Source organism: Rattus norvegicus, chromosome 14 (assembly GCF_036323735.1).
Source record: "Rattus norvegicus strain BN/NHsdMcwi chromosome 14, GRCr8, whole genome shotgun sequence".
Taxonomy (NCBI): domain Eukaryota; kingdom Metazoa; phylum Chordata; class Mammalia; order Rodentia; family Muridae; genus Rattus; species Rattus norvegicus.
In genome coordinates this window covers 81,166,219-81,305,816 of record NC_086032.1, presented here as the reverse complement: position 1 = coordinate 81,305,816, position 139,598 = coordinate 81,166,219, and the positions used below count along the sequence as shown (strand labels likewise).

Here is a 139,598-nt window from a genome sequence, read left to right as displayed (position 1 = left end):
ACACATTCACCATACATAAAAATAAGGCAAGAAAAACTATTTATCATGAGAAAATAAATTCTTAACAGAGAAAACAAATACAAATGCACAGCAACTCATGCCTTCCAGGCAGCCAGGCAGAGCCAAGTATTTCTCAGAGTAACCACCAGGGGGCAGTTAACTCATGGCAGAGAAGTCTTTCAAAGGTTCAGTTAAACAAGCTTCCAAATCAAACTCGTCCTCCACTTGGCAGTCCACATGTCTGACTTTGGTGGGTGTGCCAGCATATACATCCTGGAAAATAGAGGTAGTCACACCTGCATCAGTCCATCGCACAAGCTTCACCTTAGTTATTACTCTGAGCACGAAGACATTTCTTTAGTGTATATACATATTCATTTCTGACTTGTCACAACCACATGGTATACTATGAAAAGGATCAATAAACCTGAGTACAACTGGAGTGACACAGATGGGAGCCAGAATAAGGCAATGCATCTTTGTTCATGGCCATGACCAAATATGGCAAAAGAATAGCTTATAACTGCTTGTGTTTGAAGTCTTTTATGTTTTGCCACTTCAGAATCTAGGTATTATATATATACAAATATACAATATTGGCCTATATACAATAGTGCAAGGTCTTATTCACAGATATAAGGGCATCTTTTTAGGTAAACTGTATAAATGTGAACAGATTTGAACAAATGTACGACGTCATTAACTACTAAACCAATGAGAAAGATTATACTGGGAAATGAGGGAAGCCCTTATGTAGTCCTAGCAACCTAGCAGGCCTGGATTTTGCCACACACACCATGCTGGCCTGGAAGTTAGAGATGCTGGCTTGGAACTTAAAAGATCAGCACACCTCTGCTTTGAATGCCTTCAATTCATTCGCACACTGGTATTAAAATACTCTACCACCCCCAGTCATAACTCAAATGACTTAAAACACCCAAGCTGAGAGACAGACTAAAAGTACTTACAAAGTTATCCTGTGAACTTGTCTGGGACTCAGAGCTGCTTTCTGTGAATTCTGTCTCCATTTCCCCAAGATCTACAGGTTGTCTAAGAAATAAAATAAGCTTATCAGTCACCTGTTACAATCAGAAAGGTTGTTTGCTAAAGCCAAACACCACCCACAACAGTGTTGTTTCCCATGGAACATTTCACATTTGCCAAATTTCATTCCTGACCAATCAACCCAACACAGAAAGCTGGCAGCAACTCCCAGGTGAAAGGTCACCCAGCTTGGAGGACTAGTCTGAGAATCTATGCTGTTATTCACATATATCCATAAATATCCTTTTCCCGATTCTCCTTTCTTTCTTTTCTTTCTTTCCTTCTCTTTTCTTCCTTTCATGTAAAGTGGTGTTTTGCTACATGTCTGTGAGAAAATGACAGACCCTCCAGAACTGGAGTTAGACAGGTATGAGTTGCCATGTGGGGAATTGGAAGAGCAGTCAGTGCTCTTTAACCACTGAGCCATCTCTCCAGCTCCCTTTTTTGTTTATCTATCTATACACTCTGGCTGTCCTAATTCCTGGCCCTGTAAACATTCTTGAAAAGTAGTAGCAAGAGAGGAATGGTAGGGTGTCAATACCTTTTAAGTCAGAACTTCAAGGTGTGCCTGTGATACAGAGTTAAGACCCTGATCAAAACACCAAAAAGATACAGCTAGGGATGTGGCTTGGTCTGAACAGTGTTTGCCTAGCATGAATCAATTGGGGTCTATGAGCCCTGAAGAAATGGCTTAGTGTCTAAGAGCACTAACTGCTCTTTCAAAAGTTCTGAGTTCAAGTTCCAAAAACTGAATGGTGGCTTATAGCCACCTATAATGAGATCCAATGCCTTCTGTTTTGCAGGCATAGATGCAAAGCACCCATACGTAAAAAATGTATAAACCAGACTAAAAAGAGGACAGGAGATAGTGGTGCAACCTTTAATCCCAGTATTCAGGAGTGCAGGAGGAACTCTACATTCAAGGCCTACCTGGTCTACACTTCTAGGTCCAGGATGTCAGGACTACAGAGAAACCCTAGGTCCAAAATCTAAACCAAAAAAAAAAAAAAAAAAAAAAAACCCACTCAAATAGAACTGGGGATATTGCTCAGTGGAAAATAGGCAGAAGCTTCTAATTTTGGAATCCCAGAATGCATGTCAAAGAAAGCTCCCAAGGCTACCTGGCCCAAAGTAACAAACACAGTGAACACAAGAACCTACCTCAGACAGGTATAAAGAACTGACACCCAAGGTTTTCCTCTGAAATGTACACACAGCCGAGTGTCCTAGACTGAGCTGTTTTCTAACTCTCAAATTCCTTCCTAGCATCCACAACTGTGCAATAATAAATCAAGCCTGAAGGCTAGTGTCTGTTCTCAACAGTGTCCAGGGAATCTGTCACTGTGACAGGAGATAAAGAAAGAAACAAAGACATACATTTCTTGCAAATCACACCCTTCTTCAGCAGGAGGATCCCAAAAATGCAAAGCCACCTTCCAGAGTTTGATCTGCTGGTCCCATGACCGCCGGCTATACTTCTTAAATTTGTTGGGGGTCCTGGGATGGATTCCAGGCTGTCGCAGGTGTCTGCAGGACATAAGATTACCTTAGCACACTTTGAGGTCAACATTTAACAAATAACTTATATTCTCTTTTCTTTTTATTTATTTTTAGCTTTTCATAGTCAGGGTCTCCATATGTAAGCTCAGCACTTGCTATGTGGATCAGGCTGGTCTCAAATTCAGAGATCCTCCCATGTCTGCCTCTTGATTGCCCAGATTAAAAGCATGCACTACCACACCTAGTAATGACTGAGAGTCCATAAGGCGAACAAAGAAATCCACTAAAAGTAGTATCTCAACCAGGCACAAACCTATACTCTCAGCACTTGGGAGGCTGGGGCAGAATGGTAAATAAAAGACACCCAGCAAGACCCTTTCTTAAAATCTTACTATTCCTTTAAAACCCATATTCTAGGGGTTGGGGATTTAGCTCAGATGTAGAGCGATTGCCTAGCAAGCGCAAGGCCCTGGGTTTGGTCCCCAGCTCCGAAAAAAAGAAAAAAACAAAACAAAACAAAAAATACCCCATATTCTAGAAAATGTTTTAATCCCAATTCTGCTTAAAAGACACATATACACAGCCATATTATATGTCTGTTCAAGAGAACAATAAAGCTGACACATGCCTTTAACCCAGCACTCTGGAGGCAGTTAGGTGGATCTCTTAAGTTTGAGGGCAGCCTGGTCTACAAAGTGAGTTTTAAGACAGCCAAGGCTGCACAAAGAAATCCTGCCTTGGAAAAGAGAGAAAAAGGGGAGACAGGGTAATGATTTTTTTTTTTCACTTAAGGACTCTCAGAATCCAGAGTGGCTCAAAACCATCTGTAATTATAGTTCCAGGGGCTCCGACACCCTCGTCTGGCCTCCAGAGGTACTCGGCATGCACATGGCATACTGTACATGCATGCAGAGGGGAAAAACCCTCATATATAATCTCTCCTTCTCTCTGGTTTTTCTAGACAGGGTTTCTCTGTGAAGCCTTAGCTGTCTTGACACTGTAGACGAGGCTGTCCTTGAACTGAGAGCTCTGCCTGTCTCTGCCTCCTGAGTGCTGGGATTAAAGGTATGTCCACCATGACCAGGCTTCATACACACAATCATTAAAATACCACCATGCCCAGCTCTCCAATTAGATAATTGTTTACTTTCCTATTGTGTATTTTAATAACTACATACTCTATAAAATGACACACTTTCTAAGTCCTGAGGATGTCAAAACATCCACAGCCTTTCTTTTTTTTTTTTTTTGGTTCTTTTTTTCGGAGCTGGGGACCGAACCCAGGGCCTTGTGCTTCCTAGGTAAGCGCTCTACCACTGAGCTAAATCCCCAGCCCCCCATCCACAGCCTTTCTGATGCCAATCTATTCTTGGTTTGAACGTAAATTCTTTTTTTTTTTTTTCCAGAGCTGGGGACCAAACCCAGGGCCTTGCGCTTGCCTAGCAAGCGCTCTACCACTGAGCTAAATCCCCAACCCCTGCATGTAAATTCTTATGAGTTAGTAATAAACACTTCCTAGCGTATGTGTCTAATATAAGCAGCTCCTTAACAGGCACAATGTTGTGGAACAGGGTTAGAACAGGCCTGTGTGACACTACCTGGGCACCTCTTTAATGTATCGATCATAGGCCATAGTGTTCTTCCCATAGTTGATCTGCTTCTGCCTTCTCATCAAGACACTTTCATCTGTCTCCACGTCAGCAGGCACTGAAGACACAGACTCCTTTGAATCAGAACTGAAAAGAATAAAGATTAAATGAGCTTTGAATTTAAGATCATTAGGTGCCAAGAAAAGAAAAAAAAACTAACACAAACAGTCCCCCTCTCCATTTGAAATAGGAATCCTACCAAGATCCAGAACCTGGGCCAGGAGGTGGTGGCACACCTAATCATAACACCAAGGATGCAGAGGCAGGTAGATCTAAGTTCAAGGACAGCCAAGGCTACACAGAAATCACCTTAAACAAGAACAACAAACCCCAGATTCCGTACTATGGAAATTTCCAGCACACAATAATGAAGAACAAACTACCAATAAGTGCTGGGGCGATAGTCCCCCCCCCCAAAATGTCATTACCAAATTAGAAATGTTTCAGCATGTACCTTCCTGATGACGATTTTCTCTCTCTTCCAAAGTCATTTATGAGTAGCTTTCTTTTGTACCTGAGAATAGAATAAAATACTGCTTTTTAAAAAGTATGCAACACATGAAACAAACAGAACAGTGTTTCTACAACAAAAAGGAAGCTTTTTCTCTGAATAGGCATGATTTGGTGATGGGAGAATGCACTAAAACTCTAGAGATTTGGGTTGGAACAGGAAATGCACTACTTTTTTCTTTAAAAACATTTTTGGGCTGGAGACAATGTATGTATGGATCAGCACTTAAGATCACTTGGCATTTCTCCCAGAGGACCCAGGTTCTATTCCCAGCACCCACATGGTGGTTAACTCCAGCAAAAGAAGAGATCCAATGCCCTCCTCTGGCTTCTATGGACACAGGCATACGTAGGGCACAAAAAGAAATCCACACACACAGGCAAAACATTCATATACAAGAGGTCTGAGTTACCAACAGCTGTGAGCCACCATGCGGGTACTACAGAGTATACATCAATGCCACGTATGTGTCGGTCTGAGGACAAATGTTAAGAGCCAGCTCGCCCCTTTCATCTGAGTTCTGGAGGGGTGGAGGGTGGGGGTCGGTCAAACTTAGGTCTTAGAAGCAAATTTCACCCATTGAACCATCTCACTGGGCCAGCATTATTTCTTTAAGTCTATTTGATTGCAATTTATGTCCCAGATAAGTTTTAATCCTGACCTTAAAAAAAAAAAAAAAAAAAAAAAACCCAAATATCTATCTTTCCTTCCGTTCCCTAGCTAGAGATATAGCTTAGTTGAAGAATGCTTGCTTAGCATGTAAAAAGCCTTGAATGTGATCCCCTAGCTCCACAAACAGGGCACGGTGACATGACTCGAAACCCATCACTCAGGAGGTGGATGCAGAAAGATCAGGAATTCAAGGTTAAACCTTGTCCCTTGTCCGGAAAAACCACCCACCCCACAATAAACTAAGATTAAGGCTTATGTGCTACAGCCTTCGGCATGTTCTTCCTCTTTCAGGTTCTCCTGAGATCTTTTTTCTTTTTTGGGACAGAACTAGGTATAGCCCTGGAACTTTCTATGTAGACCAAGCTGGCCTTTGAATTCAGGATATACCTGCTTTCCCAATGAGAGGATTAAAGGTATGTGTAACCACATCCAGCTATTTTCTGGAATCTTATAAGCAAGAGTAAGCCAGAGAGTCTATCAGTGTCTTTCAAAGGCACTTTCTATTTTATGGAGGCAAGATCTCTGTATGAACCCAGAGATTTTTATTGTGTTCGTGTGGACTATGTGTGCTCTCACAAGGACAACTTGTAGGAGCTGGTTCCCAGGCCCTGAACTCAGGCCATCAGGCAGCAAGTGTCTTTCCCTACAGAGGATACTGCGGGTCTTGGTTTGGTTAGTCTAGCGAGCTTGCCACTGGGCATTCCATTTCTGCTTCCCATGTGCTCTGGTATTAAAGGCAAACCACATGTCCACCCAGCTAGAGATCCCAACTCCAAGCATCATTCTTGTGGAGCAAGTGCTCCATCCACTGAAACTTCCCCTGCATCCCAACTGTTTTACACTATTATTTGAAATTGTCGGGCATACCTCAAGAACTATCCTATGATCTTTTCAATCCTTTGAAAATCATTCTAGGTCGCCCAAAATACTGTACTTGACTACCATAAAGACAACAGATGGGGCTGGAAAGATGGCTCAGTAATTAAGAGCACCAACTACTCTTCCAGAGGTCCGAGTTCAATTCCCAGCCACCACATGGTGGCTCACAACCATCTGTATGGGATCCAATGCCCTCTTCTGGTGTGTCTGAAGACAGCTACAGTGTACTCATATACATAAAATAAATAAAAAAGAGTTGGATCAATAAACTTGGGGATTCATCATGCTAGGCAAACTCATTACCAATGAATGAGCAAGAATACCAAACAGATTTTTTGAGAACCATTATTTTAAGATGTCCTATGAATATAGTTAGTAACTGAAAAAACATATTATGAAGTTTATTAAGAATTCTAGAATTTGGGGCTGGGGATTTAGCTCAGTGGTAGAGCGCTTACCTAGGAAGCACAAGGCCCTGGGTTCGGTCCCCAGCTCCAAAAAAAAGAACCAAAAAAAAAAAAAAAAAAAAAAAAAAAAAAAAAGAATTCTAGAATTTTGGTTTCTTTGAAAAACACAGAAATAGGCCGAAGCCGGGAAGTGGTGACCCACACCTTTAACTCCAGCACTTGGGAGGCAGAGGAAGGTGGCTGAGCTGAGGCCAGCCTGGTCTACAGAGTGACTTTCAGAACAGTCAGGACCACAGAGAAACCCTGTCTGGAAAATACAAAAACAAAACAAACAAAAAAAGCACAAAAATAATAGATTCATCTTAATACCAGGTGTGGAGGTATGGGGCTGCTTGGCAACGACTATGATTTGCCTTGTGCTCTACCAGAAGCACGGTTTTGACAGCTGCAGATAGTTTCTGCAGTTGTGTGCGGTTTGGAACTCTGGGAATCTTTCAGAGGGTATGAATGCTAGTGCCAATGGCAGGGAGAGTGCTTGGTGGTTGGTCAGCAGGTTAGTTGAGGTTGTTAGTCGCCACATAAAGAGAAAGACATTAGATTCAAAAAAGAACCTCCCAGGGTTGGGGATTTAGCTCAGTGGTAGAGCGCTTGCTTACCAAGCACAAGGCCCTGGGTTCGGTCCCTAGCTCCAAAAAAAAAGAAAAAGAAGAAAAAAAAAAAAAAAAAAAGAACCTCCCCCCACTCTCTTATCCTTCTTCCCTAGCTAGTAAGGGGGTGAAACGGGGGGGAGGGAGATAAAGGGAGGGAGAACCTACAAAGTAGCCAAGTCCAGCCACAACAAAGTGTGTACCTTGCAATCTCTTTGTTAACTCTGGTCCTCATTTCATCTTCTTCAACTGCGCTTGCCCAGTCAGAACATCTAGAACGGGGCTTATGGCCTTCAGGCGTTGTAAAGCTACAATAAAATAAAAAAATGCATTTAAACTGCAAGTACTTTGTCTCAGGTTTTTGAGGAAAGAATATGACACGGCTTTGGCAGCGTCTAGATGATCTCTCAAAGCCTATCTGGACTCCACTAGACAAGTCTACCTGCCTACTATGAAACTAGGCTTTGTTTCCAGATGACTCTCACCACAGTCTTGAAAAACTCTCACGCTTCAGCTACCTCCTCCTAAGTGCTGAGAATACAGGTGATAGCCACTATGTCTGGCTTCAGTGCACTCATTTAGCTGCAAACAAATTATGGGATCTTAAAGACTCCAGATAACAAAAATACATAGTGCTACAAACTGTGACCAACCCACAGTGAGAATCCAAAACAGATGAGGCTTATCTTTTAGATGCACAAGACTCACTACATAAGAGGCACCTCCATCAGTGTGAAATGGGTGAGAATATGAGTGTTGTGGATTTAAAGTTCTTACTTTTGTTTTTAAGACAAAAATCTTACTATGTAGACCAGACTGGCCTTAAACTCAGAGATCCTTTTGCCTCACCCTCCCGAGTGCTGGAATTAAAGACTCCCCAACAAGCCTGACAGTTCTAACTTTGGTTGCACTAAGAATAATTAGTCTATCTTTAAAAATTTACCCCCAATACTTGAGTTAAAGATAATTTGCTGAGTAATAACCCACATTCCTGTAATCCTAGCACTTGAGACAAAAGCAGGAAGATCTCAGTGAGTTCAAGGCCAGCCTGGTCTACCTAGTGAGTTCCAGGACTGCCAAGGTCACACAAGAGAAACCCTGTCTTAAAACACACACACACACACACACACACACACACACACACACACACACACACACACACACTTTCAGATAACTGAGACCATGGCAGGGTTCAAAGCTTCAGCTCTTATTTCTGAGATCACCTTCCTCTTCATCCATTACTACATAAAGGTCCCTAAAGAAAGCACTTCTCTGAGGAGTCCAGATCACTAGCTTACTCTTAAAAACACTCTTGGTCTCTCAGAATTACTATTTCACTTGCTGGTCCACCTCCATCAGGCTACCAAAGAGACCTCACTGACTTCAGCACAATGCTTCATAAGAAAAAGAGAAAAATCTAAACACCGTGGCAAAGTCTTATCAGAAGGAAAGGCCCCAAGAACAACTAGAAGTATGAGTAACTTAGGAATTCAATTTTGGTTTGAATCTTGCTTTCACTCAGGCAATAAAACCTAATTTCACAGACGGACGGACAGACGGTCTCTGTGTCTCTGACAGACTCTGACTCTGTCTGTCTGTCTGTCTGTCTCTCTCTCTCTGGGGCAGCGGGGAAGAACTGGGAAGTCGAAACATTTTAACAAGATGTTAAAAGTAGCAGTCTTGTGACATTACTGACACTATTCGTGATAAATATAAAGGCTGACCCACTCCGGATAAAACCAGTTTTGCTGCTACCTTCCAGTCGCTGGTAAGAAGCTTCTAATACTGAGCAAAACTGAATAGAATCTCCAGAGTAACCTAATCTCTTCCAGCAGCTTCAAAAAACCGAGTGCCATAAGATGAGGGTCCCCCTTGGCTCGCCTCCAGACCCGAGTGACCCACCCGTTCCCACCGAGTCGGGGCCCACCTTTCAGGTCGATGGTCTGCAGTCTGGAGCTCGCCTTCCTCGGAGTCCTCAGGCTTCCGGTCTCTTCCGTCCGCTCTGCGCTTCCGTCCGAGACTCCATCGCGCAGGAGACCGCGGGCTGAGGACACAGACTGCGGTCAGTGGGCGGGGCCCCCAAAGCACCGATGGTTCAAGGAACCCTACCTCACAGAGAGACTAGAAACCGAAGACTTGAAAACCGCATGACCGCTTACCTCGCACCGCCGTCGCGGCGACTCCCGTAACGGGGTGGGCTTCTAGGTCTGCAGGCCATGGCGGCGGTGGTTTGAAGGAGAGCTCACCAGCAGGAACCTCACCCAGCGACAGCACAGAAGAGGTCTGAGCCTGCCTAGCCCAACCGCCCTTAAGTGCGCAGGGCCCCGCCCCTCAATAACTCCCGCGCGCGCGCGGGGCCGGACGAAACCACCGGACCTGCACCTGTGGGGGAGCCCTTCTCGGCTCTGCGCGCCCGGCTGACGGACCCGGTTCCGACCTAAGCCTCAGAACTGCAGGCAGTCGCTAAACCCCAACGCCTTACGCAGCCGTCCAGAAGGGCGGGAAAAATGGGATACCCCGACTAGGTGAAAAGGAACCGGAGACCTTCCCCGACCCCTATGGCCTTCCAGGAGGCTGGCGCTGAAGCTGCTGGGCCTCTGATTGGCCGCCCCTTCGCGGGCCCAAGGGGTATTGGCGGGAGATTGGGCAGTGCGCGCCACTGCCACTCAAAGGAGGCGCGGCCACGGCGAGGGTGGAACACCCAGATACTGTCCGGGATCCCGACTGGCCCCTCCTACCCACCGCCACTGTCCTCCGGGTGCGCCCGCCTCTAGTTTAAACCCACAATTTTAAAACCGTACAAGCTATCCCTTAGTAGCCAACAAACTTAGTTGCCTTTTTTTCCCCTGCAAGGCCGTCTCTGGTGCTTGAGTCACCAGCACGAAGGCCGGGCCCCTGCAAATCCCACCTGTCCTAGTTGTAAGATGGTCTAACCCAGAGCAGCGAGAGGACAGAGGGTGGGTTGGAGGTGGTAACTACGTGGCACCATCAAAGGGTTTGTCCTTCTAAACGCACTAAGCACTAGTTTCTAAAACTGTTTTCTGATCTGTGACCATACTCATCAGACTTTTCCAACATCCTGCAGCCATTGTATTGTAAACGTTTGGTTTTACTCACAGGTTAAACAAAATGAAGTACATCACTTGAAAAGGAACACTTTATTAAATACGGTGTCATTTAGCTACATTTACATTTATCTGTATAAAATTAACTCTTCTGTGGTTAAAAAAATAACTTCAAACCACTTGGCCTCTGCTGGGCAGACAGCCCTTGAAACTGGCTGACTCTGAGTCATACTTGGGGACTGGCAGAACTGAGCTTGCAAATCCCTGGGGTTAGGTGCAGTGTTGGCTGGATAAGGGGCTAGCTTGGTCTGTCACTGCTGCTTTCAACAACTCAGTGTAGGTGCTTCAGGACTACAAGTTGAAGGAGAGGTCTTCCCCTCTAGCAGCTATACTTGTGTCAGAGATGGAGGGTAAAGGGCAGCCTTTTCCCCACCCATCTGTTCCATAGATATGTGAGTAGTAGTCCATCAGAACCCTAACCACTGAGGTATCCTCTCCTGAGCCAAGCTCCCCACAGGGCCTTGGCTCACCCTGTACTGCATTCCTGGTGGGTTTCTTTCTGGGTAGTACTGTGGCTCTCTTCTCCTTGGCTTCCCTAAAATCCTTCCCAGGACTGGAGAAGCAAGACCCCAAAAGTATTGTGGATCCTCTAAAACATATGCAAGCCTCATGAGTAACTTGGGAGGGTACTCTGTACTGGATGGACTAGGTTGCTGCCCTTGCCTTCCTACCAAGAAGTGGTCCCTTGGCTGGCTACAGTCACCAAGACACCCTAGAAAAGGCCTTCACACTAGAGTGGCACCCCGGTGACCCGCTCTTAATGGTCAGCGTCTACCCACCACCACAGGGCCTGGGACAGACGCAGGTCTGGTTGGTAACTGAGGTACAGGTATGCTCTGTAATAGAAAGTAAGGCAAACAGGCCAAATGAAGGCTCTTGGGCCAAACTCCAATGTCCTGGGGCTTTGGAGCATCCTATGTGGCATATCAGCCCCACCTGGAGGTAAACAGGAAGAGGGGATCCCGCTGAAGGTCAGGGATAGAGCATTTCCATGAGAATTTCTTCTAAAACTCTTCAACTGACCATAGACTCAAGGTAGAGAGTGGCTGTAGATTAAGTGTGTGCTTTAACTAGGACATCTTGCCGAAGTCAAGGAGCTGTAGCCACTCCCTAAGTGGCTAGTGGAGACACAGAATATACTGTGATGCTCAGCGTACACAACACACATCCAGGATGCAGAAGCGGGCACGGCAGGTGGGGCAGGGCACACGGCTTGCTAGCCAAGTGTCAGGGCGCTGGGGATCCTGGCGGCTGGCAAACCACTTGCCCATGCAAGTGAGACACCACATGGGTCGGCAGTAGCACTGCTGGCACTCGCCCACCGCTGGCTCCTGGCAGGTCTTCACCAGCTTCACGCTGGCCCGTGTTTGCATGCAGCCTATACAAGCCTCGAGCTCCTACAGAGAGGTAGTTGAAACAAAAGGGGTTACAGAAAGGCAGACAAGAAGGTCCTGGGAGGAGGACCACCCACTCCCACTTGGGCCAGCCCTCACCTGGTTGCTGGGTGCTGAATAGGCTGGGTTGACCTCCACAAGAGAAGCAAATGTTTCTAGGAAGAGGTCGCCTAGACTCTGGCGGATGACCACATTGGCTGCACTTCGGATTGGGGCACGGAGCTTCTCACACAGTTCGCCATATTCTGAGGAGTTCAGCCTGCAAGAGGCATGCTTAATGAGCTGAGACAATCTGCCCTTGGGTCCACAACCTAAAGCTATTCAAAACCAAAAGCAGCCAGTGCTAGGGAAAACAAGCCACCTCCGTGAAGTAGCCACTAAAGATGGCCAGCAAGGCAAAGTCCACAGACTCCCTCATCCCCAGCACAGAGGATAGGAAGCATCTGGAGCTAAAGTGCCACCAAACTACACTTCTAGGCCATCCCAAGAAGGTATAGGGACAGCTCAACGACAGAGCAGAAGGAGCAACAAAAAGAAAGCAGAAGGCAAGAAGAGGTAGACACGGATGGGTTCAACTGACCAATGTCATATAAACCCCAGGAGTGCCTCCATCCTCCTCCACCCTTAACACCTCCTAAGAGATGCATGAGTCATAGCCACCATGTACTCACCTAATATCAAAGGGCTGTGCACCAGGGCTGGTGCTTGCCACATGTATGGTAAGAAGCTGCACAGGTAGGTTTGAGTCTGGCGAGAGATCGTGCTGCCGAGACTCTGTCACAGTCAAATGAACATCCTGTTGCTGGGCCACATGCACACGGTATGTGGTCACCTTCATTACCCATGTGTCTGTCACAATCACTCTGGCACCAGGTGCCCCGGTAGCAAACTTGTCAATCCGTCGGAACTCTGTGTTGATGGAAGAGGCAACCGCCTGCCAACCAGACTGTGGAAGGGCATAGAGGGCCAGGGTTTGGGCCAGTGGGTGCCGGGCCCACCTATCCCAGGACCAATAGTAGATCAGGGTACAGGAGACAAGGGGAAGGGTCACAGCCAGGAGAAGGAAGAGCTGCCAGGCTTCTGGGGCCTGACCGGGGGAGTAGAGCTGCTTTTCTGAGGCTGCAAAGCACATGCCCATGTAGTAGCCTGCAGAAGAAAAGACATCTCAGGGGACGACCTGAAGACCACAAATGCTACCCCTGTGCTTCGGGAAGGGAAGAGCTATTTCCTTTTCATTGCCAACCCTGAGCCTTGTCTTAGTCACCTAGTCCCAGGACATGTTGCTTTTACGTCTGCACCTCCACAGCAGGCCTGCCTCAGCCCTTAGCCAGAGCAATGGCACCACATATTAGAGGAAAATGTTTTCAATTTACTACTATAACTTCCCAAAAATTGCCAAGTAGAAAAAAATAAAAATAAAAATTGCTGGTTGGAGGTGACTCAAACTTTTTTTTTTCTTTTTTTCGGAGCTGGGGACTGAACCCAGGGCCTTGCGGTTGCTAGGCAAGCGCTCTACCACTGAGCTAAATCCCCAACCCCGGTGACTCAAACTTTTAATACCAGCACTCGGAGGCAGATGGATCCAAGGCCAGCCTCATCTACTGAGCTAATTCTGGGACAGCCATGGCTACACACACACACACACACACACACACACATACACACACGCCAAACAAACAAAAAAAAGTCCTAGAAAAATAAAAGGAAATGATGACTTTGCATAAACTGACCACTGGCCTACTTGAGACAGTTCTTTGGGCTATATCTTGGTATCTCAATTTTGCTTCCTCTGAGGAGGCAGATCCAACATAGCCCATCTCAGAGCTGGGGCACTGTCCAAGAACGTAAGCAAGTACCCAATGATAGGGCATGTTTCAAGAACAAAAAAAAAACAGTTTTAGGGCCCTGTTGAGCCAACAGGGAACAACTTGAACATCAAAATGATCTGTAGGTACTGTTTGAGCAGGCTCCATTCTGCAAAAAACAATAGTAAGGGTTGGGGATTTAGCTCAGTGGTAGAGCGCTTGCCTAGCAAGCGCAAGGCCCTGGGTTCGGTCCCCAGCTCCGAAAAAAAAAAAAGAAAAGGAAAAAAAAAAAAACAAAAAAACAATAGTAAATGTCTACTTTTAGCCAATTCACTACATGTTAAAATAACTTGTTATGAGGGGTTGGGGATTTAGCTCAGTGGTAGAGCGCCTGCCTAGCAAGCGCAAGGCCCTGGGTTCGGTCCTCAGCTCCGGAATGAATGAATGAATGAATGAATGAATGAATGAATGAATGAATGAATGAATAAATAAATAAATAACTTGTTATGGTTACGTAGCAACAGCGCCACCGTCTGTCTGCTCTCGATATGACCTCCCTGAGTGACTTGTGCTTATTAACTTTGGTTCCTTGTTCAGGCATGGGAGTGCCCACTGGACAGCCCTTGGTCAGGAGTCCTGCCTCAGAGCCTCACTTCATCTGCCTTGCAGAGTACTAGGTTCCCAAACCAAACCATGCCAGCTCCATCTCCAGTTCTCCAATGGAGTCTCCTCCACCCTCCTCAAAACAGACCTGAGTGTTTCTATTTACCACACCTGCCTCCATCTCCCTGGAGCCGAGGCTGCTGCATCCTCACACCAATCATTCATTCCTGTGCTCAAAGCTGCAAGTATGACAGGCCATCACACATTTATCCTCCCAGACCTATCTTTCCCTGTCCCTGTATCCTCCTCCAAAGGTCTCCTTCATCTGGATCCCAGACTTCAATCAGTGCTATATCACAGCTGTTCCCCCAGCTTTCCCTCCAAACAGCCGACAGATGAGCCTCTCAGAGGTCTCGCTTACACTTGGGGCACCACATACCATTGCCTTGGAAAGGGCCATAGACCTAGCCCGGCAAAAAAGACTCTGCATTAACATACCCAACCTTGAACGTCTTCATCTCTGCCTGCACTCCTTACACCCACCTTCCCCGGGAGCCCTCCAGCCCGTGTTGGAATGAATCAACGGGAGCCCTTTCCTAGAAATCGCCCAACATGGCAAACAAGCTGTACGATTCTGCACTCCAGCCTCAGTGATGTCAAAGACTGGAGCTTAGCCCCATCCGAGTGACTAGTGGTGACTAGTAGGCCAGCGCCTGGGCCGCCGCCTCCCAACTGGGAAGAGCACAGAGTGCCCTAGAGCGCCCAGCTCACAGCCAGGGCTGCAGAGATCCCGCTCGCTTGCACCAGGTCTTGACCGACTTCTGCTCCGGTTCTGGCGGGGAGCCTCCTCACCCTTGGAGTCTCCAAGCGCCCAGTTAAGCGCCAACCACCGACCCGCAAACAGGAGGCTCACCCAACGGCAGCAGTGAGTGGCACAGTAGTGTGGCGGAAGTACGACGAAGGTGGTAAGGCACGAAGGCGGCGTCCTCGCTGCCCAGCCAGCCCGACAACAGATTCTGCACTGTGAGCCCGGCCGAGTAGAACTCGTTGGGCGTGAACACGAAGCACACTGCGAAGACCAGGTAGGCCAACGTGAAGGTCACCTCAGGGCTGTCCATCCCGCCGCCGCTCACCGGGCCAGGCAGGGGTAGCAGCTTCTACTTCTGGACAGTTGGTAGGTTGCCGCAGCCACCGCCAGACCGGCCCAAAGGCACTCTGGGAAACAGAGTCCTAGTCAGGCTAGCCGTGAGGCATTCTGGGAGACTGAGAGACTCCTGTCAAGACACCCGCAAAGCATTCTAGGAAATGGAGTCCCTTCGCAGGCTACCCGCGGGGCCCTGTGGGAGACTATTTTCCTATCAGGTAACCCGAAGGGCATCCTGGGAGACAGAGTCTCGTGAGGCCGCACCCGGCGTTCTGAATGGGTAATTCTCGGAATCCTGTGCGGATCCACAAGTTGTGAGCCACCCAGACACCCTGGTATGGGTTTAGCTTCTTCCTTACAAACAGTTCGGAGGAGACACTGCAGCTGGTTCCATTTAACAGCTGAGAAAAGCCAAGCCAGGGCGAACTGCTCTCTAACCGCATTCGCGGCCGACTCTGAGATTGTCTGTCCCGTGGTGGATCTCACAGTCACTAGCTACCAACAAGCCCACTGGGCCCGAGATGCTAGACGACAATTCCCATATGCCCCCACGCTCCCACTGTGCCCTCAATCCCGGAAGCGGAACTGCCTGCGCATGAAGGGCGGGACTGGTATGGCCTGCTATTGGCTGCCGCCAGCTATACAGAGGCCTCTTCTGCAGCGCGCTGATTGGCTGCAGAACGTCAACTCTCGGTATTTGAATCTGGGGCGGGCGTAGCGGACGACGTTCACGGACCGAGAGAGCAGAGCTTGTTCGGATTCCTTTGGCTCGGTTTCTCTAGCTCGTTTTTCTGTTGCGGAGCAAATACGGCTCTCCTCCCTTGCGGTTGGCGTCCGCGCGGGCCCAGGGCTCCGCAGCCGTAGGCAGGAAAGGTAAACGGCGCTTTCTTACTTCCCTTGGGCGCGGGGTGGGGATCAGCCCCTCGGAACTGGATTCTTCAAGCTGAGTTGCTGTTCTTTTGTTCCGCAGCTTCGCTCCTTTGTTAAGCAACCACCCCTCATCCCTCTTTTCTGAGCTAAGGGATGGGCCTAGCCTCCTAGACAGGACTGGAACCGGCGTACTGGGCATTGCAGGCCGGCCTGCCCGTGGTCTCGGTCTGACCTAGTTGATGTCGGTCCTCCAAAGAGGCCGCGCCAGGTTCCTGTTTAGTCGAGGGTCTCCTGTATGAAACTCTCGTCCCAGAGCCAGGACATCTTTCGCCCCAAGTCTCTTTCTCCACCTTTTCTGCGAAACTGTGCTATCTGTCTACTGTCTTCCTGAACCAACTCTCACAGGGGATATTTCTTGTTCCTGGGTCTGTGCCTCTAAGTCCTGCTTCTTTTTTTTTTTTTAAAGATTTATTTATTACTTTATGTATATGAGTACACTGTAGCTATCTTCAGACACAACAGAAGAGGGCATCAAATCCCATTACAGATGGTTGTGAGCCACCATGTGGTTGCTGGGAATTGAACTCAGGACCTCTGGAAGAGCAGTCAGTGCTCTTATCCGCTGAGCCATCTCTCCAGCCCTAAGTCCTGCTTCTGTACGGCCTGGCCACAACCTCAGAATAAATGGCTTCTCTTGGAAACGCTTTCTTCCAGATGGTCGTGATAAGTTTCTCTTCTCTATGGCATCCTTCTCTGAACAGAGTCCTTTAAGGCTAAGGCCTTTTTCCACAACTCTAGCTACCAGGATGACCTCATGCCTATACCTATACAATTTATTCAGAAATGCATGTTTCCAGGCATTGATTGTACACACCTGCCAACTCATTGTTCCAGGTGGGATGTGTTTCATCTTCCTCCTTCAACCCCCAAACTCCACCTGGGAGACCATTAGTCAACTTCAGTTTTATCATCTCCCGTAGGTGCCTTGACCCCATATTTGATCTCAGAACGACAGGTGCAGCAGCAGCAACAAAACTTCATATGCTCCCTGTCCCACCCCATAGTCACTCCTGCACCAAGAAGACATCAGAACCCAAACCTAGCTTGTCAAGTTTCGTCCCCAGGAACTCCCTCCAGGAGCTGGGGACATGGCTTAGACAGTAACGTGCTTGCCAAACAAGCCTGAGGACTTGACTTTGGATCCTCATTACCCACCTAGAAATTGGGTGGTATAGCCTCACCTGTCTGCAATCCCAGCACTGGGCAGGCCGACTGGAGGATCCCTGGAGCCCACTGGCCACAGAGTCTTGCTGATTTAGTAAGCTCCAGGTTCAGTTAGTCTAACAAGGTGGAGGACAACTGAAGAGAACACCTCATGCCAACCTTTGACCTCCCCTTTACAAGCGCCAACACTCCCCACCCCACCCCCCAAAATCCAATCCCAAACAAAGGCCGAGCCAACTGTTCTTCTGCCTTCTTGCCTGAAAGACTTCATCTAATGCCGTACAGCCCAGAGGCCGATGCTTGCAAATCCCACAGCCATTGCAGTGCCCTTTCCCCAAGCTTTCTGGCCAAAAAGCCTAAAACTTGCTCTTGATTTGTTTCCCCTTTATCTCATGACCTGTGCACCTTGCTGAGCAACTTAGTCTAATTCTCTTTTTGCTAAGGGAACCTCTGGTTCTTTCCCTCTCCCATTTTTCCTCAAGGGCTCCTAAAGGAAAGTCAGCAATAGCTTCTCTTTTGATGCCCTCCCTCCCCAGTGCCTCTCCTTACTCCTCAACCTGAGCTCCCAAGGTTTTGCCCCCAAGAATCCATGGTTCTCTGCCTCTGCTTCCCAAGTGCCGAGATGAAAGGTGCTCTCCTCTACCACCCTGCTTCTGTAGTCGTCTTCAAACCAAAATTGTGTTCCTCTGTTCTTGCCTTAAGTGTAATACATTAATGGGAGTCATTCTGAACTCCTGGTTCTCTTTCCTTCCCTGCCTGAACCCTTTTAGCAATTTAGCACAAGGGAGCAGTGTCTCCAATGCAGTACAAGGGACTCAGGCCTCCTCTGGAAGATGGCACCGACTTGAAGTATTACCTATCCCTGTAAAAAGTACTAGTTCTGGGGCTGGAGAGATGGCTCAGTGGTTAAGAGCACTGACTGCTCTTCCAGAGGTCCTGAGTTCAATTCCCAGCAACCACATGGTGGCTCACAACCATCTGTAATGGGGTAGAGTACCCTCTTCTGGTGTGTCTGAAGGGATCAACAGTGTACTCACATACATTAAATAAATAAATCTTTAAAAAAAAAAAAAAGTACTAGTTCTACCTGTCCGGAAGTAGGATACCTCCCTGCCATACCTGTGGGGGATTCCTGTACATACACTGCAGCATCATTGACCTCCCAGTGACTACAACATACTGTTTTCCCAGGATGAATCTGCATATCTTAACTGACGAAAATGTCCCCAACGAGAAGAGTTCAGAAAGCCGTGACTTCCTGTTTTCAGCACCAGAACTTACCGGAAGATCCTCTGTTCTTCGCCTGTCACAGAAAGAAAATGTACCTCCCAAGAACCAGGCTAAAGCCGCAAAGGTAAGTGTGGGCTGTAATGCATGTCCTCAGCGGGTACCTGGGATTGACTCTCTGAGGACCCTCACGGCAGCACTCGGGCTCACTTGTGAGGGCTTGTGTCACAGCATGTGCACTTTCCACCGTTCACTAGGTGACTTTTCAGACACCTCTTCGGGATCCACAGACACACAGGATCTTAAGTCCTAATATGACCAGCAAACTTGAGGCTCCTTTTGCTCTGGATGACAGTGTTGGATTACAAAATGACCACTGTGTCTTCTTACAGAAAGAGAAGTAAGTGTTGATGCCTTTTAACTCTTCTGCAGTTCTGTCCTCTCTGAGGGTTGTTGCCAAAGCTTTCGGTCCTGTCCTATCTAGACGTCTTCTTCTCTTGAGCACTGCCCTTAAATGGAGTATCTGGCACAGTTGTTAGTTGAGAGTTAGTCATCAGATAATTGGACTGTTTTAACTCCATCCCTCACTCTTGCTGGGTCCCTAACCAGCCCCAGTGAGCCCATATAAAAAACACACAATCCAGTTATAAGCTAAGAGCCTAGATTGTGCAGATCTGTCACTGTACAAACTTGTTCCCAGCTATGAGACTCTTGCTACTTGCCGTTGGTTCTGCTTCACTGTAGCTTCCACCTCCTCTCCTTCCCCCCTCGTCCTCTTCTCCCCTCTCTCTATCTGTCCCCACTCTGAAACCTCCAGTCCTATCTTTCCCCTCCACTGCCCGATCAAGGCTCTAGTCTTTATTGACCAGTTAAAATGGGGAGAAGATTCACATGAGATCACCAGAGTACATGATAGGTTGCTTGTCGGGGACAGCCCCTCTTGAGGAAGCAGATTTGACATCAGAATATAAACAGCATCAGGACAACCCACAAAACCTACCACCCATTCTTTATTTCTATAACTTGATGGAATAATTAGATCTTATTTCCAAAAAAGATTATTTGTAGTTTCCTTCCTAGTGAGTTCTGTTCATCTCTCCCTGCTGCTTAAAATTATCATTTGGCTTCCCGTGCTCAAAACTTGGAAAGGGCAGATAGACTGATAAACAGAGAAATTACCATAGGATTGATTAATTGGGGCCTCAGAGTGGCACCCTTGGTATTGTTGGCTATACAAACATGAGGACTTGAGTTTAATCCTCACTATCTAGATCAAAAAAGCTAGCAGGGTGCACATCTAATTCCAGCCCTAGTTAGGTGGAGATAGAATCTGTCAAGCTTTCTAGCCAACTCTGTGCTCCAAGATACAAAGTAAAGAATGGTTGAGCAAGATATCAAGTGTTGACTTCCGGCTTCTTATACATTTACATGCGCACATACACAGTGGTCATACACCATGCATGTACTGTGTGCATGTGTACCCACACATCTGCATGCAAATATACACAAAGGAGGAACTATTAAGAATGGTGTAGCTAAAAGGACAGGGGAAAGCTTCATCCATAGGTACATTAGACATTTCCTTGGTGGAAGTCAGACAAGCAGATGCTGACCTTTTACCTAGAGAGGAGGGCCTTGGAGTTAGAACTTCACCAATCTGGCACCAAGAGCACATCTTTAGGGCTGGAAATTCTTTCCAGAGGACTTGAGTTCAATTCCCAGCTCCCACATGGCAGCTCACAACTGATCTCCAATTCCGGTTCCTGGGGATCTAACACCCTCACACAGACATGAATACAGGAAGGACACCAATGAATGTTAAGCAGAAAATTATTAAAAACACATCCAGAGCAGGAAGGGACTTTGGTATGGGTTTGTTCCAGTTTTACTAATTCAGCTGTTGAAGCTTTTTTCTAATTTACAAGAGAGGTGGGGTGGGGGGAGGCATGAGAAATAAAGCATCACTCCTATGCTCTTTAATGTTACAACTCTCTGGGCTCTGTGCTATCTCTGTCCTATCAAAACACCCCCAAGTCTGTTTCTTTTTTAGGGTGTCCTTGTTACTTTACAACTTCATTTTGGTTTTGTTTTTTTTTGGGGGGGGGGTTCTTTTGTTTTTTTTTTACTGAAATTCAGTCCAGTGAGATTGAGTGAGATTGGTGTCAAACACTGTTGGTCTATAACAACCTCAGAAACACAGAGCCAGCAGTTGGCGCTTGGCTGCTGTAAATCCAGCCTACTTTGAGACCAAGAAGTTGTCTCTTCCTGTGCTGCTGGAAGGGCAGCTCTGAGTGGTAGCAGTTATGTCACTTGTAAGCTTATCCTTGGGGCCTAGGCATGCATGGACCATATTGCCATTCACCAACTTAAAACACTCTGCCGATCCTGTGTCCAAAGAAGCAGGCTGCCCCGGTGGTAGCTCTTCGAGTGAGTTTGGTAGAGGGTGGGGGGATGACCAGAGCGATTGGATAGGTATTTGATTCTTCAGGGCTTATTTCTAGTATATCTGAGGTCCTAGCCTAGGAGGTGGTATAGCAATCTTGCAGTTCTTATCTTATGAAAGAATGGATTCTATCGAGAGAGAAGAGACATGGGCAGTTTAAATAGTTTACAAAAGCAGTTTAGTAGTAAAGTGGAACACTGGAGACCTGACTGATAAGGCCTCCGCCTATCCCAAGATTGTAGGCACCCGAGCCAGCAGCAGGCACTGACACCCCTTCTAGTTTGTGTTCATCTAGTCCTAAGAACTCAATCCCAACTGGCCCTCTTGAGACAGATGGGGCCACAGACCCGAGTACTCAGGAAGCCGCCACTAGCCAAATGGTCATCCATTCAAGTCATGATTCTATGAGTCTAGAATTTGACTTCTCTGATGGTACAACCAGCACAAAGGTATCTTCACCAAGGAGACTGGCAGAGAGACCTGGCCTCCAGCCTCTCCTGAAGAAATCAGAGACCAGCCAGGAGCAGTGCCCCAAAGAAACAGAAGAAAGAGATGGGACCAGAGAGAGAAATGAATGTCCCCAGCCTACACCCTGGGGCTCTTATCACCTTAACTGGGAGAAGTTGGATGACCCAAACTTCAACCCATTTGGAAGTGACTCCAAGTATAATGGCCAAAAGGCTAAGCTCCCTGAAAGTCCCAAGAACAGGTTGTCCTTGCCTGTGGCTGAGCAGCTGAGTGCTGGGCCTACAGACGTGGAGTCTTCTCCAAGCCAGTAAGTAGGAAAGGGGAACGTTGTCATCTCAGGGCAGCTTATTTAATGTGTGTGTGATCTGGGGCCTAAATGCCACCTCTTTATGTAGCCAACATACTACTATCCTTTTTAGTTCAAGACAAACAGGTCTTGGGTTAGTCCAAAAGAGGCACAGCTCCAGAGTCCCTATCCCCAGACGCTGGGAGAGGCGCTCCAGAGTTCTTACAGCGTACGTGCAGCATCACTAGCAAATCAGTGCGGGTAGCTCCCAGAAATCCCAGCACCCTGGCTGAGAAGTCAGATCAAGAGTTCTCTATGGGGTTGGGGTTTTAGCTCAGTGGTAGAGCGCTTGCCTAGCAAGCGCAAGGCCCTGGGTTCAGTCCCCAGCTCCGGAAAAAAGAAAAAAAAAAAAAAAAGAGGTTCTCTATGTGGTAAGAACATCTCTTTTATAAGAAAGCATAGGCTACCAATCAGGTGAAAACTGGTTGGTACCACAAGCCACTGTCCTTGGGTACTCCAGAGGCAGCTGTGACCTGAAACTAGCTTTCCAGCAGCCAGATAAACTGTTACCTCCAGAGAAACCTCCTCATAATTTTCATGTACTTTTTAGCATGAGCAGTTTTCACGTGATCAGCGTAGGAGGGAGGTAAATAATAGTTCAGTGCAGGATCAGGAACATGGGGAAGGCCCAGCTCTGATGACCCTGTCTCTCCAGCCAGCTGCCGGTAGCCCCAGTGGACGATGTACCTGTGGTTCAGATGGCAGCCGAGATCCTGAAAGCAGAGGACGAGTTACAGGTATGTGTGCTGTCAACACTATTATACACTGCATAGCAGAGGAACAGCATTGAGGTACAGTGGTGCATACTTTTAATCCCAGCACATGGAGCCCAGAGGCAGGCAGATTCTGAGTTCTAGGCCAGCCCAGTCAACATAGTGAGTTCCAGGACAAGCAGGGCTTCAGAGTGAGACCTTGTCTCAGAAAAATAACATAGTAGAAGAGGCTACCAGCTCTCTTCTATGAACAGGGTGGGATACAACACTATCTCCCATCCCCTAAAGCTGCCTCCCTGTCTGGGTTTACTTTAAGGAAAGAGTGAGCGGGGCTCTCCCTCACCCAGAACCTCACTACAAGGTGATGCTGACTTTCTCTCCAGGAGGGAATTTTGAATTCCTTGAGCCCTTCAGCTTTCACAAGTTTTCCAGACGGTGAGCTGGTAACCCCTCCAATCGAGCCGATGCCGGAGCCTTCCCCTCAGGGGCCAGAGCCTCTCTTGGACAGCGAGCCAGTGACCCCTCCAGTCAAGCCAGTGCTGGAACCTACTCCTCAGGGGCCAGAGCCTCTCTTGGACAGTGAGCCGGTGACCCCTCCAGTCAAGCCAGTACTGGAACCTACCCCTCAGGGATCAGAGCCTCTCTTGGACAGTGAGCCAGTGACCCTTCCTGTTGAACCAGTGCCAGAGTCTTCCCATCAGGGACCAGAACCTCTCTTGGACAGTGAGCCAGTGACCCTTCCTGTTGAACCAGTGCCAGAGTCTTCCCATCAGGGACCAGAACCTCTCTTGGACCCAAAGGAAGAGAGCTTTAGAGACCCAGCAGAAGGTATGTGGCATAAATGCATTTTTAAAAGTGATAATCTTTTCTCTGTACTGGCTAGCTCTCAAATAAATGAAACAGACTATAAGATTTATAAGCTTTATAGTACAGTAGCTGAGCAGTTATTAATCTGTTTTATTACTCTAAACTAATCTGGCTACTTCCCAGCCAAAACACTTGCATTTTAGTATCAGTCTGGCCCCTTGGTGTCTCTTTTTCGCCTGTGGAATCTAGTCCCTCTTTCACTCCCTCCCCCAATCCTCGGTCTTGGAAGTTCAACCCTATTAGCCGATCAGCTTTTATTGACAAGTCTGAGAGTAAGTGGGGAGCAATATTTACACAAAATTCAGGCAGGAGATACTTAAAATGATCATTACAGTGTCTTGTCCAGATTGCAGCCAAATATGGGGGGGGGAGAGGGAGGTTCGTCAGCACTTGAATAAAGGATCAAGGATAATCTTTACAGATTACAATAGCATTATGCCTACACTGTGGCCCCAAGGTGTCACCATAGGTTTCTCTGAAAGTCCCTGTGGACACTTACGTACCTGCAGGTTCCAGGCAGTTATTCCACAGGCTTTTCCCTGACAAACTTTTGCTCCCAGCCAAGCATGGTGACACCTTTAATCCCAGCATTGGGTAGGCAGATGCAGAAGGATCTCTTGAGTTTGGGGCCAGCCTGGTCTACAAAGCCAATTCCAAGCCCCGGCTGTCACACAGAGAAACCCTGTCTCTAGAAGGGGAAGGTGGGAGAATCAGCTTTTGGTCCTTAAAAGATGGGGCAGTGTCTTAGGGTTGCTATTGCTGTGATGAAACACTATGGCCAGCCTGCTAGTGGTGACACAGGCTTTAATTCCAGCACAGGTAGGCAGATCTCTGTGAGTTCAAGGCCAGTCTGGTCTACACAGTGAGTTCCAGACAGCCAGGGTTTCACAAAGAAATTCTGTCTCAAAAAAACACAAAAAGAAATTCAGGGTCCTCTTGAGAGTTCAAGGCCAGCCAGACTAGAGAGCCAGTCAGTCCCCAGAATGAAAAAGTCGGGTCTTTATCCATGGATTTCACATCTTCTCATTCAGTCAACGTTGGGTAGAATTTTTAAGTGTCTTTATTGAATACGAAAAGGGAAAGAAAGTACTTTTTCTTCCTGTATAAAATTGGGGGCTCCTTTTGAGGTCTATCCCGATGGGGCTTCTCTGGTAGCCACACATCGTTGGAAACGCCTCGTATAGTAACTTGTGGTTTTACTTGACTCATGACTATTCGTTAGGTCTGTGGGAAGGAACTACAAGACAGCAAACAAAAAAACAATTGGGGGCTCACCTAGGGCTTTCTTCATAGAAGCAGAGAAGCTGCTAGTTTGGGTGCTGGAACCAATCTCGGAATTTATTTCAAAGAACAGTGATCCCACTCTGTTGAATACTTTGGGCATGTGGCCCTCAGAACCTGCGGTACTTGGGGGAATGGCTAATACCACTCATTGTTTCAGTTCTAGGTGCTGGTGCTGAAGTGGATTATCTGGAGCAATTTGGAACTTCCTCGGTAGGTACTTGCCCGTTATGACAGCCTCGACTGCAATGTGTAAATCAGTCAGCCTAGGCCACTTATCCTTGGCTCCTGGAGCATCCTTTAGTTCCTGTACTGTGTCTGGTCAAGGCTGCATGTAAGAGCCCTTGCCTTACAACAGTGTCCTGACCCAGGTGTCCCCTCACTCCCAGATAATCCTGGACCTATCGGGGTGTGTTGTGGTCTCCCCAGCCCACTTTGCTCAACAAGGTCATCCTGGCTTCTGGTATCTGTTAAATCAATGATGAATCCTGTTACTTTTCCTTGTCCCATCTCCAACTCTCAGTTCAAGGAGTCAGCCTGGAGGAAGCAGTCTTTGTACTTGAAATTTGACCCCCTTCTGAAAGAGAGCCCTTTGCGGTCAATGCCAGTGCCAGTGGCCCCAGTGACAAATAGGTATGTTCCTCCTTTGAAGCTGTTAGCATGAGCCAAGGAATCTAGTGGCTGTTACTAAATGTACTGATTGAAAACTTGTGGGAAAAGGCTAATCTCAGCTAAAATGAGTGATGGTAATAGACAAACAGGACTCTGAGCCTAGAGCCAGCCTCATCGATCAGGTAGTCCGTGTTTTAGTAAGGTACTCTGCCATGCTCTTCACACAGCCACACAAGCAATGATTGCACAGGAGGGCACGAGCCTGGGCCAGGCCAGACAGTCTGTTTGTATGAGTGGACTTCAAAGGCCTGTTCCTTCATGCATCGTCTATGACGACTTGTATTATAAAGGCAGATCCGGGGGTTGGGGATTTAGCTCAGTGGTAGAGCAGGTCCTGGGTTGGGTCCTCAGCTCTGGGGGGGGAAAAAAAAGGTAGATCCGAATTGTTGTGACAGAAACCATAGGGCCTTCAAATCTGACATCTGTGGAAAACCCAGGCTGATAACTAGTACTTTAGAAGAAAATATAATCAAATATTACTGAGAATTATGTGCTAAATCTAACACAAGACCCTTGAGCCCAGGGAAGGAAAGATTTGTCCCCTCTAACTAGGTATTAACCCTGTACATTCTGAGGACTCCGCAGTAGGGCATCTGCACTGTCTGCACAGCTTGCTATGAGCCAGGGAAGCACGGCATTGCCTCACAGGGACAGTGAGGGGCAGGTGGCAGAGGGGGCTGGAGGCAGCAACTGCCAGGCCTAGTTCTCCAGTCCCAACTCCTAGTCTCTGTCTTGTTTGTATTTGTTTTTAGACCAAGACCCAAACACAAAGCTTGTTAAGACAACACTACTGACTTTTATGCCCTATTGAGTACTCAGCACGAGGTGATCTTGCTGCCTGTTTGGTTTCAGTACACAGGATACAGAGGAGTCTGGCTCCGGAAATCCAACAGAAGCCAAGCTCGTCGACTTAGATTTCTTGGGAGGTCTGGATGTTCCTGTAAGCACTTTGGTATCTTTGGTGCGATTTTTGTGATCCAAAGAGAGGAGATCTTGAGAACCTATGTTTTATCCACACAGGTGTCGGCCCCACCCCTGTGTGTCCTTGAGCCTCGAGGTCTCCTTCCTGCCGAGCCTATTGTGGACGTGCTGAAATACAGTCAGAAAGACCTGGATGCAGTGGTGAGACCAGGCAGCTGCTTTGTAACACTGCCTACCGGAATTGCCTGCATCCTTTTCTCTATCTCAGACAGTCCGAGGGCCCTCACCTGGGCCTGTGGTACTTGCTTTTATACAGACAACTGAATGGGTTTGGGGAGCCCCCTTGTGGGTAATGTAAGTTAATACATTAAGAGATAGTCCTCGAGTGCCTGCTGGGTTCCCCTCAGGAGCATGGCCAGCATCCCCACGTGACTTCATACGGCAGTATGTTAGCATAGCTCAGGAACATATCTCAGAGACTGAGGAAACCGTCCCTGTGGGAAGATTCCCCACAGCCCTGTGACTGGTCCATCTCTGACCCAGGCGTGTGGCTTTTGTAGGTGAACGTGATGCAGCAGGAGAACTTGGAGCTGAGAAACAAATATGAGGACCTCAACACGAAGTATCTGGAGATGGGGTAAGAGTACAGACACCAGTGCTGACCAGGTCTGCTCATATCACGAGCCACAGATGCTCATCCTCTCTCCTCCTATAGGAAGATCGTTGATGGATTTGAGAAGATCGTGTATAAATCAATGGGTGAGTGCCAGCTGCGTCTCCCCTTGTGTTGGAGGTAACATATTGTTTATTTCTTCTCCTAACCCATGCTCTGTGCAGCTGTCACACTGTACCCTGTCCTGCCTTCCCCTCCCCAGAGATAATTAATTGCAGGCATCAGAGCAGAAACACAGGTGTCCCTGAGGAACCTCTAGCCAGCAGTGGCTCCGATAGGTCTCCCTGCTCTCCTTTCCCCAAGACCCATAAACCACGTATGATGGTGTTAATCTAAGCCTCTCACTGCTGGGTCATGAGGCAAGCTCCTTAGAGGCTGACATGGAAAACCAGCTGCGTTCTGGGCCTGGGCTACATCCCAGAGAGTCTTGTTATGGGACACTCAGTAGTGTCCATACCTGCTGTTCCTGGATGCCTGTCTCTTTCCTGCTGCTCTGCCTCAGCCCTTGTGTCACTGCTGTTTCTGGCATCCAGTGGGGTGGTTACTTCTAATCCCAGGTGCTTTTTTTTTTTTTTTTTTTTAAGAGGAGGCTGAGAAACAGAAGGAACTAGCTGAAGACAAAATTCAAAAGATTTTAAGAGAGAGAGACCAACTTACTGCGGATCTGAACTCTATGGAGAAGTCCTTCTCTGACCTCTTCAAGCGGTTTGAGAAGCAGAAGGAAGTGATTGAAGGCTACCAGAAGGTGCGTTGTATCCCCTTTCGGTCCTTGCTATGTTAATCCCTTTCTGGCTGAGCTGTGTTCCGTACATCTGGGTTCTTAACTGTGCTGTTCCTTGGCACCAGGGACGTGATAGCCTATCTATCAGCAGGACAAGCTGCACCACGAGACTCTGGTAGGAGAGCACGGCCGATCTGTGAGATGTGGTTTTAGAGGCTTTAGGAGCCTCAGCAGAAGAGACTGAGGGTTTCCCTGCTTAGTGCTACTATGTCTGGCATGCACAAGGCCCTTAGCTCACTCTCCATTAACTTTTCAACCCTCCTGTCCTCCCAAAAGAAAAAAAGAGGGGAAAAAAAAACTTTGCAGTTATAGAGTTCTGTGAACAGACACCATGACCAAGGCAACTCTTACAAAGGAAAACATTTAATTGAGGCTGGGTTATAGGTTCAGAGGTTCAGTCCAGGATCAAGGCAGTGTCTAGGCAGTCATGCTTCTGGAGGAGACAAGAGTTCTACATCTTGATTGGAAGGAAGCCAGGAGAAGACTATCTTCTACATGGCTAGGAAGAGGGTCTCTAAGCCCACCCCCACAGTGACACACTTGCTCCAACTAGGTCACACCTAATAGTGCTATTCCCTGAACCAAGCATATTCAAGTCACCACACAGAGATTGGTATTTTTGGGCAATGGAGTTTGGGGAACAGCTAACAGTGGGCTCAGGAATATCTTGCAAGAAAGGGGAAACTAGACTTCCCCATGGGGTCAAGTGGAAAAAACAAGTCATGTCAGAAACCAGCTGCGGAGCTCTCGTATCTCCTGCTACATGGCCCTCAGTAGTGGTTATGAGAGGCCCAGAGTGTGCTGAGAGGAGCAAGGCTGCATATATTATATTCCTCAGGACTGTGCTACCCCCAGTCACAATCTGTAGGAATCCTAGTCATGGTTTGCACTCGAGTAAGAACTGATGCCTGGTACTAAGGTCTGGGGGTTAGGCTCAGTTCCCAGAGGTGACAGTCCAGAAGCTCTCTTTACCTTGAAGGTGGGATAGACTGTTTTGGTTTTTCAAGACCGGGTTTTTTTTGTGTAAGAGCCCTGGCTGTTGTAGAGCTCACTTCATAGACCAGACTGGCCTCAAACTCATAGGTCTGCCTGCCTCTGCATCTCAAGTACTAGGATCAAAGGTATGTACAGCCACACCCAGCTCAAGGGGTGCTTTTTTAAAATTTACATTCCAAATGTTGCCTCCCTTCCCAGTCTCCCCTCCCCTAGCTCTTCACACACACCCTTTGTTTCTGAGAGGGTGATCAGCCACCCACTCACCCCCACCAGCATCTCTCTTCCCTGGGGCATCTTCTCCCATTGAGACCAGACAAGGCTTTTTCTAAAGAGAAAATGTCAAGTTGTGTATCACTAATGTCCCCCAAAACCTTAAATGTCTACAGTCTGCACTTGACCCTGGGAGTCCCATATGCCAAGCCTGGACATAACCCCAGCCTTGGTGGAACAATGTACTTTTAAGGTTTCCTATTTGTTCACTCTCTAGAATGAAGATTCACTGAAGAAGTGTGTTGAGGATTACATAGTGAAGATTGGAAAAGAAGGCCAGAGGTACCAGGCGCTGAAGGCCCACGCAGAAGAAAAACTCAAGATGTGAGTATCAGATCCCATCCTGGGACGGAGGGCTGGCTAGCTTGTGACTGGGCCAGGCCTAGCCTGTGTCTCTACCTCAAGGGCAAATGAAGAGATCGCCCAAGTGCGAAGCAAGGCCCAAGCAGAGGCACTGGCTCTCCAGGCAAGCCTGAGGAAGGCACAGTTGCAGATCCAGTCACTGGAGAAGACTGTGGAGCAGAAGGTAGGACACAGAGACCCCAAGGCCTGCTCAGGAGCTGGCTTTGATTCAGGGGTTCCTGGACATTATCTTTCAGGAAGTCCAGGGCCAGCCTTTTCCTTTCTAGTCTCCTTTTCTGCTTGAGACGGGTGGGATCTTTCTAGTCAGTAGCCACTCCCTCTGAAGCCAGCCTCGCCTGTTCTCCTTCAGACTAAAGAGAACGATGAACTGAACAGGATCTGCGATGAACTCATTGCTAAGATGGAGAAGAAGATCTGACCACAGCTGACTGTCGCCAGCCCTCTTCTGTCTGTCTGTCTGTCTGCCCATTTCCTTGTCTGTCTGACTTCTGTGTGGTTTATTTAAACCTCTATTCATTTCTAAGTTACATTACTTTGAAAAGAGTAAAGTTTAATTTCAAACTCAAAGTCAAGCCAGGTCCTGTTGTTTCTAACAAGCTCACGTGCCTTCTCCAGGTAGTTGAGCTTGTTTGAAAGTGTCTCTGCAATCCTTATAACAGTGGTTCTCAGCCTTCCTCATGGCCCTCTAATACAGTTCCTCATGCTGTATTGACCCTCAGCCACAAAGTTTGCATTGCTATTTTATAACTATAATTTTGCTATTATGAATCATAGCGTAAATATTTATGTTTTCTGATAGTATTAGGGGACCCCAGTGAAAGAGTCATTCAACACCAAAAAGGGTTTGAGAACTGCTATTATATAAACTTGGGGGGCTGGGGATTTAGCTCAGTGGTAGAGCGCTTACCTAGGAAGCACAAGGCCCTGGGTTCGATCCCCAGCTCCGGAAAAAAGAACCAAAAAAAAAAAAAAAAAAAAAACTTGGGAAGGGAGAAAGGGTCCAGAAAATGTGGTTGGTTTCAGAGACTTCCTGAAGCTATTGAGTTGTTTACGTACTGAGCTTAAGGAGGTTCCCTGTAGAATGGGATGTTTTACTCCCTTTAGAACATCCTGTATCTTAAGGAGCTTCACTCCAAGATGGAAAGTTAGCTCCTAGAAGAACTGGCTGTACAAAGCCCAGCACGCCTGAGGCTAAAGAAAGCAATTAACGGGCTGGAGAGATGGCTCAGCAGTTAAGAGCACAGACTTCCAGAGGTCCTGAAAACCATCTGTGATATGATCTTGGCACCCTCTTCTGGTGTACAGGCATATATGCAGACAGAACACTATACATAAGGAAGCAAGCAAGAAAGCCATTACCACTAGACCTTTCAGCCATCTTGGCTCCTTGGCTGTGGGAGCCTTTTATGAGCCTGATCTCTACCCACCAGGGAATGAAAAAATAGGAGATGGTGTGCTCAACTATCCAGTTTTCAGGCATCTAGTCAGCCACATAGCTTGGGAGAGAGGTACCCAATCCCTGATACCTTCCAACTGTATACATCAAAAGTCAGACTCAAGTTTTCACTTAAAACCAAAAGCTAAGTAGCCAGAGCTTGATGAGTTTGGTGCTGACCTGGCAGCCTGTATCCTGGGTACTGGGTACCACAAGGATGTAGAGGTGGCTACATCTGTGGCTGCTAAGGCACACGGTTTAGAGTGGAGACTCCACGAAGCAAGGAGCTACATGAAAAGAAAGTGCTGTCTCAGGATGGCAGCAACAGGTCCCACTAGTTTCCAGCTTTCTACCACCCTGCAGATACTGAAGGGCAGCTGTGGACATGCCCACAGCAGGACACACACTTAATAAAAGCTCAGTGTATAAAACTGAGCTGAGTAGACCTCTCAAGTCAAACTACAATCAGAACTAGTGCCTCAGAAGAAAGACCCCATTGTATGCTACCCTGCATGTATTCTGTAGTACAAGAGTGGGGCTGGGGACACAGTCTGTGGTGAGGATCCTGGACAGGCCCAGAAGCCCCATAGATCCATAGAGCTTGTCCAAAATTCAGCTGTGACCTAGTCAGCCCTGCCAAAACAGCAAGAAGGCTGAGGAGATCTGCATGTCTGGACGGACTCAAGCACAGCATACAGGCCTACAGCTAAACCTGAGGCAGTGTTTCAATAGGGAATGGATGGGTCTCAACCAGAGAGAGGCCCAGTGGATCTACCACTCCAGAAGTAACCACCCCTTAACCAGGCCCGTGGTCACAGGACCTGCTGTGGAGACAACCTGGTCTGCAGCTGGAGGTCCTTAGGTAGTAACCACCAGGAGTTAAAGCCAATCATGAGCCACAAGACATGAAGGATGATACTGTGCAGAGTAGGATTGAGGCCAAGAATCTGGGTTAGCTGTTATGGAGGTGAATGGGAGCCTTTGGAGAACAGACTCAAGACCAGTAGCCTGGGCTTCCAGGAGGCCCCTGTTAAACCTGTTTGGAGGAACAGTGTCTTCCTAAAGCAGAACTAGACCAGGCTTTACTGAGATAAGTTGATCAGCCTTTTGGGGGCAGATATCCCAGAGCCTTTCACCTCTCTGCTCAGCCAAAGTCTCCCACTACCCTGCGCTTACAGATCCATGGGACCTCCTGACCTTTGTCTTAACAGGACCATGCCACAACTCCCCTACACAGAGATGGGGCAGGCACACTTCCACCCAGGGGTTAACTGCTGAGCATGGCAGTGTTAGCCAGGCTCACAAGGGAGCTGAGGCCCAGAGATACAACCCTCACTGGATGGAAAAGTCACCAGATGAGGCCATGGCCGCACTTGGGTTTAAGGGTCCAGCAGGAGCTGGCCAGCTACACACAAGCAAGGCAGCAGTATGGTTGCAGGAGTTTCCTGTTACTTGACCCCATTATGGGGTATCACTAATGTCCCCAAAAGCCTTAAGTGTCTACAGAGGTAGAGGCCTCCTCACTGGCTCTGCCTGGCTTCTCCAGTCCCTCCCAGAACTGCCCTATCCCCTGGTGGGGCCTCTTCCAGCCAAGGCAGAGTCTGTCCAGAGAAAGTCCTGTAAGGCAGCTGGATGCATTAGGGTAGCCAGTCTGGCCTAGGGCCATGCTGAGGACACCGGCCGCCCAGCAGCAGCCTGGGCCGAGCCACTCCAGGACAAAGGAGCCTTGTATGGCTGAATGGGCATTTATCCTGGGGGCTGAAGGGGGCCCTGGCACTGGTCCTCCAAGAGTAAACATGACCCTAGCTGGGCACATAGCAGCAGGGCCAGACTTCCGTAGCCCTGTGTCCCTTGATATTGGACAGTGGGTGCTTATGGGCCTCCTGCCAAGGCAGAACAGGGAATGCCCTGAGGCAACTGGAAGGAGAGGGGTTATCAAGGTACACAGTACCACAGCATTAAACTTCACTGTTGAACATTAAGTGAAGATTAAAAATTTATACACTGAAGCCCAAGTCCCCAACAGGTTGGTCTGAAGAGGTAAGACCCTAGAAATTAGTGTCTGTAAGGTCATGAGAATAAAAACATGATACAAAGAGAGTTAGCCTGGGGTTGGGGATTTAGCTCAGTGGTAGAGCGCTTGCCTAGCAAGTGCAAGGCCCTGGGTTCGGTCCCCAGCTCCGAAAAAAAGAAAAGAAAAAAAAAACTTAAAAAAAAAAAAAGAGAGAGTTAGCCTGGCATGGTGGTGCACACCTTTAATCTCAGTACTTGGGAGGCAGAGGCAGGTGGATCTCTTGAGTTTGAGGCCAGCCTGGTCTACAGAGTGAGTTACAGAGCAGTCGGGGCTACAAAATGAGAACTTGGCTCAAACCACTGTGCCCTATGCCCCAAAAAGGAGAGTTGAGCTCTCCTTTTGACCTACATGACCATGGGCAGTACATGTCATGGAAACTGCTTTCCCAGACACTGGATGAGCTGTACCTAGCCTCCAGTCTCAGGGATTGCTATTCTGTTTAAGTCCCCTCCCCAGCCCATGATGACTTTATTTTCACAGGCCTAGTAAAATAAACTCACCAGTGGTCACTGGCCAGACTAGTAGTTCCTGGGATCTTGAGCCGGACCAAAGGAAGCCCACTCACTTCTGAGGTTCCAAGGCCACATAAGAAGGAGTAGAGCCCAAGCTGCCTCCCTGGGCCAGACAAGACCCTTTAGAGTAGGCTAAGTGGACCCTCAAGTGGATCTCCAAGCCAACCATCATCACTCAGGAGGTACATCTACAGCCCCTGGCTCACTCCAGAAATGCCTCCTCCTGGACCAGGTGTTGCACTTAGTCCAAGATGAACCCCAAACACTCCTGACACCTCAGAATTCTGACCAGTGAAGCTCCAGCCTCTGGAAGGCTTTCAGTGGTGTTTGAACTAGTAGAACCTTAACATCGAAACCTGAACCCCAAACTCCCTCTTCTGAATCCTTCTCTGGCTGAGATAGGCTGAATCTTGTCCCTTGTCTTTCCGGAGAAGGCCTCAGAGAGGCAGGGCATATAAGATGGTCACCCAGGAAAGAGGAACACACTGGGAATGCAGACCCACCTCTTCATCTGAGATGGATTCTGCCTTTCTGGGTCTGCTCAAAGATAGATCACAGCCTTAAGCTATGTCCAAGGAGTACAGGGAATCCCCATGATGGCCCTATGTGTGTAGAGACAGGGATATCTGTACTGATACTAGTCCAAAAGCCTCTGTTCCCTAACACTAGGAATTGATTCCAAGCACGGCCTTCATCTGCCATCAGGTCAGGCAGCCTGTAGGGGGCACCAATGGACAGGCCTGACCCCTCATGTAGGCCATGGGATCTGTCTTCACCAAGCCAGCCCTAGACTCTCAAGCTACACCTAGTCTCAGATATAACTCGGGACACTGAGGACCCTCCAGGCCCTCCCATCAGACCTGGACCAGCTAACTAGTTCTGACCAAGAATACCCTCGCCAACTCATACCTCCCGTCAGGAGGAACCACATGCCAGGCCACAGCAAAGAGGTGCCAGGCCCTCAAGGGGAGAAACTAGTCAGCTAAAGCAGGCACATGCCGTAGGACAGGAGTCCATAGCAAAAAAAAAAAAAAAAAAAAAAAAAAAAAAAACTTTGCCCAGAGCTAAGTGGTAAGCAGATGTGCACACTGTACCCCAATACCCTGAATCACCAGGCTCCCCCAAACTCACCCGCTCACTGTTACCTATGCAGGTTTGCTATCCTGTGCCCCTTCACACATGAAGGAGCGGGCCAGAACTCCCAGAACACCCAGTTCCAGACTGAAAACACACGTGGATGTGGATGAATGAATTATACCTAAGACACACACACACGTTTGTCTCTTCCACTCAGGCCAGCAAGGGAGAGGTGAGAACATGTCCCAGGAGGGCCAGACTCCGAAAAATGGCTGCCTAGAGGAAGCTAACATCTCTGTTTCCTATGTATCCTCTGTGTGAAGAGCATGAAGGTCCTTAAAAGTAACTTTTTTCCCCCCACGGAGCTGGGGACCGAACCCAGGGCCTTGGGCTTGCTAGGCAAGCGCTCTACCTCTGAGCTAAATCCCCAACCGTGAAGGTCCTTATACACACAGATATCCAGGGGAACCAAAAATGCTAATCACACAGGGGTATCATCTTACTGGGGAAAATAAAATAAAACACCTGTATTCCATCCAGAAAGCTGAGTGGATTTTGTCAATGACCTGGTGACCTTTTTGCTATCTGTGGAGGCAGACCTTACCCACCTTTTGCTATAGACACAGACACCATCCAAATCCCCCAGAATGTTTATCCAGACTCTCCCTCCCTAGCTCCCAGGTAACAGAGTCCACCCTAGAGGACATGGCACATGGACTGCTGCTGGGTAGAGACTGGTCTAGGCCTTTAGCTATAGAACCCACTCTCATGGTCACTTGTACTTTATAAAGGGTTTCTAAACAGTCACCCCTTAAGCTTTACTGTGCACCTAACTGGGAATGATCATTGCTTGGAAACTTTTTCCTGAATTATATACAGTGTTTTAAATAAACTTGTAACTATAATTGTTTTCAAAGTCTACTTTTAATGATGGCTTTTAAATGCTTTAACCTCCCTTTTAGCCCACCACCCAACAGAGGTAGTGGGAAAGAAAGGATAAGGGGCAAGTGGACCTGTTTAGAGTTTTTTTGTTTGTTTGTTTGTTTTTTGGAACAACTCCTGTTTGCGTTGTCAGGAAATCAACAGTTCAGTTCACAGGAGTCAGCAGCGGCACCTCAATAGAGTCAGGACAGCAAACACAAATCAGCAGCAGTGGCACTACCACAGCCGGGCCTCAGCCTCAGCCTCAGCCTCAGTCAGGAGTAGGGACCAGCAGGAATGCCAGAAGTTGTGGCTATGCCTCTCTCAGCAAAGCGAAGATCAGTGAAGATGAGAGACCCATAAGGGTTGCACAGCTAGCTCTATAAGCAAGCCAAGCTCAGCCTCTGTCACTGTCCATCGAGTCCTTTTTATACTCTCTCCAAACATTAAGTGTCCTCCACGTGTCTTGCCTCAGCACGTGCGTCTGTCTCAGCTGGCATCACTGCCAATCAGCCAGAGTCCTCAGAAATGGCGAGAAACTGCAGCACACCACCAGAAGTTTTTTAGTGCATTTCTCTCTACGGAGTCTCAACAAATGGAGCTCAACTACACAATGTAAGGTGGACCGGTACATGCGTGTCATTAGCAAAGAATCCTTCATCACCTGTCCTTTCACGTGCTTGCTTTAGTGGAACATCCTTTCTCCTGCATCTGCTTCAGCCAAACATTCCTTCACAAGTCTGCCTTAGCCTTTCACCTGTGACCGCTTCAGGAAAACACTCCTTCACATGTTTGCCCCAGCAAAACACCATCCAACAGAAACTTTCCAAAGAACCCTTAAGTTTCCACTTCATATGCTGATAATGAACTACCTGGCATAGACTCCTCAAAGCCCGGTCTGGGTTGACTAAGTCAATCTGAACCAAGTTTTCATCTCTTCGCAGGTCACTTCTTTGCTGTGACCACCTCCAAGGTCCCCCACACCTCTGTAGCCCTCCCCTTCTGCCCACTCTTCAAACTCTCCTGCTGCCAGTAGCCCCCCTAGGCTGGGCTCAGGGACTAAGGAGCTGCCTACCTTCATGAAAAGAGGGGGCAGGGGGTAGCTAGAGCCCCGAGAGGAAGGATAAATCCACAGGAGAGTGAGTCCACAGCAAGCAAACAAGAGCAAGAAGAGCTGTTAGCTAAGAGTGACATTCACCAGGGCCTTCGAAAGAAGAGTGTCGCCCTCTCCCAGTGTAGTAACAAGCCACCTGAGGGTGTCCTGTGCACACTACTGGTGGTAGGGAAGACAGCTCTGTCAGCTGGCCTCTAGGTCTCCAAGGTATATCAGTCCTGGAGGACCAGGGGTTTTGTGGGGAGTCATGGGGCTATGCCTGAAGTTTTTTTGTTTTTGTTGTTGTTGTTGTTTTTGTTTTTTGTTTTTTGTTTTCTGGCAAGAACTGCAGTGTGGGCAGAGAACCCCAGGCCCTCTCTCCAGTGTTTACTAAGGCACAGAGATTGACAGTATCCCGGGATCCTCTGAGTTGAGTGGGATGAAATGGGGCAGAGCAGAGTTACGGATAATCTCTGGGAACCCCCTAGAGAAAACCCTCTGAGCCTAACTGTGGTACACCATACACCACCTGACAGGGTAATTCCAGAGCTGACCCCATGAGGCCAGCACTGCATATGTGGACTCAGGTGTGGACTCAGGGCCCTGCCAAGAAAGTCTAAAGCCTAATAGCCCTTCTGCCTGGGTTATCTGTCCCAGCCTTGGGGCTGTTCTTCCACAGTGTCAGCAGCGTCTCCCACCCAACCTTTAACAATTTACCCACAGTCACATAAAGGGGGCGTGGGGGGACCAATGACAGGGACTGTTGGGACGTCCAGCCTTCCAGCTCCTGTCCACCAGGGCCACGCCAGCTCATTTGCCATTGAGTTAGTCTTACTGGCTACCCTGGCCCAGAGGACCTAGACCTAGAGTCTTCAGGAAGTCTCCACTCTCCTCAAGCTCCAGGGTGAATGTCCAGACAGCAAGGCTGGCTAGAGATCAGAAAACATCACTTTTTGTCCAGGGATGGGCTCAGCTAGGGCCAGGCATAGACCCCCACCAGAAATCCAGAGTTCTCATCATGAGGGCTGAACCCCAAGACCCTAAAAGTTTTGACCTATCTGACCTTTTGTTCCCATGTCACGTGTGAGCACCTCCTCTCTCCAGGCCAAGAAAGTGTGAATAGGGCAGCAGAGAAAAACAGACACATTTGGGGAATGTTAACAGGACATGTTGCAAGAACCAGGGTAGAAAGAAAAGGATGAGTCTAGGTCTCCATCTGTGGCTACTAATGCCCCCCAGTGCTCTCATTGTGTCCTCTGACCCCACCCAACACCGCATCACCAAACAGACCCATAACTTTTGCATTCTTGGGCTACATAGATAGCTCCCCACCTGTGCCAGAAAACACAGGCTCTCAGTCCCCGGGCATTCAAGACCAGAACAAGCGAAGCATAGGAGAGACCTTTTCCCCAATCAGGAAGAGGCTGGCTGGGGAACCTGGTAAGACCCAGCTTCTCACAGTGTGCAGGCAGACAACAGCCCCAACTAGCCAGGGTCCAACCAGTAAACGTGTAGGGAGAGTAGCTACTGTCCATCCAGAAGGTCAGCCCACATCACACTGGATAGGGTCCTCTTACTTCATACTCTGCAGGATACCTGTGGCAGTTAGGTTCCTCTGGATCAGAGTCCACCACTACTCCCCACCCTAGACATACAGAGGTCACTAACTGGCTGATCCTGTACCAGGCCAGGCAGCCAAAGCAACCTGGCACTGGGTAGGGCCAAGTCAGAGTGCCTCCTTGCACTTAGTCTTTGCTCGAAGGCTCTAGAAATCATAAACATATGGCCAGCAGTGTCTCCCACCCAGCCCTTGAGCAACGTACCCACAGTCACAGAAGGGTGGGACCCATGTGAAATTAACTGTTGTGTCTTCCAGTGTCCATCCGTCAGGGCAACATCAGCCCATCTACCATTGAACTAGTCCTACTAGCTGCCCTGGCCTAGATGACCTACCTGGGCCTGGAATCTTCAGAAGCCTTCCCATCCTGTGCATTTTGTTAAGGGACCTTCCCTCTCTATGCTAGAGATGAAATTCCAATGGTGGAAACCAGGCCTATTTCTTACCCATCCTGTAGAAGGGACACTTTGAGCCAATCTAGTATGTGTAGGGCTTGTGTAGGGCGGGGGGCAGTGCCCTTTTATCACATAGGGGGCTTCCTACATGGCCTGCAGAGTTAGGGCCTTTCTTCTACACAAGGCTTCAAAATGTTGGCTAAGGCCTCATTTGTCCAACCTCTGGAGTCTCCAAGGGATCCACTGTGTCTCTGGGAGGCCCTGCCTGGCCCCAGGACTGCCCAAGGCAGGAGGGCTGGGCCAGATCTGTGCTGCCCCAACGTGCCTGCTTGCTCCCTCAGGAGGCCTGATGTGCCAGGTGCTGCTCCATTGCCAGGAACATGAGCTCACCTCGACCCTGGGGCAGGATGGGAGAGGCTTCCCCACCCCACGGGCAACGTGACTTGCCTGAGGTCACAAAGCCATCTCTCTGGCTCCCCACCCTGCCCTAGTTGCCCACCCCCACCACTTCCTGGAACACTCCAGGGGGTCTGAACCTGTTAGTTTCTCACAGAAGTCGGGGCCTCACATGTGTGTGGTTGATACCACCAGTCAGCTCTGACAGGGAGCCAGGGATGTCGGGAGGGTCCTGTAGTCTAACTAGATAGGTTCAGTAAACTGAACCCTAGCAACGGGCTCTAGATACCAAAAGATGTGAGGCAGAATGTCCTATCCAAGGCATGGGATGCCCCAAACCCCTTGGATCAGGCATCATAAGAAGGGGAGCCTAGGTCCCAGCAAAACCACTCCAGGCCAAAGGCAGAGGGGGCTCTGTACAAGCACAAGCCAGCAGTTGTGGCTGTTGTTGACATGTTTTGCCTCTGCTCCCGCTAGCCAAGCAGGAAGTGCCAGGGGCTCTCCCTGCAGGCCGACAGCCAGGCCTCCTTGGTGTTTCTGGGAACCCCCCTCCCCACACGCCCAGAAAACAGGAATGTAACCTTGCCCTGAGTCTAGGCTTGTCTGCCTCCAGGTGTCCCACCAGCCCCACTGTGATGTCCCCTCCTTCAAGCTGGGGGACAACTGGGTGAGGCCACAGCAACCCGCAGAAAAGGCTTCCTATAGTAGGAAGCATCAGGCCAAGGGGAGATGTGGGCTGGGCTGATAAAGGTCATCGCTAGAGAGTGGAGGGGTTCATCTCAAGGAAAGTGAGGAAGGAAGCGGAAGAAACAGGCCAGGCCAGATGGTGACAGGACTGCAGCCTAGACTAGGGCACTACCTATTTTTCCTAGCAGTTCCTTCTGTATAGCCATGTTCTATACCTCTTTAAGAGGGCACACAGGGCCACTCATCCCCAGTACCAAACAGTCCAGGTCTCAGAGACCACTGAGGAAATACACAGCCTCTTTTTTTTTTTTTTTTGTTCATTTTTTCGGAGCTGGGGACCGAACCCAGGGCCTTGCGCTTCCTAGGTAAGCGCTCTACCACTGAGCTAAATCCCCAGCCCCACCCCCCCTTTTTTTTTTAAAGATTTCTTTATTTTATTTATAAGTACCCTGTAGCTATCTTCAGACGCACCAGAAGAGGGCATCAGATCCCATTACAGATGGTTGTGAGCCACCATGTGGTTGCTGGGAATTGAACTCAGGACCTCTGGAAGAGCAGTCAGTGCTCTTAACCTCTGAGCTACCTCTCCAGCCCCAGCCTCTTTAGATCAACAGCAGTACATGAGCAATAAGCCAGCATAAGAACAATCCCTGTGAGACTGGGCCCACTTCTGGTCACCAGCATCCATGGTGACAAGGAAGGAGCCTCCTGCCCTTACATACCTTCAGGGCACAGTGAGAGGTCTCAAGACCCTTGTCACCCAGCCATGTAATCACCTAGAGAATAGTAGCCCTTGGAGCCTGAGTCCAGAAATTTCTCTCTAGCAAAGTTCACGGCTTTAAGTCCGGCACTCTAAGACCACTTCCTATTCACAAACCTGAAGTGGAAACTTCTAGTTCTTTGGAAATCAGTTATGTCAAATGATAGTTCGCCCAGGCACACAGGTGAAAGGATATCTTGGTAAAGCAAACAAGTGAAAGAATGTTTCCCTGAAGCAGACACAGGTGAAAGGACCCTTGATGAAGGAAGATAAACTATGACCCCACACACAGTGGGGGAGGAGCACTGAGCCTTGGTTTGGTTTGCTCCACCACTGGCCATGTTGTAGTGAGCCAGGGGGTTGGAGTCCTTGATGAAGACGCCATCACGCTATAGTTTCTGATTCCCTGCAGTCATCCCCATGGCTTCATGAATCTTCACTCTGAAGACACAGACCTGGTCTGTGAGCGGGAGAGTGAAGACCAGCCCCTGCCCATTAGGCTTCCACTCCGTCTTATCCTGCATGTTGGGTAACTGCACCTCGATGGATACTGGACCCATTGCTCCTGCGCAGAACTATTCGCTAAAGACACCCATGTATCGGTTCGCCGTTGAGGTCAAGTTGTGATGATGCCACCATTGAGAGAAACTCACCCAAGAACTGCTTGTGAGGTTCCTGTGGCAGCTTGCCGCTTCTGCGGCCCCACCTCAGCCAGTTGGCGAGTTGGCAAGCCTGGCAGTTTCTTCAGGATTGAACTACAGCTGTCTGGTGTCTGCTTGCTGAAAGGACTGGACTGGAGCTGCCGGTTCGTGCCCAGGGTCTGCCTGCCTAGAGGACTGGTCTGCAGCCGCTGAGTCCTGTTTGTTTGTTGTTTGCTACAGGACTGAACTGCTGACCCCCAAAGAACTATTGCTGAATGGGTCCACATCCCCCTTATCCTACTAACGTTTCTCTTCCACCACCTCTGCTGGGTGGTGGGCTAGAGGAGAGGTTGAACCCTTATTAAAAGTAGGTTGCAAAAAATGTATGCCTGCAGGACCCATGACTCCTCCTAGCCATGGACAGGCACTTTCCCACAGGGGGCAAGAATCAGACAGGCTCTGGAACAGTCCATAGCTGGAACTTGAACTTGAGGGCAGAAGCAGGTGGTAAACTTCCTGGCACCAGGTCACAGACACTGGGGCTATGGGGTTGTTCAAACAGGGAAACTTAAGTCCAAAGAAGTAGCAGGCCTCAGGGAGCGCCAAGGAGGGGGTAAGGATGTTCTGGGAGCCCTCTGGGGTGGTCACAGTGGTCTCTGAGATCTGGACTGTTTAGTACTGGGGATGAGTGGCCCTGTGTGGCCTCTTAAAGGAGTTGTGAGTCTGAGAGCAGCAGCTGCCAAGACCTAGGGGTGTAATTACCAAACTCTGAGTCTCGAACACTAGGTGGAGCCCCTCTCATGGCCACACAAAGCAGGCACTCCAACCCTGTGGGTAGGTGGGTGTCCCCATTACAGTTATTACTGAGAGGACTGCCCAGTAACTCTACCACTCAAGGACTTCCTCCCGTGCGGGAAAGCCAGGCCCAGAAGCCCTTGTGTTACTGAGAGTTTAGGGAAGGGGACATGGCACTGAGGGGTTTGTCACGATTTCTCTAGTTTGAAAGACAAGTAGGAGGGGTTGGGGATTTAGCTCAGTGGTAGAGCACTTGCCTAGCAAGCGCAAGGCCCTGGGTTCGGTCCCCAGCTCCGAAAAAAAGAAAAGAAGAAGAAAAAAAGAAAGACAGTAGGAAAATGATAGTCACACTGGGGGCTTGCTTCTAAGCCAGGTGACTTAGGAGGATGGTTGGTGAGGGGGCTTCAGCTGGACACACAGTAGGCACTTAGCAGGGCACACACAGTAGATGCCTGGATATACAACATGGTACACAGTAGGTGCCTAAGAACGAAGTAGGAAGTTAATCCATACAACAGGTGCCTGAGCACACAGTGGGTACTCAGCCTCTTTGGAGCTCTGGAATTGAGTAATGCAGTGTAGGAAGCCACTGCCACTGTCTGAGGACACAGGACCAAGGGGGACAAAGCTGTGGAGACAGTAATCTTGACAGAGACTACACTAGCAAGCCACCTTCAGCAAGAATGGAAATATCCTCCTGGTTACCCCTTCATAGCCCTGAGGTGAGGGCTGGGGAGGCACTTACTGCTTGAGGTTATAAGGGACCAGGGGACATTGAAACCTGAGCTGGGGGTGGAGAAGAGATGCTGTAGGCTTGGGGAATGGGAAGAGCCTCCAGGACAGATCTGTAACTCCAAGCAGTGACAGGCCAAGAGTCCTACCAAGTTCCCCTTCCTGCTTCACTGGAAGCAGGTGCTTCCAGTGGTTAAAAACATACCTAGGAAAAGAGCTAGAAGAGGCTGTAGGCAGGGTAAACATCCCTCCTGATGCTCAGAACACAGGCTTCCCACGGGGAACATGGTGGCTGCTTCTGTGGACATGCCAGGGATAAATCCTTGCCCTTGTCCCTGCCCATGAACACGTTTGCCAGGCCAGGCCCTATTCTTCCAGGGCTACCACAGTAGAAGAAAGCCATGAAACCAGCTGATCCAGGAAAGCTCTCCGTGTCCGTGTGTCCCCTATGCTTGATGTCCACATGATCTGATTTCATAACTGGCCTGGATTCTGCCCCAGTAGAGAATGAAGCGCACCACTCAATATATTTTAATTATATCTTTGAACACCACCAGTGCAATTGTTTCCAGATGGGGACCCTGAATGGGCATTCTTCCCAGCAAACTAGGGTAGAGGAGGGTACATACACCACAGATCCACCCCACACTGACCATAGCCCCTGGCACCAGGCTTGCAACAGTGTTTGCCAAGAAGTTGATGGCAGCTAGGAGTGGCTGTGACTCTCGGTCATAGTTTCCATTTGACAGATGGGGAAACTGAGGCTTAGGGCATCAAGTTTGGAGGAGCTGACCTGTCCGAGTTACACAATAAGATCTGGCAGTTGACGCCTTGACCTCAGGCTGGGAGATTGCTGGGGTGAACTAAACCAGATCCCAGGAGAGTGATGGGGAGAGCCCAAGATGGCCTCTGATAGGACCTGCTGAGAAGGACTGACCCAAGGGTTCCATACATAGGGTGGATGGCTCCAGTTCTTGGCTGGACAGCAAAGGAGGAAGATCACTAGGAAGTGGAGACCTCAGGACTCTGCCTGCTAATATGACTTTTTTTAAAAATATGGAACGCTTCATGAATTTGTGTGTCATCCTCGCACAGGGGCCATGCTAATCCCTGTATCGTCCCAATTTTAGTATAAGTGCTGCCGAAGCGAGCGCCCGTTAATGAGACTTGTCCATGCTCTTCCTGTCATTTTCCATGGAGGGGCTGCCTAGACTTTATCCTGCCTGTCTGCACCCACTCCAGCCTGACAGGTCTGAGGCAAAGCATGGACCAAGTTCTGTATACAGGGGATACAGAACCAGAAGGGACCAGAAGGGCTTCCAGAAGATCCCATCCCAGTTCTATTCTCACACTGTCCGGCAGAGGCTGGCCAGCTTGACTACGGAGGACAGGACAGCTTTGAAAAGTAGAGGGGAATCTAAGCTGTAAGGCCTTGGGGGTGAGGCCACTGTGGCCCTATGAAATAAGCACCTAGAAGAGAAGGTGCTGGTCACCCAGTGGTATCCTTAGGTGGCAGACGCATGGGTCATCTCGCTCATGGGGCAAGCTCCGCTGTTTGGCTAAAGCTAGCAACCTAGAAGTAACCCCACCCCTGGTCTGGCTCCTTACAAGCCTCTACCAGGAGACCAGAGGAGAAAGAACCATTTGGCCATGGTAGGCAGGAGAGCCAAGTGCTGAATGTGAGGAGCTTGGACGAGCCTATAGGTGCCCACAGGGATGTTCCAGCCTGAAGGGCACTGGTTGGCTTGTTTGGTGGGTAGGTAGACACTATTCTATCTCCTTCACTTCTCTCTGACCCTCAGATGACCTGAGCGAATATAGACTGGCAGGGTCAAGGCACAGGCACACCGTGCCCTGGGCTCCAGGCCAGTTCATTCTTACCGCCGGGCCTGGGGCACCCACAACAGACATGACTTCATTCTCCTTCAGCCTCGTGCCTGCTGGGTCCAGAAGAAGCGGGGGAACCCACCAGGTCCACCAAGGCAAGCGTGGGTACTTGTTCACATGGGCTTTCCAAGGCAATGACTCACCAGCTCCACCCACTGAAGGCCCCCAGCCGTCTGTTCTAAGCAGTGGAGGCAGAGGCAATCCTGTCCAGGGGAGGTATGCCCAGGCCAGACCCTCACTGTCTCTAAGTGAGACTTCTGCTCTTTGTAGCTTCCCTGGAGGCCTCTCTTCTAATGCCAACAGCCCAAGGAGATGGGTTACACTTCCGTCAGTCCTGAGAAATGCATTACCTCCCATGGCAAGCAGCTCAGAAACTACCCCACCTATAGCTGCCAGGGTCCCTGGAAGTACTAACTCCCTGTACGCTCTCCATCCCCACCCCCTCACCCCTGCCACACGTTCAGGTGCCAGCTCCCAGGATCCCATTTCTACTCTGTCTTTCACATCTCCATTACTCTGTATCCTGTGACTCCCCCTCTCTCCATTCCTAACAGGTGCTCGCCACGCCCACTCTCCCTCCTCAATCTTCCCCCTCCCACATATTTGACCTTCCGTGAGTTCACCCCACCACCTCATTCCCATCACCCTAGAGCCCAAACTTAAGGACAATGAAGCCATCTGCAGACTCTGGCTCTACCAGATTTCTGGCCACCACACCTGTACCCCCTCCCAGCCCACTCTGGAGCCTATCCACCATATCCCCCCATCCCCACTCTTAGCCAGCCCTGTGCATGTCCATGCTGCTCACCCCACCCCCAGATCACTCTGTCCATCTATCTGCTGGCAAACATTTACCAACTGTGTACATTGTCCCTGTGTGGTTGGGGACAAGCCAAGTTCTCATGGAGCCTGCCCCCTGCCTGGGTGATGTTGTCAATAAATAAGCCAAATGGAGCGGCCACCAGCTGGCAGTGATGGGTGCCCTGGTGATCGTTGTGGGTGGGTACAGTGGGAGAATTAGAGAGGACAGCAGGTGTTGGGGTAGGGTCAGCCCCAGGGCAAAATTCCTGAGTGTCCACTATATATCTAAAGTCAGGGCTGCCACGAAGGGAGCTGAGGACCATTTGAAAGTTTTTGGGTTTGTAGGAGAACACTGAACAGAACTCGGATACATTGCACCCTGTTGGGTCCATCTGGGAGGCTTCACTGAAGTAAAGGGACACAGGACTATGTAGGTGGGGTCGCAGGTCACACCACACCCTACCACCTCCACTTGCCTTGGTCTTCAAGGGCCAGTGACAGCATGGACATCTTCACTGTAGCCCAACTCCTGCTGCTGGCCTCTAGCGTGACACTTTTCCTTGGCAGGGAACTTCAGGGTCCTCACCACCCCAAATAGTTCATGACACTTAGAGCCTGCTACTGGTAGAGTGGCTGTGGAGAACAATATTGCAGTAATTTAGAAAGTCCTCACCCCACCCCCTAGCAGGGCATGGGTACCTTTAGTGGCTGGGTCCTCCCAGGGTATCAGCATCAGGTAAGTCTCTCTTCCATAGGCTAGCCCTATGTCCTCTACTCTGGGTCTGACACAGGAGAGTATGAGTTTAGTTCTGCACAGTCAAGTCCAGTGTTTCTCTCCCATCCGTGTTGGCAAGTAGGGTCCAGCCTAACCCAGTGCTCTGTTCCCTCAGAGAGCCTGGGGTGGGGCAAGCAGACCCTCCGTCATCTCTCCTTCCCTGAACATCTTGGCCATGCTCGCCTACCTCCCAGGACCTGGGTATAAGACACTGAGGATAAGGCCAAGCTAAGCTGTGACCCTGGGGGCTCTCCCACTGGACGCCAAGGGCTCGTTAAGAAGCTGCTGGGCTTTGGCCCGGGTTTCACAACAGGGGAGGAAGAAAGGCTGGCTCAGTCCCACAGAGAGGCTGGAGGCCCTGGACACCCATCCACACCCCTGCCCACCCTACTCCCTTCCTCAGCTCCCAAGACTCTTGCCAGAAGACAGGCTCAGAGATAAGGTCCGAGGGAGAAAAAAAGCAAAACATAAACTGGTGACCCGCCCCGGGCCTGATTAGTTGCAAATCCCAGGAAGTTTCCACCCCATCCTGAAACCCCATCTCTTCAGCTCACTGCCGTAATTCCACAGTCAGGGGTACTATCACCACCCCTCAGCCTCTGGGGTCCACCTCCTCTCCAAAGGCTCACAGCCTTACTTTGGAGGTGAACCAAATGAAGCAAAAGCTGACCTGTCCCATATTTGCTTTAAAATACATGAGATATACCCTGCATCTCGACTCTGGCCAGCCCTCCACGGTTGCTGCCCAGTGGGCCAGGGAGATGTCCCTGACAGCTTATTTCCTACCACTCCAGACTCCTCTAGTGAGGGAGGGCTTGCTAGGAAGAATCTGCTTGACTGGATTGGGGAAACTGGAGATCCCCCAGATCCCAGAGGAGGACAGGTAGGGCTGCAGAAAGACAGATGGGGCCAGATACCTGAACAAAGTGGCCGTGTGCCCACCAGCTGCCCTGTTCAGCCTTCCAGCTTTGGGGCTGATGGCTGTTGAGAGCCCGCAGGGCTGCAGAGCACAGCCGGAAGAGCTGCGGACACCTAACTAAGCCTTGGGGGACAGCCAGCTACTCTCCCAGCTCAACGTGCATAATGGGCCCTGAGAACATGGGTGCAGTCACCCACAGATCAGCAAAAGTGCTGAAGAGCAGGTGAATAGCAGGCTTTAACAGGACACCATGAGCACTGGAGCAAAGACACTACACGGGGAAGCAGATACCCTTGATAAGGGGACAGAGCTAAGGACCCAGCCCAAGGAAGGAGGCTACACTGGCCACGGTGTAGGCAGGCCCAGTCCTTACTTGGCTGCACGGTGTGCGTGGTGCCGTCCGGCAGATGACTTAATCACAGGCGGGCTTTGTCCCTGGGCACCAGCCCCCCTGCCCGGATCCTCCGCCTGGACTGGCGGCAGGCTGCACGCCCCCCCACCCCCCACCCGGCTCCTAGCAACCTGCAGCCAAGCATGGGCAAATTCAGAAGGGCTGGGGGCTCTCATCAGGCCTGGGAACGATGCGGGGGTGGCCATGGGGTGCGGCCAGGGCGGATCCATCCAGGGCTGGACTCAAGGGACTCCCTCCCAGGCTGGCCCGTGCCAGCCCCTGAGGAGGGCATCCTGGGAGTGGCTATAGCTGGCATTTTGGCAAACAAGGCGCCAGGGCCAGGGGCGGGGGGCTTTGTATAGTGCGGCCCCTTCTCTTCCTGGGGCCCCCACCCGCCTGATCCTGTCAGAGCCTTAGAAAGAGAGACAAAGGCCCTGGGAGGCCCTGGGAGGGCTGGGACAGAGGCAGGAGATGGAGTTTTAATGACCATGCTATAATGGTGGGAGCAGAGGCAGCTCGTTAACCCTGTCGGGCCCTCATACCGGGCCCACCTGATGCTGGCCAGGCCTCCACCCAGCCTTCCTACGGTACCCATCTCTGACCGAATGAGACTCAGGAAATAAGGTGCAAATTCACCTCCAGGGACAGGGCCAAGGTCCCACTCTCTGTTATGCACTCACTACCCACTGCAGAGCAGGCTGTGAAGTGGGTGGGTCATGGCTGGACCCAGGCCCAGAACACCGCACGCCCATCCGCCATCGCTTCCTTCTATACTTGTGACTTTCCCATTTCCTGACCTTGGAACTCAAGTCCAGCCTGGGTGTCTCCTGTATGTGGGAATCTGCCCTCCTCCAGACTGAGAGCCCTGGCAGAGCCTGCCTGGGTGGGACTGCAAATGCTGTCCCCCATCCCCCACCCCTGGAAGACCAGTGCCAGCCACTAGCTTATGCCCATAGGAGGAGTCTAGGCCCTACCTCACTTCCCCCACTTCTAGTAGGGTCATGTGGCCAGGGAACGGGCAGTTGTCTTAAAGAATGAATGAGAATCGTCCACCTCAAGTACAGGTCTGGTGACACAGGAGACGGGATGAGGGCAAGAAGCACTGGTGACACCAACATCCCTGCCTGAGGAAGGAAGGAGCAGCCAGAGGGCTGCATCAGGGACACAAGGTAGCATATGAACAGTACTTGGGAATAGCCCTTCCCCACGCACAGTGGTAGGATGGCAAGGTTTATGGGGAGCCTCATGGGGAAGGGGGTACAAACTGTTCAGTGGGTAAAAGCCCTCAGGGGGGCTGGTCTGCCCATTCCCAGGATGGCACCCTAGCAGCCTTGAAATCTGTACCAGACAAGATCAAAGCTCAGACAGGGAGTATGTCCCTAGGTCTTCTGTATTTTTAAAAGATTTGTTTATCATATACGAGTACACTGTAGCTGTCTTTAGACACCAGAAGAGGGCATCGGATCCCATTACAGATGGTTGTGAGCCACCATGTGGTTGCTGGGATTTGAACTCAAGACCCCTGGAAGAGCAGTCGGTGCTCCTAACCGCTGAGCCATCTCTCTAGGTCCGGTCTCCCATATTTGCTCCAGGCACAGGTCCCTGTTAGCGAGGGATGCTAACTTTGCCTGCCCCCTCTAGACTCAGAAGAGGGAGAGCTTTGATTCCTAGTCCTTCCAGTCCTTCTGGTCAACAGCCTCTCCAAAGTGGCCTGTAGCAAAGAGGCCAGAGCAGAAAGCAGAAGTCACTTCTGCCCTCAGGACCCCAACCAGTAAGTTTGGAGAGCACTGAGTATGGGAGGGTGAGCCCAGATCAAGGACAGACAGTTGACAAGGTAAGTAGAGGCCACCTATGATGGCCCAACAGGGTGGAAGAAGCCAGCCAGAGGAGAGAAGCCTGGAATTTGGGTGGGCAAGATTAGAAGACTCCTTAAGGTTGGACTTAAACAGTTGGGAACACAGATCCAGCAATGGCTGAGTCTGGGCTGGACGGTGGATGATCTTGTGGCCTGTACAGTTTCAGAAGCATAGGCAAAATGCCCGTTAGGGGTTAGAGATGGCTCAGCAGTTAAGAGCACTTGCTGCAGGCTTGGCGACAGCCTTTCACCCCAGCACATGGGAGGCAGAGACAGGCGGATCTCTGAGGTGGAGGCCAGCCTGGTTTACAGAGTGAGTGATAGTACAGCCAAGTCTACAAAGAGAAACTTTATCTCAAATAAATAAATAAATAAATAAATAAACAAACAAACAAACAAACAAGTAAGGCAAGCACTTGTTGCTCTTGGAGAGGATCCCGGTTCAGTTCCCAGCAGCCATAGAGGGGCTCACAACTGCCTGTAATTCCAATCCCAGAGTTCCAATGCCTTCTCCATGGGTACTAGGCACACACTTGGTGCACAGCATACACGTAGGCAAGATGCAGATGCTTTAAGATTTATTTACTTTATTTATAGTGGTTGCCAGGAATTGAACTCAGGACCTCTGGAAGAGCAGTCAGTTCTCTTAACCACTGAGCCATCTCTCTAGGCCCCAAGACTAGTTTTCTTAAAAACTCATGTCTGTTAGTTGAGTCCAAGTGCAGAGGCTTCACCGACATGCCGTTGTGTGCCCAGTGACATGACTCTGGGGCTCTGGGTGCTATGTTACCAGGGTAGGACAGGTCTTGGAGACAGGTAACAATATCCAGCCATGCCTTTGGTGGAGTTTAGCAACTGCCACCAGCCATGCCTTTTGTGTACTTGGGAGGTTAGCGACTGCCGACTGCCGCCAAAGGGTCACAGTGCTGGTTTTCCCCGGAGCGTCCCCAAGTTCTGGATACCACTGCACCCCAAATCCAGGTTTCTCCCTCTGAAAGGAGGCCTGGCACCTCACTCCTTCCTCTTTGGGGTGGGAGGTCTTGAAATAGGATGTGTCCCTCAGGGGAACCCAGCCTGCATTAGCCACTCCAACAGCTTAATTCAGGATATCCTACTGTCGGATACTTCAAGCTCCTACTTCAAAGCTTGGTCTTCTCACCCGTGCGTGGAACAGGCCAGGAGCATCCGTGTCAGGGGCAGAGGGGCAGCAGCGGGCCTGTAGGTTCAGGGGCGTGGCTGGCCGCTGCCAAGGCACAGTCAGGTTTGTTCTCACCCGTGGGGTTCCGAGGGGTTTCCAAAAGCCCGAATAAGGAACGTGGCCCGGGAGGGAGCGTGCTGCTGTGAATGGAGCCTGTGAGCCATCCTGGGGCTGGCTGGGGGGCCAGGATAAAGGGCCCCAGTCATGCTGCCGGGCTGGCCCAGCGCGAGTGTGCTAAGTTGAAGCTATAAATTACCCACGGCCTCAGCCAGCGCCACCGCAGGGCGGGCGGGGCAGCCAGGAGGGGGCTCAGGCTCTGTAAATCGGCCCTTTCACCGCTGGAGGCCTCGCACGAAAGAAAAACTTTGTTTTATTAAAGCAACATCAGGGTTGTGGCCGCCAGGCTGAGAGGCGCCGACAGTAAGACTGGGCACCAGGCAGGCGGGGGCTCCTGCCCCACCGGGGCCTCACAGAAAGGCCCCTTCAGGAGTGGTAGGCTTCGAAAGAGGGCCAATGGGGGGTTCCCTGTTGCACCACAAGCCCATGGCCTCACCCTTGCCCTGACAGGGGAGACCTTTGAGTCGTTGAGTATTTCAAGTCAACCTATGTTTGGCCTGGACCTTGGGGCCCAGAGATGGGGTCTCAGGACACTCACATCACCCTTAGGAGCTGCTGTGTCTCATTTCTGTCTGCAATGACTGCTAGAAAGAATGAAGACAGTCATGAGGGTAGGGAAACCCAGAGCTCAGCCTGGTGGGTTCAGGCCCTGCGGGCAAGCATTTGCCTGTCACAGTGTCTGGAGGGGCTGTGGGGACCCCAGGAGGGAAATCGAGGTTGGGCGTTTAGAAGATTTTTTTTTTGTTGTTGTTGTTGTTCTTTTTTTCGGAGCTGGGGACCGAACCCAGGGCCTTGCGCTTCCTAGGTAAGCGCTCTACCACTGAGCTAAATCCCCAGCCCCCGTTTAGAAGATTTAGGCAGTTGAAGTGGGAATGAGTGACAGCTATGAGAGCCTCCTCAGTCCTGTGTGCTCTAGGGTCATATAGACCCGATGAGCAAGTGAGTGGAGACCAGGTCAGAGAATGGGCTAGGCCCATGACAGGATGCTCCACCACGAGTCAACCCTACATTTTTCTCCCAGCAGCTTCCTCAGAGTAAAGCCAGCCTTCTGCCCACCACCCCCTGTCCTCAGCCTCCCTATCCTACAGGCTGCAGCAGGGCCTGTCTGGAGGTGCTATTCATTTGTACCTACCCCATCTTTCCTGCACGGCAGGAGCAGAAGCCTAAGCCTATCTTCCTAAAGCGGCAGTTGACACAAGCTTGGCACAAACAGGGTACCAGGGCCTCTCTGTTAAAGATGCCACTGTGTGTGTGTGTGTGTGTGTGTGTGTGTGTGTGTGTGTGTGTGTGTGTGTACTTTAAGCGTAACCTTCTGCTTTCTCTTTCATAGCTCATAGTTCATAACTCACCTCTCCAGAGGCCCTGATGACTGTATCCCCTTCCAGGCTGAAAAGTGTCTTGGAAAAATATGGTCCCTGGGTTTGGGCCATTCTCCTAAGGAGCACAGGTTATAGCGGAAGCTGCCACTTGGTAAAAAGAGTATGGAGCCAGGAGAGGGTAGGAAATGTCCAGGAGGGTGGCTCTTAGGTACACAGCACTGAGGTATTCTAGCCCTGGGGAGGACAGGTAAAGAGTGGCATAGGGATGGAGAAGTGGGCACATTTGCCACTAAGGACCTCTTTAGCACAGGTCAGGGTACCAGCCAGAGAGGAACAAGTTCTTATGCAGAGCTAGTCTAGGGTCTCACACTAAGAGGTGAGGAATCTCAGGTCTTAGCAGGCTAGTCCTGGACTCCAGTACTGCCCTGTCTTAAGGCCCCTTCCTAATGTGGTAGGCAGAACCCAGGTGGGCTGCAGAGGTGGGGGCAGGTTACTAGAGGGCAGGGCCTCGGAGGTGGCTGTGCCCACGGGGCTCTTCCAGCCCCAGCTGCCACCCAGGAGATGAAAGTCTCTGCCCCACAGTGCCCTTTGAAGGCTGTGGGAATGCCCACAGGGCAGACTGTGCTGGGCACAGGGAGGGGAGCTACTGGGGCTGTGACCCATCTGAGATGCCAGAAGGCAGGGGAGGGCAGAAAGACCATCCTTCTTGACTCAGCTACAAAGGCAAACCCCATAACCCAGCCTTCCGTCTCCAAGTCTCATAGGTTGGTAGAGACCTTAGGAATGTGGCAATAGTTGGTCCCCTCCAGTTGTTGTCCTGAATGACATGGACTTAAAGCTCAGCCAAAACCACAGGCCCAGAAGGCCCTAGAAGTCTCACCCTATTTACAGATCCACGGTGAGCCCCGTACGTATACACTGGACAGTACAGAAACCTGTCCCAGGCCAGGCTGTGCATATGGGGATGCTCTGGCCTGGGAACCACCACCCTGCCTCCCGCTTTGCCTTGGCTTTGGGCCCATTGAGGGCTTGAACCCTGGCTGCCTCTAGGGATGGGGTGGGCTCGGTTCCCGAAGACCTGAGGACAGGGGCGGGGCCTGTCGTTCCTGGGGTGGGGCTGGTATTGGAATGTTTGCGCTCAATGTTTGTCCTGCAGGGGAGGTGTGAGCGCAGGGACGGAGGGGGGGGGTGCGGGGGTGTTCGGGGCACCGAGGCCCAGCTGGGTCTACAGCTCGGTCAGCCAATGTTAGACAGAGGGACCCTCGGTCGGGATGGGGGAATTCCAGGGCCTGAGACCTGGACACAAAAGGGTTCTTCCTGCCTTCACCCGACCATTTGTGGGCCCTGGCTGGGAGGCCTGCACACAGCCCACACGGACGTGCCCAGCCCGCTCCGCTCCTGTTAGTCGCCCCCTCCCGGGGCTTCCCAGCCCGGCCCGGAGATTATGCAAATCCCCGGCGGCTCCTTAATTAAATCCCTAACGAGGCGCTGGGGCCGGGCCAGGGGCGGCGCTGAAAGCTGGGGTCACGCTCCGGAGGGGCCGCCGTCTGTGCCGCGAGGGGCCAGCGCCGGGCCAGGCCTGAGCGCAGCGCGCGGAGGGATGGCCCAGTCCCAGTCCCAAGGCCTCGTGTGCGCACCGCTTCTCGCCGAGTCCCCGCGCATTGTGCGGGGGCCGGTACCCGGCAGGGAGGCCGTGGGCGGAGCGGCCGTCGGGGCCGGGGCCCCCCGCGCCCTGCACTACCCTTTCAGCCGCCTGTTGTTGGGCCAACAGCTCGGGCCGCGGCCGCCTGAAAGGCCGGGATTAGCGAACATTAGCGGCCTTTGAGCGGCGCCCGGGGCGCCCCTTCCCGGCCACGCCCCACACGGCCTAGCCCTGGCCCCCTGGGACTCTTTGCGCTCCCGGTCGCTGGGGCGTGGCAGGCCTGGAGCTGCAGCCAACTCCACGACCCGGCCGCCCACCCGGCGGAGCAACTCTTAGGGGTACGCTGTACATTGATCATCCATGGCTGCTAGGGGAAGGTCGCAGCCCCTTGGCCTCCAGGTTGAGGGAGATGTGCTGCCCACCCGGCCTCTGGCTTCCGATCTTCCTCATCCTCTTTGAATCCAGGCAGCTAGATTTTTCCCAAGCTCGGCTCCAGGCACCGTTCTTTGCCCTTCTTTTCCTCCTGAACAGCCTGGACTCAGGGATATACGGACATGTTTTCCAACTTGTTCTGTGTCATTCTGGTCCGGAGCTTTTGTCTGGGGCTCTGAGTCAGTGGCTCCTTTCTAATAGGACACTTCCCAGAGATAGAATGCAGGGGTAATTTCCCTTTTCTGAGTGGTGTCTGTTTCCTGGACACAGAAAGTAGGGAAAAGAGGCGTTCTCATGATCGTTATCACTGACTTTTTACAAATAAGAGAGTACCCGGCATCACTGCCCAGCACAACTGGAGCAGGAGTCACCAGGGGAGACTCTGTCGCTATCCTCACCTGTCCCACCTGTCTTTTGAGGAGTTGGGGCCTGGGTCACCCTTACAGTGGTCCTGCAGCTCCCTCCTCAGGCTCCACCAGGGTTGGACCTCCTCTCCTAAATCCCGTTCTTGCTCAGTGCTGGGAATGGGGGCAGCCTGAAAGCCCACCTGCCTTTTGGGACCTGTCGAACCACCCAGACTTAGACATGGGCACACATGCCCCCACACGCACCCCACACACACCTGCAGCTCCAAGTGCCCCCGCCCCAGGAGAGTAAACATCTTCACCGGAGGAAGCAGTAGGCTCTGAGAGAAAAAATGTGGCCAAACCTGACCCAGGCAGGTCTATAGAGAGCTGGCAGCCCCCACTTTTGTACCAACACAGAGTTATGTTGGCCTCTCAAATTTGGTGGTAAGACACTGACAGCCCCTCCACCTTCCAGCCATGGCCTGGCCCTTTGGCACTAGGACTGGGTACATGGGCCCCCTGTTCAGGGTAGGGCTTGGTGTTAGTGTGTGCACACAAAGGTGGATTGATCCGGGTCCTGGAGAGGTTCTCTTGGACCATGTTAGATCCCAAGGCCACCTCCTCATTTGCCCTGGAGATTTGTCAAGAGAAGCCGGGCTCAGTCTACCAGTTTATTCAATGAAAATGTTGCCACCTGTGTTGCTTTGTCTCTTCAGAGGGTTAGGACCACATGAGCACTGGTACAGGGCTTAGAAAAGCCTGCCTGTTGTACCCCTCACAGGGCCTACTGATGCCTAAGGCAGAAACTTACTGGTACTTTTTGTCCTGGGCCCCACCAGGGGAACCCAGGAAGCCTGCCTTTGCCAAAAGACAAGAATCTGTGACTAACTCTGACCCCTTCAACTTCTGGAATGGCAGAGTGAGGAAGGCTAGGTCCCCACAGGCCCTCACTAACTTTAGCTATGACAAGAACAGGCCTGGCCAGATCCTATGGCTCTGGGGAAACCACAGGAGCCTGGGGTTTCTTCTGGAAACCCGATCGGGTAATGATAGGGTTGGTGTGGGGCAGCAGAGGGGAGCCATCCACCAACAGTGGGCTGATCAGCAGCTGAGGACCCTCATGTCGCTGCCCTTCTAGGCTCCCCGCCTGGACCCCCTTCATCCCCCAAATTATCTTCAATCTGACGGACTGGCCTCCCTGGTGACTAGTCCCGCTTGTTTTCCAAATAGAACTTTCTGAAGCTCCTGGTTCAGCCAAGACTGCTCATGTGAGTCTTCTGAGGAAGGATGTCTGGCCAAAGAGACCATAGCACAGGCATGGTTAATCTGTAGGCCCTGACCTAGACCCCTCTACCTGGTCTAGGTAAGGATCAGGAATAACAGCAGATCAGATAAGGGGGACAGAAAGGGTTGGTCATTCCTCTTAGACCTCCAGGGTCTTCAGTTGGGCCCCTTTGGGCCTGCTATCTAACTTCTACTCAGTCAGTTCAGCAGTCCCAGAAGACCCAGGACAGAGGTCTTAGGGCCTCCGAAGTGGCTGCCCATACCCTTCACCCACTATGAACCAAGATCTGTTTCTGTATGTTGTTAGCTCACCATTCCCAAGCACCCTAAGACAGGTCCCTGTGAAGCCAGCTTTCAAAAAGGATTATTGAGAAAGGCACCTCAATGCACAGATCTGCCTATCTGTCATCTTGGCATGGAGGACGATGAAGTGTAGGGAGATGTGACCACACAGGACTCCTAGGCACCAGGGCACACACCATGCAAGGAGAGGCCAGCAACAGAGCCCCCCTTCAACTGCTTCAGCCCAGGCGGGCAGTTTTAATTACCCTCCTCGCTGGGCCCATTGAGCTCTTGCTAATCTGGGGCCTCCTCTGTGGGCAGCTCAGGCAGGCGCCCCTCCCCCTGCGGGCTGGGCACAGGGTCCCCGGGTTCTCACGTCCAGCCAGCCCCAATTAAAGCGAGCTCGGCAGGGCTGCTGCTGTGCTAATGAGCTCCGTGGGCTGCTGGGCTCAGCGCCAGGGGGCGCAGGGCGGGGGTGGGGTGGGGGTTGGAGCTGGCCCTGGAAGGGTGGCTTGGGTCCATTCCCAGGGAGAAGCTCAAAAGACACCCCCCCTTAGCCCACCTGGCAGGATGGGCAGGCAAGATGAGCATTTTGCCCCTCCCCAAGAGAAAGGCCTGTCTGGGTGAGGCCTTGAGAACTGCACTTGGGAGTCAGGGTGCACCCAAGGCGAGATTGGGGCGGAGCTTCCTGAAGGCCACGTGGCCAGCTAGGGGAAGTAGAACACTGTGAAAGTTTGGACTCTGGGGTCCAGGGCACTGGCTCTGAGTCCCTTTAATAGTTGTAAAGAGAGGGACAAGACCAGGGATTTGCCAAAGGCTTTTAGGCCCACCTGGCATGCCCATCTGAGACTGGAGGCTCCTGAGAGCTTTGATGGGTTTCTGGAACTTCCTTCTAGTCCAACATCTTCTGACTTCTTGGGGGCTGTGGTCTGGGCAAGGGACCAACCTGGAGTTGAGCTCCCATGGTAAGGCCTAGCATTATTGTTCATACAAGGAAAAGGACATTGCAGGGTCCCTGGCTACACTGGGTGCCAGCAGACTAGGACAGATAGCTAATGGTTGCTAGCCAAAGGGTTATATGTACATGGATAGGGACTGCCACTGCTACCACTGCTAGGAACATTACCCCTGCCCCCACCCCTTCAAGCTTTCCCAGCCTGCTGTCCTGTTCTGTGTTGTCCTGTATGGTCATCCTGGGCTGAATTCTAGAGGTTGAGCCCTGAGAAACCAGCCCTGTGGCCAGGGACTTTTGTCTTCCTTACCCTGTCCAAGGTTGGAGCCTCATGGTTTTTCTGGGACCTCCAAGTCTAAACTGTGACACACCCTAGTAGCCCCCTCCACTTATACACTGCCATTTTGGGTCTGTAGACTTTGAAAAAGAGTAAACCGGAGCCTCGGTAAGCAGATGAACACCAGGTAGGCTTTGTTTGGGCAGGCTTAGTTATGGCTGAAAACACAGACCTCCTCTTTTAGGTGCCAGCAACACGTATCAGAGTCCTGCCCCTGCTAGTGTTGAAGACTGTGGACATGGAGGCACGCATGACCACAAAGCCCCTGAGAAAGCACAGGCCTCATGCCGGGGGGGAGGGTTGGGGGAGGGGTAGTGGTGTCTTAGCCCAGCTCTGGCTGCTTTGGGGCTCAGTAAATATCTGTGGTGTGTGGTAGTGGAGACCAAATTTGTGCACTGGGATTCGGAGGCCACAGGATGACCCAGTTTACTGGGAGAGTCTGAGCTGCACAGGCAAAGGCATGGGAGGGGGTGCGGGGGGGGGGGTTGACAGAAGCCAGCATCAGGCCTCATAGAGTTGTAAGGGCTCTCACACATGCCCAAAGACCCAGAGGTGATAGGGACGCACGGAACCTGAGAGCCAAGGAACATCCCCAGGCTGGTCTCTGGCCAGTGCATTTCCCTCCTTCTTGCCCCATCTCAAAGATAGTGAGGGTCAAGGCCATGAGAATGTGTGTCAGCACAAGATGCTCACGGCCACCTTCTCTTGGGCACAAACCAACGGCTGGGAGCTGTGAAAGTGCAGAGTTGGCATAGGTGTCTAGAGATGAAAAACCAGTGGGTAGAAGGGCATTTTGTGTTTTAGAGTGTACTCAGTGCCTTTACCCTTAAGTCAGCCCTTACCCCTAACCCCCCCTCAGGTCTCCTGGGGCCACCAGGCTCTGTTGAGCTAGGTGCCTGGTACCTGCTTGACACAGGATCAGTCTGAGTCCCGGAGAAAAGCTGTTGAGACACAGGAAGAGCAATAAAGCTGCTGGCTTCCAGCCGTCCTTCCCTTGGGCCTTGGCCCTTGATTCCTCTGCTCTGCCTCACTAAAGCCTGGTGCCAGCCCTTGTTCCCTGGACAGCCGGTGAGCGCTAGAGGTGTTATCTGTGGCAGCAACAGAATGGACACGTCGCACCCAAAGGAGGTGTCGGCGCCTGGGAAGAGGCCAACTAGAAACCCAACCTCACTGGCTGCAAAACTGGAGGCCTGCCCCTGGAGACACAGAGATAAACATGACCCTTGCCTCTTGCCCCTCCCCAAACTGATCACTCCCAGATAGTGACAGGGACCCAGAGGAGCACTTTACAGAACAAGCAAGCCCCAGAGAGGAAGGCTCTGGGTTAGGGGGGCCCAGGGATTGATCTCACTGTGGCCCACACCCCCAGAACCCACGGGGAGGGGCAAGCTTCCTGATCAGATGGCAGCCGATCTGGGACAGGGCTGGTGTGGAGCGGGAAGGACTGAGCCGGCTCCGGTGTTGACTTACCTGGCTGTTCTCACACTGCCTCTCTTTGGGCATTCTAAACCCAGGCTGTCCCCAGGGGTTAGCCACAGTAGGTTGCTTACAGATGGACTGTATGGTGTCTACTCATCAGTACCCTCCATCTGCGCCCTGCACCCCCTTTACCAACCATGTGGCTCTCATCACTAGACCCTGACTCAGATGTGGACCGCTTGGGAAGATCCCACCGCTGGCTGACCTTAGGTCCTCATCTTGCAAGAGTAGTCCTGCTGGCCCAGCCTGGGCTTCCAGGGAAGGCATCTATCTCAGCCTTGGTTTTATGTGGCAGAGTATAGGCCGCTGTCTAGGTACCAGAATGTTTGCTCCCCTCCCTATAGCAGAGCTGGCCCCGGGGACAGTGGGTGTGGGAGGTGGCACGGGGACCTGGTAGGTAGCATGGAGACCTCATTTTATTGGAAGCACAAAACCCAGTTGACTCTCGCTTGAGGGCCTTGGGAGTGGTGTTGGGTGCCAGAGACTGCAGAACTCTTCTTCACCCCAGCCCCTCCACACGTGCTTCTGGAATGCCCCTCAGCTCACCTCTGTGTCCACACCTCTGCACATGGCTATTAGGTAACACCGGACTGACTCCCATACTACAGCTGATCCTGCCTCCCTCTTCCTCCTCCTTGTTTTCTTAGAGGACATCTCTTGAGGTATCTCTCTGAGGTATCATGATGTTGTCCAGGGTGGTCTTGAAGCTTCAGACTCAAATCACCCTCTGGCCTGGCCTTCATGACCATCACTGCTAAACTGTGTTCTCTATGCTGACTGGCTCCCCATGAGTCCCCAACCGTCCGTGATGGGGCTGTTCCTCTAGCAGTGGTGTCCTAACCACCTCAGCAGGAGTGTGTACTCTTACCCACACAGTTCTCACTCCCGTTTCAACCTGAGCTGATACTTGAAGGAGCCCAAAGCTATGGGTACAATGAGAACTGGTCAGATGCTCACGGGAGTCACCTGACACTGGCCCTCTGCAGTGTCTGCAGCAAGGGGGGTGATCCCCAGAATGAGTCCAGAGGAGGGTCAGCATCTCTGAAGAGACCCTATCCTACCTGTGCCTTCTCAAACACCAGCCGGAAGGTATCCTAGGCCCATGGCTTTTCTTTTGGGTTTGCGAAAGAGCCTCCTGGGCTGAGTCTGCTGCTACGGGCTGTGGGAACTGTGGTCTGGATGCTGGATCTGACCTGGGAACTCTTCGGTAGTGCTGGAGTGAGCAGCTGAGTACAGCTTGAAGCAGAAGTCATGCCTACAAATACGCCAGCTAAGCAGATCTGCGGGCAGCAGGATACAACAGTCTGGCCCGGACACTGGGATTGCATTCCTCTGAGTAGCCTCTCACATCTGGGCTCGCTCTCCTAAGGTTCATCTGGGCTTACTCTCCTAAGGTTCGAGAAGGCATCAAGGGTAGTGTCACGCCCAGAGGAAGTTCCCTTTTGGGATTACTTTGGGAGTTTCTGGGCACAGGCAGGCCAGTTTTAAGGGCTTCCTAGCTTTCCTGGCCCAACTGTAGAGACCTTAGCCTTAGGGGCTGGGGACCCTAGAGTCCCACCTCGAAGTGGTAGTTTTGGCTCATCAGATGTAGACACACAGACATTGGACAGACAGCTCAAGCCTGTATCCACCTAGCCAAGGAGTCTGGGTCTTTGCTCCTGATACCTGTGAAACAGCCTTGTTTTGTGTGTGAGAGCTGGCAGTAATGGGAGCAGAGCTGGAGTAACGTGGCCAGTACTGGGTCAGCATTGCCTGGCCTGAGAGAGACAGGAAGCTTCCCTTACTCCTCCCAAGTCCCCTAGGCCTCGGGGCACAGGACATAACACTGGCCTTCCCATGCCAGGGAGAGAGACAACCGTTCAACCTGGATGGTCAGCTGTGCTCTGCATCTATTCACAGTTACCTCCACCAGAAAGTTCTCTACGACCAGAACTACCTGGGCATCCCATTGCCAAGCCCGCAGCTGACAGACTCTGAGGCCCAAGAGAGACTATGTTCCGAATCTGTCTGGGGAGGCAGTGAAGGGGGGAGGGGAGAGAGCCTGCTGGACTATAGCCAGATCCTTTTCCTGAATTACCCCCGCTGGCCTAATACCAGCTCATCTATCAGCAATTGCACCCACTCTACCTTCAAGAATCCAGCTTGGGTTTGGAGCAGCACCAAAATCAGGGGTTTAAATAACTGATATTGGAAGACCTGGTCTTCCCTGGCTTCCCTGGTCCCTGTCCTTGTGGGACCTCTCCTGGGTCCCTCTCCTGCACTTACCATTCAGCTTATAGGAAGGACTTCTGCATCCCTCAAAATAGTATTTAAAGAACCTAGTTAGGGGGTCTAGGGATGGAGCTCAGCTATTAGAGTGCTTACCTAGCATGTAGGAAGCCCTGGGTTCCATCCCCAGGTAACACAGCACCTGTAACTCTAGTACTCAGGAGACAGAGGCAGGAAGAGCAGAAGTTCAAGGCTCTCCTCAGCTACACAGCAAACTGGAGAATAGCCTGGGCTACAGGAGATCCTGTCCCTCCTCTCCTCAAACAATCAAAAACAAAAATTGTTAGGTCATGTCTTCCTTTCACACACCCCCGCGCGCGCGCGCGCGCGCGCGTGTGTGTGTGTGTGTGTGTGTGTGTGTGTGTGTGTGTTTGAGACAGAGTTTCATGCAGTTTAGGTGGTGAGGCTGGGCTTGAACTCCTGATCTTCTACTTCACAAATGCTGAGATTTCAGGTTTATGCCACTATGTCAGCATGTTTTCCTTTATTTCCTTTATTTATCTTATTTTATAAGTGTAAGTGTGCTTGAGTATGTATGTATGTATGTATGTATGTATGTATGTATGTATGTACGTATAGCACATGTGTGCAAGAGGAGAGTGAGGAGGTCAGAAGAGGGACTGGATCCTCTGAAACTGGAATTATGAAGGTCGAGTGAGCCACTATGTGGGTGTTGGGTACCAAACCTTGGTCCTCTGCAAGAGCTAGCAAGTGCTTTTAACTGTTGAGCTCTCTCTAGTCCACCGGCAAGTCTTAATTGCAACTTCATGAGGTGGCATGTGCAGGGGGCGAGTTGGGGACTGGGGACGGCTTTTCTCTTTCTCCTTGCTATTCCTCGCACTTGCCAAGGTCTCTGGGCCCTGATGAGAGCTATTCTAGAATGGTCAGGCAACTGGCTACAGGATCATTTCCTGGGTCTCTTCTTTACTCACCATGGCTCTGCCACTGTGAGGATGGAGCCTCAAGCATATCCAGTCTGTGTGAGTGTAGCTGCCACATCCTCTGGGACTTTCTTTCTTCCCCTCACAGGACTAACTGGAGCAGGAGCAGGGCTCATGAGTATGGGTCATTTCTTAAAGGCTCACAGTTTGGCATGGTCCAGGCGTATGTTCTGGAGGACCCCCTTGGCAGACCGCTCACTGGCTGTGCGCCCCACCTCCGGCCTGGACCACTCCCCCAGCCCCACAAACACACACCAGACTTTGCTCAAACACAGCTCCATTTCTGTTTGTGCTGATGATTGTCTGCTTGGACAAAGGCCCCTTTCAGGGGCGTCAGAGGTTCAGCAAATAAATAAATGAATAAAGTCCAAGGGAGGAAGAGGGGACTGAGGTGGTGGGCAAGGCAGGGGGCAGGCAGCCCCAGGCTCCCATCAACTGGCCCAGCTTTCAGAGGTCCCCAGAGATGAAGGGATGTGTTCACTGGCTGGGGGCTCAAGCTGCTTTTGTGAGGGTTTGGAATATGAGGCTTTAGCCACAGAGGGATGGCTTCTGATGGGGGCCTGAGTTTGTGTGGCCAGTGTCATCCCGGGTGGTGTGTACAGTAGAGACAATGGTCCCACGGCTGGCAGGTCTGCATATGATTCTTGGTGTGCCCTTCAAAGTCAAGTGTCTACCATGCACTGGAAAGGGGTGTGTGTGTGTGTGTGTGTGTGTGTGTGTGTGTGTGTGTGTGTGTGTGTGTGACAGAGAGAGAGAGAGAGAGAGAGAGAGGGAGAGAAAGAGAGAGAGAGAGAGAGAGAGAGAGAGAGAGAGAGGAGAGAGACTCTGTTGTTGGAAGTGAGGTCTGTGATGAATCAGTAGGACTTGGAGGATTCAATGAGATGCCTTTCAGAATTAGAGGCCAACATGTTTCCTCTCTTCTTAGACTCCCCACTTTGAGCTCAGATCAGGAGGCCATTCTCTTGGAACCTGGGTTTACTTCAGCTCAGCTTGGATCAGGTCCCTGTTAAGGCCTAAAACGCCCCATCTGTATGTGAAGACATCTCACAGTGGTCATGCCCCAGCCTTCTGCCAAGCAGGTTCTCAGGTCTCCAATGCTCTCCCCAGCCCTTCTGCCCACTCACCCTTGTCTCCCACGTTCCTGAAGCGCCATAGTGGGGCATGGGAAAGCAGACCCCGCGGGTAGAGCCTCCCTAGCTCATCGTCCCAAACCTGTCAAAACTGGAAAACCTTGAACGAGGGTAGGAGTTGTCCTGGGAGGCTGCCTGGAGGAGTAGGGTGGGGATCAGCCTGCAGGGGTGACTGGCTGGGTCTGGTAGGAGCTGGCTGGCTGGCTGGCTAGCCCCTTCAGTCCAGGCCTGGCCAAGCCCCTAGGGCAGAGCTGACTCCTGGCCATTCCCGGGACAACAATGGCCAGCATTTAAATTCCAATTGAGTCGGCCAGAGTGGCCCCAGGCGTGAGAACAGGAGCCCCCACACCCAGCTCCGGCCCCGCCTGCCGCATTCCTGCCTCCCCGGAGATGGCGGTGGCCAGGCTGTCTCCAGGGGGCCGGGAATGCGGCACTCAATGGAAGGGGGACAAGGGCCCATTGAGCAGTGACGGGCAGGATTGAGCTGTCAGCCCCCCAACTCAGGACCCCTCCTCTGCCCCCACCCTCTCTCCCTGGTGTTACTGATGACGGCTGCTCTTGGGGACCCCACTCGTACCTCCTGTGGCTGTCCCTGAGCAAGCATGGGCCCCGTCCATCTGGCTGACTGCAGGTTCTGCCCTCTTGGCCCCTTTCCACCCAGCAGCCAGGGAGCTCTCGAAGCCTTAATCATATCATGTCATGCCCCTGCGTAAAGCCTGTTATTGAAGGCGGGCTAGCTGACCCTGCTTTCCTTTGCTCTGCATGTTCTCCCCCCTCAGCCCCACCAAAACCAGGGGCCCTTTCTCGGGTCTGTATAGTAACTGTTCCTGCCTAGCACTAGAGACATCCACACATATCTGAGTATTCAAGGTTTGAATGCCAACCCCGTTGCTCATAATTTCCCAGGACCTCCAGGTCCCTGGGACCCCAGACAAGGCTTGGTGTCTTCAAGGCACCCATGCAGGGCGGAGCAGGGTGGCAGTCCCTACATCAGCCCCACTAAGTCCATGTGGCTTGAGGTCAGGGCTGTAAGGCTGGCTGGAGCCTTGAGAAGTCTGAAGTTTGCTGGGATTTGCCCTCTGTATTTTGCCCTGTGATCCCAACACTGACCAGGCACTAAACTGAGCCTGTGCTGGCCCTGGCTTTGTCTGCAATGCTGGTCATGCGTACCTATGTGCAGCCTTTCTTCCTCTGCCAGCCAGGGCCAAAGCACCAGAGGATATCACAGAACTGGGACTGGCAGTTACCAGGAAGTACAGAGGCGCTGCAGGGTTGCAGGAAGTCCTGGTTCTGATAATAGGCTGAGGAATGTCTGAAAGCAGGCAGGCATGCACCCATCCTACATGGACATGGCAGGCACCCCTGTGTCGATGTGTGCATCAGTGAGTGGCAATAAGGTATAGAAGGTTGAAATGGCAAGCTAGGTGGAGCTCCTAGCAAGCTCTGGGCAGCACCCGTTCTACCGCCACCCCTGACTCTGGCATCACCTGCAGGACTCTGCAGAACCTACCTGCTGGTCCTCGTAACTCTCAGAGTGGCACAACAGAAAAAAGGGTGGGGACATCGCTGGGGATCACCGAACCAGACTCCCTGTACACGGTGTCTGGTACCGAGCTTCAGGTTAACCATGGCTGTTAGGCTATAAGCCTTAGCCAGTATGGCTTAGATGAATCCTGGGGCCATGGCAGGTATAGGGTGGTTGTGGAGTCCACAAGCAAGTAAATGAATAACTTCTGTATATATAGACAGAGCTGAAGTGAGATGTGAGGAGAGCTAGTGATCGGGTGCCCAAGAGGCCTGCAACAAACACAGGCCAATGAAGTTCCAGGTCTGGAGCACTGTTGCTCTGGTTTGTCAGAAGCCCAAGACCCAAACCCAGCCATCTCTGTCTCTCTGTCTCTGTGTCTCTCCGTCTGTCTCTGTCTCTCCGTCTGCCTCTCTTTCTCTGTCTCTCTCTGTTTCTCTCTGTGTGTCTCTCTGTCTCTCTCTCCTCTTTCTCTCTCCTTTCCCTCCCTCCCCCCTCCTCTCTCTTCTCTCTCTCTCTCTCTCTCTCTCTCTCTCTCTCTCTCTCTCTCTCGGCAGTAAGGGTCATCTCCTAGGCTATAGGCCAGGCATAAGTCTGAGCACTGTTGGGAAGCCCTGGCCAGGTCTATCCACAGGCCTGTGTGTGTGGGTGGCCACATATGGTCTACTTCAAAGGACACTTCATCAGACATGTCTTTTGGAAAAGAAAAAAAAGCCCTTGGTCAGCTGGACCAGCAGAGTGGAATGTGATGTCCTCTGGTAGACTGGGTCCAAGAGCCACCTTCTAGGCCATCATTCTTCACAGTTTGGCTGGGCTGGGCTGCGGGTAGGAGCCAAACAGCAGCCGGGCTTCCTGGGAAGTGAAGTTATGGGAGAGCCTGCTAGGCACTTCCAGTCTGAAGGTGCTAGCTTCATCTAGGTGTTCATGCACCAGGTCGAGGCGCCCATCACACCTGGGGGCTCAGCCATTCACTCACTGGGTCACTTTATGAGTCTGGGTCCAAGTACAGGCTCTGCCCCAAATCAGGGGGTCAAGCCCAGGGCAGATCCACCCCCAGGGACCTCTGCCCTCCAGCTGAGAGCCAGGCAGGAATGATCCTGTAAGGAATGAGAGAGGAGCCAGGCGAGTGGGGACAGCTCCAGGGAGAGGAGCAGACCAGCCTTGAGGTGGTCTGAGGAGCTGTGGTGGGAGAATAGGGCAGAACTCCAATGTGTCTGTGTGAGGAACCCAAGAGCCACAGATCTGTCAGAGGAGCCGAGTCCACTCACGCTTGTATAGGTTCCTGGATGGCCTGGAAGTGGAGCTGAAGGGTGTCCAGGAGAAGATCGGGTGGTCGGTGCAGATGTGGTAGCTAACCACTGAGAGCCACATTCCCTCAGTCACGGGTATCCCTCCCTCCCCAGTACCCCTCAGCTGGCCTCTGCATGACCTGTCTTGCCAACTCAGTGCCAGAATACGATTACACTGTGGGGTTGGCCTCTGTGTTGCTGGGTCCCAGAGGGTGGCTCCTCGCTGGTCTCTATGCATGGCTCAGGACAGGAGACTCATGCTTGGGAGAGGAACAGAACATAGACTACTAAGGTGGAGATGGGGGTCTCCATTTCATCTACTGAATTTGGCTGCACTGTTTTGCTTTGTTTGTTTGTTTGAAACAGGGTCTCATTGTATAGTCCTAGCTGCCTAGGAACTTGCTCTGTAGCCCAGGCTAGATTTGAACTCACAGAGATACATCTGCCTCTGCTCAGGGCTAAGCTTAAAGTCGTATGCCACCATATCCTGCTGGTTGTTTTTAAGATAACCCCTATTATGGAGTGCAGGCTGACCTTGAATTTGAGATTCTGGGTGCTAGTATTTTAAGTGTTTGCTACCATGCACGGCCTCCTCCTCCTCCTCCTCCTCCTCCTCCTCCTCCTCCTCCTCCTCCTCCTCCTCCTCTTCTTCTTTTTGTTTGTTTCTTTTCTGAGATGAAGGTTTCTTTGTGCAGCCCTGGATGTCCCTGGAACTTGATCTGTAGACCAGGTTGGCCCTACACTCAAAGAGATCTGCCTGCCTCTGCTTCCCGAGCACTGGGATTAAAGACATGCACCACACTACTGTCCAGCTTATTTTGGTTTCTAAAGACAAAGTCTGGCTACATAGCCATGGCTGGACCGGAATATACTGTATAGCCCAGGCTAGCCTGGAAACTTTTCTGGATCCTCCTGCCTCAGTCTTCTAAATGTTAGGATTACAGGCACACAACACCATGCCTGGTTGAATGCAGTGCTGGGAATCAAAGCCAGAACTTACATTCCAGGCAGACGCTCTTCTATTGGAGCTCTACCCCAGCCCCTGCCCTGTTCTTCTGGCCTTGTTTTGGCTGCCGTGGGGCTCAAAAGTAGTTAAAGAACTGGGTGGAGGGGCTGGGGATTTAGCTCAGTGGTAGAGCGCTTACCTAGGAAGCACAAGGCCCTGGGTTCGGTCCCCAGCTCCGAAAAAAAGAATCAAAAAAAAAAAAAAAAAAAAAAAGAACTGGGTGGTGAGGCGCACCTTTAATCTCGATACTCAGGACGCAAAGGCAGGTAGATCTTTGAGTTTGAGGCCAGCCTGGTCTACAGAGTGATTTCCAGGACAGGCAGAGCTACACAGAAAGACCCTGCATCAATAACAATCCCCCCCCCCAAAAAAAAGAATCCAAACAAACAAAAAACCTAGGCCTAACAGCAATAATTCTCTCTCTCTCTTTGGAGTTCTGGAATGCTTTTGTTTTCTTGACCTAAATAAATATGATGTGTAAAAGCTGTATTTTCTAGGAAGTATGAGGCTCGCTCACCCTGCACAGCAGCTGTGTCTGATCTGGCAACAGGCTCTTTCCTCTCTGGCAGCCGAATGCTTCAACAGGCTCAGCCTCCCCTGTGAAGCTCCAGCAAAGCCACCTCCTACAAGTAAGTGCACATCAACTGGCTCTGGATGAAGAAAGGGTCAGTGAGTCAAAAGTGTCCAATTGTCTTCTAGTGGGCTTCAGGCACTAGTGCACACACTAGTGCACACACCACCACCACCACCACTACCACCACCACCACCACCACCCAACTTTCCTCATCACTGAGCAGAGGACTTAAATGAATGAACTGCTTCCTAGCATGAAGTATCATCCACTAGTGTCTAAGCTGTTGGCATAGCTTCTCTGGCAGGTTTTAGTATGGTAAAGATAGTACACCCAAGAACATGTGGTAAGACTAGCTGAGGTCTCAACACCAAAGCTTCTAGGAGTCTCCCAGAGATCCAAATATGGTGGGCTTGGATTTTGGGTGAGTTGGTAGGTGTTAGGCATCCTGAACAAGGAGGGTCCATGAGGCTACCATAAAGCTCTTATACTCCTTGAGGACCACAAATCCCTGCCCACTGGACAAGAAACGTCCATCCAAGCAGGCTGGTCCCAGGTCCTTTTTTTTTTTTTCGGAGCTGGGGACCGAACCCAGGGCCTTGCGCTTGCTAGGCAAGCGCTCTACCACTGAACTAAATCCCCAACCCCCCAGGTCCTCTTGATAGCAACTGGTAGTCACACACAGCCCTGTTGTGGGCACCTGGATGTTGTTGCAACAGTTTCCTCTGAGGTGGAAACATTATCTCCTGTTGGGAAGTTCCTTAAGCAGGAAGGTAAACAACTTCAAATAGCTTCAGGAAGTCCCTGAAACCGATCAGATTCACTAAGCCTCTCCCTGCCAGAGTAAGCAATGAAAGAGGAGAATTTTCCCCTCAGATAAGGTAAGCTGCAAAGACAACTCTGAGCTCAGACAGCTGCTTGGAAAAGCACAAACCAGTGGAGCTGCCCTGTGCTGGGATGGGTTTGTAGTGATGCACCTGTCTTTAAATCATTTCTGCTCCTATAAGTAACCCCTCACCTATTCTTCTGTATGTAACCCCAATAAAACTCACATTTCAGCAGTTGGACTTTGGTGATATCCATGTTTTAGTCTGTTGTGGGTTCCACATCTGGGCTGAGTAAACATGTATACTGTGTCTCCCCAGTAAACGTTTTGCCAAGTAACACTAGGTCAGTATCTGGTGCTCTTCCTAGAAACTTCTGTGCCCTGCTAATCCTTGTATCTGGCCAACTGTCCTTGGGGCCACATTTGCTTCTGGAGGGTCTTCAGGTAAGGCACTGGTCAAGGCCTTAACCCAGGTGTTCCCTAATAAACTGATGAGCAGCTGGTCTTGAGTTTTAGGATCCCCAAGTCATTCCACTTCAAGTTGAAGCCCCATCTACAGACCTCAGAGTACTTCTGGAAATGCCGATAGATGATGGCTGGGTTCAGCTTGTCTCTGTTAGCTCCTCCCCCTTAGTTAAGGAACCCAGTGGTCTGTAACTGAGGACAGAGCTCCTGAGACCTAGCATTTGAGACCTAGGGTGGCCTGGGAACTGAGCTAAGACTTGGTGACTTGATGCCACAGACCCAGATTGCTGTCATTTTCTAGACAAGGTTTCTTTGTGTAGCCCCGATTGTCCTGGAACTAGGTCTGTAAACCAGGCTGGTCTCTAACTCACAGAGCTCCTCCTGCCTCTGCCTCCTGAGTGCTGGGAGTTGTGTGCCACTATCGCCAGGCTGTAAGCCCAGATTTTGGCCGCAGGGTTCTATCTATAGACGAAGAAGGGCAGAATTCTAAGGCCAGGAGAGCAGCTTCTACATGATACAGTGCTGTAGTTAACTAGTAATGTCTGCCGTGGATGGGGACTGGTGTATGGCAGCGTACATGCAATAGAGATATCACCCCAGAGTCGATTCTAATATCCCAACTCGGTCTAGAAGCACAAGGCACACACTCCTGAGAACTCGCCTACAGTTTTCTCATCGTCTCTTAAGTAAGTCGTTGGCAGGGCCTCTTACCCCAGTCCACCTGGCCGGTCTGGGAGATGCCATGGGCTGAGGGGTGTCAGGCCCCTTCCCTGTGACCTGGGTGGACTCTGGCAGAGGATAGGGCAGGGCTGAGTTCCTTGTGAGATAGAGTGAGGTTGCAGACTGAATTTGTCTTGGGTAGGATCTGGGCCACCATGGCCTGGTTACAGGCACTAACGTGGCCTCCTTTATGTGTTTGTGCTCTGCTGCTGGACCATTGCTGTTGCTAGGCCACAAGCATCCTGTTTGTCTCTGACCCGGGACCTATTCCAGGTCTATCTGCTCACCACTTGTCTATTTCCATCCACCTCTTGCTTTCACTCCTTCCACCTTGGGATGCTCTTTGTCACATCCAGTAAGTTCTCTCTCTGTTCCTGGCCAGCAGTTCCAGGACTGAGGGTGGCCTGCAGACAGAGAGTCGTGATTACAATGTACCCAGGATCCATCCTGTGACCTCCAGAAGTCTTCGGTTTCTAAGCCTTTTCATCATCCTGAGTTAGACATAAACCTGCCCAAGACTTCTCATGAGCTGGGGCCCCAGGCCCAACATTGTTTAATAAGGGGAAGGGTAGTCGGGTGGTTGTCTGCTGGAGGCCAAGGCTGGAAGCTAGTAGGGACCCTGTCAGAGCTGGTGTTGCTAGGCTTGTCATCCTGCACATTAGAGATGTTTAGGAGCCTCCAAGGAGGAGCTGGGGGTGCGTGACATTTGGAGATCCAGAGTAGAGGCCTGACCGGGAGGGGCCCTGTTGGCAGGGCAGGTGGTCTAATGTTACTTCAACATTGAGCACAGCTGAGGCAGGTGGGGTTGTCTTCACCCTCCCTGTCAGAACAGGAGGTTCAGGCCAAGCCTGGAGAAGCTGAATAGGGAGGCCTTGGGGAGTGGCACCCATCGAGTCTCCACCTGCCCAACCTGCTGGTTTCTGGCACTACCAGTTATGTGAGCCCGACAGTAGCATGCAGTAGAATCCTTTAAGCCCTTTACAAGGAGAACATGGAGTGTGTGTGTGTGTGTGTGTGTGTGTGTGTGTGTGTGTGTGTGTGTGTAGGGAGGTTGCTACTCTGGGATCCCTGAGTCTGTGGTGCAAGGTAAGGCAGGGACATGTCCTTGAGAGCAGAAGTGGGGGCCCAGAGTGACAGGGAGCCTCATCCCCTCCCTGGGCAGGTACAGCCCATGTGTGAATGTAGCAATGGTCCTGGGCAGAGTTTACCTGTCTTAGGAGCTAGGGGAGGGTCTTCTAACTCTGATAGGTGGGTGGATGGGTGATCATGGTTTGAGGACTCAACCCCTCTAATGAACTCAGCAAGGGGGACTGGGCCCAACCTCATCTGGTGGGGTGTGAAGACAGCAGACAAGCCTGGAAAAGCCAGGGTGGTATCCCCGGGAAGGAGTAGGTAATGGGAAAGGGTATTTGTTAGGGGTAGTTGCAGCCCTGTTCTGCTGTGTCCCACCATCTGTGAACCAAGCCAAGTTGTCCCTTGTACAACCAGAATGAACACTGGGCAAAGAGGGACCCCCTCTCCCCCGTGTGAGGCTGGCCCTGTAGCCATGGGATAGCCCTTACTGATCCTGGCATCTTCTCTGGGGTTGCCATGGGTGAAATGGGCTGACCTGAAATCCTTGGGTGGGAAGATATGCTGGGGTAGTTCTTGACTTGCTATGTGCCTTGGGGTAGGAGGCTGGCTGCCCGTTCAAAGACTTAGATTCTGCACCAACTACTTATCTTCATCTGAAAGGGCTCCAGGGGTGCTGAGTCTCAGCAGGGAGCTCTTTCCCAAGGCCAGTGATCACTTAGGCTGCCTATTCTATTCAGGTCCCCCAGCTTTGGTGGGCTAGGCTGGGAAGTGGACTATCCTGGGCTTGGAACAGGCTGCAGCTATTCCGAGCTAGTGTGTAGGCACATGTGAGGCTGGAGGAAGCCTAGAGTTCCAGCCGAGGCTCTTGTGGCTTCCAGAGGATCGCACATGATTGCGCACACGACAGGGCCAGGTGTGCTCAGATGGGGACGGGTCCCAGGTTGCTGAGTGAGAGCTCCTGTCCTGCTGTAGGCATGTGTTCTGCTGGGTGAGATGAGGCAGTGCTGGCACAGGGGCCTGCCCAGCCTTGCTCTGACCCAGTTTTCTAGGCCCAACCCAGTTCTCTGCACCCAGGCAGGCAAGGGGCAGTGGGAGCTCACAGAACTTTTTTTCAGGAATACCAATGCCCTGGCTCATAGCAGTCTTCCTGTCCAGGGTATTTGACTGGATGCCTGTCACTACAGTTAGTCCCCTGAGGACACAGGCGTCCCTAGGACTTGAGTTGCCAGTGATCCCACAGGATCCTACTTTGGTGTCATCTGTTCTGTGCCTCTGCCTCCAGATGAACGGATGCATTGCCCAGAGATAGACCATGTATCCCTCTAACCAAAGATCTGGTAGTATTTCCTTTCCTGCTCTCCTAGAAGCCAGTTATGGCCTTCCTAAAGATGGGGACCCTTAGGTGACAGGAAGGTATGGGACAGGCCTCAGGGTCACAAGAGTAGGTATAAAGGCTCAGGAAAACATTCCAGGGAAAGAGAGGGTGGGAGGGCCTTTGTGGACAAGGAGGCTGGGGCAGCAAAGCCTGCATGAAGCCTGCTGGGAAGTGGGGAGGGGTAAAAGGGGGGATGGTGACTGTGGGAATCCTGCTCTGGTAGCAGCTGGGTAAGCCGCTTTGATTCACATTGAGGCAACACAGACCCCAGTTCTAAGATAACTTGGGCTTGGGAACCTGGGCTCTGGCCCCAGCTGCCCTTCTGGGTTTCATCCCTGCTCTGCACCAGAGAGACACTAGTCCGGGTGGTGGCTGGCTCTCTGGGGTGGCTCTCCCGGATGCTGGGGCGTTGTTATTGTTTGGTGGTGTTTTGTTTTGTTTTCCCAAGACAGGGTTTCACTGTGTGGACCTGGCTATCCTGGAACTCACTCTGTAGAGCAGGCTGGCCTCCAACTCACAGAGATCCACTTACCTCTGCCCTCTGAGTGCTGGGACTAAAGGTATGTGCCACCATGGTGGAACTGGGGCATGGTTCTTAAGTGGCCTGGCAGGACAACCTTAGGCCCATCAGTTTCCAAGGAGACGAGAATGGAGTGCCCACCTGAGCCTTGACCCTGCTCCTCTGAATTAAACTCTCTGTACCCTTTTCCCGGCTAGTTGTTAGCATCTTTGACTTGGGTCTGAGAGGCCATGGGACCCCCTACTCTGTAGCTGGGGCCAGAAGGACAGCCTGGTTTGAGCCAAGGTCAGCATGGACATACATGTGACCTCTTGGGGGGTATGCACACTGCCTGGGAACCCCATATCAGACTCCTAACCTTTGCCTCAGCCATGGTCAGTACCTTCCCACCCCAGAGGGCTGACTCAACACACCCTCAGTCCCTATCCAGCCCAGGCTGGTGGACAATAAAACTGTCAGCAGCCAGGGGGAGGGGCAGGCAATGGGCGTGGCTAGGAGGAGGGGGCCTCCAGAAGCACAGACATCTCTATTAGGGGCTGTAGACCCTGCCTATCCACCCTACCCAGTGCGGGGACATTGGAGGCTGGGAGCAAGTGGTGACTCAGAGACAAGGATGACCAGAATAGTTAGTAAGGTCAATAAGGACCCAGGAGCCAAGTGGAGACAGGCAACTGCCTGACCACCCCTCAGGCCTCTTAATGTACCTGGACTCTACCTGTGACCTCTGGGTAGAAACATCCCAGGTGAACATTCTGTTCAGCCCATAAGAAGGCCCCAAGGAAAGGGGGTTCACAGAGAAAAGAGATGGTCACAGAACGTGTCTCAGCTTTCCTGCCTGGGATGGGATATAGGGCTTCGACAGACACCACCGTGTACCTAAGCTGCATTACAGAATGGCATCAGTCGGCCTCCAATTGAGTCCAGCAGACAGTAAAAGCACTTTCAGATGCAGACTGAAGAGACTGGAGAGGGAAGTGGCCTCTACATCTGTCTCCCCTGCCTTCAACTCTTGGGTCCAGTATGCCTACTCTGTGAATTAGGGCAGAGACCCAGGTGATCGCGTGGCTGCATCCTCTTACTGGATTCTGCTGGAGACTTGGAAGCTGAAATTTAGGCCTATGGCCCTTGGGTCTTAGCTCCTGAAGTGGTTACGGGTCTTGAGTTCTCTGCAAATGGCTCCCTCTTCCAATTAGTTGTAGGCAGCCTATGTGCCAGCATTTCCTTCATCCCCCAGGACCCCCAGCTCCCTCGGTGTCCTCAGAGACTGACCAGGCTTTGTGGGTGGGCTGGTCCTTTTCCTCAGGCTGATGGGGCACCTAGCCCAGGGCTTGTGAGGCCCTGACTGCTCTGGGGGCTCCCTAAACATTCCACTGTTCCCAAGCTCGGCTGAAACATCCCTGGGAGCAATGTGGTCACCTCTGGTGACGGAGTAACCGGGACAGTGCCTCCTTATTTCCCATCTGTCAAATGGGACTTCTGTGAGGATTCTGTCAGGAACAACCAAGACTACCAAGTTCACATTCTCCTGACCACACAAGGACCTGGATTGCGTGCGGGTGTTCACGCACACGCACGCACGCACGCACTACCCCAGCACGCTGCTCTAAACTTAGAGAACGGAGCTGAATGCTTGGCTGAAGGTCACACAGAGATGATGGGTGAGAGGGCCAACCAGTAGAGGGGGACAGAGCAAGACGGCCATAGGTATACCAGGAGGGGCCAGTGCCGGAGAAGGGCACAGTGTAATAGAGACCCACTGGGGTGGAGGAGGAGGGTGTGGCAAGGGCTGCTGGGCCCTGGGGCCTAGATTCCTAGTTCTGCTGGAGCCTGCAGAGTTAGGACTTGTTTATTCTTGGCAGGAAGGTTAGTCCTGGGGGGTGGGAGGGGGGGCAAGGCCTTTTGAAAAAAAAATAATAAAACACTCATTTAGAAGGCTCCCAAGGCGTGCTGAACTGCAAAAGGGTCCTGGAAAAAATGCTGAGAGGGTTCAAGTGTAAATGGACCCAAAACACCATAATTAAATTTCCCTTAGATTTACCAGAGTTTGGGGTCAAAGAAAAAAATAAAACTTAGGGAAAATACACTTGAGGTTTCAGGCCAAGAGCTTAGGAAAATAGATTTCTGAACGGCTCAGCAGCTACCGGCCTGGCCCTGCCAGTCCCTTGGGTTGTCGAGGCCTCACCGCCTCTCTGCTAGGCACTGCCCTGTGCACACACGCTGCTCCTAGGGGCTTTCAAGGCACCCTGGTCGCCCCTTGTCAACTCTCGCTGCTTTCTGAAGCTGTGTAGCTCATCTTTGTCCGGTACCTGTACCCGTGCCCGTGCCCTGCATCTCTCCACAGCCCTGGTCCCCATTCTTTACTGGTCCGGGCACATTTTCCAGACCATAAAAAGTTAGGACTTGAGGTCTAGTGGTCTGAGTGAACCAAGGGGGAAAAAGGTCAGAAAGCTTGATATCACAGCATACCCAGGCTCCCAACAGTGCATGATTCATCTTATTGCCCTTTTTGCTTAACCTGCCAGGAAGCTCACAGCTAAAATTGAGAGTCTTACATAGTAGCTAGTATTAGCTGGCAGCTCTTGGAATACTTTAATTCCTACTTCATGTGATTTTAAAATTCCATTTCTGTTATAACGCGCAAATCAAATGTACCTTTATTTTAATCCTCAAATTATGAGACTAAATTTGAAAGGCAGAAGTTACCTATAAATTTTCACATTGCCGGGGTTGGGGATTTAGCTCAGTGGTAGAGCGCTTGCCTAGCAAGCGCAAGGCCCTGGGTTCGATCCTCCACTCTGGGAAAAAAAAAATTCACATTGCCATTCAAACCTGCACCCATTTCTTCTTTGGGGGAACCGGGTCAGGCCAGTCCTCTAAGACAGAGTTCTGAGCCCCTTCCCCATGGTGCTGTACTGGCTTGTGGGCCTATGGGCACACAGGAATGGTGTTTTCCAGTAGCTGGAGGAATGGGGACTCCTAGGAGGAGATGGAGCAGCTCTGGGGCTCTGAAAGCCTTCAGTCCTTCCAGCCAGGCTGTGGAGTCCAGTGGGGCTCAGTTTCCCTTATCCCTTCACTTGGCCTCATGGCAGCTGCCCCTGCCCCTGCTGGAACAGGCACCCTCCCTGAGTGCAACCTCAGCAGGGTCCCAGGGCTCCCCCTGCCTGGGTTCCAGGCCCACTGTGGCCTATTGCAGCTGCCACCTGCCAGGAACCCTGTGGGTAAGAGGTGAGTTCTGATTTCAGGTCTGTCCAGAAGAGCCACCCCTCCACTCCTCCTGGCTGATAGTACCTCACAGCCATTTCCCCATCCTCGGCCCTGGTCTGGCAGGGCAGGTCAGGGAAGGGCAAATATCAGGCTGCCTACTGACAGCCTGTAGGGATTCCATTCCTGAGCACATGCAGCTGGTGCCCCACCACAGACTCTTTCCCTGTTACCGAGCAGCACAGACCCCAGAAAGCTGAGGCTACCCATCTCTGAGTCCTGAGCTATCCTGACTTGGCCTCTGCCCTTGACTCATTATGACTGAGGAAGACTCCATCTATGCGAGCCTTAGAAAGCTGATGGGTCTCCCAGAAGTGGGTCAGGAGGTGTAGGCACGAAAGGGGACTTTATCATTAGGAGACCCCCATGTCATCAGCACTGGCTGTTGGAAGGCTCCAACCTTTGTCCCCTGGGACTCTGCCATGGTCCAAAGAGAACCATCTCCTCAGAGCCTGGTTGCAGTAACAGCCTGGAGTTCAACTGAGGGGCTTGGGATGAAATAGAGGCTAAGTTAGAGGCAGCATCATCCTGCACTGGTGACAGAATGGTGGGCTCAGCCTCATCTTGTGTAGCTCTGCTTCCGAGAAGCAGGTGGACTCCTGCTGAACCCACTGACTTGGGAAGAATCACTTTGTATAAGAAAATCACAATGAAAACGGACCAACCTTCCAGGAATGACATCCTGGTGTCAGGAGCAAGGCAATTGAGCTGCTGCTACTTGGGGCTGGCACACAGGGACCACATGGACATCGACTCCTACAGAATCGCGGGGTCTTAAAAATGCTGTGCCCCTTTGATGTAAGTGCCACCAGACAGTGGCAGCCATGTTGGAGAGTCTGTAACACTTAGGCCACGTTAGGATGTTCATGATGTCAAGGGACCAGGAACTGCCAGGTGAGTAGTGGGCAGAAGGTAGCTCCCCCAAAGGCAGGTCTGTGTGCTATCTCCTGGGATCCGAGAGTGTGACCTTATTTGGAAAAAGAGTCTTGCAAGTATAGCGGCGGGAAGAAGCTTGAGGTGAGGTCATCCTGCACTTTGCGAACGGCTCTAAATCCAACACAAGTGTCCTGTGAAGGTAGAGTCAGAGTCTAGAGTGAGTAGTCAAAGATGCCTGGAAGCCCCAGAGCTGTATCAGGCAGGAAGAAGCCTCCTCAGGGCCGGCAGCCAGTCCAACTTGACCTCAGACTTCTGTTGTCCTGAATTGGGAAGGTAAATTTAAGACCACCAGATTTTAATTTTAATCTGAGGAGGCTCAAGACCAGAATGCATTTTGTGAGCCCCACACAGCTAGTTTTTGACCAAGGAGGCTAATTCCCCACACTGCTGCAGTTCAGCAGGGGTCTGCAAGAGCTGGCCGACGGCAGGCCAGAGGCTTGGGGGAGGATCAGAGGAGCAGAAGTACCCTGTCTGGAGTCCTCTTTTCTGCATGTGTCGCCCATTGGAAAACAAGGTCTGTGGGGCCGTGGGGTTCAGAGAACAGCCAGCACTGGTCTGAGATTCCTGACTGGGTATTTCTAACAAGGAGGTCATCTCAGAAATAAAAGAAGTGTTGCCGTTTGGAGGGATGCTCAGCTCCCGGTTGCTGCAGGGTGTGGAGGGTTCTGGTAAATCCTCCAGACGAAGGGGGTGGACACAGGGGTCAGAGCTCACATTCTGGTTCATTTACTGATAACTAATCTGCCAATAGATTAGGGGAGAATGTCTGCTATGACCCCCTGGGGTGGCATCCTGGGAGAGGGACTGTGGGCAGCTGCCTGGGGGTGTCATGGGAACCCAGGACTGGATTCTAGCCAGTCTGCAGGGAGGGGTGCTTGGCTAGAGCAGGAGTAACAGTCGGTAGAGCTGCCCAGCTCTTGAGTGGACACGGGATTGCATGAGGGCTCTGGGGGCAGGGCCCTGCTCAGCTCTCTGGGAAAGATAAGAGCGATCAGTGAGCCAGTGAAGTGTTTGCATGGCCCACTTGCCTTTTTTTTTTTTTTTTTTTTTTTTTTTTTTTTTTTTTTTGACAGTGTAAAGTCCCTCGAGTCACACACAGCCAGACTGGGCAGAAGCACTGAGCCAAGACCTCAGGTATCTGGCTCCCATAGGCCTCATCAGACCTTGTGGAGTTTGAAAATGAGACAAGGCTCCCTGCTTTGGGAGGGTAGATACAGAGGCCATCAGTCACAGGGTGGTGTTGGTTGCTGTCACAGAAGTTCTGCCAGGCAGGACCTATAGCTCGCCAGCACGATAGGGTGACCAGGCTGATCCTCCAGGGACCAGCTGTCAGTGTGACACTCTCCAGATGGAATGTGTCCCCAAGATGGGTGTGCTGTGCTAGGGCATCTTTAGGCTAGAGTTCAGGCAGCCCTGGGGCAGGGCAGGCTCCCCTACTTTGTATCCTCAGCTCTTCTTGTTATTCTGAGGCTGGGTAAGTTTCTTCCAAACCTATGTGTTCTTGGGGGAAGCGTGGCTATCATTCCTGAGAAGGATGCGGGCCACTGGTTGGTTTGATAAATACAGCAGCATGTCCTCCTTTTCTAGGGTGCAATCCCTGTGTCTTCCATCACATAAACTCTGCCCCATCCTTCACTGAAAGGTCTCTTCACACGTATTTGTCTTCCCAGAATACTGTCGGGGCTCTGCATCTAAGCATTTAGCGTTCTTTGCCCAGGGTTCAGCTCAGGTGCCGGTTCACTGTGAAGATGCCCTAACACCTGGACCCCCACCGAGGTCAACCCTCTGAGCCCCTGAGCACAGCATTATTGGAGAAGCGTGCTGGTAGACAGTCCTGAGCTCCGCATTGCTTCGAGGGGTCGAGTGTGCGACCCTGGCCTCGCCCGCTCCGCCCCAGCTGGGCTCCCACGCCCTCCGGGACCGCCCGGCGCCCCCGCCTGACCACGCCTCTTCGGATCCCCCGCCCCTTGGCCGCCGGGGAAGGGGAGTGTTCGGGGCGTGGCGGGAGCAGCCCCCCCCCCCCCGCTGCTGCGCGCCGGGCAGCCCCAGTTCAGTGAGCTGTGGCAGCGGGGGTGGCGGGAGCAGCTGGCGCCGTGCGGTCCGCTCCGGCGAGGGGACTCACCGGTGGGGTGGGCGGCCGGCCACTGGGACAGAGGAGAGCCTGGAAGAGCCGGCCGAGAGCCGAAGCCGGAGCCGCGAGTGGTGAGCTGGGCTCTAGCGGCGGCCGCCAGGTTGGTGTGAAGGACTCCGCTGGCGCTCGGAGGGGCCGGGCGGGCTCAGAAGCAGTCAGGGGGTGCGATGGGGTGGAAGTGGAGCAGTCTGTAAGTGCGGGGAGGCCAGGCAAGGCTCGGGCTTCCCGCTCTGGAAAGTTTGCGGCTACTGCGGCCGTCCTGGGAGGGCTCTGCGGCAACCAGGGAGGGAAGGAGGAGGGAGGAACCGCGGCTGGGAGGAGGCGGCCGGCGCCAGGCAGCCCGGGAGAGCTAGGAGTCGGCGGGCGGGCGGGCCGGGCTGCCGGGGTCCCGGCTCAGGAGCGAGGCCGCGCTTCCCCGCTGCCCTCCGGAGTAACTCAGTGTTCTTCTCCTGTAGTCTCCGCAGCGGCGCCGGAGCCGGGTGTGGGGGGTTGCAGCATGCCCGCGCGCATCGCTTGAGGACGCCACGGCCCCAGCTCCGGAGCCATGGTAGTCCCGGCCTGCGTGCTAGTGTTCTGCGTGGCGGTCGTGGCTGGAGTTACTTCCGAGCCTCCCGGTCCAGAGCAGCGAGTTGGTCGGAGAGCGGCAGGTAAGGACGGACCCAAGCTGTTTTTCCGGTAACCGGCCCTGGACTCTAGGGGTTTTGGCATCAGCGAACAGCCCTTGGGTGAGGAAGGGGCATTGGGTTGAGTAGCACCACAGGGGCCAGTGCGCCTGGGTTTTGTTCCCCGGCCTGCAGATAGCTGTCAGCTCGGACGCGGCAGTTTATGGGGGTGTCTGTAGGCTGAGAGCCACCACCCAAGTGCGAGGCGTCACGGGGAGCGGTGCGCCGTGGCGGTGGTCCCAGGCCGAGGTGCGTCGGGAAGGCGCGCAAGCTGACTTCCCACGATGCCTATTGTTGCTTCTCGGATTTGAGAGGACGAAAAGTGCCTGGTTATTGGTTCCGCCATCCTCCCGGAATAGTTCTTGCTCTGCTTCTGCTAAAGGAAGGCTCGACATTGCGGAGTGGATAGTAGTATCTCAGCCAAAGCTCAGCTCTCAGTGTCTCGCATGACAAGGTGACAGCTTCAGAGCCGCCGCTCCCCTCTTATCCCGTACGCTGCCTGAGGGGTCGGTTCCCAGGGGCGCGCACGGACCGCCCTGCAGGCCGCACGCTGGGAGATGAGGGGCGGTTGTCCCAAGATCTTGGCACCGCCTAGATAGTCCTCTGGCCGCCAAAGTCCGATGGGACACTGAGTGCCCTCAAACGGGGCTGGAGGCCAAGGATACGAAAAGGAGCCACGGTCCGCTCTGCGTCCCGCGGCTGCCCGGAGGTGCGACGCGCGCGGCCCCCGGCTGTGCCCGGTGGCAGCGTGGCAAAGCAGAGCAGCGGTCTGGCGGGAGGCCGCGCGAAGGGAGGCTTTCGCTCGGTAAGCTGTTGCCCCACCCGAGCTGAGGCCCGAACAGCCGCTCCTTTGTACCTCGGCGGCCACAGACCGCGCATTGATGGCGGCGTTGCCTCTCGGGGAGGTGCGAGTGCGGCGGGCGCAGCGGGAGGAGGCAGATGGCGGTGTGCCCCTCCCGCGCCCCCGCGCCCCTCTCTCCAGCGGCTGGAGCCTCCTGGAACAATGTCATTTTTTTTCCTTTCTTTCTTTCTTTCTTTCTTTCTTTCTTTCTTTCTTTCTTTCTTTCTTTCTTTCTTTCTTTCTTTCTTTCTTTCTTTCTTTCTTTTTTTTTTTTTTATGAATGAAAGTGGGCCGGGAGTTTGAATGTGCGTGTCTTTCAGCGGCGTGACAGAGGCGGTCGGGAGGTCAGCGCGCGCTTTTAGCGCCTGCTACGATTGCCTAGCTTCCCGGGCGCCCAATGGCCGGCTGAGGGACCACATTAGCATGTGCATTCAGATGAAGATATTACTCTTTGCGTCGGGTGTCAGTGAGCTCGGGTAGGGGCGGCGGGGCGGAGCGCACATCCTCTCTGTGCTCCAGGCAGTGACTGTGGCCTCCTGGCACGACCCTGCTGCGGGAACCGAAGCTGAGCTAGGCCTCCAGGGATCGGTGGGATGTGCGCCTGCCCTTCACTTCTGAGTTTGAGCTGGTGAGACAGGTAGGGAATTGATAGGCCAATAAACTTAATCCGGTTCCTTAACGAGATGGGCCGGGCTGTAAAAATACAAAGACTGGTGAAGTTTACAGAGGTCCGGGCTGGCGCTTTCCCTACGAACATAAATTACCAAGCTGGAGCTGGCTGGGGTCAAGGGCTGTGGGGCGGGGCTAGGTGCCAGTCTAACTTGGCCACCCTTGGTGAGGGAAGCCCTGCTGGTGTGCTTAGTTTGGAGAGAGTAACATAGGGGGTCCAGAGGTTGACCCCCAGGCCGGCTTGCAGAAGCAGGGCCTTTCTCCTCCCTTGTACCCCACCTTCCCCCGCGCTCGGAAGGCTGAACTTTGAGCCCTGCTGGCCCTCCCGGTGGTTCATTAACCTGGGCTGATCTTAGACCCTGAAGCTTTAGATCTTATATCGAGCCTAGAATCACCTTGTCCCCCCCAGGTCCCAGGTTCCACTTGGGATCTGGAAACCCCCCGCCCCCCCCCCGCTTTTTTTTTCAGTAGCACCTAAAAGGAAAACGAGTTACCCGGGTTAGGGGGTAGATGATGTCTTGGGGAGAGGTGACCTGCCAGGTTGAAAATTTGCTGAGTTGTGAACAAAGCCACTTGGGTTTGGGGCCTGCCTTGGCTTGGGTACTCCCCTACAACGTAAGTTTCCTCACCTGTCCTGCTAGAGAGGACTGGTAATGGCAGGGTTGTTTTGGGGATTAAACCAGATAATCCCCGGTAAGCCCTCATTAGCCCGCCCAGCCTCTGGATTTTTCTTTCTTTCTGTTTTTTTTTTTTTTTCTATTTTTCTTTCTTGACTTTTATAACGAAGTGTGGAGATTGGAATGTCTTAAGGTGGAATGGTGGGGGGAGGGGAGGAGGAAGACGGGAGACCCTTGGCTTCAGGGCCCTTGGGGCACCCCTCCTTTCGCTTGGGTTATTTTCCTCATACACCTGGCCATACCTCCCACACCAGCTGTGTTCACTATCAAAGCAGGTGTCGCTCCGATCCGTGTCCTGGGTTTGCTCCAAAGTCCAAGTCCCTGGAGTTATGTAGGGTGACCAACCTCAGACTGGGTCTGGATTTGATGCTGGTTTTGTAGTGTGCTCTTAGTCTCAACAGCAGTGACCAGAGCTCTTGGGTCCTCCAGGCAGGGGGTACATCCCTGCTGGTCAGTTATGTTCTCTCTGCATTGTTTGAGTCAGGAGCTTTAACGTAGGTGCGTCTCACCACCACACTCCTCTCTACAGGCTTCAGACACTTAGCTAGGTCTTTCTGGACCTTAGGTCTGCAAGGCACGCCATAGTGGAGGAAACTGAGGCAATCTAGGAGACCCTTGGCCCAGCACAACTTGACTGGGACATGGTGAGCCTATGGTACCCAGGTCCATGTTTGTACCATGTAGCAATGAGGATAGGGGCTATGGAATCCGTGTGGTAGGGACATTGCCCCCTTAAAGGACACAGCAGAAGTACCCGTGCTTGTGGGCTGCATTTGGCTCCTTTATTGATGGGGCCTAGGGAGTTAACTCGTGTGTTCCTGGAGGCTGATGCCTGGCCAGTGCTGTGCTTCCACTGCCTCAGAATAGGGTCTACGGTATCTTATTCTGCAGTCGTCCCAAGCACTGTCCTTCCTTTGTCCATACCTGACTCAGGCCATAAATTCCTCTCAACTCTGTGGTGGTTGTTGGTGGATATGTTGTTGCCCAAGCACCCCCGCCCCCCCATGTCTGGTTTCACATAGCTCTTAGTGGACAAGATGGATGGATGGACAGATCAAAGGTCAGCTCTTTGAGCTGACTGAACCATTCTCCCTCGCCACCCTATACCTCCAGCCATCTCCAAGGTCTGGATCGGGAGCTGCCATGTTCTCTCCCATCTTTGGATAAGGTTAAAGCAAATACTTGTGTGAATAGCTTGACCAGTTGTCTTGCCCAGACCAAACTGGAACCAACTGGCTGTTGCCCTTGGGCCAAGGCCTGGCCTGAGGCTATTGACCAGCCTGTTCTTGCTCTTCTGTGGCCAGAGAACTCCAGCAGCTTCCAGTACTGGGTGGTCCCCACAGGGCATGGCAGCAGGATTGGAGAACTGGAGTCAGGATAGTAGGCCCCTGGCTCTGGAACCTACCTAGGACACCATAAAGCTGCAGGGTTCTGAAAGACGTGAGTTGCATGGATATTTGGGGGATATATGGTTCCCTCTGTCTGTCATAGAATCCTGGTGGACTTTGAGCATGTGGGCTGTCTCTGGGATGGACAGAATTGGGCCTAAGGACTGGTGTGGCCAGAGTGGACAGCTGGGCCTCGAATCTAGGCCATGCGTCGGCGGAATGACAAGTGACATTATAGCCAGTCCAGCTGGATCTGAGGAAGGAGGTCTGCTTAGCAGGACCACCCACTCCTATCCTGGGCCCCGAGCCCAGCTGCCCCGTGATGGGCATTGTCAGGTTCTGGCAGGGGAGCCTGGGGGAGATAGCCCAGCTGGTGGTGTGTCCCTGAGGGCCCCCTATGAGCTGGGCAGCACCTGGGCAGGGGGCAGGTGTATTACCTGTGTCTGCCTAATGGAGGAGCTATGCTACTCCAGTTTCTTAGCCCTCAGGGTGGGTGCCTGGCTTCACTTGGCTCATATGACCATTCTAACAGCCCCCCCACCCCCAAACCTGGTCCTCATTTGTGAAGCGGGGGTCCCATGTCTTCAGCCACCCTATGAGCTCATATGGGTCTCTCTAGTCCACTGACTAGAGAGAGACCTAAGAGATCAGAATGGTATCCTTTTTAAAAAAAGATTATGTATATGTATATGTATATGTATATACTGTAACTGTCTTCAGACACACCAGAAGAGGGCATTGGATTCTATTGTGAGTGGTTGCTGGGAATTGAACTCAGGGCCTTTGGAAGAGCAGTCAGTGCTCTTAACCCCAGAGCCACCTCTCCAGCTGGAGAGTAGTGTCCTTAATGTCTGTCGTATTTTCCTAGCTGGCTGCTAAGTGAGATGGGCATGTAAGTTGCAAGGCATGGACTGTCCAAGGATCCCCCACCTGGTATACTTCCACCCCTGGTTAGACATGCACAGCTCCCACGAACAGCAGCCCTATGGTGTATGCAAGCAAGAGCTGCCCACCCATGTTCTTGCATGATCTTGTGTTGTTTGCTCTCTTTTATTTTGATTTTATTTTTGGAACCATCTCAGACTGGTCTTGAGCTTGTGGCAATCCTCCTGCCTCAGCCTTCTGAGTGTGCGAGCCACCATACCTAGCTTTCTCTTTCCTGTTGTTAAAGTATGTTCTGTTCCCTGGCTGTCCATCCAAACTGGTTTAGAAGCCAAGATGAGGGTTGGGTGCAAAGAGGGCTCTGAAAGGGCTCCCTATTCTTTCTCTGAGCTTTGAGCCAAAGGCCAGGGAAGGACAGCCTGTCTCCAACCTGCTTTTGTGTTGCCTTCCTTTGAGCTAAGGACTGACTTTACATTTCCAAATGGTGGAAGGATCAGAGGAAGAAGAACGGTGACTTTTTCGTGGTACTGGGGATGAGCTCGGGGCTTCAGGCATTTTGGGCAGGTGTTACACCCCAGAGCTGTCCGAAACCCTCCTTGGCACCTTAAGGTGACTTAGGTATTAGGATGGCTGTGCCTCTTCCACCTCGTCTTTGGGACACAGCTTCCTCCTACAGGGCAGAGCCAGCAGCCTTAGCACAGACCATTGACAGACCGGATGCCCCCAGGCTCTTACTGAAACAGTTTTCCACCCCTGATTTGAACACTGTCTGGCAGGATCCCAGCTCCAGGAGCCCATCCCTCACTTGCTTACTACAGCCTTTGCTAGTGTGTTTGCCAAGTAACGTGTTGGGCCCCCTGCATGCTGCTTTGGAGACCCTGTGTCATAGTTTACCGTTTCCTCCACAGAGGTTCCAGGGCCTGAACCTAGCCAGCAGGAGCAGGTGGCCTTCGGCAGTGGGGACACTGTGGAGCTGAGCTGCCATCCGCCTGGAGGTGCCCCCACAGGCCCCACTCTCTGGGCTAAGGACGGTGTGGGGCTGGTGGCCTCCCACCGTATCCTGGTGGGGCCTCAGAGGCTTCAAGTGCTAAACGCCACCCATGAGGATGCTGGGGTCTACAGCTGCCAGCAGCGGCTAACCCGGCGTGTGCTGTGCCACTTTAGTGTGCGTGTGACAGGTAAGTGCTTGGTGGGTGGGGCTGCAAGGTGTGTTGAACAGCTGTACAGCCGGGGACATCGGGACACTCCTGGGCAGGGTAGCTGCATCATCCTTGGGCTAAGAGTGCCCCTGGCTGTTGACAGAAAGGAGGGGGTACCCCTAAGTAGGTGCCTTCTGAAAAAATGGCCTTGTGAAGACAGGACCCCAAGGGGAGGGAGGGGCAGTGGGCCCTGAAGGTGGAGAGCAGTGGAGCTCAGGAATGGGAAGCAGCAGGTCTTTGGATATAGGGGTGTCACAGAACCCCCCACTTGTAACTTGCAGATGCTCCGTCCTCAGGAGATGACGAAGATGGGGAGGACGTGGCTGAAGACACAGGTGAGTGTAGAGCCTAGGCACACACCGAGCTGCTGGGGCCGGGATGCCTCTCTGGTGGTTTGTTTGATGGGAACACCGCCATAGGTGGGTAGACCAGGAAACTGTGCCCAGGAGCAGGAGCTCAGATTGTTGCTGGGGACAAGTAGATCCAGGGATTGAGGGCACTAGTGGTTGTTGGTTCAGGGTTGCAGGAGGGGACAGTGGCTGTGCCATGCTGAGGTACACATCGTAAAGAGGGCATCGCAGAGGGAGTGTGTGTGTGTGTGTGTGTGTGTGTGTGTGTGTGTGTGTGTGTGTGTCTACAACTTGGAGACTAGGTTATTTGGACTGAGTACTTGAACCACTTGGAGACGTCTGGGGAAGAGTGGACAAGGTGTTGAGAGCAATCAAACAGAATTTATGGGAAAATAGGGATGAGTCTGTGGGGGGGCAAGGAGAGTGGGTATAGGGACGTGTATGAGATTTTAGAGTGGAATCTATGTAGGAATCTAGCACTGACACCAACTGAGGCTACTGTCCTGAGGAGTTGTTTGGCTTCTCTTTTCCCTTTTCCCTTTGGCTACCAGGTGGCTCAGAGCAAGATTTCTAACCCAGTGGCCCCCTGCCCCCGGCTCCTGCCCCAGCCACATTATGTGGCCTTGCTCTTGGTTTGTGTGTGCTCTGCCTTCCTGGCTTATCTAGGCTGTATTTGGTGCTTACACCCGACATGGGCTTGGGCTGAGGTGACTAAAGGATCACCTTCTGGACCTTGCTGGTGGTGGGCATCATGAGGTCACTGCTGGCCACCCTGGGAGCCTGGGAGGGCAGCTCAGCCTGGAAGGGCCCCTCGGCCGCATAGGCAGACTGTTCTCTCTTCCCCTGCACAGTGGCTTCTCCACCCACAGATGCACATGGTCCTCTGAAGAGTATAGTGAGGTCACTGCAGAAGGGCCCTGCCTTCCTTTCTGTCCTGGATCCCTGCTCTGTCCCTCAGCTGCCTCAGGAGTCCCAGCAGGGTGGCTTTCTCCACCCAGCCCAGAGGAATCAGCGCTCAGTGTGGGGAAGCACAGCCTGGGCACTGCAGAGGCTAGCTCGCTCGGTTTTGAGGACTGGTGGGATGACCTGGCCTAGCTGCCTCTCAGGATCTGCATCCTACTGGGGTCCACCTTCTGGGGACCTCCACCTGTGAGCCTGCACCAAAGGGCAAAGATAAATTCAAATCTGAGAGTAGGGCAAGTTTAAGTGCAGTGTCGAGGCTCAGGGAGAGCCCGTTCAGGGAAAGCAGAGGACTCCTAATACCTAAGGGGAAACAGGATAGAGGGTGAACAGGCAGGGAAAGTTCTGGAAGGCACTGATTACAGCTGTTACGGGCACTTCTGCCGTCAGGGGCTCCTTACTGGACTCGACCGGAGCGTATGGATAAGAAACTGCTGGCTGTGCCAGCTGCAAACACTGTACGCTTCCGCTGCCCAGCTGCTGGCAACCCCACCCCCTCCATCTCCTGGCTGAAGAACGGCAAAGAATTCCGAGGGGAGCACCGCATTGGGGGCATTAAGGTAGGTCTGGGAAAGGGGCGGCCTGGATGAGGGGCCTGGAGACAAGGTATAGCCTGCGTGTACTCACGAACTAACTACCCACAGCTCCGGCACCAGCAGTGGAGCTTGGTCATGGAAAGTGTGGTGCCCTCTGACCGCGGCAATTACACCTGCGTGGTTGAGAACAAGTTTGGCAGCATCCGGCAGACGTACACCCTGGATGTGCTGGGTGAGAGCCAGGCCGGGTGGCTAAGGCAGGGAATCCCTGGGCCCCTTAGCCCGCCGCCCCCTGACCTGACTGCCTCTTGCAGAGCGCTCCCCACACCGGCCCATCCTGCAGGCTGGGCTGCCAGCCAACCAGACAGCCGTTCTGGGCAGTGACGTGGAGTTCCACTGCAAGGTGTACAGCGACGCACAGCCACACATCCAGTGGCTGAAGCACGTGGAGGTGAATGGGAGCAAGGTGGGCCCTGACGGCACGCCCTACGTCACTGTACTCAAGGTAGGTGCTAATGCCAGCTGGTGGCTGGGTGGCTGGGTGGCTTGGTGGGTGATTCAGCTGGGGCTGCCCTGGCCTTGGTTCATACGCGTCCAAGGGATATGTTGGGATTTACCTAGGTGTTGGAGCTTCTGTGAGAAGGGGCAGTTTCGTCCCAGTGCATGTCACCTGCTCTGAGCTCTAGGCAGGCTCTGTGTTACTTGTACCATGGGACTTGGCTCCAAGGGCTGAGCCTGCAGAAGTCTTCTCTTGGGTGACAGTTATGGTAGCCCAGGACAGGAGGATGGTTGCTGAATTAGAACCCTCTGGACCCCAGGGGACTGGCTAGACACTCTCCAGCTGGCCTGGGTTGGCTGGTGTCATCTGCTTGCATATAGTACTGGCCCTGTCCTGCCCTCCCTCTGACTGTACCCGAGTCAGGACTTTGCCACATTGGAAGCCCAAAGAAAACAGTTGTTGAGAGACAAGGAGGTCTGGTTGGGGAGGGGAACAGGCACACAGTTGGAACAGGAATCCCGGCTGCTGAGAAAGAGGCCACTGGGGTGCCTCTCACCATGGGTGTGGATGTTCATGAAAATAAGCTGGTGGCCCTAAAATGACCCGTGGGGTGGGGGGGGGTTAGAGGCTGTGGGTTACAGGTTTTCTTTCTTCCCCCTACCTCTCTCCTCCTCTACTCTCTGTATCTGTGTGTGTGTGTAAGCATGTCTGTATACCTGTGGTGGCAGACATGGAGGGAAGGCCTCTTTCTGAAGCCATGCCTTATACTGTCATGATGTGCCTCCTCCCCAGGCAGCTTTCCGGGTGCTGCCCAGCCCCCAGCCCGTCTTTGGGGTCCCTTGCCCTGCCTCATCCTCACGTCCTTCTGGAGCTGGCTCGGGGTGTGCCTGAGCCCAGTCTCTTGTCCCCGCAGTCCTGGATCAGTGAGAATGTGGAGGCAGACGCACGCCTCCGCCTGGCCAATGTGTCGGAGCGGGACGGGGGCGAGTACCTCTGTCGAGCCACCAATTTCATAGGCGTGGCCGAGAAGGCCTTTTGGCTTCGTGTTCACGGGCCCCAAGCAGGTAACGACTCTGTCCCATGCCTGCCTGGCACGCTGAGCTCCAGCTCCAATGCCCCAGCCATGCACCTGCCTGCATGCCCTGCACGACCCGTCCTGCTTGATCTGCCTTTGGCTCCAACTCTACTTGTGATGCCTCAACAATACTGGTTGCCCCCAGTCACTGCTGACTGACCTGACCGTCTGCTTCAAAGCCCCCTCCCCCAAGGCCTGTGCTGTCCTCTTGCGTCCCTCACTTGCAAGCTTAGAAGATCTTTAGAGCTTGTTAGGGGCCATGTCCTGCGTGCGCTGTGTGAGAGCATCGACCTTGCACCCATCCCTGGCTGGCTGATGCCTTGTGGCTTCCCATCCAGTCCATCTGTCTGCCCGTCCTTTTGTCTGCATCTCTCTTATTTCTGCACTAACTCTGCATGCTGCCTTTGTGTGGCACTGTGCTGCCCACCTGCCTGTTGCTCACCTTGGGACAGAGGACTCACCACTGGTGGAGGGACTGGCTTCAGGCTCAGTGCCTCGGTGCAGGAGGCAGAGGGCCCTGGGCCTCCGTGGCTGTGGCAGGGCCATGGTGGTGGCCAAGGTTGTGGTGGTGGCGGCGGCGTTGGCGTTTTCCTTGCAGCCTGGCTAGATCATCTCCATGTGGACTGCTGTGGTACCCAAAGGGAGGTGTTGGCACTCGTCTGTCGCGCTCTGTTCTTTCTTTGTAGACTGCAGGAGCTAACACCACCGACAGGGAGCTAGAGGTTCTGTCCTTGCACAATGTCACCTTTGAGGATGCGGGGGAGTACACCTGCCTGGCGGGCAATTCTATCGGGTTTTCCCATCACTCTGCGTGGCTGGTGGTGCTGCCAGGTACTGGCTTCTGCTGCTGCTCACGCTGCACCTGTCTTCTTGGGGTGCTGTCTCAGGACATGCCAAAGCTGCCAGGGACTGTGGGGGGGGGGCCCTTACGGCTTATGGCTGCCCATCCTGTGAAACTCACCCAGGCCTTGTGCTTGGTATGGGAACATGAACCTGCCCCATCTTGGTCCTGCAAGGGCCTCTTCGTTCTCTAGCAGGGCTTCCCCTACAGTCCTGATCTGAGCTCTGGCATTTCCTGGGTGCCTGGGTAGCGGTGTGGGTGCTCCTGGCTCTGCTGGGCTTCTCTCCTGGGTGTGGTCCCTGCTGACTCTCCTCAGATGACTTTCGACTACACTACAAGGTAGTGTAGTCAGCCCCTCCTCTCTGAGTATCCCAGGTCCCTTCCCTCCCCCACTGGGACCTGTGGTTCTGGCCAGAGGGGAAAGTTTGAAAAGGCTGGATGAGGCCCCAAAGTGTTTATCTTTGCAGCCGAGGAGGAGCTGATGGAAGTTGACGAGGCTGGCAGCGTGTACGCGGGTGTCCTCAGCTACGGGGTGGGCTTCTTCCTCTTCATCCTGGTGGTGGCGGCAGTGACGCTCTGCCGTCTGCGCAGTCCCCCAAAGAAGGGCCTGGGCTCGCCCACCGTGCACAAGGTCTCTCGCTTCCCGCTTAAGCGACAGGTAACAGAAAGTAGATACCAGGTTTTGAGCTCCCTGTCCTGCCTTGAGTCTCCTAGAGTCCCAGCAGGGCCTGGGGCCTGCCTGAGACAGACCTCTCTGTGGTTGGGTGGGCTCGTACCTCCTTATCTCTGATCTCCATAGGGGGTTCAAGTTACTCTGGGGGCAGCCTGTTTTTAGTTGCCTTCAGTTACCACTGTGTAGAAGTCAGAGCAGCCAGCCCCTTTCTTGGCCCCATACCTTCCCTCATAGACTTGACCTTGCTATCCCGTAGGCTCTAGCACCCCACCCCTTTTCCAATGCCCAGCCCACGTTGTGTGGTACCAACCTGTCCTGATGACCCAAGCAGGTGTCCTTGGAGTCTAATTCCTCTATGAACTCCAACACACCTCTCGTCCGGATTGCCCGGCTGTCCTCAGGAGAAGGTCCTGTCCTGGCCAATGTTTCTGAACTTGAGCTGCCTGCTGACCCCAAGTGGGAGCTATCCAGGACCCGGTCAGTGGTGGTGAGGGACAATGTGTACTTGGTCAGGGTTCTGGGGATGGGGGCTAGGTGGCTACTGGGCAGGGAGGTATTCCTAAGGTACTCCAGGGTGAGGTTTGAGAAGGGGTCATTCTTAGTTTCTATGAGAAAATGCCCCTAGGGCTTCTGAGATAATGAGGGTTGGGTACACACTCACTGCCTGTTTCTGTGGCCAGGCTGACACTCGGTAAGCCTCTTGGAGAAGGCTGCTTTGGACAGGTTGTCATGGCAGAAGCTATTGGCATCGACAAGGACCGCACTGCCAAGCCTGTCACCGTGGCCGTGAAGATGCTGAAAGGTGAGGAGGGTGGGCGGGGGAGTAAAGAGGGGCACTTGAGGGCTATGGGGCCATCCGATGACACCCCCATTCCCGGCACAGATGATGCCACTGACAAGGACCTGTCGGACCTGGTGTCTGAGATGGAGATGATGAAAATGATTGGCAAGCACAAGAACATCATTAACCTGTTGGGGGCCTGCACCCAGGGTGGTAGGTCAGGGGTAGGTGGGCATGCTGCTGGGGCTCCAGGGTCTCACGGCATCTCTAAGGTGCCTGTGCTCCCAGGGCCCCTGTATGTGCTGGTGGAGTATGCAGCCAAGGGCAACCTGCGAGAGTTCCTCCGGGCACGGCGGCCTCCAGGCATGGATTACTCCTTTGATGCCTGCAGGCTGCCAGAGGAACAGCTCACCTGCAAGGATCTGGTGTCCTGTGCCTACCAGGTGGCACGGGGCATGGAGTACTTGGCTTCCCAGAAGGTGGGTAGAGACAGCGCCCAGGGCCGGTGGGGGCCTCTCTGAATGGAAGAACTGGTGACAAGCTTGCCTAAGCTGGGGAGGGGTCGGCTTAGCCCAGGTTCCTTTTGTCTCCTCAGTGTATTCACAGAGACCTGGCTGCCAGAAACGTGCTGGTGACTGAGGACAATGTGATGAAGATTGCAGACTTTGGCCTGGCCCGAGATGTGCACAACCTGGATTACTACAAGAAGACCACAAATGTGAGCACTGCTCCTGCATGGTTGGGGTGTAGGGTCCCACCAGGAGGCCCCACCCGAGAGCCAACACCTCTCCCTCTGCCCAGGGCCGGCTACCTGTGAAGTGGATGGCACCAGAGGCCCTTTTTGACCGAGTCTACACCCATCAGAGTGATGTGTATGTGTCCCCACGTAGGATGGGGGTAGGGAGATGGGACACGAGTGGCACTTTTGCAGCCTTCGGGGTCCTGGTTCTCTCACTGGGCCACAAGCACAGCCCTGGCTTCTCTTTGCCTATCGGTGGTGTGTCCTGATGCAGGGCTGCTATGGTAATGCACCAGGAGTAACGGGCTTTTTGTCCTCACTCTCCTGCAGCTGGTCCTTTGGTGTCCTCCTCTGGGAGATCTTTACACTGGGTGGGTCACCATATCCTGGCATCCCAGTGGAAGAGCTTTTCAAGCTGTTGAAAGAGGGCCACCGCATGGACAAGCCAGCCAACTGCACACATGACCTGTGAGCCTTGCTCATCCCTCTACCCAGTCCCTGGGGTGGCAGGATTCCTACCAGGGCCCTTGGGATGGGTAGGGGTGCAGTGAGGAGGGAATGGGCAGCAGGCCAGGGACCCATAGCTGTACTTGCCACAGGTACATGATCATGCGGGAATGTTGGCATGCAGTGCCTTCACAGAGGCCCACCTTCAAGCAGTTGGTAGAGGATTTAGACCGCATCCTCACGGTGACATCAACTGACGTAAGTGTCACTCAGTCCTGCCCTCCCTGTGGCTGCCTTGCTTACTGTGGGTATTGCTCCTTAGAGTTCCAGTGGAGGGACTGGCCTTTAGGGGGCATAGTCTGAACATAGATGGTGTGGAATAGAAGGGGGTGCATGCTAAGGGACGGTCCTGACAGCCTTGTCCACCAAACAGGAGTACTTGGACCTCTCGGTGCCATTTGAACAGTACTCGCCAGGTGGCCAAGATACTCCTAGCTCCAGCTCGTCCGGGGACGACTCTGTGTTCACCCATGACCTGCTACCCCCAGGCCCACCCAGCAATGGGGGACCTCGGACGTGAAGGGCCGACAGTCCCACAGACCAAGCCCCAGCCAATGTTTACGCGGACCCTAGCCCGCCCTGCTACTGCTGGTGTGCAGTGGACCCTAGCCAGCCCAGTGCAATGGGCCAGCAATAGACAAGACTTCCTGCGTGTTTATCCTTGGCTCCTGGGTGCAGAGGCCCCTGGGGAACATGTACTGCTGTAGAATGATCTCCTGACTGGCCAGGGCCAGGAGCACCAAATGAGAATGTAAGAGGGCCCCCCCGCCCCTGTGCGACAGTGGGGTTCTGGCTCCCTCACTCCCCACTGCTACCTTACAGGGACCGTTGTAGAGAGGGCTGGACTTCATGTCCAGGGTGGGCCTTGGCCTTTTTGGTGCCCAAAGCTGAGCCTGTAGGGAGGCTCTGCTCTTATGTGGCAAGCCTCTCTCCTACATGGCACCTTGTGCCTGGGGTGAGTCATAGCTCGACACCTCCAGGCTGCCCGCTTCCCATCCTGTCCCTCAAATTACGGGTACCTGAAGGGGGGGTGGCCATAACTTCTATCAGAAAGGTTTATTCCAGAGGAAAATGTACATTTATATAAATAGATGTTGTGTATGATATATATAGATATATACATACATATATATAAGAATATCTATATGGAAAAAGGCAAAGCTGAGGCCCAAGGGAGCAAGACACCCCATGGGGCTCACCAGTGAGATGGCACAGGCAGGCCGAGAAGCAGGGGCCTTTTCTGGCATTGCAGTGTTGTTTGTATCTGGACCTGTATATTTGTAAAGCTATTTATCAACCCTCGGAGCTCCAGTCCCCAACCCCAGGTTCATAGCGTTTAGTCCCAGGGTATTGCAGAAATTTTAAGTTGTAACTTATTAACAGCTGAAGAGGTTTATGCTGAATCTAGGGAGTTGCTGAGAATGTGCGTCTGTCCTCCCACCAAGGCTGGACGTGGCCCCGTGGAGCTTGAGTGACTCTCCTAGTTAGCCATGGCTCCAGTGAACATCTTTTTTTTATTTTGTTTCCTTTGGCCCTCTTCTGTGGGGGATTAGATTATATAGGGACTTTCTTTAGAAGATTTTTAAAGATTTCAAGGTGAACTGGTATTTTTCATACAGATTATTCTAATTGTTATGTGTTCCAGGCAGGGGCCTGTGCCCAGGGAGGGGCTGGCCCTGCAAAGAAGGTTCAGATGTTAATAGATGTCTGTTACAAGTTTATCTATCTATAATTTATTGAGTTTCTACAAGTTGTTTTGCTGTAGGCTTAACACTTCTATGCAGTGATTCTAGACTTTTTATAGCCTAGACTGCTACCTTTCAAAGCTTGGGAGAGAGTGCTGAATGCAATTTTGTTACAGTTTGTACTGTTACTGGGCCCTAGGCTTGGGTGGCTGTCCCTTGCCTGTCAGCCAGCAGGGTCAGGACAGTGGCTCAGGGTGACTTTCTTGGGGCCTAGCATATGGTTTTTCAGCCCACACTGGCAAATGTGGTTTTGTTAACACAGCCAACTTACTTTCCAAAAAATAAAGATAACTGGTTCTGATATCCATGAGTGCCTTGCTTTTTGTTGTGAGACCTGTACATCTGTGTGTCCTTGTTGCCTGTGGGGACAGGTTCTGAGGTATGTCCCAGGGGAGGAGGGATAATAGCTCCTGGGGATTCAGCAGCCTTGGGCTGGTCCCTAGAAGGTATTGTCCCAGGCTCCAAAGGGGCCGTCTTTGCTTTTTCTTCTCAGGGTAAGGACAGCTGGACTCAGGGGTGCCTTCCTGTGGCCCAAAGTGGCAGGCTGGTTAGGGTTACCAGAGTCTAGAGGTGCCAAGGACAGGATGCAAGGAAGTTGTGTCCATAGGAGGGGACCATGGATATGTATGTGGAGGAAATGTTCTGAGTCTCTTCAGTCCCCTAACTGCCCTGACAGGGGAGGTATCTCATGAGAACAGAGGGTGCTTACTTACATTTGAAAGTCCTCTGGGGGAAAGGCAGGTAGCCAAACCCCTGGTTTAAGCAATCTACACTGGGCCAGGCATGGTGTAGGCAATCTCTGAGTGTAAGGCAAAGCTGGTCTACGTAATGAGTTCCAGGACAACGCAGAGAGAACTTAGTGTTTCCTTCCTACATCCATTTTGTCTGTTGTACTTTCTAACCTTGGGAGAAGACCTGAGGGCTGAATGAATTTCATCCCTTGCTAGGATCGGGTCCACCTTCTAGTGAGGGGATTTATGACTGGAGTCTTGGCTCTAGACTGAAAGAGGAGCTTAAGGATCTTTGGGGAGGTACCGGGTTTTAGGGGAAACTATAGGCCTTGGGTAGTGTTGCTGTTGGTCACCCGTCAACTTCTTGAGGGGCACCAGACAGTTTCAGGGACTCAGAGCCACACATATGATAGTGACTGTGCAGAAGGCAGCTAAAGGATCTAACTAAAGCCCAAAGAACAGCATGTGTGCATATACGAGCACAAGTGTGCAAGTATATGTAGGGCGTGGCACCAGGAGGATGGCATTTTTATCCCTGAAACCCAAGAGCTGTGGCAGCCTGTAGCGCCCTCTAGTGTCATTCTGAGCATAGCTTTGTACGGTAATCTGAAGGCCCTTTTCAAGTCCAGGCAGGGCTCTTGATCTACATCTAGGGAAAGCTAGCACCAAGGGGTTGGTCCACGGGGACAACCTGAAAACTCTGAAAGAGGCAGGGGCCATAGGTCAGGATGCTGTACCACCAGGGTTTCCTGGGTGGCCACTGCCCAGTGGCTCTAAGCCATCATCAAACTCTAGTCTCCTCTGGAGGAATCTATTCCACTGCCTGGCCTTTTGAACATGGGTAGTAATGATGGTGGATGGTTTCCTGGCTTGCTTTAGCTGGTACCAGGAACAGGCTGGCTCCCAGGACACTCCTGCACACTGCCACTGGCCTGTGGCTGGCTGTCAGACTGGGTTGGGATAGGTCCTAGTGTTCTGAGGACCAGCAGCAAGAATGATCTTCTGAGTTGGAGAGATGACTCAGTGATTTATTAAGAGTACTTGCTGCTCTTGCAGAGGACCTGGGTTTTATTCCCAAGTCCCACAGGATGGTTACAACCATCCACAACTCCAGTGTCAGGGGACAGAGCCTGGTCTGTGGGCACTGGATGTAAACATACTTGCAGGCAAAACATAGAATTCATAAAAGTGGAAAGAATTATTTTCCCAAGAAGGGAAGAAACCAGTTGTGTGTCAAATGTCCTGTTTTCCAGTGAGAGAGTCAGGCACGGTCACACCCCCACTCCCTGGTGCACAAGGCTTTCCTCAAGTCACTTGGGGTCGGGACTTGAATTTACTGTCTAAATGTTTGCTTTGTTCTCAAAAGAGCCAGTAGGTGGGCTGCGCCCTTTAGATACTGACTGTCCTTCCTCACCCACAAGCAGCTTCTACCCTTGCCCTGAGACTTGTACTTCTTGAGCCTGGGGACCGATATGACCTCAATCAAGCATTCTAGAAGACACCACGAATGGCTACAGGAGGCCATGCACTCCATGCTGGTGTCCTGGGCTCAGGGCAGCAGTCACTGATGAGATCAGATGAGAATACTGTTAACTCAAAAGCCAGACCCTCCTCCCAGATAAGGTCCCAAAGCAAGCACCAAGGTGGGGCTTGGGGAACTGCGTCCATCAGGCTCGCTGTCCTCACATCCCCATGGCTGGGTCCTGCCCTGGGCTGGTTTCCTGTGGGCACAGACCTCATTTCCCTGGGGTGCCTTAGCAAGGTCTCAACTCCTGCCCACCCTGTGCAGCTCAAGAGAAGAAAAAATTGGGCTGTGAGGTACCTTAGTCTGTGGTGGTCTAAGCGTTGGCAGGCTGGGAGAGCCTGGTTAGGTGTGGGAACTCCCAACCTGGACATCAGTTGTACAGCAGACAAGTCATCAGTGGCACTTTATTCAGTCAGTCCTTACATCAGGTCTTTAGAAAACATCATGCAGCCTGTTAGCCCCACAGACCCCTGGGTTAGCCTAGAGTCTAAGAAGTCCTTCCTTGTCAGCTTCTACAAAACAGGGCTGTATCACAGGATGAGGGCTTTCTCAGATAGGTCCCACAAGTCAAGAGCCTGGAACCAAGGCCTGAGCCCCCAAGTGTGAGCTGACACTCACCTAGGGGCCAAGGGGAGAGTCAAGCCCCACTAAAATCTCCGCACACCTGGTGGTCAGAGCACACTCATTAGAGCTTAAGGTGGTCTGAGTTTCCATTCAATTTCTTGAGTAGATTGCTCAGGGTTCAGAAGTATCACTTTGGGCTGTTACACGAACATGGAAGATGTCTACACATTATTTAGGTGAGGCTCTGGGACCCCTGGAAGACAGAAGAGGGTACAGAACTTGCTCCTTACTGTGGTCCTAGGACGCAAGACCTTGAGAATGGCTTTTAAGAACTAGATGGTGCCCTTCACATTTAAGATGTTAATAGTCCAAAGAAGCCTGGTATTTAGGTGCTAGCTTCCCAGATCCTGTGCGGGAAGGTGGTGTGGAGTGGAGAGAGGAATACCAGACTCCTGTGTTGAAACCGTACTTTCATTTAAGAGGTGCAGATGGCTCAGCTCCTGCACACACGCCCTGGGCAAGCGCTGAGGTGCAGGACTGTTACGAGTTGACACAAACTAACTTTCAAACGCTCAGCCTGATTACAGTTCTCAGTCCTGCATCTGCTATTTCTCTTTTAGGGTGGTGGTGGTGGTGGTAGTGGTTCAAGACAGGGTTTCTCTGTGTGGCCCTGGCTGTCCTGGAACTCAAGAGATCCACTTGCCTCTGCCTTCCGAGTGCTGGGACTAAAACCGTGCGCTGCCATCACTGCCCGATGGATCTGGTATTTCTAACCCTGACTCAGTTGTACTAGGTAAGGTCAGCAGTGAAGCAAACAGATATGGGGACAACTTCAAAAACCAAGAAGCATCCACTGGTAGACCTTCCAGCACATGTGCTTGCTAAGGTCAAGCGGTGGGGTGATGGCGTGACCTGTGAGGACAGAGTCCAGAGTGGCAGTTGGAGGGACAGCAGGGGATTCCTGAGTCGGCAGCAGCCAGCACAGGCCACAGACAGTGCCCCGCAATACAATACAGAATGAAGATGATAGGTAGACACAGGACAGGCTCCAGAGTGCTGGACACAGGAGATAACCTCTACTGTGGGGACATATTTGGCAACCATAATCTTGTCCTCGTAGGGTACACGGGATTCACATGTGACCATGGAGCCACTAGACTCCTTCCATTGTGACTCTGCAAGGATTACATGCAAGACTCATCTATTTCTCCTTAGCATAATATATTTCCTTTAACGGTCAAGAAAGAAGTTTCAAGAAACTGAGAAAGTTGCATTCTGGTTGCTGTTTCTCTGTACATGATCCGAATCCTGTCTGGAGTCAAGAAGGTTTTTTGTTTGTCTTTTTTTTTTTTTTTTTTTTTTTTCTGGACAGGGTCTTGCTAAGTAGCCCAAGCTGAACTGATGATCTTCCTTCCTCTGTGCTCCAAGGATGGGGTTACAATGTGAAGGTGGTGGTGATGCTACAGGACACCCAGTCCTGGCCTGTCCAAGGAGCCATTTCCAAATGAGAAAGGCTGCTGGCCACTCAGCAAAGAGCTCTAGGCTGTCCACTCAGAGGGGTGCCAGTGAGCTGTTGGCAGGCAGAGAACGCCATGCTGAAAGCTCTGTGGTCCATCACAGGGCCACTTCCTCACTCCTTGGCCAGAGCACAGCCGTGAGCATTTGTGCTAAAGAAGCTGGAGCCCTGAGCCTACAACATTCCCTTGTGAAGCCTCATCTTACACTCTGTCATGTAAGCCAGGACTTGAAATTTACGTCAAAGGCCACACAAAGCCTCAGGTAGATTCAAGTTGCAGACGTCAGTTCTCTCCCCCAGGCCTGCTCAGCAACGTGGATGCCCAACAGAAAAGATTTCATTTTCAAAGGTTTCTTCAATGTGTGTCACCCACTCTATTAGGAATTACTCATGAATTAGGCGGACGGTCATGTATGAAAATTCAGTACTGGTCAGTTAAAGAATTATTAAGTGGAAATTGATCAATGGTGAATTGAGAGAGCTCTAGTCAATATGTCTCGGAATCCATACGGGACAGACACTGCTGTCAGGGACCTGCAGTTAAGACAACCGTGGAGGCATGAACGAACAGATCTATGTACACTGGCGTTTAGGACTCTCAATCCCTCAGCCTGACGGCAGTGTCTTCAGAACAGAGCAGCCTGCAGTTGTGTCTGTCTAACTCTTACCCCAAGGCCTATGCGGACACGCAGGCTCATCCTCTCGGCTCAGCGCATGTGCTGGGAGTTCACTGGTTCTCATTCTCCTCTCAGGATGGAGGCTCGCCCAGATCCTGATCCAGTAAGGACATATACAGAGAAATGCCTTCCTACTGGCCCGGCCAGAGCCATCTCTGAGGCAGGGGTCAGTGTGGGGCTATGATCCTTTAGGCAGCTGTACCTTAACCCACGGGTCAGGGCCAGTTAGGACCACACCATGGCATGAGTCCAGATAGCCACACTCTCCAGCTCCAGCCAGACTGAATCTTCGTGGAATGATGAAAATTAAAAATTGCTTCATTGTGGAAGTTTCTGATTTATTCCACAGACAAAATATTAGATTTGCCACTAAAAATCACCTCAGAGCAATCACTCGTGTGCCGTGTCACCATGGTGGGTATGACATGAAGGCAGGCCCCGTGGGGCCAAGAGCCCGGCAGCTCTAGTTCTTCACTTCTGCCGCCTCCTTCTCAGCCTTTTCCTTGGCCTTTTCCTTCTCTTCCACCTTTTCTTCCTTCTCTAGTGTGGCCACAATCTCGGCTACCTGGGTGGTAGAGATCTGGACATCTTCTTTGTTCACCAAGTCGATTACCTACACAGAGGGAGGGAGACTTAGGAGGTGCTGCCCCACTGCACTGCCCTCCACAGCTCTGGGGACAGCACGGACCCCCCCTCCTCGGAGCTCCCTTCTTGGCTGCGCCATTTTACTGCACGCTATGGGTATCTGGGCTCCTCCTGCTGCTCTGCCACTGGAGCCGCAGACCTCCAAAGGTCATAGACTTTACAGGGAGGGCATGGTGTCAATTCCCGATTCCTGCTAGCATGGCCCTGCCACCCTACAAGAAGCCTGGGACCTGCCCTGAGCATGGCTTCCCTGGAGCATTGGGTTACATCTGCTCCTGCCATGCAGACTGAGGGAGAACATAAGAAATGCTCAGCATCTATGTCTGATGGTGCCTGCTTTAAAATGGAACTAAAGGACATTAACCAGTATTTCTGACTATATATAGAAAAATCACAAACTTGCCAGGCATACTGAGAACCGTGATGACAGTGGCAAATTTTCTCTCCCAAATCCACGACCTATAACTTACAATTTGTAGGCTGGAATCTACACTTCCCTAGAGGCTGGATCTCGACTCAGGTCCTGCGGGCTGATGTGCCTGGAGCTTAGCCACGATCCCTGTAAACTCTACCTACTCAGTGTCTCTCTGGTCTCAGGCGGCCCCAAAATGGGTCCTGGCAGAGGTGTTTACCCTGTTCCTCAGATCTAATAGGGATGCAAGGTCCTGTGGTACATGCGGAAACAGTCCAAGGCAGCATGCTGGAGCGCACCTGTGGCAGGTCAGGGGTGCATTTTCTTATCTCACCAGTATGTCTGGAACTTAGTAACTTCTTAATTCCAGTGGGATTTCAAACGAGAGCAAAGGGCTGAGACACTTGGGCTTGCAAACCTGACTTCCTAATAGTCTTCTTTTTTTTTCCAAAGATTTATTTATTTATTATAGGTACACTGTAGCTGTCTTCAGACACACCAGAAGAGGGCATCAGACCTCATTAGAGATGGTTGTGAGCCACCATGTGGTTGCTGGGATTTGAACTCAGGACCTCTGGAAGAGCAGTTGATGCTCTTAACCACTGAGCCATCGCCCCAGCCCCCAATAGTCTTCTTTTTAAAAGGATTTATTTATTGCATGTGTGTGAAGGTGCCAGATCCTCTGGAGCTAGAATTACAGACTGTTGTGAGCTGCCATGTGGAAGTAGGAATTGAACCTCATTCCTCTGTAAGAGCAGCTAGTACCCTTAACCAATGACAGCCATTTCTCCAGACCCCTCTCGATAGTCTTAAAGCTCTGAATAAGCAGCTCGACAAACCCCTGGGCCCTGAACCAGGAAAGCAGCCAGGCTGGCCTGGCTCATCTGCAGAGACCCACCTTAACAAGATCATCGATGTTGATATTGCCATCCTTATTTTCATCCAGGGCTGAGGTCAAACTGATCAGCTTGTGTTCTGGAATGTGCTTGATTTGCTTCATGGCGCTGATGAGCTCGTCGACGCTGATGACACTCTCCCTGGGGAGTGCAGTCCACATGTGATATTGGCCAGGTGCTTCGTTTCATGCCTTACCCACAGCTCCCCCCGTAAACTCTGATCATGCATGAACTGGAAACATCAGCATGACTTCTCCCACAGTGAGACCCTAAGCCTCTCTCCCTTCTAGATGCAAGGCGAGCATGGACACTTAGGGAGCGCGTCCTTGGAAGCTGGGGAAGTTGCTTAGCAGCTGTCAGTGTTCTCACTACATGAGGACCTGAGTTCAAATCCTCAGAACCTATGTAAAAAGCTGGTAGTAGTCACACGTGTGTCTATAACCGCAGTGCTACTGGGTAGGGGCAGGCATAGGAAGATCATGGGCTTGTGGGCTCATAGCCTCCATGTGCACATAAGCATGTACACCAGCACACACACATACTTACACATATAGAACATATACAAATACCACACACGCACACACACACACACACATGTTCATGTATACCACGTACACACACACATGCTCATGCATACCACATACACACACATACACATAAAACTGAGAAAGTCTTGAGGCTGCAGAGATGGCTCAGTGGTTAAAAGCAATTACTGCACTTGCAGAAGACTTGAGTTCAGTTCCCAGAACCCATGTCTGGGGGCTCACAGTTGTTTATGCCTCCAGCTCTAGGGGATCTGATACCTTCTTTTGGCCTCTACAGGCACCACACACATGTGCATATCCCCACAGTGCGGAGTACCACAAGTCCTTAGGCCCCTGTCTTCCAGGCTACCAACAACCAATTCAAGGACCTAGAGTAGAAGCTGAGCCCAGCGGTAGCTACCTGCCCTCACTGTAGAGTCTATGGTCAGGACTTGTAGCAAGTCTACTCATAGTGGGGTCACAAAAGCATGGAGTATATCACCACTTCCTGGTGTCTGCTCAGGAAGGCAGACTGTTCATAATGGTGTCATAATACCAGGGTTAGAAAATGGAGGATGCAGGAGAGAGCCTGACAGTTTGAAGAACCAGGAGCCAAGTGGGGTTAAGACTAAAGCTCAAAGTGATGGGAAGGCAGGGAACAGACAGATCTGATGATCTATCTAGGTAAAATGAGCATGCGGTTGCAGAACCTGAGCTGTGAAGGGAGGGAAAATAAGAGCGAAGACCCTGGAACCCTGGCTGCCCTGGGCCCCAGGTGAGGCGGACAGGGAGAGGCAAAGGGCTATACTTTGGAATAGAGGCTTGCTTACCCTGTGGGAGAGCTCGCAGCAGCGGGGTCCAGCTTGCCGTTCTGTTGCGTGGTCTCCAGCTGTGTGATGAGGCCATCGATCTGCCCGATCATCTGCTGCACCCGCTTGGACAGCCTCTTGCTGGCTGTAGACTCTTCTATGTATTTCTCATCACCCGTCTTGGAAAGTTCCTTCTTGATCTCCTGCAAGTCCTAATTTAAAAAGCACGTCCCAAAAAAGAGGGAAGGCTCTACATTAATTTGACCTTAAAAATTAAGTCATGAATTTGTGCTAGGATGTGGTTTAGTGGTACAAGGTACTATGCACAAGGTCCTGAGTTCGATCCCCAGCTCCACAAAACAGAAATCAACCAAACAAAAGAACTAAATTCAGCCTTAGAAATTGCAGATTATTATTTCTCTCATGCAAATTTTTTATTTAGTTTTATAAGTTCAAATTTTTAAAATCTATTCTGAATTCAACTTCCTTTGTATTAGCAATGAATGAATGAATGAATAACTAAATGCTCAAGGAAGTCTAAGTATTATCTTTCTTTACATGGGTCAAAGATTACAGGGGTGAGAGCAGGCTGAGGAGCAGAGGGGAATGAGGCACTGCCTTGTCTAGTGAAAAATGTGGTTTCTGGTGGAGAAGTCACATAGCCAGAGGGGATTAGCACAGGGAAGATGAGACATAGAAAATTGACTATTAGCATCAATCTCTAAATCATTACTTTGCCAGCAGGGTAGGGATAATGGTCTTGTGGTAACGATAAGGGTAGAGAACAGTGACAGCTGGGGCGGAGAAGAGTTAGTGGAACAGCACGTACCTAGCACTATGAAAGGAAGGAAAGGAGGGACAACCACGAGATAAAAACAGAAGTGCCCTGGAAGGCCCGGATGAAAGTATGATTGCACTCATTAAGTGACTAAGCTGTTCCCATGACACCAGGGTTCTGACAGCTATCACCAACATAGCAACAAGGGTCTCATCAACCTACACAGTGGCCCAATCATCTACCCATCCTCTCCGGTGTCAGCCTGGGCCCTGAGCAGCTGCTGGAGGGCTGCCTACAATGGTCCATCTTCCCGACCCGCGTCTACCCACCTCACTGTAGTCCTGGACATCCTCTTTCAGCAGCTCCAGCTCCTCCTTCTCCTTGGTCAGGGACTTCTTCTGCTCCTTTAGCTTGGAGCAGGCGTCACTGAGGATGTCAATTTCCTCCTTGGTTATCTCTTCTCCCTGGAAAGAAATGAGTAGATAAACCTAAGTCAAGGGAACAAACAGCTTCTGCCCCTAAATGTTGAAAACCTTTCTGTTCACCCCATATAAGCAAACACTAGAGGACAGCCTCAAGTGAGTTAAAGTCAGCTCTGAGCTATGCTGGCTACGGCACTTGTGTGTGTCTTCTTGATGTGCCAGCAGAGAGAGCATAGTGGTGATCTCCAAATGTTGCCCTATACTCCTTAGGATTCTATCCCTACTCTTGCTCTGTGGGACAGCCTGTGTTTTCTAGACTCCCACAGAGATGGATTACTAGCTCTGTTTCTTTTCATTCTGATGTCCAGTGGTAAACTTTCTAATGTGGCACACACTCTAACAGCTTTCCCCTTCTGGGTGGCGTTCAGTAGCTAGGACAGCTGCTGTGAATGTCTGTGTACAGGTGTAAGCAGTTGATCATAGGGCATAAGTCTGCTGTTTCCAAAGAGGTCCAGGCTCTCCACATCCTCACCAACACTGGCTGGAAGGCCACATTTTTCTCTTTTGTAGCACAGGGCACTGAGCCTACGGCCCTGAGCACGCGATGTATGGAGCACTCCATGTAAGCACCATAATGGGATCACCGCCTCAGCCCTATCTTCTGTTTCTAAAAGACTGTTTATGAGTGTGTACAAGGGTGTTTGCCTACATGTATGTCTAGGCACTACGCGTCTGCCTTGTTCCTGAGGAGACAAGAGAACGGGCACTGGTCCTCTGTGTATAACTGAAGTGAGCTGCCATGTGGGTGCTGAGAGTCAAATCTGGGTCTCATGGAAGAGCAGGCAGTGCCCCCCTCTCCTGGTCATGTAGCTCACCTTCAAACCTTCCAGAACAGGTGCTGTATCCTTTAGTATCTCTGAGGGCGGGATCACATCAACCATCTTGGGCTGAAGCTCGGCGCCTGGCCTCCCAGGGACAGTGGCTTCTGCTACTTCTGGCTGGATGTCCTTCTGAAATGAAACAGTACCACACTGTCACCCTGGAACACTCTGCAGTGGTAGGGAGACCGACTGATCACTATCCAGCAACAGTAGCTCCCTCCACCCACGATGAGCCAGCCACCCGAGGCCACCGCAACAGATTCAGTCAGAGCATGTGGCTCCCTCGCTGGGACTGAGACAGGGGGAGGGATGTGCATGAATAACTCAGGCAACTCCAAGGTCCAGTGACACTACAGCTTCAGCTACTGCAGCTTCTGAGACCACGGAAGCCAAGAGTGAGCACAGTCGTGGGGCGTCAGTAACTGGTAGGAAACAACCCTGAGAAGGTGGGTCCTTTGGTCACTTCTGCCTGGTTGCTAGGCTGGCCTGTCCTATGCCAATGGTGCCCAGGGAGTTAGATGTCTCATCCTGTCTTCTACTGCACTGTCCCCAAGAGCTATAGCTCTGCATTCACGCACTCGTGTATCCTTGAACACTTTGTCCCCTGCAAAGACAGACAGGACAGGCCTGAGAGCCACATACACAGCTACAAGACAGGCTCTAAGGAACTTGGCCTGGGACAGCTTTGGGTCCCACAGAGTGTCTGTCAGTCAGTGCAACTGCTCCCCACAGTCTCAGCGGCACAGGCTGCTTACCGCAGTCTCAGCGGCTCTCTTTAGTTCTTCCAGGTGCTCCTGCTGGATGGCGGCCTCTTCCTGCAGTGTGGCCTCCAGCTTCGCCTTGTTGTCTACCTGTTCGCCCTCCACCTCAGCCGCTTTTACCTGAGCCTCCTTTGCCTTCAGAGGAAAGGAGAAAGAAGGTGGTAACTGCAGTGAGCCTGAGGTGCCAGTCCTGCAGTGCCCTTACCTCTCTCTGAGCAATGTTACTACCCAGGCTTCATACAAAACAACAGAGTACACAATGGCATGCTGCCTCGGGGGTTCCAAGACTTCTGAGGGTAAGGCTCCCTACCCATAGAGGACGTTTGAGTTACAGCATAAGAAAAAAGAATGCATCAGTTCAGTTTTGCCACCTTAGCAATGCTGTGCCTGAGACTGTGCTATACAGGGGGCTGGGCAGGGAGACAAGCCAGGGAGCTGATGAAGAGGACAGCTGTGGAGGTGAGCGTTCCATCCCAAACCCACAGAGATGAGAAGTCTAAAGGGTCTTCTGACAAAACATACCACAATTTCTGGAAGGGTCTGCAAGGTGGACTTCAGCTGGTCGGCAGGTGAGAGGGTGTCTGGGAGGTACATGGCCCGGGACAGTATGAGCAATGATGTAGGGATCTCGTGATACAGGTGCAAGTCCAGCCACTGGAAGCAAAGCACAGTCACTGGGCAGGCAGGCTGACCTTGCCTGACCTACAGCCTGAGTGCCTCCCACAGTTTCCCTCTGTAGCTCTGGTTTAGTTGAGAGATGCACAAGCAAACATGACTGGAGCAAACAGGTTCATTAAGTCACTAAAATGCATTTCCCAAAGATATTTCAAAAATATCTTTAAGGTGCTGGAAAGAGCCCTCGCTGCTCCTGCAGAGAACCTGGGTCCAGTTCCTAACACTCACTGGCAGCTCACAACTCTTTCTAACTCCAGTTATGGAGGGCCTGACACCCTCTTCTGGTCTCCATGGGCACTTGCATGCATGAGCTATACAAACATTCATTCAAATACCCATACAAATGAAATAAATATTAAAAATATATCCAATACATATAACATAAAATAGATACATACACACCATTCAGTAAACTGATCATCAGCTCCAGGTACCTTGAGAATGGTCAGTGTGCTTTGAGCTTATAAACAGGCTGGTACAGTGGCCTAGGAATGGTGGTGCGTATCTGAAATTCCTGCCCTAGCTGAGACAGGAGGATCACACAATCTATGGCAGCCTAGGCACTTAAAACATAAAAACACAGGCCTACGGTATGATACACATATATATTACATGGTACCTATTACTATTTGTAACTTTGATGTCTTTATTCATTTACTTCACATCTATTTATTTGGAAGGGGTGTGTCAGCTCATGCCACAGAAGTGCATGAACTGAACTCATAGAATGACATTTGGGAGTCATTCCTCCCCTCTAGTACACGGGTTCTGGAATCGAACTCAGGTTGTCAAATATGGAGGAAAGCACCTTTTCTCAAGGAGCTATTGTACTAGCTTATAAATAAAAATAACTTTAGAAATGCTGAGGCAGAAGGATACCCAGAAATTTGAGGCCAGCCTGGGCCATATAGTATGAGATCTTGCCTAAAAAATGTTCCTGCTTTCTTTTTTAAATTTTGAGGGCAGGCTGGATGTGGCATCTTATGCCTTTGACCCCAGCACTTTAGGAGGCCGGGTAGAGGTGAATTCAAGACTGGTCTAGTCCACACAGCAAGCTCTTAGGACAGCCATGGCTACACAGTGAGACCTGGTTTCATACAACAGAAACAAAAGCTTTAGAGGGCAGAGAGACTCAATGGCAAAGTGCTTCCCTAGCACATGTGCAGCCTTTGGCTGAACCTCCAACACTATGTAAAAACAAACCGAAGGCTAATAAGATAGACATCCCACTCCCACACCCACGGCAAGGCAGGGTTTCTCTATGTAGCCCTGGCTGCCCTGGAACTTACTCTGTAGAACTGAGTGAACTGGCCTTTAACTGAGCCTGCCTTAAATCAGCCCACCTCTGCCTCTGCCTCCTGAGTGCTGGGACTAAAGGCAGAACCATATCTGGGTTCATACATTTGTTCACAGACTTTATAACTTGAGATTGAACTCTAAGTCCCAAAGGTGGCAGGAGTGGACAGATTTCTGCAGTTGTCGTCTGACTTCCACACAAGAACATAAAATGAGTTCACACTTCTGTGCAGGTCTGCATGGGCTCATGCCTATCAGGGTACTTCACTCACAACAAGACAACCTCTCATGTGGACAGAAAAGCTGTTAGGTCTTATTCACATACAGGGCAACAAATGATAAGAGGGGCCAGAGAAACAGCTCAGCTGTTTGTTCTGGTAGAGGACCTAGGTTCTGCTCCCTGCACCCACATGGATGGTTAGTTACAACTGTCTGTAACTCTAGTTCCAGGGGACCCAACACATTCTCTTGACTTCCAAGGGCAGGGGAATGCATGTGACGAATAATCATAGATGCAGACAAAACAGTCACATGAATAATAATAATAATAATAATAATAATAATAATAATAATAACAACAACAATAGATAGATAGATAGATAGATAGATAGATAGATAGATAGATAGATAGATAGATAATGAGAGAGGATGCATCTAACCCTTGAGGCCACAAGGACTGGGGCGGTCAGGAGGAGGGGTGCAGGGACATCCTCTTGAAGGTGGGGAAGGGGAGGAGGTATGGAATAGGAGTGGTGGTAGTAGTGGGGGTGGACCAGGAGGGAAATGAAGACTGGACTATAAAGAAGGATTAAAGAATAAAAAAACAAAACAAAACAAAAACAAGTCTGAGAATAAAGCACCTTTGAACCTTTGATATTAAAAACAAAGGAAAAAAGGAGCCAAGTGTAATGACACTTTTTTAATCCCAGCAGGCAGGAGGCAGAGACAGGTGGATCTTTGAGTTCAAGGGCAGCCTGATCTACAGATAAGAGTTCCAGAACAGCCATGTCTACACGGAGAAATCTTGTCTCGTAAAACCAAAAATAAAGAGGAATGCTTAGGATGTGTGAAAGGCTGAGCAGCAGCAGAGGGCAGGCAGAGGCAAGCGTTGCCTGCGACCTTGGATCCCACTCACCAACAAGAACAGCCTTCGTGCTGTGTGCTGAGAACCCACGTCTTACATGTCTGATGGTGCTGGGTGCTGGTCGTACACCCCTTTAATCCCAGCACTCAGGAGGCAGAGGCAGGTGGACCAAGTCCAGCCTGGTTTATAGAGCAAGTTCCAGGACAGCCAGGACTACAAAGAGAAACCCTTCTCAAAAAAACAAAAACAAAAGAAAAAACAAAACAGAACAAAATCATGTTTTCTTGCTCTTGATTATCTTACCTTTACATGTTGAGTGCCAGGACTACAGACGTGTACGACCTCACTAATACAGCACTGGAGAACCAGCCCAGAGCCTGTGCATGCTAAGCAGGTAGTCTATCAGTTTGGCTATTTCCTTCACTCTGTCTGTCTGTCTGTTCTAGGACAGGGTCTTACTCTGTAACTCAGGCTGGCCTCAAATTCTGATCCTTCTGTCTCCAAGTGTGCCACCACCTTTAGGTTTGTGTGCATGTGTGCGCTCCACTCCTGTGCTGTGTTGAGGATGGAATTCTGGGCATTTGTGCCAGATATGCATTCACTTGGACCATCCCAAACAAACAAACAAACAAACAAATGCACACTTGTGCTGTCTGGAGCAGGGGTAGATAATTCCCAGTAGAGGGAAAAGCTATGAACCTGCCCCAGCCAGCCAATGAGGCCACCCACATACCTGTTTCAGCTGGCCCTTCAGACGGTCTTCTGTGACACCAAGTGCTCGCATGCCCCGTGCTCGACACGCTGCCTGCAATTCCTTCACAGTCAGACTGTCTACCCCTTCCTCAGAAATCAGCTGGAAGAGAAAGTAAGCCAATTATTGCCTTTCAAGATCATCCCAGATCTATGACATTAATGTTAATGCAACTGGGGGAAAACTATTGAATTAGAAACCATTTTCCTGGCTGGAGAGATGGCTTATTAATTAAGAGCACGTGTTGCTCTTGCAGAGGCCCTGGATTTAGTTCTCAGCACTCACGTGGTAGTTCACGACCATCTGTAACTAACGTTTCAGGTGGTCTGATGCCCTCTTCTGACCTCCGTGGGCACCAGGCACTAATGTGGTGCTTATGTAGGCCAAACACTCATATACATACAATTTTAAAAATGAAGGGGGGAAGGAGAAGAAAGGGGAGAAAGGAGAAGCAGTAGCAGCAGGAGCCATTTTCCTGATATGTTTTGCTGAGGTATAGCTCAGTGCCTTGAGATTTAAGGGTCTATCCCTGGCACCAGAAGAGAGAGAGAACATTAAAAAAAAGACAAAATAGTGCCATCAGTGCAGGTTCTGAGTGTCAAGTGAGTGAAGCCATCCAGAGAATGAAAGGACCTAGAAGGCACACAATGACTAGACTTAACCCCAGGATGTCAAAAGGGCCACCTCCACGTATGTACCTCCTAGAGAAGATGCCAGGGAGGACCTACTTCTTCCTGTGCTAGAACTCTGTCCTGCCAGCAGAACCAGCGCAGCACTGTCTGGTCATGACCTGCCACAGAATGTTCAGTATAGTGACAATTCTTGAATTTTGGTTTCTTTAAAAACAAAAACAAAAACGCAGAGATATTTTAAGAATGTTTTCATTTTACCCCAGGTGTGGGTGTGTGGCTGCTCAGACTGCCCACAGCAGCTGACTGTGCTTCGCCCCGTGCTCTAGCAGGGCTGTGATTCTGCTGGCTGCAGGGTTTCTGAGACTGTGTGATGTTTAGAAGCCTGGGGACTCTTGAGAGGGTACATAAATGGTAGAGCCCTGAGAGTTGAGGGGTTGTTGTTAGTCATGGTTTGTTAAGTAGTGGTGTGCAAAAGAGAAACAACAAGAACAAATTAGATATTCTGATGGTGAAGATCAAACTTGTCCCAAGAAACTTGATGCCCCTAATCAGCTGGAGTGTTCTAATGCTATCGTCCCCTTTCCAATCTCTGAGTTTATTCAGAGATCTTTCCTTTCCTCTCTATCTTTTTCTCTCCTACCTAATGTTAAGAGGTTGAAAGGGTGGAAGAAAGAGCTGGCTGCAGTTCAGTGTTCAGTGTTGAGGGAGAAAGGCCCAATACTGAGAACACCTCGGCCTCATACCCAGAGGGGCTTCCTCTGCTTCAGTCTGTAGTTCGCAGGTCATCGAGACCCTGATTTGGAATACAGGAGACCTGGAGACCCAGAGGGAGCAATAGTCTAAGAGAGCAGAAACGAGGCAAACACTAGGGTGCCACCTTGTGCTTGGCGACTCCTGAGCCCTCCATGCCTACAACTGCACACTGTGCTGCTGACTGCACCACTGCTCTGCTTTTGAATGAAACTTTGAGATATTCACAGACACACACACACACACACACACACAGGCAGGACAGAGCCATGTCCCCTGAGTGAGGACCCCTTTTGCTGTCTTTTGTACACACCAAGACTTCCATGGCTGTCACTTGTTAAAGAAAGTCAAACATGTGGAAACACACAGAAATCACACGGGAAGAACCTATGGAGTCTCTAAGGACACCCAAGGTGGCTCTCAACTAATGGGCAATCTCCACAGGCGGGGTGGATTATTCCGCTCACCTATTTTCCCAATAAGATGGGGCCATTTCCAGTTTATGTATGATGCAAAAGTTATTTTTGGTTGGTTTTCTCGTCCGTTCCCTCTGGCTTCTACAGCATTGTCTGGGAATATGGTGTATACTTATCACAACTTACACACTGGAGCCGTGGGCAGATGCTTACCTTCCTTAACCTTCTCCCATTCCTGATCTGGTCATCTCATCTATCTCCTCTTCTCTTAGAGGACCACATCACAAGTGCTGCACACTCCAGCTCACTAGAAAGTAGTAGGGACGGCTTGCAGAGGGTTGGTCTGATGCTGCTTGTTTTCTAATGCTAAAAATTGGCTCTCCAGACCCGCCTGCCTTTGACGGTGATGGTGACAAGCGGCCTCACAGGATGCTATGTAAACCTTGCTCCCAGTTTAACTGGTCAATAAAAGGCCAGAGCCTGTGTTTGGGCAGGAGAGGGGGAAGGTAGGACTTAAGGATTGAGTGAGAAGGGTTGGGGATTTAGCTCAGTGGTAGAGCGCTTGCCTAGCAAGCGCAAGGCCCTAGGTTCGGTCCCCAGCTCTGAAAAAAAGAAAAAAAAAAAGAAAAAAAATTTAAAAAGGATTGAGTGAGAGGGTTACAGGGAGAGAGAAAGAGAATAAAGGACACGGAGGTGGAGGAGACAGACCATGAGCACATGGCCAGGAGAAACAGCAATTAACAAGGGACAGCATGGCTGGAAAGTAAGTCAAAATAGCTCCTACCCGATCCAGGCTACAGCTTGTAAATAAAATACCTAGATTGTGTGTCTTGTTTATAGGCTAGATAGGATGATTAATTTCATTTACAAAGGTTAGCCACACTCAAAGTCCTGCCGCCTTCTGATACTCCAAAGTCTCATCTTGTACTCTATAAAGATTTTGGGTGGAAAACACCTTTGGCAGTTTGTGTGTCTAGTGTTGTACGTACAAATGTACCTTTGTTTGTACATGTGTGTGCCTGTGGATTTAGAGGCCAGAATTATGTATGGGGTGTCTCTCCTTGATCACTCTGTTTCTTTGGGGACCAGAATCTCGTCAATTAGCTAGGTTGCCTGGCAATAAGCTTCAGGGAGCCACTTGTCTGTGCCTGTCCCAGTGCTGGGCTTATAGGCTCAGGCCACTGTGCCAAGCTTTTCCTGTGAGCTCTGGGGATCTGAATGCAGCCTTCGTGCTTGTATGGCAGGCATGCCTCTGGCCTGTCTCTGGTATTCTTCAAGGAATCTGTGACAACTCTTATGCTCTTTCACTTGAGTTGTCTTGGCTGTTCCTTATTCCTTTTCTTTTGCTTTACTGTATTGTTTGAGACAGGATTTCTCCATGTAGCCCTGGCTATCCTGGAACTCACTCTGTAGACCAGGCTGGCCTCAAACTCAGAGTTCCACTTGCCTCTATACCTCCTGAGCATTGGGATAAAAGGCGTGCATCACTACCACCCAGCTTACTCTGCCTCTGTCACAAAATGCATTTGTGACATTATGAATTATAAATTAATTTGGGGAGTTTAAGGCCATTTGTCTTCCAGGTTCTTGTGGTCCTGGCCACCCTGTTTCTCCATTCCTCTGATCCTTTTAACATAAACGTTGGACACTGTGCTGTGAACAGACTGTAGGGCTGTTCATTGTTCACTGGCTTCTGCCTGCCACTGCCACAGGCAGCTCCTGCCATTGTCCCATCCTCTGCTGCTGCTGCGCCCTACGGCCAGGCCTCCTGTGTGGCTCTAACTCTTTGTGTGACTCTTTAAATCCCTGTGCACCTGAAGATATGCTCATTTAGTTCAGTTGTAAAGTGCGTTTAAACATCGATATAATGGCTGCTTCAAGGTTTCTAGCAAAGGCTGGGGCAGTGGTGTGTGCTTGTGGTTATAGAAATCTGAGGCAAGAGTTTAATGTTGGCTTGAACAGCAAAGCTAGACTACTACCTCAAAACAGAGAACAAAACCTCTCCAGTTTCCCTACCTACCTCTCAGTCCTGGCGTCTCTCCGCTCATTGTCCTTCTCTACCTATGCACCTCCTCCTGGCTCTCAGTATGACAAGTGATTTTTATTCCTCCCTTTCTTCCTTTTCAACTTTAAAAGAATTATTTATTTTATGTGTATGGGTGTTGTGCCTGCATATGTATGTGCACCACATGTGTGCCTGGTGCCCAAAGAGGTCAGAAGAAGGTACTGGAAATCTCCTGGAGCTGGTGGCCCATGCCTTTAATTCTGGTAGGCAGAGGCAGGTGAATCTCTATGTTTGAGACCAATCTGGTCAGGGCTATACAGAGAAAGCCTGTCTCCAAAACAAACAAACAAACAAGCCAAACTAAACCAACAAAACAAAACAAAAAAACAGAAAAAAAAAAGAAAGAAAAGAAAATGTCCTGAAATTGGAGCTACAGACTATTGTGACTTACCATGTGAGTGCTGGGAATGAGACCCACAGTCACTGTACAGTCAGCAGTTGTCTTACCCGTGGTCATTTCTCTGCCCTGACAGGTGTCTGCAATCAAACCTAGACACATGGGTGCACAGCAGAAGAACCTAGACACATGGGCGCACAGCAGAAGAACCTAGACACATGGGTGCACAGCAGAAGACTTTGATGGACTTCTGCTTTCAGCCTCAATGGCTTCCTCTGACACTGACACTGTGGGGTGTGGTACCACTTTTACAGATGTTGCGCTGGGGTGGATACCACTTTTACAGATGCTGCAGTTATGATTTTGCAGCTAACAGCCATAGTCACTCTGTTGTCTGGTTTTCTCAAACAAACACAAAACTTGATCTCTCTGTTTCACATCCTACAGTTAAAACCATCCCGGGCTGCTTCTCCACAGGGAACAGGGACATAACACCAGTTCCTCGTGCTCTCTGTTCCACTGCTCATCAAGGTTCCACGTGGCTCAACTGCTACAAGTCACAGAGGTGTCTCTCCACATTGCTACTTGGTCCTACCCACGAGCTACGGTTTTGCACGGGCTGACACCCGAAGGTAAACAGAGGACTAGCATGACTACAGGATCATCTGCACCCCCTTCCCACTTCTGCAGCCATCTTGGCTGCCAGGGCACAAGGTCCTTGTTATTGTTACTGCTTCCCACATAGCGCCCAGTGACATCTCAGGTCTCTGCTGCCCCCATCTGACACTTGTCCCTAGTGACCCTTACTACCTGCTGAGGACAGAAGTCAGCTCTTTGCTAGCTTCCTCCTTGCTAGCTCCCTGACACTTCCCTGCATAAGGCCATCCTGGCAAGGGTGGAGGTGGCTAACCCTGGGCTGCTCACAGAGTGAGTCTGTCCTGAAAGAAGAGTTCCGGTCAATACAGTCTGTTCTTGTGTGTCAGAAAAATAAATAAGCAAACAAAACCAAGACACAGCAAAGACAAGGACCCCAGATGCTCTGATCTCTGATACTGAATGTGAACTATGATTAATATATTTGGGAAAGGGGGGGAAAATATATTTGGGAAAGAAAAATAAGGGCCAGGTACAGTGATACATGCCTTTAATCTCAGCACCTGATAGGGAGGGAGAGCCAGGTAGATCTCTGTGAATTAAAGGCCGGCCTGGTCTACAGAGCGAGTTTTGAAGTCAGCCTGGTATACAGAGTGAGTTCCAGTACAGCCAGGGCTAAGTAGAGAGTGTTTGTCTGTCTTTAGGCAGACAGATGGGACAGGACAGGAAGGAAGGGGAGGGAAGAGAAGAAAAATTAGAAAGGAACGCAAGCAGACAAGCCAGGTCTAGTAGTCCACCAATGAATCCCATGATTTGGGAGGCAGAGGCAGGAAGATTAAGAGTTTGAGGTTGGGCTGATAACTGAGACTCTGTCCAAAATAAAAAGCAAAGAAAGTGTGCGGGGCTAAGTGTGCTGGGACATGCCTGCTGTCTGTCCTAGCTCCTAGCTCTTAGGAGGTGGAAGCAAGAGGAACAAGAGCTGAAGGCCAGGTTAGCAGAATGGCACTCCCTACCACGTTAGTGACCCAAGTGTGACTCCTGAGACCAACATGCTAGAACTAAAAAACAAACTCAAGCAAATATAGCTGACTACACAATACAATGTGTGATGTCCACACCTACATGTACACACACAGACACACTAAACAAACAATGTTTAAAAAATTGTTTTAAAAGAGTTAAATGCTAATCTTGACTACATAGTGAACTGCCGCCTGGGTTCCTGATACCCAGACTTGGAAGACAGAGGACTCCTCAAAGCACTGGCTTGGAAATCAGCCATGGGGGTGAATTATGGATTTGATTAGAGGACTCTGCTGTATTGAACAAGATGGAGGAACAATCAAGGATGATTCCCAACATTTTCCTTGGGCTTCCAGATGCATGTGAACCCTCTCAAACATTCACCCTTCCCAGACCCATGCACACATAAATGCTACACGTGCACACATAAATTACTACATGTGCCTACACATGCACACATAAATGCTACACACGCACATGAAAAATGGAAAAAGAAAAATGTAAAAAAGAAAATAGAGTGGGCTGGAGAGGCATCTCAGCGGGTAAGAAAGAGTTCCACTGCTCCAGTGTCCCATCCCATGCCCTCTTCTGATCTCTGGGGGCACCAGCACACCAGGGTACACATAGACAAGTGCAGATGGAATACTCATGCATGTAAACTGAATGTAACCTAAAAGGAAAGGAGGGTTGAGGGTCTAACTCAGGAATCAGGTGCTCACATAGCACGTGAGGCTTGGGTTCAACCCCAAGGACCGCTCTCCCAAGCCAAACCAAACCAAACCAAACCAAAACTGAGGTCTGGTGGTTTATGCTTGTAATGCCAGCACTCAAGAGCGTGTGGCAGGAGGATCACCACAAATGTGAGGCTAGCCTGGGTTATTTAGTGAGTTCTAGGCCAGCCTGAGCTATATAAGAAAAAGGAATGATGGGTTGGGGATTTAGCTCAGGGGTAGAGCGCTTGCCTAGCAAGCGTAAGGCCCTGGGTTAGGTCCCAGCTCCAAAAAAAAAAAAAAAAAAAAAAAAGAAAGAAAAAAAAAAAGGAATGACAAGAAAATGTGAAATAAAAATGAGAAGACAGAGCATTGTAGACAGGAAAGGTAAGGAAGACACCAGGGCAAGACACAAAGACAAGAAGCTATCTCCCAGTGGCCAGAACAGTACCCTACAACAAAGGTGACCTTTGGCCCAGCTCACCTTATCATCAGCCTTTATGGACCTCAGCCGCATGGTGAGCTGGAAACGCAAGAAGTTGTTGGTACCAATGGACTGAAGCTCCAGCAGCTTGCACAGTGCTACCAGTTGAGGCCTCGTTAGGTTATCCAGGGTCAGTTCATCCTCAAATAATTTGGAAAAACGCATGATTTCTTCATTGCTGGGTCTCTCCCCTGTCTCCCGGATCTGCAGAAGTAATCCCAAGTATTATTCAGTAGGTCCAAACTGTGCATTCTCCTGTTCCCACAGCTAACCTCTGGTACCAGCTGGAAGGATCCAAGAGAGAATGGATGCAGAGTCCTAGAGCACCTACCTCTCACCAAGCTCTCCTGGGGGCTATCATACCTCAGGCAGCCGAGGCCTGGGCTGGCATCTACTAGAGAGGATCAACACCAGCAACACCATCCAGGCTGCTGTCTCCCAAGAGCCTGGAGTGCCACTGTGGGATCAGCTCTGTGGTTCTTTTTCCATCAGGGCGTGTGGCAGTGCCCTGAGCTCTCACACCACACTCCTGTTTCTCACGGGCAGGAAGAGGCCATATTTGTATATACGTACAGCTCCTCTAAGAGGGACTGAGCCTAGAGAGTAGGAAGCTAGCGTAAGCTCTCCTCTTGGAGCTTAAGTCGGCTGAGGAGGAAGAGGAGGAGGAAGAGGAAAAGAAGGAGGAAGAGGATGGAGGAGGAAGGAAGAAGGAGGAAGGAAGAAGAGAAACGGCAGCAGAGGCAGCAGCAGTAGGAAAGGAAGGAAAGGAAGAGGGAAGAATGCCAGCCTCACAGTGCTTGGCAATCCAATCACCCTCCGACGGGGGAAGTGCTGCACCTTCTGGAAAAAGGCAGAGAAATCCTTGGTGGCATTCCCTTTGGCTGCCTTGTTCTTCAGGGCCATTTCCTCTATGGTGTCTTGGAGAAACTTGGCTAGCTCCAGCTTCACCCTAAGCTCCTTCTTCAGCCTTTCCTCCTACGAGAGCAAAGTGAAGGTTACACTCCAGTCCTACTCTGACCCTCTGCCCTCCACCACTACCTGTCTCTACAAAGTAGTCTCGAGCCTGCTCGTACTGGTGCCCACTGCAAGACATGTCTCCCACATCCCAGACGCTTCAAGGAACAAAATTTAAGTATAATATACTCAAACTATTTCATGGTTCTAAAAAAAAGTCTGTGTGAATCCCTACCCCTGCCTCAATAGCAGAGGTTGGTAAACTTCTTCATAAGAGGCCAGACAGTGAGGTTTTGGGGCTCTGGGGTCCTTTGGTCTGATACAATCACTCGACTCAGCTGGTGCTTCACAGAAGAACCAGTTGGCACATTTGAAACAGTGTGTGGAGGTCTGGATGGAATTTTAGGCCCATATTCTTTCTATATGTTAGTGTGTGTGTGCATGTGTTTTGACTTATGTGAGTGTGGACACTGGATGTGATCAAAGGACACCTTGGTCCTTACCATCTACCTGTTTGAGACAGGGTTTCTTCTTTGTTGTTTGTGACTAGCTGGCACACCATCTTTGGGACTGTCCTGTCCCCACCTTACATTTTGCCACAGGAGCACCGAGGTTACTGATCACTACCCTGCTTGGTTTTCACATAGTTGCTGAGGCTTAAGCTCAAGATGTGTGCTTTCTTTACCCGCTTTGCTATCTCCCCAGTCCTCAGACTCATTCAAATGTACTCAAAGTCCCAATGCCCTTACCTTGATAGACTGGGTCTCAAATGTGGAGGGCAGCATATTGGGGAAGAGCTTCACAACTACAGGCAGCAGGAATTCCATGAAGGGTACCACCACGAACACCAGGAAGGGTACTAGACGGAAGAGGTCTGCACAAATCCGGAGAAACTGCAAAAATGTGGGTACATGAGCAGGGGCAGAGCAGAGCAGGAGTATCTCTCCCACCCTCCCGCAAACTGAAGAGAACTCTTGGCAGACACCTTCAGAAACCCATTTCTCTCTCAGAGTCTAAACTGCATGCTAATGCCCTTCAATAAAAAGGGATTAGGTGCTAACCCACAGGTCACCAGATGCACAGGGCATATGCAGAAATAAACAAGACAGGCTCAAAAGAGGACAATTTAGACCAGATATAATCTGTAAAAGATGCCTTGGACACTCCCTGCAAGTAGGGGGCCTGGGAAATCCTTCAAATGAGATTATACTTTTCCATAGTGGAGTCTATTACAGGTCAGGGTCTGGACAGTTTCTTAGATGCCCTAACATCTTAGCAAGTACTTGCTTGTTTTTAATGGTCCCAATCTCTATGTATATTCTTATTTATTTATGTATGAATGTTTTGCTCGTATGTATGTAGGCAGGTACACCATGTGTGTACCTGGTGCACAGAGAGGTCAGAAGAGGGTGTCTAAGTGGAGGTCGACGGATGTGAGCCAGGTGCCGAGACTGAACACAGGTTCTCTGAAAGATCAACAAGTGTTCTAAGCCACTGAGTCATCTCTCCAGCCCCATGATCTCATCGTCCTTAGCGCTAACTTCTTACTGACTTTTCTGGCCCAAGTGCAAGTTTTTCAAGTCTTTTTACTCAGTTCTCTGCTCCTGATCCTCATTATAAATCTGGTAAAAACATCCAGGAATAACCATTCCACAGCCTGACTATTTTTTTCTTGAAATTTCCACCGCTAAATTCGTCTGTCACTTTTAAACTCAAACTCCCACAAAGTTTGAAGACGCAGATGAAATTTAGACAAGTTCTTTGCTAGAATATAACATGGGTGGCCTCTAGTTTATTCTCAATCAAGTCCTGTTTCCAACTGAAAATTAATGTCAATGGTGTGTGTGCACTCGCATGTGTATTTGCATGTATGCTGGCCCATAGTTGAATTGGGGGTCATTCATTATTGCTCTCCATCTAATATGTGAAGGGCCTGACTATCTCTGAACCCGGAGCTTGTGTTTTAGCTATGCTGGCTCACCAGTGATCTGCAGGTCCTGTCTGTCCCCCAACCCCAGAGTTTGGTTACAGAGAAGTGCCACCGAGCCTAGCTAGTCCAGTGCAGGTGTCAGGAATCTGAGCTGCCTCAGGCTTTACGGCAAATGCTTTAGCCCTGACTTTACTGGCCATAGTTCTCAGAATTTTGGTCTTCTGAGCTCTTGACAGAATCACTCATTAAGCTCTGTCCAAATTCTTCCTTATACCAGTTCCAAAGGCTTAAGAACCACAGGGTCAGGATTAATAATATATGACTATTTCTGGTATCAATTTTCTGTATAAATAAATTTTCTTTTATTTTTTAAAAAGATTTTATTTTTTACTTATTTTTATGCATGAACATATTGTCGCTGTCTTCAGACACACCAGAGGAGGGCATCAGATCCCATTACAGATGGTTGTGAGCCACCATGTGGTTGCTGGGGATTGAACTCAGGGCCTCTGGAAGAGCAGCCAGCTCTCTTAAAGGCTGAGCCACCTCCCCAGCCCATAAATAAATTTTCTTATAACTGTGACTAAAACGCCTGAGAGAACAAGTTAACAGAAGGAAGGATTTATCGTTGCTCATGGTTTCAGAGGTTTCATCCATCGTGGCAGCATGGATTGGCAGAGCAGGGAAGCTCACACCAAGGTAACCAGGAGACAACAACAAAGGGCCAGAATAGGACAGAGCCACCGAGGGCCACCTCCAGTGATTTACTTCACTCCTCCACCTAGGGCTAGAGTCACTAGATCACAGCCCCAGTAATCTAGTCATTTCTCAGGGATCTACCCGCGGGATTTAAATATTTAAAGCACAGACCCTGTGGCTTGGGAATGTGACTTAGTAGAAGAGCATCTGTCTGTCACACACAAAACCCTAGGCTTGATCCCCACACCATGAAAAATACAATAAAAGGACTCCTTGAGTGTGCAGAATCATAAAAAGCAGAGTTACACTGGGCACTGCTGGTACAGGCCTTTAATTCTAGCATTTGGGAGCCAGAGGCAGGTGGATGTCCAAGTTCTAGGCCGGCTTGGTCTACAGAGTGAGTTCCAGGACAGCCCCGACTACATAGAGAAACCTTGTCTTGAAAAACCAAAAAGAAAAAAACAAAACAACAAAAGCAGAATTACGACTCCTTGTCTTTGGTACCTTAATCACTCTACGGGTATCTTTAAAACAGAGGGTGACATTGTCAGGTACAGTGGTAGCACACAGCTATACTCCTTACACTTAGAAATCTGAGACAGGATTTCAAATTCAGTCTGGGCTACATACACAGTAAGACACTGAACCCCCCCCAAAAAATAAATAAAACAAAAACAAAACAAAAAAACCAAAAAAATACCCAAAAAATTAGACATCATAAAAATGTATACCTGAAAAACTTTTTACACTTATTTATTTTTATGCGTATGGGTGCTTTGCCTGTGTGCATGTGTGTGTACCTGGTGCCAATGGAGGCCAGGAGGGTGTCAGATGCCCTGGGACCAGACTACAGGTGACTGTGAACCACTATGTGGGTGCTAGAGCCAAACTCAGGTCCTCTGAGCCATCTCCAGCCTGGAAATAATCAATTTTTGCTTTTATATACAATAATAATGATAATGATAAGTTGACTATGTTTTTGATTGAGTACTGAAGAGGCTAAACAAGACTGAATTCCAGGCCAACCTCAGCTACCTCTATCTCAAAAATAAACTGGAAGGGTTGGGGCTGGAGCTAAAGAAATGACTCACTGATAAATCCATTTACCACTCTTATAGAATACCCAATTTTGATTCCTACCACTCACAGGTGGACCACAACCATTTGCACCTTCAGTTCCGGGGAATCGGTACCTTCTGATTTTTGTGGGCTCTTGCACACACATGGTATATATAATACACATAAAAAAATATATATTGCTTTCTTTTTTCTATGATTTATTTTTATTTTATGTGCACTGGTGTTTTGACTGCACATGTCTATGTGAGGGTGTCAGATCCCCTGGAATTGGAGTTACAATGGACAGTTGTGAGCTGGAAATTGAACCTGGGCCTTTTGGTAGAGCAGCCAGCGCTCTTAACTGCTGAGCCATCTCTCCAGCCCCAAAATACATATATTTTAAAAATCAATTAAAAGAATAAAATTTCAGGGCTGGAGAGATGGCTCAGTGGTTAAGAGCACCCGACTGCTCTTCCAGAGGTCATGAGTTCAATTCCCAGCAACCACATGGTGGCTCACAACCATCTGTAAAGAGATCCGATGCCCTCTTCTGGTGTGTCTGAAGACAGCTACAGTGTACTTACATATAATAAATAAATAAATCTTTAAAAAAAAAAAGAATAAAATTTCATAGAAACCTCATCTTAAAAAACAAAACAAACAAACAAACAAACAAACAAGGGAAAATAAATTTGGGTTGGGGAGCCAGGCGTAGTGACAGTATGGCATTTGGGAAAGACAAGCAAGAGGACTGTGAGTTCAAAACCAGCCTGGGTTATATAGTAATAACTTGTCTTTAAAAAAAAAGAGTAATGGTGCAGCCTTTTGTCCCATCACTTGATAGGCAGAGACAGGTGGATCACAGATGGATCACTATGAGTTCAAGGCCACTCTGGTCTACATATCAAGTTTCAGGACAGCATTGGCTACATAGTAAAACCCTGCCTATGGGAGAAAAAAGGTAAACAGGGCTAGGCTAGTGAGATAGCTCACTAATTATGAATACTTGCTGCTCTTGTAGAGGACCCAAGTTCAATTCCCAGCATCCACAGGACAGCTTATAACTATCTGTAATTCCAGTCTTAAGAGATCTGATGCCCTCTTCTGGACTCTGAGGATACCAGGCTCGCGTGCGTGCACGCGTGCGTGCGCGCGCACACACACACACACACACACACACACACACACACACACACACACACATACACATACCTACACACATATAGGTAGGCAGGCAAAGCACTCATACACATAAAACAAAAATAAATATTTTCTAAACATTCACACACATTTGATATTGTTTAAAAAACGTGACCCCTTTCTGGACCTGGCTGAGCAGGAGGCACCATCAGGAGTGATGACATTTGCCACAAGGACTGGACCTTTCGGCGCAAGGAGCCCAAGAGCCAGGAGACCTGCGTGTGGCTGCCAGTCAAGCTGTGCAGGTTTCTGGTCAGACGACCAACTCCACCTTCAATCAGGTTGTGCTGAAAAGGTTATTTATGAGACGCGCTAACTGGCCACCTCTGTCCCTGTCCCGGATGATCTGATAGCCAAAGATGATGTGCGGATTCTGGAAGTGCCCAAGCTGAAGGTGTGTGCACTGTGGGTGAGCATCCAGGCCCAAAGAGATCCTCAAGGCTGGAGGAAACATCCTAACCTTCAACCAGCAGGCCCTGGGCTGAGGCGCTGTGCCCCTGTCTGGTTCTCCGAAGGGTCATGAGGTGTATCAATACTTTGGCAAGGCCCCAGGAATTCCAAACAGCCACACTAAACCCCATGTCCATTCCAAGGGTCGGAGGTTCCATCATGCCAGAGGCTGAAGGGCCAGCTGAGGCTACAAAAACTAACCCTGGATCTTACTGTTAATAAAAAAAGCTTTGGATGTTGGAAAAAAAATGTGACCCTAGTACATCAATGTATAGATGCACTCCAATGCAAAGCAAATAAGCTAATTTTCTGTGTATGCCAGGAAAGGGCCTAAGGCCTCTTGTATATACATTAAACAAGTGCTTTACCACTAACACACTCAGCCCACCAAGCTAGCTGTTTACTGGCATGCAAAGTGCCAGTGGACAAGTGACCTGAGCTGTCAGGACTGAGAAACCAAAGTCATACACATGCACATGCTCACAGTTATTTATCTGTGTATGTGTCTGTGAAAATGTACATGTGAGTGAGTGCAGGCTTCTAGAGAGGCCAGAAGTGGGTGTAGGTTCCCTGGAGCAGGAGTTACAAGTGTGTGCATCTCACTGTGTGCCCTCACTGGCCCGGAACTCATTATGTAGACAGGGTTGGCCTTGAACTCACTGAGCCTTCTGTCCCTGACGCCCAAGGACTGACATTAAAGGTATGTATACTACCACACCTGGACTACCACTTTCATTTACACTGGTTCAGTAGGCTTCTGCAAGTGCCAACCAGGCTATAATACATACACTAGCATGGGTGCACTGCCAATGAAGGGTCCTCAGCCTGCCTACTGCAGGTGATAGAGTAGGTTTCTGAACAGCACAAAAACACACCAGGATCTAACATGGGGCAACTGGGCTGAGAAAGTCAGGTCAGGCCAAGGCTGGAGCATGTGGGCAGACTGCTGCTCAGAGGTTGCCCTCATCTGGGAAGAGCACTCCTCCCCCAGTACATATCTTACTTCTTTAAAAGGACTGCTGCTCCTGGGACATAGAGACAGGTGGCCCTCTGCTCACAATGCAGGGCAAGAAGGGTAGGGAGTATGGGTTCTATTTCAGAGTCTGGGCGGCTGCTAGGCACCCTAGAAGAACACAGGTTCTGAGGGCTACCACAGCTTGGGCCTGAGCACCTGCAAGGGTTGTCGGTTGTGCTGAGCTGACAGCAGCAGAGGCTTCCCAGAGATAGACAAGAGTGGGTAGGGGAGGACCAGAGCTTGCTCTGGACACGGATTCTGACCTTGAGACTGCACACAGAAAGCTAGCAAGGGCACAGAGAGCAGTGAGCATGGCGGGAACAGAAGCCCAGGCTGGGTGGACGTCAGCTGTAGATGGGGTTTCTGTGTCCTACGAGGGGAGGCAATGCTATCTGGGCCAAATGCCTTGTGATGTCCACCTGCTTGAGCAGCAGGCAAATGTTAAATAAGCCCCCAAAGGCACTGGTGTTCTGGACACAGCTAGTATTCACCACCAAGCAGTGGTGCGCTCAGGGTACAAGGTGAGGTCCTAGACCAGGAAAAGATGATCAGTGGGAAAGCTGGAAAACTGAATCAAGTCTGGAATTTAGCAGAGTAGGAAGCTAAGCGTGACCATTATGAAACATTAGGGGACTGAGGTGAGGGATCCAAGCACAGCACCATCCCTAAGGTTTCTCTATAAATCTAAAGTTATCTTGTTGGAGTGATGTTTTTGTACCCTGTGTGAAGATGTGACTCTGTCCTTCCTTGTCTGCCTAAGGCACCTTCTGATCGGCTAAAATAAAAACTCTACCTAATAGCAAGGTGGGACTTCCAGACAGAGGGAGGAATTCTGGGAAGGAGCCAGGTGCGGAGATTCAGACAGACAGACAGAGAGGGAGGAAGAAGAAGGCCAGAAGGAAGGAGAGGTAACCAACCATGTGGCAGAACTTAAATTAGTATACAGGGGATAACTGAGTTATGAACAAGAGAGAAACAATGTTTAGCTATAAGGCCAAAGCTGACAAATGGTCTCCGTGGGAACTGGGGTGGGCATAAAGGCCCACAGTTACATTTCAAAGTAAAAGATTTATTTAAAAACAAAACTAAAGCCCACAAAATAAGTTATGGAAATCCCCAAGAGCTAGAAACAAAGAGGTGTAAGGAGGCAAGGAGAATTCGTGCCTTAGGGAAAAGACACATGATTCCCACCTAGGCTTGATCCCTACACAGCCCCACGCACGTCTCACAACACCCAGAGAGAAAAGCACCTGAATGGAGAAAATGGCTTAGCGCTCAGGGTTCTCATAGTTAAGATTCTTTTGAAAATAAAACTCACAGTACAGAGTCACTAAAGAGGGCTAAAGATATAGCACAGTTGGTACAGTGTTTGCCTGATGAATGAGAGTGGCCCTTTATAGGCTCAGATATTTGAATGCTCAGTCAGCAGAGAGTGGCACTACTTGAGAAGGTGTGGCCTTGTTAGAATACATACGGCCTTGTTGGAGGAAGTGTGTCACTGGGCTTTGAGGTTTCAAAAGCTGAAGCCAGGCCCTGTCTGTCTCTCTCTCTCTCTCTCTCTCTCTCTCTCTCTCTCTCTCTCTCTCTCTCTCTCTTTCTCTCTTGCTGTCTGTGGATCTGGATATAGAGTCTGCTTGTCACCATGCTCCCCACCATGATGATAGTGGATCAAACCTCTGGAACTGTAAGCCCCAACTAAATGTTTCCTTTTATAAGAGTTGCCTTGGTTATGGTGTCTTTTTACAGCAATAGAACACCAACTAAGACACTTGAGTTCTATCCACCCTGGTACTTTATAAACCAAGTGTGGTGGTTCAGGCCTATAATCACTTGGAAGTTGGAAGCGGGAGGATCAGAAGTTCAAGGTCAGCATAAGTTACACAGTGAGTTTGAGGCCACCCTGAGCTACTGGAGACCGTGTCTAAAAAAGAAAAAAGAAAAGACAAACAAAAACCATATGAACTCACACATACACACATAAAAATTAAAACACACAAGTCACTAGCCATGGGCAAAGTCCACAATAAAGAATGAGGGGTTGGGGATTTAGCTCAGTGGTAGAGAGCTTGCCTAGCAAGCGCAAGGCCCTGGGTTTGGTCCCCAGCTCCGAAAAAAAGAAAAAAAAAAAAAGAAAAAAAAAAGAAAAAAAAAAGAATGAGCCCATCTCCCATCATAAATGTCAGAAAATAGAAATTCTCTTTTCAGGAATGAAACATATTCAGAAATGTTAAAGACTTAAAAGGAAGAACTAAAAACTAAAAGAAAAGGACAAAGGTCCTACCAAGAAAAAACAAACCGATGGTAACAAACCAACACATACACACACAAACGCACAAACGCACACACGCACGCACGCACGCACGCACACACACGCGCACTTGCGCGCGCGCACACACACACACACACACACACACACATACACACTCGCACGCATCCCGGCAGAACTTCTGGAAGTAAAATCATATGCACAGAACAGCCTAACAGTTAAGTTGGAAACACAACTTCAGCTGAAAACGAAGGAAAGCAATAGCCACAGCCCCCAGAGACAGACAGAGGGACAGTAGAAGACTACGTGTGGCTTCTTTTTGAGATGAGGCCTCACTGGTTCACCTAGGCTCACCTAGGCTAGCTTGAGGTCCTTGAGCTATAGGCTCCCAGGTGGCCAGGACACAGGCACAGCCACCACTGTACTTGGTTTAAGACTCCCCTGCCCCCGCCCCTGCTTTTTTATGATTTATTTTTATTTTCTGTGTATAAAGGCTTTACCTGCATGTATATAAGGGTACTTACTATATGTGTGCCTGGTTTGCAAGGCCCAAAGAAGATATGGGATTCCCTGAAAGTAGTGTTACTCAGTGCAGTTATAAGCCACTACCTAAGTGCTGGGAATTGAACCCAGGTCCTCTGGGAAACAAACAAACAAACAAACAAACAGCAAGTGTTTTTAATGACTGAGCCATCTCTCTAGCCCCAGGAAGGATTTTTTTTCAGAGCTTAAAGACGTAAGGAATTACATACCAGGCCCACATAGCCAAAGAAATAATTTTAAGAAACTTCCCCAGAGGGACAGTGTCTCTGAAGACACACTAGAGGCAGAAACAGAGACACACTCCCCCCCCAAAGGCTGCAGGAAACCACCAAGGGAGGAAATGTGTGTCAGCACTGACATCACAACTCACTAGTAGCATGAGATAGGCTTATTCTTCTATAAACTTTTACTGACTTTTTATCCAAAGGAGTAGAAAAAAGAGCACAGAGTATCCCGTACCTGCCTGCGCTCCCGGCGGGTCAGCGTATGGCCATTCAGGATGCGCCACAGCATACGGGCGGCTATCTTGGTGTCGATCCACAGCAGGCGGAAGCCATGGTAGTAGTGCTTCAGCTCATCCAGTATCTTCTGCCCCAGGGACTTCTTCACTACCACCTGAGCTGGCGGGCTGTACACGGGGCCACCTTCTTCCAGCTTCTTATTCTTGTCCTTTAAAGACTTAAGGGATTTCTCTATCATAGAGTCCTCTCCTAGTGGGGATGATGAGTGCCAGCCACGCACAGGAAGGTACTGAGGTCCCGTAACAACCAACCTCGCAGAGGCAGGTGTCCATGCTGCCCTTGCCACGGTGCCCTGGCACTCAGGCCTCTGAGTCCAACAGCTGAGGGGCTCACTTTTGAAGTAGAGGTACACAGGGTTGGCTGGAGTACAACAGCGGGACAGAACACTCCTTGAAAAGGAAAGAAACATAAAAGCAGCAATGAGAAATTCCCACCTACTTGACCACTTGGCACCAAACACCAACCTACACTTCGTGGTGGACCAAAGGGTGCAACTACCTATTCCCTTGGAGGGAGCCTTTGGGAGGCTTGCATTGTGAAGGTAGGACCTGAGCCTAATTAGCCTACCTCACAAGTTCCCAAAGACACATCAGTAGTGTGGACATGTCCACACAGCAGAGCTTGACTGGATTCTATCTAACCCCTGGCACTGGATATAGGAAGTGATATTTATGACTTTGGGTTTGAGGATACGGGGTGCAGAGTCACCTCTCTCGAGTTTGGATATTCTCTCTCAACAATTGACTCTTGGTTGATAAAGGCACTAGAACAAAGGGGAAATCCCAAAGAAGAGTCCCCCTTTCTCTGTCTCTAGCACGTGGCTAGATTCCAGTGCGAGGAATAAAGCTTGAAGTAGACTGTCAGCCTCAAGAGCTGCAGTCCTGGGCTGGTGAGATGGCTCAGTGAATATGACTGCTGCCAAGAGTGATGACCCCAGTTAGACCCCTGGGACCCACCGGTAAGAGAAAACCAATTCCTGTAAGCAAGCTATCCTCTATTTCTATCCTGGTGTTACGGCATGCATCTCTGCTCCCACACACAATAAACACCCTGGGCTACAGAGCAATTTAGTGAGTCAGTATTGGCTTAGTAAAACCTGTGACTCAAACACCACCACCACCACCACCACCACCACACACACACACACACCCACACACACACACACACACACACACACACACACACACACACACACACACACACACACTGCTGCTCCACTTGCTGTAATTGCAATGACTTCATAACTCGAGCACTCTGTGCTTTAGGAGCTTCCTTTGTAATCACATACTAAAATGCACCTACCAGAAAGGAAGCCAGAAGTGATGGCCCTATCAAAGCAGTGGGAAGCCAGGTATGACTCTCTGGAGCTACAATCCCTCATAGGTGGGCTCACATATGACGGGTGGTATACATGGCCTCAGCTCACAGTGTATGGTGTGCAGTGAAAGCTGGCAGAGTACTATCAGCCCACACAGAGTCCAAGTATGGGACTCACCGGGCTCCAAAGCTCCAGCAGCTAAGCTCAGCTCTGGTTACAGCACTCTCCAAACTCCAACTCTGTCCTCTGTCACAGATCTTAAGCCCACACTGACCGTACAGCAAGCAGAGAAGAGTGGTACGGACATGTCTATGGATGAGTGAGAACAATGAGAAAGTGTGTCTGTGAGTGTGCAATGCATGCCCACCAGCCCTCTTCATCTATCTCCCTGGGGGTCCTGAAAGTGCTGTCAATCTCTTTCCACATCCCACCCAGCAGCACAGCACCATACCTCTGGATTTCCTGGGCTCTGTAATCTTCAGGCTGTCAAGAGGCCCTTGAATCAACTCTGTCCTGAACCACGTGTTACATCACCCAGGAGGGTGAGGTCACATGGAACACAACAGAGTCCAAGCAGATCCAGAGTACACTCAGCTACTTACCAACAGAGATGCAGACCCTACTTCCTACCTTACCACAGCCTCACCCCCAAATATAGGGGAAGACAGTTCTGCACATGGGACAAGTGCATCATCAGGCTTAACTATCAACTTCCCATCCTCAGAGAAGATCAGAGTGGCTTCCACAGAAGGCTGAGAATCTTAGAAAGGATGATTGTTTATATAAAGGTCCTGAGCCTATGCCCTGCCCATAGGCCATTCCCATGAGGACAACTCCCTTGAGCCATCCCAGAGCCTCTAATCACAGGCTACCCCTAGAAAGGCACGATGCAAAGGAGAGGCCTAGTCAGGAAGGACACCAACCAGGATAAGTTCTGTTCTCAGCAAAGTGATGTCAAAGAATCAAGTCATCCTCAGCAAAAAGGAACAACAACAGAGTTATAATTTAACAGAGAAAATCTCCAAAATCAAAAGATGATTCCCAAAGTGCAGACAGGTCTACTTAGAGGCCTATGGTTATACCACATCAGACTACACTTGCTTCCTGGTTGAGGAACTAGACGACACAGAAAAAAAAAAAACCAGTAAAGTATAGAAGAATTCTTAGTGCCTGGTTCCAGCTCATGACATGAGATTCTGAGCTTAGATGTCATTATACAATGGGCTTATGGGGGATACCCATTAGCATGGTCTAATTTCCCAGAGCAAATTTTGCCACTGTGAGCACTAAATGTGGTGTAGGTTCAGCAGACAGAGGCTAGCCAGCCTGATGACCTAAGTTCACCCCTGAGATCTGCATGGTTGAAGGAAAGATCCAAATCATACCAAGTTATCCTCTGACTGCCACACCTACATTATAATGTGTACGTACACACACACACACACACACACACACACACACACACACACACATTCTCTCTCTTTCTTTCACACTCTGAAGAACCAATACTGGGAGCTGGCAAGAAGGCTCAATGGGTAAAGGTGACTGCTATTAAACCTGAGGTCAAAGTTCAAAGTTCAATCCCCAGGGACCCATAAGGTAGAAGAAAAGAACCAACTCCCAAAAGTTGTTCTTTTTTTTTTTTTTTTTTTTTTCGGAGCTGGGGACCGAGCAAAAGTTGTTCTTTGACTGGACTCTCACACACACAGATACTCTGTATGTATATAAACACATAAATAGCCGGCCAGCTGGCATGGTGGTACATTCCTTTAATCGTAGCACACAGGAGGCAGAGAAGGGTAAATCGTTAAATTTGAGGCTAGCCTGGTCTACATAGTGAGTTCTAAGACAGCTAGGGCTACAAAGAAGAGACCTGTCTCAAACCAAACCAAACCAACCAACCAAACAAACAAACAAACGAGCACAATAAACCAATACCAATGTGTACCTTCCCATTACAAGTCACTTCCAGGACTCAAGATTCCTTTCTTTTTAAAAAAAACAACAAAAGCCATAACATTTCTGAGGGTTCTGTGAATTAAACTCGGAAATTCTTTCAAGATTTATTTATGTGCAATATTTTGCTTGCATGTTTATGTAGCATGTGCATGTTAGGTGGCCACAGAAGGGAGGTCACTGGATTCCATGAAATGGAGTTACAGATGGTTGTGTGGGAATGGAATCTGGGTTCTCTGCAAGAACAGCAATATTCTTCACCAGTGAGCCTTATCTGTAGGTCCAAGACTCAAGAATTCTTGCATGGGTTAGAGAGTGGCTCAGTTGGTAGTGTTTGCTGTGTAAGCCTGAGAAGCTGGATTTGGATCCACTGCACCCATATCAAAAGCTGGGTATAGTGGTGTGCACCTGTGGTCCCAGTCTGAGGGAGGGGGATACAGGCAAACCACTAGTGCTCACTGGCCAGTCAGCCTAGCAAATCAGTAGACTCCACACTCACTGAGAAATCTGTTTCTAAACACAAGGTGGAGCACGACCAAGGAAGACAGTCCATGTTATCCTGTGGCTTCACATGCACGTGCTCACTCACAAGTGCATTACCACAATCATACACACAAAGATTTCTCACGCTGCGTAGCTAAAATGGGAGTTTTTGCTGCTCATCCATAAGCGCTGATTTAAAATGTGTAAGTTGCTGAACAGAACTTCATAGCTAACATACTGGTAGCTTTTAAAGCAAATGTCCAAAATAGTTAAGTAGGAACAAGTGAAAGCTGGGCATGGAGGCACAGATCTATAATCCTAGTACTGGGAGGCAGAGCTGAGTCTGGGTAGCCTGGACCTCACAGTGAGACTCCCCACCAAACGAGGCCTGGATAGAGAGCACCTGCCTGGCAGGACAAAGCCCTGGTTTTGATTCCCAGCACTAAAAATACTTTGTTTAATTAATAAAACACAGTTCTTTACATTCTAATATGAATCTTAAAAATCCTAAATGCTAGAAAGGTGCTTGACAAATCTAACACATTCTTAAATGAGAACACTTTAAAATGAGAATGGGCAGCTAGGTAGACAGACAATGGTGAGACCCTAAAGCTAACGCTCAGCACAACCAGCTCTGCTAAGCTAGCCTGAGGCTGCCATGCTGTGTGCCCCGGCTGAAGCTAGCCTGAGACAGAGCTTCCTGCAGAGGCAGGCCCTGAAATTACAGAGACACAGGCACTAGGACGGAGAGGTGGGTACTGCTGGTGCCAACAAGATTTCAGCCATAACCTAAACCTGCTACCAAATGAACTGAGCAGGAAGCAAACACAGTGATGTGAAATGGGCAAACTCTGGGATACTATCATAGACTGGCAGAAGCAAGCACTTGGCAAGAAAGTGAGGGCAGAATACACCTGGGAACTGCCTTAAAGGCCAAGGTCATGATCTAACAGAAATGGTGCCACTTTTTCTGAAAGAAAAGGGAAAAGTCTTTTTTCGGGCACTGGGGGGAGACAGGGTCTGATTAACAGCTCTGGCTGGCCTAGAACTCATAGAGATCTGCCTGCTTCTGCTGGAACTAAAGGCATATGCCACCACGCCTGGCTACCATCCCTACTCTAACCAAAAATCTTGGAGATGAGGTAGCAGGATCAAGAGTTAAGGGCCAGCCTCAGGTATACGAGATTCTGTTTAAAACACAACAAAACAAAAACAAAAGGTTGTTAATTTTGGGGCTGAGAATGTACTTGGTGCAGTGCTCATCAGAAAGCCCAAGGCTTTGGGTCCTATTCCCAACTCCACAAAACAAAACAGAAAGCTGCCAGCCTACAGTGGTTTGGTAGGTTTAATGGCATTTCACAAAGGCTGTTTTAGACTGGAAGGACTAAGGTGTTCATCTAGGACACTAAAATTTCAGTGGAGTAAGGATGAGGAACTGGTGCCTAGAGTTATGACTAGAGAACTAAGGAAGGAAATCGGCATATGGTACATTTCAGTGCGAGCCGTACAAACTGCCTGTAGTCAGGGTTATATTAGGCCAGTTCAGTCATAAGTCACAGGACCTGCAACCCACACCTTTGTAGACTTATGCAGGGAAACCAAGTCCACAGAGCATGCCACTAATCTTCATTTGGTATTAGAAACTCAAGAAAACAAAAACCAACCAACCAGACAACGAAGACAACAACAAAAAAACCCACCAAAAAAAGCCCCCAGAGACTCTATACCAAACCCTATTCAACTTTCCCGGAACCCCAAAGCAGCATCTACCAAGCCTCACCAACACAGCTCAGGAAGAGCCAACGAAGCTAAGCAAGGTGTGGAGGTGCACACCTTTAATCCCAGCATTCCAGAGGCAGACACTAAGGCACAGGCAGGTGGATCTCTGTGAGTTCAAGACCAGCCTGATGCATATAGTGAGTTCTAAGACAGCCAGGGCTGTTACTCAAAGAAATCCTGCCTGGAAAAACAAACAAACAAACAAACAAACAAACGAGACCTAAAGAAGTTCTGTACACAGACATTAATGCTATTACTTGCACAAAGAAGAGTCCATGACAGCAGTCCTGAGACTATTCAAAGGGAAATTAACTAACATCTTACCCAACAGGAGCCCACACACAAGGACTGTCTCAGTCAGGTGTGTGCGGATCTGACCATGATGTGTGTGCATAGCCATCCAGGCACAGAAATGTTGCCTTGTCCAAGAAACCTGCAGGCCTTCTTCTTCCCCCAGTATTTGACAAAAGGTATCACACCAAATGTGCTTTAACAAAAACCAAGTTTTCACAGTTGACTTGTCTTTTAATTTTTTTAAGATTTATTTATTTATTTTATGTATAGGAATACATTGTTGCTGTCTTCAGACACACCAGAAAGAGGGCATCAGATCCTATTACAGATGGTTGTGAGCCACCATGTGGTTGCTGGGAATTGAACTCAGGACCTCTGGAAGAGCAGTCAGTGCTCTTAACCACTGAGCCCCCTGACTTGTCTTTAATTTAGGGAATTAAATTCTGTATCGAGAAGCAGCACTGCTCATGTTGCAGAGCCAAGTAACTACTCAATAGCTTTAAGTGAACACAGAACCTGCAGACCGAGGCGCTGGAGGGACAGGGAAGTGCACAGAAAGTAGCATTGGCTTCCTGCTCTCCAGAGAAGGGGACAGGGGTATGGAAGCTGGAGGAGATGACTTCCGTATTCTGAGCTGAGAGCAGAGGGTAAATCCTGGCCCTACCACAGGATACAGTGCAAGAAGCACAGACTCTGGTGCAAGCCCAGGAGGACATACAACAGGGAGTGTGGGGGCCATTTTCTTCAAGAAGCTCCATGATACTGGCCTTGCAATGCAATGCCATCAAAGCCTCATCTGAGATGCTGTCACCATCTCATAGGCACCGTCATCCTGTGGGCTAAATACACCACTCACTATGCCTCCAGAGTGAGGGGAGGGGCATGCTGTGAGCATCCCTGAGGCAGGTATTCAAGGAAAGGTCTGTCTGGTCACGGGTAGATTCCCAATAGTCCTAATGCTGCCACAAACAGCTGAAAAGAATTAGGCAAGTCTATGGAAAGCCACTAAAGAAGACAACTGTGTGAGCATGGAAGATTAGTCATTCTGAATAGATGAAACTATAGAGATAACAACTACCCCAAACCCAGCTACATAAATGAAAATGTCAGGCAGGGCGTACATGTGTAAATCTAGTAACTGGAAGGCTAATCAGGAGGGCTGTCAAAAATTCAAGGCCAGTCTAAGCTACAGATACTGTATATGGAGACTCTGTTTCACATAACAAAGAACCAGCCAGTAAGAAAAAAACAGCAACCAAAGTACACCAAAAAACCAGTAGTATGCGGGGCTGGGGATTTAGCTCAGTGGTAGAGCGCTTACCTAGGAAGCGCAAGGCCCTGGGTTCGGTCCCCAGCTCCGAAAAAAAGAACCAAAAAACAAAAAAAAACAAAAAAACCAGTAGTATGCAAACTGCTACTGGTGTTATAAGTACTAACTATCTTAAAAACAGCCAACATTATATGGCTATAACCATCAAAATAAACAGATGATTTGAGAGAAATGAAACCAAGGAATCTGGAGGAAGAAGCTGTCAGTTCCGGCCTGCGGTCTCCAGCAGGCATGTACAGTGACATATTCAGTCATGGGCTCCTGGGCTTACTTACTCATGGCTCGTCAACCCCACGGTCCTGGTACAACTGAGACAAGCTCGATCCCTCAGACTACCTATGACAGAAACAAAGAAAAGATAAGCAAACAGGTGTCAAACAGGCATCTTTGAAAGTCTGAATGGAACCCCAACTGGGAAGTTTCTGGGAGGCTGTTGTGAATGATGGAGGGCTTCAGAGCATGGTGGAACACAGCATCGAATCTCCCCAGTTTGACCCCCAGGGAGGAGCTCTGAAGGCATGTGGGCTTCTCCCAGGGTGGGACCCTTCCAGTAAGCTATAGTTGTTGTTGGTAGTCAAGGGAAGGGCACACTGATTCCTAGTGAAGATTCCTAGTGAACAGTCCTACGGACCAAAACTCCATTCCAAGGGACAAGGGCTGAGAACTAACAAATGTAAGAAGCCTCTACAGGGCCAGCAAGATGGCTCCAAAGACCAGTTCACACTCAGGGCCCACATGGTAGGGAAAATAACTCGCAACAAACCGTCTTCTGACCTCCATAAGCATGCCATGGCATATCCAGGCAGACACACAGACACACAGACACACACACACACACAGACACACACACACACGGAAACAGACAGACACACAGACACACACACACGGAAACAGACAGACAGACACACACAAACACACACACAGACACACACACAAGGAAACAGACAGACAGACACACACACATGGAAACAGACAGACACACACACACAAACACAGACACACACAAATACATATGGAGACAGACAGACACACACACACAGACACACACACACACACACACATGGAAACAGACAGACACAGACACACACACACACGGAAACAGACACACGCATGCACAGAGAGAGAAACAGACAGACTGACAGACACACACACATGGAAACAGACAGACACACACAGACACAAACAGACAGACACACACACACAATATAATTAAAGCAAACACTTTAAAAGAGGCCATTTCTGGAAAACACTACTGATGAAATACACTTTCAATGCTTTCCCCAATCCACTCTAAATCTCCTAACACATGAAGTTGAAAGTTTATTCACAACACTGCTATGCAAGGCAGGAAGGAAGAAGTGAACAGGCTTCCTGCACAGTGGGGACCAGACGTACCATTCTCAACAGGGGACACATTGTCCAAGTAAAATTCAGGCAATAGCAGGGGCCAACAAGGCAGTAGATGACACCCTGCCCCAATCCTCCAAGCAGTGGGAGTAGCCATTCATTTTATGTCAGGAGGGAACTCTCCTGGCTCTATGGGGAAAGAGGTCACATTTAGGGTCTGGTAGCACTGAGAAAACTCTGGTTGTTACTTCATTGCCATAAACACATAAAAATGAAGATATATATATATACATATATATATACACATAGATATATACATAGACATATATATGTATATATATGTCTATGTATATATATAAAATATAATCTGTTTTTAAATTTTACTTTGCCTTTATTTATTGTACATACACTCATTCAGAGCTCTGAGGACACCTCCCAAGATTTGGTTCTTTCCTTCCACTATATGGGTCCTAGGATTTTCAGGTGAGAAAACAGGAACCTGAGCCTCTCCCTGTCCCTCAGTTACAGTCTTACAAGCATAAGCATCAAGTGTTACATTTTAAGTACACACCAGGGCACACAAACTTTTCCAGATTCTGTGTAATCAAAAGTGGCCCAGAATTTCCTTTCTTTCCCTTCCAATCCTACTTTTAAAGGATTTGGCTCAGAAACATCCACATAGCATCCCAAAGATAGCCTGAGTAGATCTTATTCTGATGTTCCTGTCCTACCAGCTCCCTTCCTGGGTTCTCCCCCAAATAACATCTGAAGGCTGCTCCTGCTCCATGAACGATGCTATCCAGGGGATGCCAACGGGCTCACAGGTCTATATTTCACTGTAGCTGCTCAGACTGCCTGCAGTTCTGCTCTCTGTAAACCTGGGGAGCACTCGCTGCTCTTGCAGAGGACTTGGGTTCAGTTCCCAATACTCCTACTGGCTGGTTCATAATTGTGTGACCCCAATTCTGAGTTCTTCTGACCTCCATGGGCAGCTACACACATAGAGTACACATTCCCATATAAACACACATAAATGCCTACATTTTAAAATCTAAAATAATAAATAATAAATTTGAAGGGTAAAATACTCGTTTTTGATAATTTGTTAGAACAACTCACCGGACCTAGCAAAGTCACAGTTTATCACAAAGAGTAGCTAGAGGAGACACGGGACTTGACTAGGAGAGTCCTGAACGACTCAGGTTCTTTTTGCAGTATTCTTTCTTCTGGCCCACTGACCACTCTACACTCCCCACCTCCCTGGAGGTATCTATTTAGGCCTCACTTCTCTCCTCAGGTGGGGTAGAAAGGGCTCCTTATGAGTAACAAACCCATTGATATAATATCACTCCAAAGCTTTGGGAACTCAGTGTCAGACGCAGGGAGACCTTGACTATTTCCCAGGCAATGTCCTCTCTGACATTCATGCAAAGTCTCCAGGTTTGGTGTATCTTGCAGCTATCAAGAGCTGCAGGAACTTGTCTCACTCCAAGCCAGTCTTCTTGTTTTCCTGAGCCTTAACTAGTCCTCACATGTTTACAAAAAGGCACTGTGGCCTCTGGACTGGCTTTTCTCCCACACACTCCAAGATCCTTCAGTCCCACTTCTACATACCGAGCATCTGCTTGTCACAGATCACAGCACAGAAAGGGGAAGGAAAGGATCTTCACAGTGGACACCTGACAGGCACACTTCCACTGGGGAACCAGGTCAACTCAATATCATCAATAGCCTTGGTCCACATGTGATGGACAAAACACCTAACACCTCTCCAGAACTCATCAGCAAAACACCAAATACAACACAGCTGACCCAAGCACTCCTCAAAACTGTCAAGGTCATGAAAAACAGACAAAACCTGAGAGATGGTTACAACCTGAAGAGCCAAAATGACTAATGGGATGCAGTGTCACGGAAGAAGATAACGAGAAAAATGAGAATAAAGTATGTCACGCAAAAGTGAAGAATCCGGGGGGCTGGGGATTTAGCTCAGTGGTAGAGCGCTTACCTAGGAAGCGCAAGGCCCTGGGTTCGGTCCCCAGCTCCGAAAAAAAAGAACCAAAAAAAAAAAAAAAAAAAAAAAAAAAAAGTGAAGAATCCGGTAAGTACTCAAGAATAAAGAAAACGTTGATACAACATTGGCCTCAATCTATCCACTATGACTAAAAAGTAAGGATGTTCATCCTATGCCTGTTGACTCTCTGCACGCCCATCATTACAAGGAGAGCAGGGAGGGACTTGCTACACAGTACCACCTTATTGGTTCCACATCTAGCCAGCTGACAAAACCCACTGTCAGAGGGGCTGGGGATTTAGCTCAGTGGTAGAGCGCTTACCTAGGAAGCGCAAGGCCCTGGGTTCGGTCCCCAGCTCCGAAAAAAAGAATCAAAAAAAAAAAAAAAAACAAAAAAAACAAAAAAAACAAAAAAAAAAAACCCACTGTCAGTATTTTTGTTCAAAGTGGGCTGGGTTAACTACAGAAAACATTCTTGCGCCTGGAATAATTAACACACAGACACACAGACACACAGAGACACACACACAGACACAGACACACACACACAGACACACACACACACACACAGACACACACACACAGACACACACACACACAGACACAGTATCAGCTAATTTAAAAGCCATAAACATGCCACAGAAATAAGAAAGGGCAGCAGTACTTTATGGTATCCTGAACAAGTAAGTCAACAGGTAGACACTTCTTACGACCAGAGACAGCTTGAAAACCCACACCAAAGCCAGGGATACTTTGCTGTCTTTCCACCCATCATAACTGGTTTTGCTGTTGTTTGTTTTTAAGACAGGGTCTTGTGCCCTGCCTGGCCTGAAATTCTAAATGGTCTGGAATCCAGAGATTCACATGCCTCTACTTCCAGGGTGCTGGGGTTAAAGGCATGTGCCACCATGCCTGGCTCCACACCACGCCCGGCCCTCCAATGCTGTTACGGTGACAAGAACTGTACTTCTGCCAAGAAACCATAAGGTCTTGGGTCCCACTTTCACAGGATAAGTTTCATCCTTACCGTAACTTACAAACAGGGCACGTACACGTACGTTTCTTTGGGAAGCACGGTCATGGGCCACCCCACCCCAGGGAGCGGCCCACTATGCTGGCATCAACCACAACCCAATCTCCTTGTCCCAAAGTTCCGGCTTCTAGGCCTGAACTGGCCAAAGGGCACGGTAGGGCTCGGTTCATCATCGAGGGGAGCACCAGGGAAGCCACGGCCCTAAGGAACTTTCTCAGCGCCTCTGTCAGTAGCAGTGACCTGCGGTGACCAGGGCAACTAAGGTCACAGCGAGGTGCCCAGCCCAGGCGGCACAGAGCCGCCGGTGCTTGTCACTGCCGCGCTGCCTCGAGGCGCGGGGGGGCGGGGAGAGGGGCATCCCGCTCCGGCGCCTGGTCGCCCACAACAGGTCGGGTGCGCAGCTCCCGCTTACCCCGCGGGGAAGCGGCCCGGGGCGACGCGAGGCGGGCAGGCCCCCGGCCGCGGCAGCTCCTGAGCAAGATGGACGCCATGCGCCCGCCGCGGCGGCGTCCTATGGCAGCCTCAGCTTCCTCGGCTGATTTTCGCCCTCCCGGCTCCTGGGCCCAGATCGTGCGGACGGTTGACCGCAGAGGTTGGCTCCGGCAGTAGGCGCTCAGCTCAAGGACCCGGCATCAGCAGCGGCCATGTCCCGGCACAGACGTTCGGAGGCGCAGGGCGGGACAGGCCGGGCCGGCACTTCTCCCATTGGCCCTGCGGCACCCGCCCTGGCCAGGTGAGGGGCAAGCCCGCGCAACGGACTACCAGTCCCAGCGTGCATCCGGGAGGCTTTCCTCTGCCGACTACAACTCCCAGCGTGCACCGAGACTCTCCTTGAGAGATAATCAGCTTGGGTTTTTCTTGCTGTGCTCAGGTCTGCTTCGAGTTCCTCTTGCATCTTTGCAGTGCCTACCTCCTGATTTGGGGCTTCGGGTGCAGAGGCAGCGAAAGAACTGGCATCTATCTCCGTTGCTACTAAGCCCTATACTAATCGTAGCAGATGGCTCATGGGACTTTAAGAAAGGGTGGGTAGGGAACAGAGCTCTATGAGGCTATGTTAGTTGGTCGCAGCTCATTGGTTTGCCGCTGGGCAAAATTAACCTTACTCAGTAGTGGGCTGCGCTCCTGGCAGGTCCCTTCTGTGATAGCTCACAGCCACCCCTGCTCACTCCAGAATAGACCTGGCAGCGTCCTTTTCTTTAAAGTGTGGCGGGAATGGCAGGCTTCAGGATTATGGAAACCCAGGACCCTACACACTCTGGCACTCCACAGCAGCCGCCCCCTCCACGAATCTGTATTCCGACCCAGGGCCACCAGACCTTTCCTTGAGACTTCTGTCACTGCTTTCCACCTCCTTCCTTTGGTTCTTTGCGGAATGCCTTTTCCGTTCCTTTCACGTTCCTGTGGGGGTGAACTCAGCATAGTAGATGAGGATCTTCAGTATGAACTTAATGCATCTGGTGTCTGTCTGTCTGAGCAGGTGCTCAAGTCCTAATTCCAGCTGGCTCCCAGCAAGGATGCTTAACTAAGTATCCCAACATAGCCCATTGGGAAGAAATAACCTATCCGGTCGTTTTCTGAATCAGAATCTAAAAGCTGGGCCTTTGTAGGCCAGAATCCCTTTTTCAGGCCTCAGATGGGAGAGGATCTCCTAAGATGTCTGGAACCTCTCTTGTGCACGAGGTAGTGTGCATTGTGGACATCAGATACAGAATTAAGTCAAGTATAGGGATGCCTTGAAA

At 50.5% G+C, this 139,598-nt stretch overlaps 5 protein-coding genes, 2 non-coding genes and 1 pseudogene across 17 annotated transcripts in view; 4 read left to right on the top strand and 4 right to left on the bottom strand.

The window, feature by feature from the left end:
• The window catches only part of Slbp (stem-loop histone mRNA binding protein), a 10,968-nt gene extending 630 nt beyond the window's left edge, over positions 1-10,338 (bottom strand). Inside the window, exons 1-8 of one of the 2 annotated variants that reach the window (NM_001130988.1) lie at positions 9,469-9,569; positions 9,237-9,353; positions 7,513-7,617; positions 4,648-4,707; positions 4,143-4,280; positions 2,422-2,571; positions 969-1,050; positions 1-273 (exon numbers count right to left, since the gene is read on the bottom strand). The exon at positions 1-273 is cut by the window's left edge and continues 630 nt beyond it. In NM_001130988.1, coding sequence (NP_001124460.1) covers positions 157-273; positions 969-1,050; positions 2,422-2,571; positions 4,143-4,280; positions 4,648-4,707; positions 7,513-7,617; positions 9,237-9,353; positions 9,469-9,527 — 828 coding nt within the window. In that variant the 5' untranslated portion in view covers positions 9,528-9,569 and the 3' untranslated portion in view covers positions 1-156. Of the gene's footprint in view, positions 274-968; positions 1,051-2,421; positions 2,572-4,142; positions 4,281-4,647; positions 4,708-7,512; positions 7,618-9,236; positions 9,354-9,468 lie in introns of both variants that reach the window. The other variant, XM_039092440.2, reaches the window with a different exon arrangement.
• A 62-nt stretch (positions 10,339-10,400) lies between these two features.
• On the bottom strand, positions 10,401-15,965 carry Tmem129 (transmembrane protein 129, E3 ubiquitin ligase). Of its 3 annotated transcripts, XM_039091979.2 has the most exons (5): positions 15,740-15,965; positions 15,150-15,451; positions 12,500-12,974; positions 11,928-12,087; positions 10,453-11,831 (listed from the first exon to the last, which is right to left on the bottom strand). In XM_039091979.2, the coding sequence occupies exons 2-5, from the start codon at positions 15,352-15,354 to the stop codon at positions 11,583-11,585; spliced, it is 1,089 nt and encodes a 362-aa protein (XP_038947907.1). In that variant the 5' UTR covers positions 15,355-15,451; positions 15,740-15,965; the 3' UTR covers positions 10,453-11,582. The 3 variants fall into 3 exon arrangements, with proteins under 3 accessions (NP_001119746.1, XP_038947907.1, XP_038947908.1); NM_001126274.1 differs by lacking the exon at positions 15,740-15,965 and having other exon boundaries at positions 10,401-11,831; positions 15,150-15,431; XM_039091980.2 differs by lacking the exon at positions 15,740-15,965 and having other exon boundaries at positions 15,089-15,221.
• Positions 15,923-30,062, top strand: Tacc3 (transforming, acidic coiled-coil containing protein 3). Of its 5 annotated transcripts, XM_006251329.4 has the most exons (16): positions 15,998-16,253; positions 18,666-18,828; positions 18,959-19,101; positions 21,587-21,919; positions 22,614-22,695; positions 23,055-23,499; positions 24,980-25,032; positions 25,343-25,452; positions 26,344-26,431; positions 26,512-26,613; positions 26,973-27,049; positions 27,128-27,171; positions 27,670-27,830; positions 29,350-29,456; positions 29,538-29,658; positions 29,845-30,062. In XM_006251329.4, exons 2-16 carry the CDS (start codon positions 18,667-18,669, stop codon positions 29,911-29,913), a joined length of 2,097 nt encoding a protein of 698 aa, XP_006251391.2. In that variant the 5' UTR covers positions 15,998-16,253; position 18,666; the 3' UTR covers positions 29,914-30,062. The 5 variants fall into 5 exon arrangements, with proteins under 5 accessions (XP_006251392.2, XP_038948137.1, XP_063129458.1 ...); NM_001004424.3 differs by lacking the exon at positions 21,587-21,919 and having other exon boundaries at positions 16,119-16,253; XM_006251330.5 differs by lacking the exons at positions 29,538-29,658; positions 29,845-30,062 and having other exon boundaries at positions 15,923-16,253; positions 27,932-29,403.
• On the top strand, positions 24,660-24,788 carry LOC120096793 (small nucleolar RNA SNORA18). The gene has a single exon (XR_005493630.1). It is a non-coding gene; the product is annotated as a small nucleolar RNA SNORA18 (small nucleolar RNA).
• A 13,619-nt stretch (positions 30,063-43,681) lies between the features above and the next one.
• LOC120096748 (U6 spliceosomal RNA) lies at positions 43,682-43,785 on the bottom strand. The gene has a single exon (XR_005493588.1). It is a non-coding gene; the product is annotated as a U6 spliceosomal RNA (small nuclear RNA).
• Positions 43,786-78,601: 34,816 nt separating this feature from the next.
• Fgfr3 (fibroblast growth factor receptor 3) lies at positions 78,602-94,017 on the top strand. Of its 4 annotated transcripts, none has more exons than XM_006251392.5 (18): positions 78,602-78,786; positions 79,142-79,333; positions 84,714-84,983; positions 85,286-85,339; positions 86,705-86,874; positions 86,959-87,082; positions 87,165-87,355; positions 88,263-88,413; positions 89,733-89,923; positions 90,267-90,415; positions 90,619-90,740; positions 90,822-90,932; positions 91,008-91,198; positions 91,315-91,437; positions 91,521-91,591; positions 91,789-91,926; positions 92,058-92,163; positions 92,339-94,013. In XM_006251392.5, exons 2-18 carry the CDS (start codon positions 79,231-79,233, stop codon positions 92,483-92,485), a joined length of 2,412 nt encoding a protein of 803 aa, XP_006251454.1. In that variant the 5' UTR covers positions 78,602-78,786; positions 79,142-79,230; the 3' UTR covers positions 92,486-94,013. The 4 variants fall into 4 exon arrangements, with proteins under 4 accessions (XP_006251454.1, XP_006251457.1, XP_006251455.1 ...); XM_006251395.5 differs by lacking the exon at positions 88,263-88,413 and adding an exon at positions 89,111-89,255 and having other exon boundaries at positions 78,604-78,786; XM_006251393.5 differs by having other exon boundaries at positions 78,604-78,786; positions 90,270-90,415.
• A 5,023-nt stretch (positions 94,018-99,040) lies between these two features.
• Positions 99,041-138,549, bottom strand: Letm1 (leucine zipper and EF-hand containing transmembrane protein 1). The gene is given in 14 exon segments (NM_001005884.1): positions 99,041-99,336; positions 100,679-100,817; positions 102,031-102,221; positions 103,117-103,251; positions 104,085-104,219; positions 104,846-104,986; positions 105,374-105,505; positions 108,640-108,759; positions 115,669-115,872; positions 116,506-116,643; positions 117,372-117,515; positions 126,244-126,694; positions 133,741-133,801; positions 138,272-138,549. Coding segments are annotated over 14 exon segments (2,220 nt in total). The 5' UTR covers positions 138,351-138,549; the 3' UTR covers positions 99,041-99,186.
• Rpl18-ps12 (ribosomal protein L18, pseudogene 12) lies at positions 121,672-122,160 on the top strand (annotated as a pseudogene).
• Positions 138,550-139,598: the final 1,049 nt, after the last annotated feature.

Bases quoted from the DNA above. Each gene is read 5' to 3' on its own strand.
- Tmem129 (XM_039091979.2), bottom strand. From the start codon at position 15,354: ATGGACAGCCCTGAGGTGACCTTCACGTTGGCCTACCTGGTCTTCGCA. The intron at 12,088-12,499 runs GTGAGTACATGG...TGCCTCTTGCAG, and splicing joins GCACAGCCCTTTGATATTAG to GCTGAACTCCTCAGAATATG. The intron at 11,832-11,927 runs GTGAGGGCTGGC...ACCTCTCTGTAG, and splicing joins ATTCAGCACCCAGCAACCAG to GAGCTCGAGGCTTGTATAGG.
- Tacc3 (XM_006251329.4), top strand. From the start codon at position 18,667: ATGAATCTGCATATCTTAACTGACGAAAATGTCCCCAACGAGAAGAGT. The intron at 19,102-21,586 runs GTAAGTGTTGAT...TGGTACAACCAG, and splicing joins GTCTTCTTACAGAAAGAGAA to CACAAAGGTATCTTCACCAA. The intron at 27,831-29,349 runs GTGCGTTGTATC...TTCACTCTCTAG, and splicing joins TGATTGAAGGCTACCAGAAG to AATGAAGATTCACTGAAGAA.
- Fgfr3 (XM_006251392.5), top strand. From the start codon at position 79,231: ATGGTAGTCCCGGCCTGCGTGCTAGTGTTCTGCGTGGCGGTCGTGGCT. The intron at 87,083-87,164 runs GTGAGAGCCAGG...TGCCTCTTGCAG, and splicing joins GTACACCCTGGATGTGCTGG to AGCGCTCCCCACACCGGCCC. The intron at 91,592-91,788 runs GTATGTGTCCCC...ACTCTCCTGCAG, and splicing joins TACACCCATCAGAGTGATGT to CTGGTCCTTTGGTGTCCTCC.